This window comes from Sciurus carolinensis, chromosome 8 (genome assembly GCF_902686445.1).
Source record: "Sciurus carolinensis chromosome 8, mSciCar1.2, whole genome shotgun sequence".
NCBI lineage: Eukaryota > Metazoa > Chordata > Mammalia > Rodentia > Sciuridae > Sciurus > Sciurus carolinensis.
The window spans coordinates 121,548,014-121,689,119 of record NC_062220.1 but is presented as its reverse complement, the minus strand read 5'-3'; the positions used below and the strand labels follow the sequence as shown (position 1 = coordinate 121,689,119).

General features: G+C 43.7%; 8 protein-coding genes across 19 annotated transcripts in view; 6 read left to right on the top strand and 2 right to left on the bottom strand.

Annotated features, from left to right (window-relative positions):
• The window catches only part of Ube2l3 (ubiquitin conjugating enzyme E2 L3), a 58,820-nt gene extending 19,754 nt beyond the window's left edge, over nt 1–39,066 (top strand). For all 3 annotated transcript variants that reach the window (XM_047561704.1, XM_047561701.1, XM_047561702.1), the window contains 2 exons: nt 32,592–32,778; nt 38,349–39,066. In XM_047561704.1, the coding sequence (XP_047417660.1) occupies nt 32,592–32,778; nt 38,349–38,503 (342 nt within the window). In that variant the 3' untranslated portion in view covers nt 38,504–39,066. The remainder of the gene's footprint in view (nt 1–32,591; nt 32,779–38,348) is intronic.
• Nucleotides 39,067–44,509: 5,443 nt separating this feature from the next.
• Ydjc (YdjC chitooligosaccharide deacetylase homolog) lies at nt 44,510–46,442 on the bottom strand. Its single transcript, XM_047561700.1, is given in 6 exon segments — nt 44,510–44,960; nt 44,963–45,276; nt 45,460–45,637; nt 45,717–45,816; nt 46,015–46,174; nt 46,261–46,442. Coding segments are annotated over 6 exon segments (1,002 nt in total). The 5' UTR covers nt 46,425–46,442; the 3' UTR covers nt 44,510–44,874.
• A 527-nt stretch (nt 46,443–46,969) lies between these two features.
• LOC124991546 (coiled-coil domain-containing protein 116-like) lies at nt 46,970–51,734 on the top strand. The gene is made up of 5 exons (XM_047562208.1): nt 46,970–47,026; nt 48,168–48,300; nt 49,012–49,143; nt 49,958–50,512; nt 50,620–51,734. The coding sequence occupies exons 3-5, from the start codon at nt 49,072–49,074 to the stop codon at nt 51,580–51,582; spliced, it is 1,590 nt and encodes a 529-aa protein (XP_047418164.1). The 5' UTR covers nt 46,970–47,026; nt 48,168–48,300; nt 49,012–49,071; the 3' UTR covers nt 51,583–51,734.
• Nucleotides 51,735–52,139: 405 nt separating this feature from the next.
• LOC124991548 (coiled-coil domain-containing protein 116-like) lies at nt 52,140–53,558 on the top strand. Its single transcript, XM_047562209.1, has one exon. It carries the CDS (start codon nt 52,303–52,305, stop codon nt 53,356–53,358), a length of 1,056 nt encoding a protein of 351 aa, XP_047418165.1. The 5' UTR covers nt 52,140–52,302; the 3' UTR covers nt 53,359–53,558.
• A 5,510-nt stretch (nt 53,559–59,068) lies between these two features.
• Sdf2l1 (stromal cell derived factor 2 like 1) lies at nt 59,069–61,125 on the top strand. Its single transcript, XM_047561761.1, has 3 exons — nt 59,069–59,309; nt 59,696–59,892; nt 60,710–61,125. The coding sequence occupies exons 1-3, from the start codon at nt 59,123–59,125 to the stop codon at nt 60,989–60,991; spliced, it is 666 nt and encodes a 221-aa protein (XP_047417717.1). The 5' UTR covers nt 59,069–59,122; the 3' UTR covers nt 60,992–61,125.
• A 7,517-nt stretch (nt 61,126–68,642) lies between these two features.
• On the top strand, nt 68,643–81,755 carry LOC124991158 (uncharacterized). Its single transcript, XM_047561959.1, has 6 exons — nt 68,643–68,864; nt 69,111–69,234; nt 72,453–72,652; nt 73,291–73,361; nt 73,625–73,729; nt 81,537–81,755. Exons 1-6 carry the CDS (start codon nt 68,643–68,645, stop codon nt 81,709–81,711), a joined length of 897 nt encoding a protein of 298 aa, XP_047417915.1. The 3' UTR covers nt 81,712–81,755.
• Nucleotides 81,756–82,511: 756 nt separating this feature from the next.
• On the top strand, nt 82,512–112,967 carry Ppil2 (peptidylprolyl isomerase like 2). 3 transcript variants are annotated; one of them, XM_047561202.1, is made up of 21 exons: nt 82,512–82,648; nt 86,718–86,767; nt 87,529–87,574; nt 89,386–89,448; nt 90,005–90,056; nt 93,412–93,463; nt 95,796–95,887; nt 96,943–97,032; nt 97,841–97,916; nt 99,465–99,625; nt 101,002–101,077; nt 101,422–101,528; nt 101,979–102,068; nt 102,260–102,293; nt 102,882–102,999; nt 108,812–108,868; nt 109,582–109,654; nt 109,744–109,806; nt 109,932–110,068; nt 110,411–110,533; nt 112,434–112,967. In XM_047561202.1, the coding sequence occupies exons 1-20, from the start codon at nt 82,617–82,619 to the stop codon at nt 110,505–110,507; spliced, it is 1,566 nt and encodes a 521-aa protein (XP_047417158.1). In that variant the 5' UTR covers nt 82,512–82,616; the 3' UTR covers nt 110,508–110,533; nt 112,434–112,967. The 3 variants fall into 3 exon arrangements, with proteins under 3 accessions (XP_047417158.1, XP_047417159.1, XP_047417160.1); XM_047561203.1 differs by lacking the exon at nt 112,434–112,967 and having other exon boundaries at nt 110,411–110,620; XM_047561204.1 differs by lacking the exon at nt 86,718–86,767 and having other exon boundaries at nt 82,630–82,648; nt 112,434–112,966.
• Nucleotides 112,568–136,008, bottom strand: Ypel1 (yippee like 1). 8 transcript variants are annotated; one of them, XM_047561210.1, is made up of 6 exons: nt 135,810–136,008; nt 124,694–124,723; nt 121,582–121,865; nt 118,222–118,265; nt 117,589–117,697; nt 112,568–115,792 (listed from the first exon to the last, which is right to left on the bottom strand). In XM_047561210.1, the coding sequence occupies exons 3-6, from the start codon at nt 121,696–121,698 to the stop codon at nt 115,703–115,705; spliced, it is 360 nt and encodes a 119-aa protein (XP_047417166.1). In that variant the 5' UTR covers nt 121,699–121,865; nt 124,694–124,723; nt 135,810–136,008; the 3' UTR covers nt 112,568–115,702. The 8 variants fall into 8 exon arrangements, with proteins under 8 accessions (XP_047417166.1, XP_047417161.1, XP_047417165.1 ...); XM_047561205.1 differs by having other exon boundaries at nt 121,582–121,839; XM_047561209.1 differs by having other exon boundaries at nt 121,582–121,779.
• Nucleotides 136,009–141,106: the final 5,098 nt, after the last annotated feature.

The following is a 141,106-nucleotide window of genomic DNA, read 5'->3' as shown; positions in this document are numbered from 1 at the left end:
AGCCCAGTCCTGTAACCAGTACACCATTCTCTGCTGACCTGCCACCACTTCTTCCTCATTCTGAAACTTGGGTCTTTTCAGTCTCTACCTTTCTCTCCTGTTTTGTTTCTGGGGCTCTGCTTCTTCCAGTATCAACGATTATCTTCTTGTACATGAAAGGTTTCTACATCTTTGTCTCCTTCCCTACCTTCTCTCCCAGAACTGCACTGTTTGTCCATCCAGTGACTTCAGTTGGGCATTATATAGCCTTTCAGCCGCTCAGCCAACCTTGCCCTTCTGTAAAATTGCTCCCCTTCTTTCCAATTCTTACAGATTCACCTATCTTCTCTCTTCCTTTTTTTCTGCACTTTGCTAATCTGAGCCTCAGGCCCTTTCCCTCTGTCTGATGTTGTCCTGTTATTGTTACATATAATTGTTTCTTGTGAGAGCTTGGCTCCTTTTCTAAAGCAAAAAACAAAACACACTGTAGATGCTTTCTTGATGCTGGGTCATGCTTTTGTTTTTTTAAAGCTTCTGGAACTTAAGTGGCAAATACTGGATTTGTAGTTTATTTTCAGTCATTTGGATAACTAAGGAAAGACAGGCTCAGAATTCTTAAATCTGGGAACTTTTACTCTGGTTTTGAAGGTGAGTGCTTTGAATTTTTTGAGATTTGAAGATGGTACAGCTGAGGGCACAGAGTGGGTGGCCAGGAAACCCTGGATGGGAGGGATCGGCCTGTGACTACAGCCTGTGCCTGCCATTATGACCTGTTTATTAGGTGCTGAGTAGAAATATATTCTTGGCTGGTGACCTTCCCTGGGTTAACAACAGGACCTTGGGTCTTCCTATATCCTAGGGATGGGCCCAGCTCATCTGAGGTATGCCCAATTAGGGTGGAAGCAGAATCAGCTGATAAAGCGTGGCAGCCCTGCCCACTCCACCTCAGGCGTTTATATCAAGTGCTGGTCCTTGAGAGTTGCTGAATAAATCTCTAGCTGAAGTGCAGAGAGAGAGAGAACAGGTGGAGGGGAAGCTGAGAGATGTTCCCTAGAGGCACTGCACCGTGGCCCTGACAATTCAGGTTTATTCTTTTTTTTTTTTTTTGGCAGGGGTGGGATGGGGTTCTGGGGATTGAACCCAGGGGCATTTAACTGCTGAGCCACATCCCCAGTCTCTTTTTTATTTTATTAGATATAGGACCTTGCTAAGTTGCTCAGGCTGGGTTTTAACTCGTGATCAATAATATAAATATAAATAAATGTAAATATTTCATGTAAGTGAATACATACAATATTTTTTCTTTTATGTATGTTTTTATTTCACTTAGCATAATGAGTTTTTAATTGTTATTAGATTATACATGATAGTAGCGTGTATTTTGACATTATACATATATGGAGTATAACTTATTCTAATTAGGATCCTGTTCTTTTTGGTGTATGTGATGTAGAGTTTCACTGGTGGTGTATTTGTATATGAACATAGGAAGTTATATCTGATTCATTCTGCTTAGCATAATGCTTTTAAGGTTCATCCATGTTGTACTATGTATCAGAACATTATTCTTCTTATGAATGGTTAATGTTCCATTGTATGGATATAGCACATTTTGTTTATCCATTCATCTGTCGATGGGCACTTGGGTTGTTTCTAGCTTTTGTCTATTTTGAATAATTTTGCTATGAACATCGGCATGCAAAAATTTGCTTGTGTTCCTGTTTTCAATTTTTGGGATGTATATGTAGAAGTGGGATTGCTGGATTGCATGTTTATTCTTTGTTTAATATTCTGAGAAACTGCCAAATTGATTTTCATAGTAACCATACAGTCTTATATTCTAACAATGGATGAGGGTTCTGATTTCTCCACATCCTAACCAATACTTTTTCAAATTATAACCTTCCTAGTTGATGTGAAATGGTATCTTATTGTGGTTTTGATTTTCATTTTCTTCACGATTAATGATGTTGAGTATTGTTTTTGTATTCTTACTGGCTATTTGCCTATTTATTTAATTTATTTATTGTGCTGGAGCTAAACCCAGGGCCTTTTACATCCTAGGCATTGAGCTACATTCACAGCAAACCTTTTTTTTTTTTTTTTTTTTTTTTGTACTAGGGATTGAACCCAGGGGCACTTAACCACTGAGTCACATCATGCCCTGCCCTTTTCTTTTTTTTTTTTGAGTCAGGGTCTTGCTAAGTTTTGGGCCTTGCTTGCTTCATTGCTGAAGCTGGCCTTGAACTTGAGATCCTCCTGCCTCAGGCTCCTGAGCTGCTGGGATTACAGGTATGTGCCACTGTGCCCAGTTCCAGCAAGCCATTTTAAAGCATTTTATTTTGAGGCAGGATCTTGCTAAGTTACTGAGGCTGACCTCAAACTTGCAATCATCCTGCCTCAACCTTGAGAGTAGCTAGAATCACAGGTATGTGCTCACACGCCTGGCTAAAAGTTTTTTATTTTTTTGTGGGGGAGTACTGGGGATTTTAACACAGGGGTGCTTTACCCCTGAGTCACATTCCTAGCCCCCCCTTTTTTTTTGTTTGAGACAGGTTCTCACTAAGTTGTTTAGTGTCTTACTAAGTTGCTGAGGCTGACTTTGAACTTGTGATCCTCCTGCCTTAGCCTCCCAAATTGTTGGGATTACAGGCATGCACACTGCACGCTGGAAAAGTTTTGATTTTTATCAAAACCCTATTTATTTATTTATTTATTTATTTATGAGGTAGTCTTGCTATGTTTCCTGTGCTGATCGTGAACTCTATCTAGGGTTTAAGTGATCCTCCTGCCATTCCTCCTCTACACCCTCAAATAACTAGAACTACTGGTGCAGGCCCTGCCTTGCTGCTTAGGTATGATTTTAAAGAAACTGTTGTCACAACATGAGTGGTCATGTAGATTTTCCTGTGTTTTCTCCAAGAGTTTTTAGTTTCAGCTCTTAAATTTGGTCTTTGATCCATTTTGAGTTCGTGTACATATATTGTATGATGTAAGGGCCCAATGTTATTTTTTATATGTGGGTAAACAGTTTTTCTAGTACCATTTGTTGAAGACTATTCTTTCCCATTGCACTCTTGTCAAAGATTAATTGAGCATATATATGAAGGTTTATTTCTGAACTCTCAATTTATTGGGTTGGTCTATATGTGTATCCTTTTGTCAGTGCTACACTGTTTTGATTATTGTCCCTTCATAGTAAGTTTTGAAATCAGAAATTGTGAGTCCTCCAACTTCAGTCTTTTTAAAAGATTGTTTTGTCTATTTAGGCTCCTTTGAGATCCACCTGAATTTTAGGATGAATTTTTTACAGTTTGGAAAATAAATACTGTTGAGATTTTGATAGAGGTTGCATTTAATCTTGAGATCACTTTGGGTAGTCATCTCCTTTTTACAATATTGTCTTCCAACCCATGAGCCTGGGCTGTCTTTCCATTTACTTAGGCTTTAGTTTTTCTTCAGCAATATTGTATAATTTTCATTGTGCAGATCTATGTCTCTTTTAACTCAAGCTAACCTAACAAAATACCAAAGACCTGGTGGCTTAAACAACAAAATTTATATTCTCACAGTTTTGGAGGCTTGAAGTCCCAGATCAAGGTCTAGCACGGTTGGTTTATGGCAATGACTTTTTTCCTGACTTGCAGCCTTTCTGCTGTATTCTCGCATGGTCTTTCCTAGCTGCATGTATAGGGGAGAGGGAATTGCCTGGTTTCTCTTGTAAGGACATAAATCCTATTGAATCAGAACCCCTCACCCCACTTATGACCTCATTTAACTTTAATTACTTCCCTATTCTAAACACAGTCACACTGAGGTTCGGGCCTCAATGTATAAACTTTGGGGGAATAACATTCAGTCCATGACAGCCTCCTTGGTTAAATTTATTCCTAAATGTTCTATTGTTTTTTGGTAATATTATAAATGAAATTGTTTGCTTAATTCCCTTTTTGGGTTATTCTTTGTTACTATGTATAAAAATGCTTCTGATTTTTGTGTGTTGATTTTATATTTTGTAATTAGCTGAATTTGTTTATTCTAACAGGTGTTTGTGTGTAATCTTTAGGGATTTCTAGATGTAAGATCAGGTCAGTTATGAATAGAAATAGTTTTACTTTTCCAATTTGGATGACTTTATATATTTATGTTATTTTTTGATATAATTGTTCAGGCTGGAATGATCAGTACCATGTTGAATAGAAGTGGCAAAAGAGGGCATGCTTATCTTTCAGATATTATGGGGAAAACTTTCAAATTTTTAACCATTGAATATGGTGATAGCTCTGGTTTTTTTATGTTTCAGAAGTTCCTTTCTTTTTTGTTTTATTTTTCCCCGCCTGAGGGGCTGGGGATTCGAACCGTGGTCTTTGCACATGCTAGGTGAGCACGCTCCAAAACAAGCTATTTCTTCAGCTCAGAAGTTCCTTTCTAATTCATAGTATTGTTTTTCTGAAAGTGTGTTGGATTTTGTCAAATGTTTTTTCTGCATCAAATGAGATGATTATGTGATTTTTTAAAAAAAAGTTTCAAAATAATTTTTTCAGTTGTTGATGAACCTTTAATTAATTAATTAGTTAATTAATTAGTTAATATGTGGTGCTGAGGATCGAACCCAGGGCGTCACACATGCCAGGCAACAGGTGTACCACTGAGCCACAACCCCACTCTAATCATGTGATTTTCTTTCTCCACTTCATTCTGTTAATGTAGAACATTAATTTTGGGGGGCGGGTACCGGGGATTGAACTCAGGGGTACTTGGCCACTGAGCCACATCCCTAGCCCTATTTTGTATTTTATTTAGAGACAGGGTCTCACTGAGGTGCTTAGCACCTTGCTTTTGCTGAGGCTGACTTTGAACTCTCGATCCTCCTGCCTCAACCTCCTGAGCTGATGGGATTACAGGTGTGTGCCACTGCACCTGGCTTATTGAAGGTTTAAAAAAATTTTTTTTAGTTGTCAATGAACCTTTCTTTTATTTATGTATATGTGGCGTTGATACTTGAACCTAGTGCCTCACACATTCTAGGCTCTACTCCTGAACTATAACCCTAGCCCCTATTGAGGGTTTTAATAAGAAAAAAGTACAAGGAATATTTGTAGTTTTCTTCTGATGGCATTGTGTGGCTTCATTATTAGGGTGATACTGTCCTCGATTGTATGAGTTAGACAGTGTTCCTACATCTTCAGTGTTTCGGAAAAGTTCAAGAAGGGTTAATGTTAATTCTATTTGGTAGAATTCACCACTGAAGCTGTGTGGGTCATGGCTGTTCTTTGTTGGGGAGTTTGATAACTGATTCAATCTCCTTAGTCTCCTGACAAATTGTCATAGGTTTATTTTATTTTCTATTTTTATGTGTGTTTCAGTGATATTGTTTATTTTTATGTGTGTTTCAGTGAATTTGTGTATTTCTAGGAATTTGTCCATTTTATTTTCGGTTATCCAGTTTATTTGGTGTACAACTGTTCCTGCTGTGTTGTGTGTTCATTTTTGTGGTACTGGGGATTGAACCCAGGGTGTCCTACCACTAAGGAACATTGCCAAACCTTTTTGTTTTTTATTTTGAAAAGGGTCTTAACTTAAGCTTGTGATCCTGCTGCCTCAGCCTCCTGAATAGATGGGGTTTACAGCTGTGGACCACTGTATTCTGCTTGCTTATTTTTTTGTGGTGCTGGGAATTGAACCCAGGGCCTCAGGGATACTAAGCACATGTTCTGCCACTGAGCTACATCTCCAGCTCCATGAGTGTTCTCTTATAACCCTTTTTATTTCTGTAAAATTAGTAGTAATGTCTGCACTTTCAGTTCTGATTTTAGTGATGTTAGTCTTTTGCTTTTGTTAGTCTAGCTAAAGTTTTGTCATTTTGTTGATATTTTCAAAGAATCAACTTTTGGTTTTATTGGTTTTTTTTTTTTTCCCCTTTTTTTTAGCACTTCATTTACTTGTTATTTCTCCTAATTTTGTGCTTAGTTTGCTCTTCTTTTTTTTTTGTTTTTAAGGTATCCAGTTAGATTAATCATTAGAGATCTTTCTGTTTTTAACTTCATAGTCCCTGTAGATTCTGTCTGAGTATTACCTTTGCAGCATCCCTTAAATTTTCGTATATCATGATTTACTTGTATGACTGAAGCAATTTTCCTCCCTCATCCTCCTGAGTACCTGGAAACCACAGATACTTATCATGGCACCTGACTTTTCTTCTACTTTGTGTTTTCTTCTTCAATCCATTTGTTGTTGAAAAGTATGTTTAATTCCCATTATAATGGTGATTTTCCTAGTTCTGTTATTGATTTCTCTTTCCATTCCTTTGTGGTCATAAAAGTTGCTTAGTCTGATTTAAATTAGTTTTTTTGTAGTTGTTTATGGACACAATACCTTTTTTATTATTGCTTTTTTAATTTTAATATATTTTTATTGTAAATAAATGGGGTACATGTTGTTTCCGTTTGTACATGGAGTAACAGCATACCATTTGCATAATCATACATTTACATAGGGTAATGATGTTTGATTCATTGTTACTTTTTTCCTCCCCCCACCCCTCCCACCACTCTTCTCCCTCTATACAGTATCTCCTTCCTCCATTCTTGCCCTCCTCCCACCTATGTGTCATCATCTGTTTATCAGCGAGATCATTCCTCCTTTGATTTTTTGAGATTGACTTATCTCACTTAACATGATATTCTCCAATTTCATCCATTTGCCTGCAAATGCCATAATTTTATTATTCTTTATAGCTAAGTAATATTCCATTTATATATATACCACAGTATCTTTATCCATTCATCAATTGAAGGGCATCTAGGTTGGTTCCACAATCTGGGCTGTTGTGAATTGAGCAGCTATGAACATTGATGTGGCTGTATCTCTGTAGTATGCTGATTTTAAGTCCTTTGGGTATAGGCCGAGGAATGGGATAGCTGGGTCAAATGGTGGGTCCATTCCAAGTTTTCTAAGGAATCTCACACTACTTTCCAGAGTGGCTGCACTGATTTGCAGCCCCACCAGCAATGTATGAGTGTACCTTTTTCCCCACATCCTCGCCAACACCTAGTGTTCCTTGTATTCTTGATAATCGCCATTCTAATTGGGGTGAGATGGAATCTTAGTGTAATTTTGATTTGCATTTCTCTTATTACTAAAGATGGTGAACATTTTTTCATATGTTTGTTGATTGCTTGTAGATCTTCTTTTGTGAAGTGTCTGTTCATATCCTTAGCCCATTTGTTGATTGGGTTATTTGTATTCTTCGTGTAGAGTTTTTTGAGTTCTTTATATATTGTGGAAATTAGCACTCTATCTGAAGTATGAGTGGCAAAGATTTTCTCCCACTCTGTAGGCTCTCTCTTCGCATTGCTGATAGTTTCCTTTGCTAAGAGAAAGCTTTTTAGTTTGAATCTATCCCAGTTATTGATTCTTGCTTTTATTTCTTGTGCTATGGGAGTCCTGTTAAGGAAGTCTGATCCTAAGCCAACACGGTGAAGATTTGGACCTACTTTTTCTTCTATAAGATGCCGGGTCTCTGGTCTGATTTCAAGGTCCTTGATCCATTTTGAGTTGAGTTTTGTGCCGGGTGAGAGATAGGGGTTTAGTTTCATTCTGTTGCATATGGATTTCCAGTTTTCCCAGCACCATTTGTTGAAGAGGCTATCTTTTCTCCTTTGTATATTTTTGGCACCTTTATCTAGTATGAGAAAATTGTATTTATTTGGGTTTGTGTCCATGTCCTCTATTCTGTACCATTGATCTACCTATCTACTTTGGTACCAATCCAATGCTGTTTTTGTTACTATTGCTTTGTAATATAGTTGAAGTTCTGGTATTGCAATACCCCCTGCTTCACTCTTCCTGCTAAGGATTGCTTTAGCTATTCTGGGTTTCTTATTCTTCCAGATGATTTCAGGATTGCTTGCTCTATTTCTGTAAGGTACACCATTGGGATTTTAATTGGAATTGCATTGAATCTGTATAGCACTTTTGGTAGTATGACCATTTTGACAATATTAATTCTGCCTATCCAAGAACATGGGAGATCTTCCCATCTTCTAAGGTCTTCTTCAATTCCTTCAGTGTTTTGTAGTTTTCATTGTAGAGATCTTTTACCTCTTTTGTTAGACTGATTCCCAAGTGTTTTTTTTTTTTTAGAGACTATTTGCAAATGGAGTTGTTTTCCTCATTTCCCTTTCAGATGTTTCATCGCTTATGTATAAAAATGCTTTAGATTTATGTGTGTTGATTTTATAGCCTGCTACTTTGCTGAATTCATTGCTGAGGTCTAGAAGTTTTCTGGAGGAGTTTTTTGGATCCTCTAAATATAGAATCACATCATCAGCAAATAGTGACAACTTAAGTTCCCCTTTTCCTATTCGTATCCCTTTAATTTCTTTAGTCTGTCTAATTACTCTGGCTAGTATTTCAAGAACGATGTTGAATAGAAGTGGTGAAAGAGGACATCCCTGTCTTCTTCCCCTTTTTAAAGGGAATGGTTTCAGTTTTTCTCCATTAAGAATGATGTTGGGGGCTGGGGAGATAACTTGGTCAGTAGAGTGCTTGCCTTGTAAGCACAAGGCCCTGGGTTCGATCCCCAGCACCAAAAAAAAAGAATTATGTTGGCCATGGGCTTAGCATAGCCTTTACAATGTTCAGATATGTTCCTACTATCCCTATTTTTTCTAGTGTTTTGAGCATGAAGGGGTGTTTTATTTTGTCAGATGCTTTTTCTGCATCAATTGAAATAACCATATGATTCTTATCCTTAAGTCTATTGACATGATGGATTATGTTTATTGATTTACGGATGTTAAACCATCCTTGCATTCCAGGGATGAACCCCACTTGATCGTGGTGCATGATTTTCTTAATATGGTTTTGGATATGGTTTGCCAATATTTTGTTAAGGATCTTTGCATCTATATTCATCAAGGATATTGGTCTAAAATTTTCTTTCCTTGGTGTGTCTTTTCCTGGTGTGGGTATGTGGGTGATAATAGCTTCATAGAATGAGTTTGGTAGGGTACCCTCCTTTTCTATTTCCTGGAATACTTTGAGAAGTATTGGAATGAGTTCTTCTTTGAAGGTCTTGTAGAACTCGGTTGAGAATCCTTCTGGTCCTGGGCTTTTCTTGGATGGTAGATTTTTAATGGCTTCTTCTATTTCATTGCTTGATATTGAGCTGTTTAAATTGTGTATGTCCTCCTGGTTCAGTTTGGGAGGAGCACATGTCTGTAGAAATTTGTCAATGTCTTCAGTAGTTTCTATTTTGTTGGAATACAGATTTTCAAAGTAGCATCTCATTATGTTATGTATCTCAGTGGTGTCTGTCGTGATATTTCCTTTCTCATCACGAATTTTAGTGATTTGAGCTTTCTCTCTCCTCTTTGTTAGTGTGGCTAAGGGTTTGTCTATTTTGTTGACTTTCTCAAAGAATCAACTTTTTGTTTTGTCAATTTTTTGAATTGTTTCTTTTGTTTCAATTTCATTGATTTCAGCTCTGATTTTAATGATTTCCTGTCTTCTACTACTTTTGCTGTTATTCTGTTCTTCTTTTTCTAGGGCTTTGAACTATAATGTTAGGTCATTTAGTTGTTGACTTTCATTCTTTTCTGGAATGCACTCCAGTATTTTCTGGAATTTTCCTCTTAGTACCGCTTTCATAGTGTCCCAGAGATTTTGATATGTTGTATCGTCGTTCTCACTGACCTCTAAGAATTTTTTAATCTCCTCCCTGATGTTTTCTGTTATCCATGTTTCATTCAATAGCATATTATTTAGTCTCCAGGTGGGTTGGAGTAATTTCTGTTTTTTATTTTGTCATTGATATCTACTCTCAGTCCAGTATGAACTGATAGAACACAAGGTAGTATCTCTATTTTTTTGCATTTCCTAAGGGCTGCTTTGTGGCATAACATATGGTCTATTTTCAAGAAGGTTCCATGTGCTGCTGAGAAGAAAGTAAATCCGCTCGTTGATGGATGGAATATTCTATATATGCCTATTAAGTCTAGCTTATTGATTGTGTTATTGAGTTCTATGGTTTCTTTGTTTGGTTTTTGTTTGGAAGATCTATCTAGTGGTGACAGCGGTGTGTTAAAGTCACCCAGAATTATTGTGTTGTGGTCTTTGTGATTCCTGGAATTGAGAAGGATTTGTTTGATGTACAGGGATGCACCATTGTTGGGGGCATAAATATTTACTATCGTTATGTCTTCCTGATTTATGGTTCCCTTAAGCAGTATGAAATGTCCTTCTTTATCCCTTCTGACTAACTTTGGCTTGAAGTCTACTTTATCTGACATAAGGATGGAAACCCCCACTTTTTTTCTCACTGAGTCTGTGTGTGTGGTAGGTTTTTTCCCATCCTTTCACCTTTAGTCTGTGGATGTCTTTTTCTGTGAGATGAGTCTCTTGCAGGCAGCATATTGTGGGTCTTTCTTTCTTTTTTTTTTTGATGGTGCTGGGAATCGAACCCAGGGTCTTGTGCTTACAAGGCCAGCACTCTACCGACTGAGCTATCTCCCCAGCCCATGGGTCTTTCTTTTTAATCCATTCTGCCATTCTGTGTCTTTTGATTGATGAGTTTAGGCCATTAACGTTCAGGGTTATTATTGAGATATGATTTGTATTCCCAGTCATTTGGGCTTATTTTTCGTTTTTAACTTGACTTGGTTTCTCCTTTGAATGGAATTTTCTTTAAGGTAGTTCCTCCCTTTGCTGATCTACGTGGTTGTTTTTTATTTCCTCCTCATGGAATATTTTGTTGAGAATTTTCTGTAGCACAGGCTTTCTATTTGTAAATTCTTTTAACTTTTGTTATCATGGAAGGATTTTATTTTGTCTTCAAACTGAAGGTTAGTTTTGCTGGGTATAGGAGTCTTGGTTGGCAACCATGTTCTTTCAGAGCTTGAAATATGTTGTTCCAGGCCCTTCTAGCTTCTAGAGTCTGGGCTGAGAAATCTGTTGATATCCGTATTGGTTTCCCCCTATATGTAATCTGATGCTTTTCTCTCGCAGCCTTCAAAATCCAATCTTTATTTTGTATGTTATGCATTTTCATTATAATGTTCATTGGTGTGGATCTGTTGTGATTTTGTGCATTTGGTGTTCTCTGTAAGCCTCTTGTATTTGATTTTCCATTTCATTCTTCAAGTTTGGGAAATTTTCTGCTATTATTTCATTGAATAGGTTGTTCATTCCTTTGGTTTGTATCTCTGTGCCTTCCTCAATCCCAATAATTCTTAAATTTGGTCTTTTCATGATGTCCCATAGTTCTTGGAGATTCTGTTCTTGAGTTCTTACCATCTTCTCTGTTTGGGCAACTTTATTTTCCAGATTAAATATTTTGTCTTCATTGTCTGAGGTTCTGTCTTCCAAGTGGTCTAGTCTGTTGGTGATCCTTTCCATTGAATTTTTATTTGGTTTATTGTTTCCCTCATTTCAAGGATTTCTGTTTCTTTCTTTCTTTTTTTTTTTTTTTGAGAATCTCCATCTCTTTTTTGAAATGATCTTTTGTTTCCTGCAGTTGCTGTTTCCACTTATTGGTATTATCATTCATTGCCTGCATTTGCTCTATTATCTCATCCTTTGCTTTGTGAATCATCTTAATGATGTATAATCTGAAGTCCTTTTCTGACATTTCTTCTAACATACTGTCATTGGATTCTGTTAATATAGAATCTAGATTTGTTTGGATCATTTTCTTCCCTTGTTTTTTTCATGTTGTTCATGTATCTTCCTCTCTGGCAGTGCAGATCTGGGGTATTGCAAATTTCCCCCTATAGGGTTATAGTGGCCCTTTGGGTGTCCAAAACCTTTTCTTTAAGGGGAGATCAATATACAGTATACAATCCCAGACCAAATAGCCCCTATGATGACAATAACAATATTGTCATAATAAACAGAATGAGTTTAAATATTATCTTTTTTTTTTTTTTTTTTTTTTTTTTGCGGTGCTGGGGATTTGAATCCAGGGCCTTGTGCTTCCGAGGCATGCACTCTACCAACTGAGCTATATCCCCAGCCCTAAGTATTATCTTCAGTATAACAAACAGGTTTGCAATAAGGGCTGCAGTTTCTAATGGAGTTTAAAGCTGATGCAGAGGGATGTAGAATGTAGCTGTTAATGGGGTAAGAAAAGAATATACAGAAGTTCTAGATAATATAAAGTGTGAGAGTTTAATCAAAAGAAATTGGCGGGCTGGGGAGATAGTTCAGTCGGTAGAGTGCTTGCCTTGCAAGCACAAGGCCCTGGGTTCGATCCCCAGCACCCAAAAAAAAAAAAAAAGAAATTGGATGTTAGCAGAAAAAAAGGGAGAAAGAGACTCCAAGGGAACAGGTAAACAAAAGGAAAAGAGAGCAAGAAAGTAAAGAAATAAAAACTTAAAAACTTTCAATAAGGAGAAAAAAGAAAATCTGCAGTATAACAATCATATAGTAAGGAAACCTCCCAGTCTTCGGTAGCCTGATGCATGAGAGGTACCTGACAATGAGCTTCAAGTCTCCAGCAGGGATTTGCCCCACCTAAAGATCGGAGCTGCGGCTTCTAGGATTATCCACGATGGCCGCTCTGGCTTCCAAATGTGTTGGCAAATGGGGAGCTGCAGCTCAGGGTGTGGATGTGGTCGGCTGGAGGTCCTGGAGGCGGGGTGCAGTTGGTCAGGCAGGGGTCCTGGAGGTCGGCTGTTTTTGGTGTGGTTGCAGGATCCTGGAGGCCAGGTGCAATCAGTGGGTCTGGGGTCCCGGCGATAGGGCGCAGTCAGTAGGTCTGGGGGTCCTGGCAGCAGGGAGCAGTCAATCAATGTGAGGGCCCCAGAGGCAGGGAATGATTGGTCGGGCTTAGGGATCCTGGAGACGGGGCTCAGTCAGTCTGGCCAGGGGTCCTACGGGGCCTGGCTGTTGTCTCAAAATGGCGGGAGCTACGTGTAATCAAACCTGCAGGTACTGTAACAGTGAACTTCCAGGCTACAGCAGGCAGCTGGTTCTCCACTGGCGGTCGGCGATCAGTTTACTGACTGTTGTCAAACGATCGGAGGTGAACCTCGTGCGTTGGGTGATGGATAGGTGTAAGGCAGGCGATGGACAGGCGAGAGGCAGGCAAATGGCGGATGTTAGGTGCCTGACAGTGAGCAATCTGCACTCAAAAAAGGCGTTGATATGCTGGCAGACTGCAGGTGATCACAGCAGACAAATGGTGTAAACAGCAGGGGATCGACAAGCAGCAAAAACTGCCTCACCAAGAAACAGATATCCTCTGCTTGAAACCAGAGTTATGGAGCAACAAGGAACGCAGCCTCCCTCGAGTCTGCCATCTTGGATCTTCTATTATTGTTTTTTAATGGAGTGCTAAGGCTCAAACCCAGTGTCTCACATGTGCTAGGCAAGCACTCTGCTACTGAGCTACAGCCCCAGCCCACTTAGTCTGATTTCGATCTTTTTTAAAATCTATTAATACTTTTGATCTAACAAATGAATGTATTCTGGAGAATGTTTTTGTACTTGAGAAGAATTTGTATTCTGTTGTCAGGTGGAATGTTCCATATGTATTTTTTGAAAAGGTTTCTGTAGGAATGTTCAAGAATTGTTTCCTTATTGATCTTCTTTCTGAATGTTATTAAAAGTAGGGTATTGAAATTGCCAACTCTTATTTTAGTGTTATTTCATAACATATTTGTCCTTCAATTCTGTCAGCTTTTGCTGAATTATGTTATGGGGTTCTGTTATGTTATGTAAATGTTTATTTCTTTTACGTCACTGGGAATTGAACCCAGAGACACTCTACTGAGCTACATTCCTAACCTTTTTTAAATTTTGAGACAGGGTCTCTAGGTGTTTGATGTGACCTCAAATTTGCAATTATTCTGCCTTGACCTCACAAGGCACTGGGATTACAGGCATGTACCACTGTACCTGGCTAGTTTTTCTCTTTTTTATGTTTATATATATATATTCATAATTTTTTATCTCATTAACGTAACTTTTATCAATATATAATGTCTTTTGCTTCTTGTGATCTTCCTTGATTTAAAATCTACTTTGTTACTTGGGTGTGGTGGCGCATACCTATAATCCCACAGACTTGGGAAGCTGATGCAGGAGATTTGTGAGTTCAAAGCCAGCCTCAGCACTTTAGGGAGGCCCTAAGCAACTCAGTGAGACCCTGTCTCTAAATAAAATGCAAAATAGGGCTGGAAATGTGGCTCAGTGTTTAAGTGCCCCTGGGTTCAGTCCCCATTACCAAAAAACAAACGAAAAACCCCCAAACTACTTTGTTAGATAATAATATAGTCACTACAGTTATCTTCTTGTTACTGCTTACATGGAATATCTTCTTCTATCTTAATTACTTCCAGTATGTAAAGGACTTCTCTTGTAGGCAGCATAAAGATGGATCATACATATTTTTTAAATTTATTTTTTGGTACCAGGGATTGAACCAAAGAACATTTAACCACTAAACCACATTCCTAGTGCTTTTTATTTTATATTTTGAGACGGTTTCACTAAGTTGCTCAGGGCCTTGCTAAATTGTTGAGGCTGACTTTGAATTTATAATCCTCTTGCCTCAGTCTCCCAAGCTGTTGGGATTACAGGCATGTGCCATCTGTACCCAGAGGATCCTATTTTAAAATTTATTTTGGTGATATTTCTTTAAAGGGAGTTTCATTCACATTTCAAATAATTGCTGATTGAAAAAAGAACTTCTGCCATTGAGGTATATGTTTTCTGGATGTCTTAGATGCATTTTGCTCTTTGGTTCTCCATTACTGCCCTTTTTTGTGTGTGTGTCTGTGCCCTAGGGATTGAACCCAGGGTCTGTGCATGCTGAGCATATGCTGTACCTCTGAGCTACACCAGAGCCTATTAACTTCTCTTCTAATTTCCTTTCTCCCTTATTGTTTTCTTAGAAGTTACCATGGGAATTTCACTTAATTTCTTAAACTTTTAACAATTTAATCTAAATAATAGCAACGTGGTTTTAGTAATATGTATTCTGTTCTCGTGTTTGTGTGTTTTTGTGTGTTTTTGTGTGTGTGTGTGTGTGTGTGTGTGTGTTTGGTGATACTGGAGATTGAAGGATTGAAGCCTGGGCCTTGCCCATGGTAGGCAAGCACATTACCAATGAGATACATCCATGCCCTCCTTTTTTGTGGTGCTGGGGGTTGAACCTAGGACTTTGTGCATGCTATATAATAAGTGCATTGCTGCTGAACCACATCCCCAGCCCCGGGCCCTTTTTATTTTATTTCGAGATGGATTTTGCCATGTTGCCTAGGCTGAACTTGTGATCCTTCTGCTTCAGCCTCTTGAAAAACTAGAATTATAGATGTACATCAGCATGTCTTATTCTCATTTGGCATTGTTCTTTCTTTTATATGGTTACTGTTGCATTTTAAACATTATGTGTCCCTTAATATAGTATAATTATTGTTTTATATATTTGCCTTTTAAATCACTTAGGAAACATAGGAAATGTAAACCAAAAGTGCAATAGTAAGTGCTTGTATGTTTTCTTATGTAGTTACCTTTGCCACCTTTTGTTATTTATTTCTTCCCGTGGCTTCAAGTTACTATGTAGTTATTTTCATTTCAAGACACCCTTTCATATGTCTTTTAGGACAGGTCTTAAAATGATGAATTATCTCAATTTTTGTTTATCTGGAAAAATCATAATTTTCCTTTCATTTTTTGAAGGACGGGTGTTACTAACAATGTCTTGAATATATCATCCACTGTTTTTGTTGTTGTTTGTTTGTTTTTCCTGGTTTCTGGTGAGAAATTAGTTGGTTCCTTAAGTATCGCTGTACATAACAAGGCACTTCTTTCTTTTTTCTAGATGCTCTTTCTTTTTTTCTTTCCCTAGATGCTCTTTCAATGATTTGACTATAAAATGTCTTGGTTTGTATGTGTTTGAATTTGTCTTGCTTGGTGTTTATTGAGCTTGGATTTGTAGATTTGTATCTTTCATGGAATTTGGGACATTTGGGGCCATTATTTCATCAAATATTTTTTCAACTCCTCTTACTCTTATTCTTCTGAAATATTCCCATAATGTATATTTGCTCTGATTGTTGGTGTCCCTCGTGTCCTTAGGTGCTGCTCACTTTTCTTCCTTCAATTTTTTTTTTCTGCTCCTTCAAGTGGATCATATCAATTGTTTTGTCTTTTAAGTTTACCAATCATTTCTTCTACTTGCTAAATCTGCTGTTAAGTCAGTTTAGTAAAGTTTTTGTTGTAACTTCCTTTTCTTTTTCGTGTTGCTGGGAATCCTGCCCAGGGGTCTTGAGCATTCAGTAGGCAAGCGCTCTATTACTGGTGCATATCCTCAGTCCCATTTATATTTCTTTATCGCTTTGTTCATAAATCATCTTCCCAGTTTAGTTTTTTGTCCATGGTTTCCTTCTTTGAGTTTAACATGTGTGTTTGTGTCTCTCTCTTTTTTGATGGTGCTAGAAATCAAAATTAAACACAGGGCTTTGTGCATGTTAGGCATGCTCTACTACTGAGGTATGTGCCTAGGCTCCTCTTTGAGCATATTTAAGACAGTTAAGACTTTGTTAAGTAAATTTAATGTTTGGACTTCTTCATAGATGAATTCTGTCAATTTTTCTCTAAAGGTGCCATGCTTTCCTGTCTATATGTTTTTTGATTTATTCTTTCTTCATCCCCCCCCCCTTTTTTTTTTTTATAATATTAAGACTGAATCTCATCCAGTTGCTGAGAACTTTGCTAAATTACTGAGATTGACCTTGAACTTGGAATTCTCCTATCTCAGATTCCTGAATTGCTGGAGTTGCAGACACATGCCTCTGCATCCAGCCTTTGTGATTTCTTATTTGTTGAAAATTGGACAATCTAATATTATAATGTGGAAACTGCATTTTTTCCAATACTCAGAGTTTGCTGTTCTTGATTGTTGAAGACTTTGCTTGAGATCAACCAGTGTTGATCAACTGGGATATCCTTGAATGGCAAAAGTTTTTAAAAATCACATAAAACATCCCTCTCAGTCTTTGCAGAATGGCTCTGTTGGGTTACTTTAACACTTTAGCCAGGCCAATTTCAATTCCTCAGCTCCACTTGTGCTTGCATTGAATTTTAAGTTAGTCAGTCTTGGAAGCTTAACGTCATCTTACTCATTTTCTCTTTTTGTTTTTTTTTGGTACCCAGGATTGAACCTAGGGATGCTTAACCACTATGCTACATCCCCAGTACTTTTTTATGTTTTATTTAGAGACAGGTCTTGCTAAGTTGCTGAGGCTGAGGATGAGGATGAGGATGAGGATGAGGATGAGGATGAGGCTGAGTCTGGCTTTAAACTCATGATCCTCCTGCCTCAGCCTCCTGAGCTGCTGGGATTATAGGCATACACCATCATGCTTGGCGGTCTTATTTCTGAGCATGTATCTTGTGGTAGGCATGTGTGTGTCTTTTCAAATGTTCCCATGTACCTGAACTTGCTTTTCTTTTGGTAGGGGGTGGCAGTACTGGGGATTGAACTTAGGGATGCTCTACCACTGAGCTGTATCCCAGCCCTTTTCATTTTTATTTTGAGATAGGGTCTTGCCAGATTACCCAGACTGGCCTCAAATTTGTAATCCTCCTGCCTCCGGCCTCAGCCTCCCAACTCACTGAGATTACAGGCATGTACCACACTTGGCCTGATCCTTTTTTTTTTTTTTTTTTTTTTGTACCCAGGATTGAACCCAGGGGCATTTAACCTTTGAGCTACATCCCAGCCCTTTTTCTTATTTATTTATTTATTTATTTATTTTTTGAGACAGGGTCTCGCTAAATTACTGAGGCAGTTTTTGAATTCATGATCCGCCTACCTCAGCCTCTTGAGATGCTGAGCACTTTTAAATGTTTTAATCCTAAATTCTCTCCCCACCTTTCCTTCCTTGATTACGGAATTTATTCTATATTAATTGTTATCTTTTGGTCTAGGCAGCATGTTTTTGAGCAGTACCTGCTAGTTTTCCACCTGTGTGGTTTCCAAGTTAGATGAAATAGAAATCAGCATGTGTGTCAGTCCTTTAGGTAGTCCCCAGACAAGTTAAAACTGACAAACAGAAATTTTCTCTGGGATCAGGGACGAGTGTCCCATACTGGAAAGGAAAGCTCTATCTTTAAGACTGCCACCTAACCAGGGATGTGAAAAATCACCATAAAGCTTTCCTATCACTGTTTTGTTGCCCTTTTCTGGATTCTGTCATTTGCTTGCTATAAACCTTTGACTTTCCCAGAGTTTTGTTCTGTACTGGGGATTGAACCCAGGACTACTCTACCACTGAGCTACATCACAATTTTTTAATTTTTTTGATACAGGGTCTTGCTAAGTTGTCCAGGATGGCCTTGAATTGTAATCCTCCTGACTCACTCTCCCAAATAGCCAGGATTACAGGTGTGTGCCGCTTTCCCAGAGTTCTGACAAACAGATCTGACCTTTTTTACAATTACATTTCTGTGGAGGGAAGGGAGTTTGGAGCTGCCCGCTTTGCCATTTTTCTGGTGTCGCTCCCCAAGTTTTTCTTATTTTTTTTCCCCCTGGAGATTGAATCCAATTCCTGGCAAGCACTTAACCACTGAGTCACATCCAGCCCCCCCAAGTTTTTCGTTTTTCTCTCTTTACTCAGGAATGAATAGATTTCATTAAGAGCCACATTATTGCCAGTGCCATGGCGCATGCTAGTAATCCCAGTGGCTCAGGAGGCTGAGGCAGGAGGATTACGAGTTCAGAGCCAGCCTCAGGAAAAAAGTGAAGTGCTAATTAAGCAACTCTTTGAGACCTGTCTGTAAATAAAAATACAAAATTGGGCTGGGGATGTGGATCAGTGGTTGAGTGCCCCCGAGTTCAATCCCCAGTACCAAAAAGAAAAAAATATGTGGGGGGCCTGGGGATGTGGCTTAGTATTTAAGTGCCCCTGGGTTCAATCTCTGGTCCCCCCCCCCCAAAAAAAAAAAAGCCACATTACTGTCAATTGAAATTTTATGATAAAGTTTTTCAAAGTGACCTTTTTTTTTAAAATTAACTCCATCACATTGTTTACTATATTTATTGTGTTTGCATCTGTGTTCATACGTGAGCTAGAGTTTTCTTTGTTGTGTGTTAATGGTTTTTAGTATGATAGTTACACTGGTTTCGTGTATTATGAAGTAGAAAGTTCATTTTTTCTTCTGTGTTCTGATTTGCTGTTTTGCTTTCATGGTAATTTCTGCTTTTATGCTGTGTTGTCTTCTTCATTGGTGTGTGTTATTGTTCTTTTCAATTTCTTGATTTGAGTGCTGATTCTTTAAGGTGAAAATTTGTCCTGACTTGAGTTCCTTTCTTTTTTCTCTCTTTTTTTTTTTTTTTTTTTTTGTGAACTACTGTTACAATACCTTTATTTTATTTATTTATTTTTTATGTGGTGCTGAGGATTGAACCCAGTGCCTCAAATGTGCCAGACAGGCACTCTTCCACTGAGCCACAACCCCAGCCCTTTAGTTGCTTTATTATCTGGGCTGCTACTGTGTCCTGTGTTCTTCATTCTGAACCTGAAGTGATTATTTTAACTACTAAGGAGAAGATAATGCAGGCAGAGGTAAAAACAACATTGACAGTAAGTCTTAACTTACTTAAGTAAGTTAAGTCTAAAAGTTAAGTCTAACTGTACTTCACATTTGTACAGCTAATGATAATTACCCGCCTCTTGCAGTGGTTAAGAGGACTTAATAAGTTGATAATGCCACTGCTTCTGGAATGAAGGATGTGTTTTATTTAGCTAATGTGGTTTATGCTTCAGTAGGGATGCCCCTGGATTTCTCTGCCTTTGGTCTTTGGAAATACAGACATGAGTCATCTTTGTATCTCTGAGGCCTTATGTATCAAAAACTGCCTCAATCACTAATATTAAATAAAGTGAAGTTCTCTGGGAAGACCTTATTTTGCCTTGGTCTTCTCCCTACCCTTGGGAAGGGAAAAAAAGTCTTTACTGTTACACAGTTTTGTTTCCTCATGGTGGCTCCTGGAGCTCACTGCTTCCCTTTCAGTGCCCATACACTCCAACTTTTTTTTTTTTTTTTTTTTTTGGTGCTGCTGGGGATTGAACCCAGGGCCTGTGCATGCAAGGCAAACACTCTACCAACTGATCTATATCTCCAGCCTATACTCCAACTTCTTGTGACTCTTTTTAGAATAATTCTGGGAATGGGCATCAGGTATACGTATAATGTACATTTCAAATCCTAAAACTGCCCTTGCCTCTGTATGGACGTTCCCATCTCTGAGGTTATTTGCAGCACCTTGCAGGTTCATTCTTAGGTCTCTCCAGTCTGGGGTCAGAGACTGCTTCTTTAGAGCAGTTCTTCTTGTTCCCTGGGCTGCAGGTAGTACCCTGCACCACTTCACTGGTGCAAGCTTGGGCACACAAAATGACTAATGGTTGACTTGAGTACCTGTTTGTTCCTTTTTTTTTTGCACTGGGGATTGAACCCAGGGGCTTGCATGTCTTTCTCTCACTGAGTCACATCCCCAGCCCTTGTTTATGCCTTTTCAGTGAAAGACAGGTCTTCTTGAGAGTGGTCCTGCCACTACCTGTCCATAGAGACACAGATATCCCTTCCACTTAGGGTCCCAACCTTCTCCTGAGACTGTCCCTATCCCCTGGTCTCAGTAGGTCATTTCCTTCTCAGTGTTCCATTCAGTTATCATGCATACTTGTGAGGTAACCCCCAACTGAGTTTGGGTTAGAAAAGGGAGTTTATTGTACTTGGCACATTCCTGAGGTAGCTGCTCTGTGTTGGTTAATCCAGCAGCTCAGTGTGGTGAGTGAGCCAGTACCTAGATTCCTCCTGTCTCTGTTCTTCCATCTTCCCCTATTCCATTCTGTCCACATCTCTACCCAGTTGTCATGTCTTTGGTATTTTCTATTTTGTTGGAATAGATTTTCAAAGTAGCTTCTCATTATGCTCTGTATTTCAGTGGTGTCTGTCGTGATATTTCCTTTCTCATCACGAATTTTAGTGATTTGAGTTTTCTCTCTCCTCGTTATTAGTGTGGTTAAGGGTTTATCTATTTTGTTTACTCTTTCAAGGAACCAACTTTTTGTTTTGTCAATTTTTTGAATTGTTTCTTTTGTTTCAATTTCATTGATTTCAGCTCTGATTTTAATTATTTCCTGTCTTCTACTACTTTTGGTGTTGTTCTTCTCTTTTTTTCCTAGGGCTTTGAACTGTAATGTTAGGTCATTTAGTTGTTGACTTTTCATTCTTTTCTGGAATGCGCTCCATGCAATGACTTTTCCCTCTTACTACTGCTTTCATAGTGTCCCAGAGATTTTGATATGTTATATCATCATTCTCATTTACCTCTAAGAATTTTTTAATCCATGCTTCATTCAATAGCATATTATTTTGTCTCCAAGTATTGGAGTAATTTCTGCTTTTTATTTTGTCATTGATATCTAATTTCTTTCCATTATGATCTGATAGAACACAAGGTAGTATCTCTATTTTTTTGCATTTCCTAAGGGCTGCTTTGTGGCATAACATATGGTCTATTTTCAAGAAGGTTCCATGTACTGCGGAGAAGAAAGTGAATCTGCTCATTGATGGATGGAATATTCTATATATGCCTATTAAGTCTAGCTTATTGATTGTGTTATTGAGTTCTATGGTTTCTTTGTTTGGTTTTTGTTTGGAAGATCTATCTAGTGGTGACAGCGGTGTGTTAAAGTCACCCAGAATTATTGTGTTGTGGTCTATGTGATTCCTGGAATTGAGAAGGATTTGTTTGATGTACAGGGATGCACCATTGTTGGGGGCATAAATATTTACTATCGTTATGTCTTCCTGATTTATGGTTCCCTTAAGCAGTATGAAATGTCCTTCTTTATCCCTTCTGACTAACTTTGGCTTGAAGTCTACTTTATCTGACATAAGGATGGAAACCCCCACTTTTTTTCTCACTGAGTCTGTGTGTGTGGTAGGTTTTTTCCCATCCTTTCACCTTTAGTCTGTGGATGTCTTTTTCTGTGAGATGAGTCTCTTGCAGGCAGCATATTGTGGGTCTTTCTTTCTTTTTTTTTTTGATGGTGCTGGGAATCGAACCCAGGGTCTTGTGCTTACAAGGCCAGCACTCTACCGACTGAGCTATCTCCCCAGCCCATGGGTCTTTCTTTTTAATCCATTCTGCCATTCTGTGTCTTTTGATTGATGAGTTTAGGCCATTAACGTTCAGGGTTATTATTGAGATATGATTTGTATTCCCAGTCATTTGGGCTTATTTTTCGTTTTTAACTTGACTTGGTTTCTCCTTTGAATGGAATTTTCTTTAAGGTAGTTCCTCCCTTTGCTGATCTACGTGGTTGTTTTTTATTTCCTCCTCATGGAATATTTTGTTGAGAATTTTCTGTAGCACAGGCTTTCTATTTGTAAATTCTTTTAACTTTTGTTATCATGGAAGGATTTTATTTTGTCTTCAAACTGAAGGTTAGTTTTGCTGGGTATAGGAGTCTTGGTTGGCAACCATGTTCTTTCAGAGCTTGAAATATGTTGTTCCAGGCCCTTCTAGCTTCTAGAGTCTGGGCTGAGAAATCTGTTGATATCCGTATTGGTTTCCCCCTATATGTAATCTGATGCTTTTCTCTCGCAGCCTTCAAAATCCAATCTTTATTTTGTATGTTATGCATTTTCATTATAATGTTCATTGGTGTGGATCTGTTGTGATTTTGTGCATTTGGTGTTCTCTGTAAGCCTCTTGTATTTGATTTTCCATTTCATTCTTCAAGTTTGGGAAATTTTCTGCTATTATTTCATTGAATAGGTTGTTCATTCCTTTGGTTTGTATCTCTGTGCCTTCCTCAATCCCAATAATTCTTAAATTTGGTCTTTTCATGATGTCCCATAGTTCTTGGAGATTCTGTTCTTGAGTTCTTACCATCTTCTCTGTTTGGGCAACTTTATTTTCCAGATTAAATATTTTGTCTTCATCGTCTGAGGTAGTTTTTTTATTTGGCTTATTGTTTCCTTCATTTCAAGGATTTCTTCTTTCTTTCTTTCTTTCTTTCTTTCTTTTTTTTTTTTTTTTGAGAATTTCTTTGAAAGAATCTTTTGCTTCCTGCAGTTGCTCGTTCAACTGCTTATTGGTATTATCATTCATTGCCTGCATTTGCTCTCTTATCTCATCCTTTGCTTCATGAATCAATTTAATCATGTATAATCTGAACTCCTTTTCTGACATTTCTTCTACCGCATTGTCACTGGATTCTATTAATATAGAATCTGGGTGTGTTTGGATCATTTTCTTCCCTTGTTTTTTTCATGTTGTTCATGTATCTTCCCCTCTAGCAGTGCAGATCTGGGATATTGCAGTTTCCCCCCTATAGGCTTATAGTGACCCTATAGGTTTCCAAAACCTTTTCTTTAAGGGGGAGATCAATATTAGCAGTGCCCAGTACAGACAATGTGCACCATAAACCAAATAGCCCCTCTGAGGATGTTAACAATATTGTCATAATAAACAATGAGCTCAGTCATTATATTCAGTATAACAAATAGATTTGCAATAAGGTCTGCAGTTTCTAATGGAGGACAAAGAGGATGGGGAGGGGTGTAGGATGTAGCTGTTAATGGGGTAAGAAAATAATATATAGAAGTTCTAGATCATAGAAAGAGCGAGAGTGTAATCAAAAGAAGTTGGTTGTTAGCATGCAAAAAGGTAGAAAAGAGACTCCGAGGGAACAGGTAAACAAAAGGAAAAGAGAGCGAGTAAAGAAATAAACACTTAAAATTTTTCAATAAGGAGAGAAAAAAAAATCTACACTCTAACAGTCATATAGTATTCAAACCTCCCAGTCTTCGGTAGCCTGATGTATGAGAGGTCTGCAAAGTTTCTTATTATTTTCAAGGAGTGAAAAACCTTAATTGAACTGGTTATGATGACACATGCCAGCAACTCTGGAGGCTGAGGCAGGAAGATCACAAGTCAAAGATAGCCTCACTAACTTAGTGAAGCCTTAAGCAACTAAGGGAGACCCTGTCTCAAAATAAAAAGAGCTGGGGATGTGACTCTGGTTAAGCATTCCTGGGTTCAGTCCCCAGTACCCCCCCCCCCCCCGCCACAAAAAATGTCTTAATTGGGGCTCCTTCCCTGTCTTGTCTGATTCCTTTCTCTCTCTGAAGAAGTACCCCTAAGTGGCCTTAGGGAGAGGGACAGTGACCACTCTGGCTACTTCAGGCTATAAAGGTACATTGAAAGGGGAACAGTAGTCATAATCCTTCCATAGAGGCCTACCTGAGGGCCCCCAGTAGATGGAGATTTCATTTCGAATTACATCTGTATGGCTCTACAAATAGTTTGGACTCCTTGTACATCAGGGCAGTCCAGAGGTCCATGGTGGCAATTGGTAGATAACTGGGTTAAAGTGTACTTAGGGCAGGGATTATGCCTTCCAAAGGATCCCAGAGAAGCCCCTGAAAAATAAAACCAAATTTTTAGTCTATGCTGCTGTAGTGTTACATCAGACCCCAGCTGTATATCATGCCTTCTTTCTGGGTTCTTCTGTCTGGTTTTTCAAAGAGTGAAATTCATTGATGAGGAAGATCAAACATAAAAGGTAGGATTTACTCAAGTGAGAAGAAAATAGAGCTCCCACAGAGTGAAAGGGACCTCAATACAGGTTGCCTCAGCTATGGTTTTCAAAAGTAGTCAGATCTGTTTTTATTCCTAACAAGAAGTTGTAATTGAATCTCCACCTCTTAGGTTGGCCTTGAGGTTCTCCTACCTTTTTTTTTACAGCCTTCATAAATGGCATTTGGCAGCTGGGATATCCAGAGATATGACATTGATTTTCTTCTGTAGTATAAGTTTCAGACCTGGGTTAGGATCTGTTATTGTGTTCCGGGTACTTTTGTCTCTGAACAAAGATGTCCGTGGAGTGTTTAGTACTGCCACAGACACTTGTGATGCTAGTGATCTCATATTTACAAATGTAATGGGAGCTGGGTGTGGTCACACCTGTAATCCCAGCATCTTGGGAGGATGAGGCAGAAGGATTGTGAATTCAAAGCCAGCCTCAGCAACTTAACAAGGTCCTAAGTAACTCAGCAAGACTCTGTCTCTAAATAAAATATAAAAAAGGTCTGGGGATATGGCTCAGTGATTCCATGCCCTTGAGTTCAGTTCCCAGTACCAAATAATAAATGAATGAAGAAAGGAAAAAAGGGAGAGCCAGGCATGTTGGTGCACACCTGTAATCCCAGCAGCTGGGAGGCTGAGGCAGGAGGATCTTGAGTTCAAAGCCAGCCTCAGCAATTTAGGAAGGCCCTAAGCAACTCAGAGAGATTCTATCTCTAAATAACATATAAAGAGAGCTGGGGATATGGCTCCATGGGTAAGCACCCCTGGGTGGTGGGTTTGTGGGAAAGACAATATGATACATCCAGATTGTAGAGTATACTGTAACCATGATGAAGAGCTTGGAACTTCCTGGTGATAAGGGCTACAGTCAGCATAAACTGTGAGGTGGAGAAAAGGTTAAAGAACCATGTGTGCAAGTCCACACATTCCTCTGTGTGTGCATGCATGGAACCTGGAAAAATGGTGCTCAGAGTGTGCGCCTGAGTGCTGGGCCCTTCTTTCTGCCTGCCTACAACCTATGTTTTGTATAGTAAACAAACTTCTTTGACAGTAAAGAAAGTTGTTTTAGGGCCTGGACTTTGGCTTAGTGGCAGAGTGCTTGTCAAACACATGTGAGGCCCTTGATTTGATCCCTATCACCACATAAAATAAATAAGTTAAAAAAAAAGGTATTAAAAAAAGAATATTGTTTTATAGTTAAGAACGTGAAGAGAGAGCCTACAGAATGGGAGAAAATCTTAAATAACCCTGTCAATAAATGGACAAAAGAACTGAACAAGCACTTCACAAAAGAAATGTGATTGGTCAACAAATATGAAAAAATGTTCAACATCTCTAGCAGTTAGAGAAATGATAATTAAAACTACACTAAGGGACTGGGGTTATGTTTCAGTGGTGGAGCGTTTGCCTCATATGGATAGGGCACTGGGTTCGATCCTCAGCACCACATAAAAATAAATAAAATAAAGGTATTGTGTCCATCTACAACTAAAAGAATTAAAAAAAAATTAAAAACTACACCAAGATTTTTGTCTTACTCCAGTCAGAATGGCAGTTACCAAGAATACAAGCAACAATAAATGTTGGTGAGGATGTGGAGAAAAAGGTCCACTCATACATTGCTGGTGGGACTGCAAATTGGTGGAACCACTCTGGAAAGCAGTATGATTTCCTCAGAAACTTTGGAATGGAACCACCATTTGACCCTGTTATCCCACTCTTCAGTATATATCCAAAGGACTTAAAATCAGCATACTACAGTGATGCAGCCCCATCAATGTTTATAGCAGCTCAGTTCACAGTAGATAAACTATGGAACCAACCTAGGTGCCCTTCAACAGATGAATGGGTAAAGAAAATTGGTATGCATAAACAATGGATTGTGTGTGTGTGTGTGTGTGTGTGTGTGTATACTGGGGATTGAACCCAGGGCACTAGACCACCGAAACACATCCCCAGCCCTGTTTCATATTTTATTTAGAGACAGGGTCTCACCGAGTTGCTTAGTGCCTCGCTTTTGCTGAGGCTGGCTTTGAACTCAAAATCCTCCTGCCTCAGCCTCCTGAACTGCTGGGATTACTAGACAGTGGAATATTGCTCATTTATAAAGAAGAATGAAATTATGGCATTTGTCAGTAAATGGTTGGAACTAGAGCTTATTATGCTTATGCTAAGTGAAATAAACCAGTCCCAGAAAACCAAAGGCCAGTGGTTTTCTCTCTGTTAATGCGGATGCTAACACACAATAAGATGAGGGGAGGGAAGAATAAGTTCATTGGATTAGAAAAGGGAATGAAGGGAAGGGACGGAGATGGGCATATAGGAAAGACAGTAGAATAAATTGGACATAACTTTCCTATGTTCATATATGAATACACAACCAGATTAACGCCACATCATGTTCAACCACAAGAATGGGAAGTTAACTCCATGTATGTATAATGTCAGAGTACATTCTACTGACATGTATATGTAAAAAGGACAAATAAAAAAAGGAATGTTGTTTTAGTAAATATGGAGGCTGAGTTTTAGAAAAGTATATGCAAGTGTATACTTTCTCAGCTGACCTAGGCAGTGGCCACCATATATTGCCCTCTCCCTAAGATCCTCTCTTTAGGCCCCAGCTCCTCCTCCCCATTCTTCCTAGAATGAAGCTGCATTGAAGTAGGTTAATTTATTCACAGCGTTGTATTGTTTCAGTTTTCCATTTGCTAGTTGATGGGTACAGTTTATTTCTAGGGCCGTGAAAAAAATCTTGAAATCAGGTAGAGATGATACAACCTTATGAAGACACTTAAAGGTCATGTAATTTTGGTCTTGGAAATAGTTAACGTATATTATGTGAATTTCACCTCATTTAAAAATCTCACCCCACCACCACTTGTTTTTTTTTTTTTTCCTGCGGTGTTGGGGATTGAACCCAGGGCCTTGTGCTTGCAAGGCAAGCACTCTACCAGCTGAGCTATCTCCCCAGCCCCACCATTTGTAACAAAACCTAAAAACATACCCATTAGAGTATTTGGATAGCTGTGACAGTTATGGCATTTTGATTTACTTTTCCTTTTCCCTCCTTTTTTTTTTTTTTTTTTTTCTGTTGGCTTCCAATGATTGGTATGGTGTGCTTGACTTAGAAGCTCTTAGGGCAATACTGAGTGGGGACAATATAAAAACTTCTTTGATACCCAAAGTTAATTTTTCTGTTAATGAAGAAGAAAGGTCTCCCTCATCTCCTAAGAGTGCATTGTTCCTCCCTAACCTTTTTTGTTTAGTTCTTCAAACCTACTTTCCTTCCTTCCTTCCTTCCTTCCTTCCTTCCTTTCTTTCCTTTCTTTTTTTCTTTTTGTACGAGGAATTGGATCCACAGAGCCACATCCCCAGACCTTTTTATGTTTTATTTTGAGACAGAATCTTGCTAAGTTGCTGAGCTGGCTTTGGACTTGTCATCCTCCTGCCTCAGTCTCCAGAACCACTGGGATTACAGACATGAGACATCACGCCTGACAATTTTTTTCAGACCTTTCTCCTTCCTTTCTGTGCTTACTCATGTGTATAGCCCTTTGCACTTAAGATCTCAGGCACCACACCTTTCCTTCTCCTTACTTTATGTGCTGCTGCTTGCTCTGGCTTTGTATGGGAGCCACAGCCTGCCTTCCTGAGACATGTTACTGGCCTTTCTTCTCTCTTCTTCCCTGCTTCCTGCTAATTTTCAGTTGCTTTCCCTTCTTTCTGGCCATAGATGTAATCTTTAAGGCCAAGAAAGGGAAGCTCTGTTTTTTGATAAAGGATTACATATTTGAAATAATTTTTCTGTAAGCCTCAGGGTATACTGGAGTTACTTTAAGGAGAAAGAGCACGCCCTCATGTTGAGGGAGTTGTTGAGCTGTCACAAACCAAGTACGAGGATTGTGGATGGAAGCCCATAGGGGTGCTGTCCTTGTGGAATCTATAGTCTCTTAAATGTTGAGTGTGGGTGACTCCATCTTCAGGATACTTAGAACACAACAGAAAAGAGGCAACACTTCCGGAAGTATAGTGTCTGGATTGCAGAGTAGAAGGTAGTATGGCAGTGAGGGCAAAAGTCTAGGGGTACAGCTCAGTGATAGAGCACTTACCTAGCATGTCTAAGGTCTTGGGTTTGGACTCCAACCAAAAAAAAAAAAAAGGTGGGGGTGGTGGTGCAAAAGAAAGAATATAGACAGTAGAACTTGAGTTTTGTAACTGCATATGCCTCACATGTGTAGATGTATGAAAATAAAGTCCTGGAGAATATTCTACAGCCTGTAGTATAGATGGAGCAGTGATCCTGGGTGATGGTGTCTTGTGGGTCATAGTTTGATGTTTTTGTTTTTGTTTTTTTTCCCCCTCTTTTTTAAAATGTATACTTGCCTCCCCCGCTTTTTTTTTTGTTATGAAGTAATTGTTTGGTTCTGGGAATGTGGAAGTGAATTATACTCTGAGTGGGTTACACTGGCTATGAGTTCACACAAGGGAAAGTTCCTTGGTAAATTCAGATAATGAAGTTTGTGGTTTTAAATTTAGATATAATTCAGAAGGCAGTTTAATCATGAAAGATTGGGAAAGCAGTTCTAAAAATATTTATTCCTCCTAATATTTATGTTGGAAGGGAATATGATTAAACTCTGTGTAATATTAGAATATTCACTGCCAGACTTATACTATGAAAAGCCCCACAAACCAAATAGTTGAAAGCAGTATAAAGAAATCATCTTCAGAAACCAGAATTAGCACAAGATGACTCTGCTAATTTAGCAGATATTGTGATTCACGTAATCAGGAAGCTTGTTTTTCAGAAAGGAAAAGAGAATAAAGAATTTACAAAGGGTAAGTCCATTTTGGAAGATCCATGAACTTATTTCAGATATTCTAGTGTGGTAAGATATTTCTTTTTTCTTTTTTTCTCTCTCTTTTTCTTTTTTTTTGTACCAGGGATTGAACCCAGGGGTGCTTAACCACTGAGCCACATCCCCAACCCCTTTTTATTTTTTATTTTGAGATAGGGCCTCGCTAAGTTGCTGAGGCTGTTTCTGAACTTGTGATCCTCCTATCTCAACCTCCCAAGTCACTGGGATTATAGATGTGTGCAACATGTCCAGATATTTCTTATATTCTAGAGTAGATGGGGAAGAAACTGCCTGGGGCTTTCAGAGCAGGGCGGGCCACCTGCCTCCCATTTCCTTTAACAACTAGAGTGAATTTTAAAGGGATAGGCATCAAGGTAAACATCTTTGTGGTAGAAATGCTTGGACTGTGATAACTTCCTGGGTGAAAGAATATTAGACATAGGGAAAGGATACTGTTGAGGGAGGCTTCCTCATTAAACTATGCATAAGAGCCTATTGTCCTTCTGATGCTTGGAATGAAGAAGGGGCAGCAAATTCGTGAGATATAAACCATGATCCAGGTGTCTGAGTCAGCAGCCATGAGTCCTTTGTGTGGTGTAGGTAGTTGATTACACACACACCATGGGAACACATCATGTCACAGCAGTCCATGTCTGGCAGTCAGGACTGCTGCCTTCCTTTTTTGGCTGCCAGAGCACTATATGGTGATTTTTATTGCTTTACAATGGTGATACCAAACTGTGACTTCTGTGGTCTTTTAAAGGATTCAAAGAAGGAAAGACATGAGGTGGAATTGAGTCTTGGGATTCTTGAAGTCTTGTAGTCATGTGAAAAGAAAGAATAGATTGACCACAGGATTAGAATTAGGACACATAAGAAAAAGACCCAAATGTTTTGGTGCCATGTAGTAAAGAGCTTTCTCAAGATCTTAGTTGCTACAAAGTAGCTTTGTGCCTTGGAGATTGTTGTCAAGAACTGTAAATAATCTGAGATTTTTACCCTTTTCAGGTTAATAAGGTAGCCTGCCAGTTTACTGGATGTTATCTAGACATGTGGCCTCTAAGAGTCAAAGATAGTTACTGATGGTACAGTAGGCTGTGAACATCAGTGCATTTGTGTTTGTGTTTGAAGGGATCAGTTTCCCTTGGCCTCAAGCTCCACAGAGGTGATGAAGAAGGGCCCAGATGGATGCTTTCAGATGCTTTGGGTTGTGTTAGAGGAAGCTTGAGTTCAGGGGTCTCAGGCCAACCATTTAACCTTTACCTCATTTTGCCACCCATCCAAATGTGGATAAGGACAGCATCTTCCTCTGAGGGTTGCTGCCAGGGGCAGATTGGTTGACATGAAACAGAAAAAAGTACATGATATATATAACAAGTGCTTAATAAACTTTGGTCAGGTCTTATTTATACACATGCATATTGTCTTAGTTACCTTTCTATTATTGTAATGTGCCTGAGTTAATCAACACATAAAGAGAAAAGGTTTGGGTTAGTATAGCTCAGTGGTGGAGCACTTGACTAGCATGCACAAATTTAATCCCTGGTGGGGGTGGGAGTGAGAAGCTCCCTTCCCTAAACCTTTCCTAATCTCATCCTTTAAGACCCCCCCACTCTGTGCTTCCCTTCCCTGGGCAGGGTTAGAACTCTGAAGATTATGGAGAACTGCTGTGTGCCAGCTTCACCTGCACCCCCAAGAGAGGAACTCTTATTTAATGGAGAGTGCCCACTTAGGTTGGGGCATGAGGAGGTGGGCTGTGGAGTAGGGCTACCAAGGGTGTTCCTGGGCACCCTGTAAAGCTTTTTTTTATGTTGGGTTGGTGTGACTCAGGAGAGCCTGAGTATAAGAAAGGCAGTATAGCATGAAGAGCTTCCACAGTTCTGGAGATGGTAGGGTGGGAGAAAGATTGAAGGGCTCTCTCTCCTGGGGCAGTGGGGCCACCACAGTTTCCAGGCCCCTTGGGCTGGACTTTTTGGTGTCCTAGGGCCTGGGGTATGGTGCTGACTGTGCTTGGAAACCATCTACTGATCAGATCAGCTCCCCAGGATTTAGCCATTGAACTGGGTTTTAGCTCCATCCTGGGGCTGAGCTGCCCATATTTGGAGTTCAGCTCTCTTTGACCTGTCAGCACTCATGGTGTATTCTGGGTTGGGTTATTATTTACCTCTGGGTGATTATTTTCATAGCTTAAAAAAAGATAAAGAAATATTTGCAAAAAACATCTGATAAAGGACTGTTACCAGAATATGCATAGAACTCTTAGAACTCTGTAATAAGAAAACAGGGCCACCAGAAAGAGCAGAACTTGCTGGAAGCAAGTGAGGCAGAGCTACATTGCTGTTGGTTGAGTACCTTGCACCCAAGCTGGAACTGAATGGAGGAGGTGAAATGAAAGATACCTGAGGATAGGATCTCCTTATAGAACTTCCTCATCTATGGGATTTGATGCCAGTACTACCTTTTATTTTTTTTTTATTTATTTATTTTTTTTGGATATTGCAGATTGAACACGTGCTTTGCCACTGAGCTATATTCTCAGTCCTTTTTTGGAATTTTTAAAAAATTTTGAAATAGGATCTCACTAAATTGCTGAGCCTGGCCTTGAACTTGTAGTAATTGCTGGAATTTCTGGTGTGTACCACCACACCTAGCCAAATTTACTGTTTTGATAAGGGATCTTGATAGTGGAGGAGGCTGTGTATGTTGGGAGCAAAGGATATATGCATTATCTATATACTTTCCTCTCAGTTTTGCTGTAAACCTAAAGGAGCTCTAAAAAAGCCTAGTTTTTATTTTTTTTAAGCAAAGCATAAAGATGTGAACACATCAATCTCAGACTTTTTCACAGTTAAAAGAGATCTTGCTCTAGAAGTACTGGCTGATTATTGGGTTGCCCTGCAGGTGATACACCATTTGAAATAAATTAATCTCTTTTTTTATTTTTTATTTTGTTAATTTGCTGGGCTGGCCTTGAACTTGCAATCCTCTGTCTCAGCTTCCTGAGTCACTGGAATTACAAGCATGTGCCACTGTACCCAGCAATTCATCTTTCAAGTGAACAATTTGAATAGTCCTATCTTGGCCACAGATGTGTAAATTATGATGTATTTATTTTGGTCTCCTCTCTTTGCTTCCAGGACAACCCTCCATATGATAAGGGGGCCTTCAGAATCGAAATCAACTTTCCAGCAGAATACCCATTCAAACCACCGAAGATCACATTTAAAACAAAGATCTACCACCCAAACATCGATGAAAAAGGGCAGGTCTGCCTGCCAGTAATTAGTGCTGAGAACTGGAAACCAGCAACCAAGACCGACCAAGGTAAGGCATACTTCCTTATCTGCTTTGAATGGAACTGTACTGGGGATGCTACTGTTGAGTAGGGACTTGAAGGTTTCTTCTGATGCCAAGTCAGGGTCCAGAGAAGTCTTACTGCATGCAGAAGTATTACTGAGCTTCTACCAGTCCTGTGGGGATGGTCACCTCAGTTGAAAAGTTGATCTGTGTAGTATTGAGGAGGCCCTTTCGGGGCTTCTTGCAGTGCAGTGAGACACAGATATTCTGACAGTTTGCTGAATGTGCAGTGATGGGTGTGGGCACTGGTCCCTAGAAGTGATGAGGGATTGCTGGACTGTCTAGAAGAGGAAGAGAGAGAGTGGTGTCTAAGGTGGGCTTACACAGCAGGTAGTGCCTAAACTTAGGCTCGAAGGTAGAAGAGAGGTTGGTGAGTGCCTTTCAGGTTAACAGAAGGGCATGAGCCAAGACCCAGTGGCTCAGAATGGCGGGTTTAGGAGAGGTAGCCAGGTCAGACTTGAGAGCAATGTTCCTGGATGAAAGCATATAGTTGGCTGTGGAACTCCTTGAATTTAGACATGGTTGTGTATGTGTCCATTTGTCTATATGAACACACACCTGTTTATTTTGCAGGAAAAGTATTTGACTCAGTATTATGGTTATCCTCCCTTTTGTCTCCTGGGAATAGCAAAACAATTAGAGACTCTCTTATGAAGTCCTGACATGATTTTTTTCGTGGCTTTCTAATGAGAAGTAACTAAACCAATATAAGATCTGTTTATATTATAGAATGTGGGGAGGCTACAGGTGGAGTTTTTCATTGACAGATTAAAAAGTCACTTTTTGGTGGAAGCCCACCCTGGAAGATGGAGTTAAAAGACTTTCACAAGAAAAATTGAGTCTTACTCTTTGGAAATAATCACCATGAAAGGTGTCTGCTGGGCCTCCACAGCTGAGTAGTTGATAGGGGTAGGTGCTAAATGTTTAGAGAGTGAGTTCCAAAGGACTGGGCACATGGTAGTATAGAAGTTGATGTTTGTTTGTTTATTTATTTATTTTTTGCGGTGCTAGGGATCGGACCCAGGGCCCTGTGCTTGCAAGACAAGCACTTTACCAACTGAGCTATCTCCCCAACCCAGAAGTTGATGTTTATAACAGCTTGACACAGTTGTTCTCAGTTCATGTGGCCTGATTCCCCCCCAACTCAAAGTCTTAGTTCTTTGTTGGAAGCCTGTAGCTGCATTTGTTCAGGAGCATCGTATCAATCCTCACACAGCTCATGGAGACCTTGCTGAATTGTCTCTGTTCAACTACCATGTTGGAGCATGGCAGGAGGGGGAGTTGTTCCAGGCTAGGCTGCCCAGGAAAGCCCTACATCTGATTCTGGCTACAAAGATTTTAGGGTCTCCTCCCTTGCCTGAGAACTGAAGGCATGGCAGCCAGGACTGGGGATGCTTGTAAGAAACAGATGTAGGTGCTTTGCCACCTCTTGCAGGAACTGACTGCATAAGAGGCCATGGCAATACTATTCCTATTTTAGCTTCAGATCTAGGTACATAGCTCAGATGTTCTGCTTTTTCAGGATGGGACTGCTCCCCTTCCCCATCACAAAGAGATAACTTAGGGGTGGCTTTCATTCTTCTGTAAAATGTATCTGTTGATTTAGGATTTAAAAGGTAAAAATTTTGATGTAGTTTCTATGTTCCTATTTCATGATTTGGTACTATTTGGGGTTTCTTCATAGATAATTTTTGTGGAGTTTTTGTAGCATGACCTTGATCCCATTCTTACATACATCAGGAATGATGTCCCTGGCATTTATAGCACATTCTCATATTTGTTACCTGTTTCTGATTTACAAATCCCCTCAATGCTTAGTGGCTTAAAGCAACAAGTTTATTGCTCATTCTGTTGGTTGTTGGGTTCAGCTTGGTGATCATTCTTGGGGGTCCCTCATGTACCATATTGAGCTGGGAGCTATGCAGTGGATGGGATGTGCCAGTGATCATCATTCACATGTGTGGCAGTTGATGTCGACTCGACTCCTTAGTTCTCTTTGTGACCTCTTATAGACAGGATTGGACTTCTTCATGTCATGGTGAAGTTCCAGGGCAAAAGCAGAAGCTGTCAGACCACTGTGGCATAGGTGCAGAACTGGTAGAGTGTCATTTCTGCTACATTCTGTTGGCCAAGCAGCTCAGACTCAAGAGAAGGGAAATGGACTTTCCATCTTGACAGGAGGCAGAGCAACTTTGAAGAGAAGAGATGGTTACAGAGGTAGAACAAGTGAGCAGTGACACTGAACCCCCTTGCTGGCTCCTCAGGCCTGTTTGGGGCCACATGTCCCATTGATGGCTGTCCTGGACATACTGTTGCTGTTTCCACTTGCCAGATCCTTCTGTGTTCTATATCCCATTTTTTCTGGCCCTATTTACTGATTGCTCTTCAACCACCACCATTCTGTAATTTATTTTCATTTTATTTATTTATTCATTTATTCATTTATTTGCTTTGCTAGGCACAGAACCTAGGGCCCTGAGTATGCTAGACAAGCTCTCCCCCATTAAGTCACACCCCAGGCCCAGCATTTTCTTTTTTTGATGCCTTTCCATTTCTTCATTCATTTCCAAAAATAATGAAGTACATGCCACCCCTTTGCTTTACTCTCCCTCTGGCACTCTTCTACTGCCTTCATAGCATTCTGCTTATGGTTTTCTTCTCTTGCCCTTGTCCTTAGAAAGTTAGCATTCCCATCTCTTCAGTGCTCTATTTCTTGCATTTTTGTTCCTTTTGTTGGCAGTTTAGATTTTTTAAATGTCCCCCAACATGCTAAATTGCTGTGTGGTATTCCTAAGCACAAGAAGGTTATGATGCATCTTTTGGAGAAAACACATAATAGATAAGCCTTTTTCAGGCATGAATTAAGTGCTGTGGCCATGAATTTAATGTTAATGAATAAACGTTATGTATTAAGTAAGGCTTCTTTAAACATGAGTAATAAATGGTTGTATATTAATAAGTTAACAAAAATGTTGTGAGTACAGGCTTGTAGGAAACTGATCCTCTGTTTCCCTTAGGAGCAGTGATTTAGTGTAATTCAGTGTTCACTACAAGTTTGTAGAACATAATTACTGCAAATAACAAGGTTCACTTGTATACGGGATGAGCAGAATAGGTGAATCCATGGACACAGTTAGATTACAGGATCTGAAAGGAAAGGAAGAATAGGAAGGAACTGCTAATGAGAGCAGGTTTTCTTTTGGGGGTGATGAAATGTTCTGGAATTAAGTGGTGGTCATGTCACAACTTTGTAAGCATACTAAAAAACTTATTGCTTTTAGCTGGGCCGGGTGGTGCACGTTTGTTATCCCAGTGACTTGGGAGGCTGAGACAGGAGAATCACGAGTTCAAAACCAGGCTCTGTAAAAGCACTAAGCAACTCAGTGAGACCCTGTCTCTAAATAAAATACAAAATAGGGGTGGGGATGTGGCTCAGTGGCCGAGTGCCCAAGTCCAATCCCTGGTACAAAAACAAACAAAAAAACACCACTTTATGCTTTTTTAAAAAGGTTTTTCATTTTGTTTTTTGGTATGCAACTTATATATCAGGTTTTTAAAAAGTAAAGACTTTAAGGAATTGTTAAATATTGAGCAAGAGTAGAATGAGAAAAGTCAAGAAACATGACAAAACTGTATCAAACAGAAGATAATACTAGAATAAAAAAATTTAAAAAGTTTTGTTCAGCACTATTTGGTTCTAATAGATATCTTAGCAACAAAACAAAGGCTTAGTTTGGTGGTTAAATGAGATTTTACTATACAAAATACAATCAGCCTGGCACAGTGGCTCATGACTATAATCCCAGTGTCTTGGGAGACTGAGACAGGAGGAATACACTATAGAGAACAGCCTCAGCAACTTAGCAAGACCCTATGCAAGTTCGTGAGACAAAGATCCAGGTTATATAAGTAGCTGTACTGCCCTTCTAAAACTCCAAGTAAACTTGCAAGAATAACAAAGGGGAACAGTTTCCCATCTTAGTGGAAAAGCTTGATGTGCACTGAAATATAACACCTTGAGAGCAGGTTTTGTTTTATTTGCAGGGGTGGGGGTAGGGGTGCCATTTTGGTTTTGTGTTTTTTTTTTTTTACTGGGGATTGAACCCAGGGGCACTTTATAACTGAGCTATATCCCTAGTCTTTTTTAAGTTCCCTAGGATGGCCTTGAACTTGCCATCCTCCTGCCTCAGCCACCTGAGTTGCTGGGAAGTGCTCTAACACTGAGCTACATCCCCAGCACCCCCAACCTTTTACAATTTCTTTTCAGAGATAGGGTTTTATTAAGTTGCTGAGGCTGACCTCAAACTTGTGATTCTCCTGCCTCAGCCTCTCTAGTAGCTGGGTTTACACATGTGTGCCACCATGTCTGGCTCTGAAGGCAGATTTTCACTGAAGCCATTCAAGTGTCCTTTGAAAGATTGTTTTCACCTAGTGTGGTCACTCCCCTGCATGGTCAGGATGACAGGAGGGAGACCCACATGATTATTTTCATGTTATTTTTCTTCTTTGCAGTGTTGGAGATCAAACCTAGGGCTTTGTACGTGCTAGGCAGGTGCTCCACCACTGAGCTATACTCCTGGTCCTATTTTAATGTTTATTAAAACATGCCTTTTTTATGACAAAAGTGATTTCCCATTTGAGTCACTGGCATTTCCTTGCCTCCTATTAAAGAGCTGGTGGGTGCTTTAAGGAAATAGACTAAGTAAACAGGTAAGGTAGGCTTTGTGTGACTATAGAGCAAACTGTGGAATGGGTGACATCAGGAGAATAAGAACAGAATAGCTTTATCATCATTTCTGCTCATTCAGATGAGAATAAAATCTGCAAAGGGCAAATCTTATAGTACTCTAGAGGTACTATATGTGGTGGGTACAGGGAAGGAGATGATAGTGTCTGCTCTGAGGACTGTGGAGATTGAATTAGAGAGTACCTTGACCTGCAGAAAGCCTTCCAGGTCTTTGACCTCTGCACATTCTTCAAGGTCCACACTCTGCACTTGGTGATCCAGCCACCATCCTCCCCACACAGCCTTGACCCTGCTTGGCCCTGCGTGTGTCAGTTCTTCCTCATCTTTGTCCCAAGCCTTACCTGGGCCGACTGTGGTCAAAAGAGCCTTCTTTTCCCACTTCTCACCTGGTAGCATTAATAGGAACATTGGGGCAGGTGATCTTTGTGCTATAACCTTCACCAGCATATATTATTGGCTAGTCCTACCTCTGTGCGTGAGGCAGCCTGTGTCAGCATTTCACTTCATTCCTTGTAATGCTGGGTGAAAAGCATGAGTACCTTAGAGGAACCTATGGCATCAGCAATCCAGAGTAGTGTGGACTATCATCCAATGCTTTCTCTTAATTACAGAGGAGTGATGGGTTGAGTTTTGGTAGTCAGAATTTTGAATAAAGAGAACATGTTGTCTTAAAAGCACTAGATATAAATTGATGTTGAAGTCAGAGTTTCTATCCTGAGATTAGCTACCTTTTGCCCATGCACTTTCTGAGTCTATTCTAATGCCCAATGCCTTGTCCTTCTTTTGGCAGTAATCCAGTCCCTCATAGCACTGGTGAACGACCCCCAGCCCGAGCACCCGCTCCGGGCTGACCTAGCTGAAGAATACTCTAAGGACCGTAAAAAATTCTGTAAGAACGCTGAAGAGTTTACAAAGAAATATGGGGAAAAGCGACCTGTGGACTAAATTCTGCCGCAAGTGATTCCAGCAAGTGTGAGCAGAGACCCCGAGCAGTGCATTCAGACACCCCGCAAAGCAGGACTCTGTGGAAAATTGACACGTGCCACCGCCTGGCGTTTGCTTGTGGCAGTTACTAACTTTCTACAGTTTTCTTAATCAAAAGTGGTCTAGGTAACCTGTAAAGAAAGGATTAAAAATTTCAGATGTTCTAGTTTTGCTTTCTTTGTTTTAAAAATCACTGCTTCAATCTACTTCAAAAGAATGGTGTTTCTTTTGTCCAAATTTATCCCAAATCTTCAAGTTACATTTAGCCCATAAGGTTAAAAAAAAAAATAAGGTTGTGGTTCCCCTTCTTCCCTGCCCTTGCAACTTCCACTTTCTCACAGTTTATTTTTCATATATTTACTTCCTCAGAACCAATTACCCTGTGCTCCACAAAGGAGAAGAAATGGCTCTGGTGATTTTTCTTCTCCAATATCACACTGCCCCATGTGGGAATTAGTTCAAATTCTCCTGCTGCCAATTTATAACATTCTTCTAAAAAATTACAAAACAAGGACCCCCCCCCCCCAAAAAAAAAAAAAAAAAAAAAAAAAAGCTGTGCAAAGAGAGGCCCACTCCTTACGTAAAAATCTGGCTAATGTTCCCACAACAGTGTGGATTAAATGGGCAAACCCTGAGGTCTATGTAATGATTGAACTACAGCCTGGCTAGCCTGTGTAGGGAAACCCTGTAATGTGAGGTCTGTGGTGATCCCAGAGGGAGGGACTGCCAGCCAAGGATGCTGTGCACTTGTGAAATGAATTTCTCACCAGAAAGGCTCTGATCAGGCAGAAGGCCAGCACCCCTTCCTGCAGCCATGTTAGAAGATCTACTGGTCATCGCAGGCAAAGTAAAAGCCAGAATATACATTTGAAATTCTAAGTTCCACCTGAATGTGCCACGGAGCTCTCCGACTCCTCAGCGCAGCAGTCCCACCACAGCCCTTCATTGGCACAGTTTGACCCTTTGTGGGATCAGAATTGGCAGGACTCAGCTTTGTAACTGACAACAATCTGGGGTCACTGGGGTCTCTGTTGGCCCCTTCCTTCGGAGCAGCCGCTGGCTCAGCCCAAGAACAAGATGGCCTTCCCTCTCCCTTTGGACTCAACAGCCTTTGCAGAGTCAAGCTCCACTTGATGCTCGCTCAATAATATCCTTTCAATGTGTTTTATATTGTTTTGATTGCCTTTTTTTGTAGAAATAAAAATTGACCTTAGAGGTTATCATCAGATGAACTTTGTAAGGATTTGAATGTTAATGTCTTTTCAAGGCAAGTGGGACTGTCCCTGAAACAGTAGAGAATACATGGCATTCTGACACCCTGAGGAAGCTGATGATCCAAACGCCATGTCACCAACTCTGCTTCTGCCACTGGCGACTTTTCTTCTTGGCTACTGGGGGGACTAGATCCTCTGGAGAAGATGACTTCAAGAAACTTTGCTTTCTTTTTTGACTTTAGTTCTATAACTTGAGATCTTTCAGGGCTCACAGCCGTGTAAGTCAGGTCTGGGTTTCGTCTGTGCAGATGTCAGAAGTAATGGATAGGTTAGGCAGCATAACACTGTTTAGTTATCTAAGTAAGTGGCCCCTGCGGGGTATAATGAGCTCACCTTCTTTAATCCTAGGTACTCGAGGGACAAGTTTCTGGAGACTCCCGTGTGCCCAGGATGGCAAGAGTACTGGGCTAGCGTTTCCAAATCTATTCATTAATAGAAAGGTGATAATGGATTTTATTTCACTCACACTCAGATTTGTAATAAAATGCCACATGGTTAGGAGATATCCAAACAAACCACCATTTGTTCTTGTTGCTTCTCTGAATCCAGAAATATTGCCATTCTTGGAAACTGTCCCATTGCTTCGTATTTCTTCTGCCAACGTAGCTCTGCCTGCCTGTCACCCACTCACTGCTCTCTGCTCACCGTGGGAAGGTACACTTATGCCGGCAGCCCCTCTCAGGGACTTTCAGCCCTGGCACTGGCACCCCATGGTCTGCCCTGGCAGCAGAGGCCTGGCTTTCTAGTGGGTGTTCTTCCCTTTGGCCTGGGTGGCTTGTTCCTTCTGGCCGTGCCCCAAGGCAGGCTTTGAGCAAGCAGGTGGCTAGCCCTGGCTGCTCCAAAACCAAAAGCTGGATCCTCTGGAAATGAGGAAAGCTGTAGAGTAGCCACCTACCACTGACCCATGCTGGCTCAGGATTTCACATCTGCCTAGTTCTTTGAAGTGCCCCGGGTCCTCCTCCTGTCCCTCTCCATAATGATGGAGAATAGGCTTTCTAAGATGCTGCGATCCCATTCTGCTGCCCTTAATAAAAATGTTCTCCAACACCAGTTTGTGTGGGTTTCTTCCTTCCTTTGGAGGTGGGCATTGCCAGGGGCCTGTACTCTTGGAGATTGGGGAGGGGTGGCTGGGGCCTCTGAGCTCTCTCCCTTTTCCCAGTCTCTTCATAAGAGGTGCACATGAGGTGTTCTTATGTCCCCAGAGGGAAGCAAATGGGGTATAATCAACAATGGACAAGCAGAAGAGTTTAGACGATCAAGGCCTGCAGAGGAACCCTGTGGATGTCTAGTAAGGGAACAGCAACTTCCACACATGGGTATGGTCACCTCAGTCCCCGTGTAACCCCAAGAGAGTAGTGATGCTATGATCCATGTGTAGCAGAGGTGAAAATACTCACTGAGAAGGGTGGCTTAATTGATGTCCTAATGAGAGTGGGCCTAAGCCATTTCCCTTAGGGGTTTCTAGCCAGAAACTGACCCAGAGTTCCCCCAGAAGGCTGGATGCCAGGGTGCTGTAGCAAAAGTGCCATCTTGGTGCAACACCTAGCCAGCTAGTGACACTTAGTTTTTTGTTCAGGCCAAGTTCCCTTTCTGGAACTGGATGCTAGATGAGACCAGGACTATCTGTCAGTCTCAGAGAGCAAAAGCTTCCTGTGGGTGTTACTTTACTAGGGACAAGAAGGGCCTTTGCCTTTAATTGCAGGTGGGCTGCTCTGCCACATGGATGTGCCATATGCTTTATCCTCTGAGTCTCAAGACAGCACTGTGAACACCATTATCCCTATCCTTGTTTTTATAGAAGGGAAACAGGTTCTGGGTGACGGTAAGCATCTGGATGTTTTTGCACTTATCCTGAGTTTGTTGCATCCCACCAATCAGCACATTTCCTCCCAAGGGGTCCAGACATGGCCACAGACTTTCTCTCTCTCCCAAAAGTCAGAATCCTAGAGAACCCTATAGACTGGCTTCTCTGACCAAGGGCTTATGTCTTCCTTACTGCCAAACAGGCAGGCAGATTCTATGCCCTGCTCCAACTTGCATATGGCTTTGCCTCTGTGCCCCTCACTTGCCATCCAAAAGCCAGATCTGGTCTTGATTCTTCCTGCCCTGGTTTTTCTTCCTCTCCCAGCCTTCCCAAGTTCACTGTGGGCAAATGGCATCATTCCAAGAAAACAAAGTGAAGGGTGGGACTGTTAAGTGCAGCATGGTGCCTGACCCAGGCCATGCCTGGTAAATGTCTATTTTCTGGGTGACTGGGACATGTTATTCATAGGGATCTTGGGGAAGCAGGCAGGCTTCAAGACCAGAGTAGAAATAACTTGCCCAACACCGTGCAGAGACTCAGGGAAGAAAGTCACCTCCTCTGGAGCACCTTTCTGACCCTGGTGGCTATTGGGCTCTCACTGTGGCCCCTAGTTGGAGGCACACTAGGGTAACCAGGACAGTACCTTCTGGCAAAACCCACCTTTGGTCTCATACATTGCTATGGGCTTCTTTAACTTTATCTCCCAGTATGGCCCTGATCACATTGACTGTTAACCATGAAAGCTGGGATGTGTCCCAGTATCCAGCCCTGCTGGCACAGAGTAGGCCCACCATATGTGAACACTGAGTGGATATATAACAGTAAATCACTGCATAAGTCACTGCACAGCAGTTTGGCATAAGAAATACCCCACCCCTATCCCAGCCATGCTAGTAGACCACCAGTAACCACTCCTATAACAAGTCCTTATTACTTTCCCTTCTTTTGTGAGGTAGCCCTTGGTTGCCTGATTCTCCTACCAGTCTGGCCAAGCCTTCTCATTTATCTCAGATTCTTAAGATCCCAAGGGTTGTTCTAAACTTCCATCTCTGCTCATCTCTCCTTCCCTCCCTGGGTATTAACAGCCATTTCCACAGTTTTAACATTTGTGCAGAACCCTAAGCCCTCCTGCCTACCCTGTACCTCTTTTCTAAGCCTCAGAGCCACACCACACAGCCAGCTACTTATTCCTCTGAACACTCCATAGCAGAACTCTTCTTGTGGGAGCTGCCTCTGTGTCAACTAACTGCCCCTGGGCCACTCCATCTAGCACCAGCTAGCAGCCTGAAGGAGTGTGACCACCAGATCACCCAGAACCAAAGAAAAGGAGGTAAAGGCTAGACAACAGATGGGACTAAACTCACTGATTCCTCCTGTTCACAAGCATGAAGGAAAGGAAGTAGTAATGGTGCTGTAGCTGTCAGAGTCAAGGTCAAGGGAAGGTTAGGATGGAAGACCAGCATAGAGACAGAAAAAGATGGCGGGGGGGCTGGGAGATGGGCTGAAGTCAAGGGGATGGAGGCATGGAGTGCATGCAGGAAGAAGAAACATGATACCACCTTTACTCTTTCAGAAAGCTGGGTGCAGTGGCACATGCTTATAATCCCAGCAACTTGGGAGACTGAGGCAGGAGGAATTCAAGTTCAAGGCCAGCCTCAGCAACTTAGCAAGATCCTGTTTCAAAATTAAAAAATTAAAAGGACCCATGATATGCTTCAGTGGCAAAGCAACCCTGGGTTCAATCCCTAGTAGCAAAACAAAAACAAACCACCTGTCCCTTTAGACTGTGTTCAGTAAGAGCTCTCTAGGCACCTCATCCCATGATTGATACAGACCAGGGTTCAGTGCACTTCAAATAAATAAATCAGTCAAAGCCCTGCCCTACCACTCCAACTTCTGGGTCTATAAAATAAAGATACATGAAATTAAATGAGACAAGGAAGACCATGTGGTGTTCCATCTGTCTTTCTATCCTTTGGAGTGGGGCAGGAAGACTCTGTCCCTCAAACTCCCCACTGGTAAGTCTTAGGGCCCCTGAGCCAATTAATAGGGGGACCCTGTCCATAGGGCATCCGTACATCACCAGGCCCAGTTAGGAATCCCAGGTTCCCATTTCCACAGAAGACTGCCCCTCCTGGAAAAATTTAAACATACTCTTTTTAAGCTTGCAGGGGGGACCTCCTCAGACCTGTCCAATAGAATGACTTATTTAGAACAGATGACCTTGTTTTAAACAAAAATTGAAGTTACCATGTACCTCCCAGAAGCAGCTTGATGATACAATCCCATTCCCATCCCTCACAAAAAATAAAGAAAAACCAGGTGAAGGTGACACATGACCTGTAATACCAACTACTTGGGAGGCTGAAGCAGAAGAATCCCAAATTCTAGCCCAGCCTCAGCAACTTAAGTTTTAGACCTTGTGTCAGACTAAAAACTGAAAAGGACTAGGATGCAGCTCAGTAGTAGAGTGCCACTGAGTTCAGTTTGCAGTACCAAAACAACAACAAAAATACTGAAGTATAGATGGGTGCAGTAATATGTGCTTGTATTCCTATAGCTACATGGGAGACTGAGGAGGGAAGATAGCTTGAGCTAAGGAGTTTGAGGCCAGACTGGATGACAGGGTCAGAATCTAACCAGTGAAGCACAGTAACACATGCCTGTAATCCCAGTGACTTGGACGCTAAGGCAAGAGGATGGCAAGTTGGATGCCAGCCTTAGCAACTTGTCAAGGCCTTAAGCAACTTAGTGAGACTCTGTCTCCAAATTAAAAAACATAAAAAAGGGCTGGGGATATGACTCAGTAAAAGTGCCCCTGAGTTTAATCCCCATTAACAAAAAACATACCTAAGCATAAACAAAACCAGAATACAGAATGTTTGCATATCTTTCTGGAATATTGACTTGGTCTGGGCCACAGAGGAGTTGCCATGTCTATTCTTTTTTCTGTGGTTTCATGAGCACTGCTTATAAACCACCCAAATCTGAAAGACACATATTTTATTTACATGCCAATTCCTGTCCATTGCCCCTGAACAATCAGGTATTTACATTGCATTGTGAATTGTCACCAAATGTTCTGCAGGCCCAGATGTCATTGGCTGGGTCTGCTTGCAGCCAAGAGTGGCTGCCTAATACCTGGCTGTCACTCTGAGCTATGACCTGGGCACAGAGCTGGCAGTGTTTCACTGTGGGAAGTGGGTTCCTGCCCCAGGCTGTGCCAGAGCTTATTCTGGCCCCTTTCCTTCACACTAAGGGGCATTAGTGCTTGGCTCGCTGTCAGGCGTTAGGGTGGGGTAAGGCTCCAAGAAGGGTTCCAGAGTGGCCTCGCAGGGGACTCCTGGGGTCTCTTGGAGTCCAGGTCGTCAAGGGCGCAGAGCTGCACACCATCTTGGGCAAGCTGGGCCCGCAGGGTGGGCGCTGTGAGGACCCGCAATTCATGCAGCCGCTCCCAAGAGCAGGAGAAAGCATCTGGGCCCTCACCACAGCCCCCGGCTGGAGGCACACTGGGGTAACCAGGGTGTGCCATCAGCTCGGCTGTCAGGGCGTGGTCTGCCGGGATACCTTCCAGGGCTCTTGCCAACGCCCCCAGCACGCGGTGAGCAGACATGTGTCGGCCGCAAGTGCTCAGGCCCACGAAGGCGTCCGTCCACCTGTAGGTGCTGGGGCATCAATGGCAGAGCAGGAAGACCCTGAAGGCTAGTCAGGGGTCAGGGCGGGAAGGAACTAGAGTGGGGCAACAAATCAATGCCTGACCTTTTTCCACGTGAAAAAGGGACACAAGCTGGACAGGTGAGACCCTGGGGATAGGGTCGGGGTTGGGAGTTGGTGCTCACCATAGGCCATGACGGGAGAAAGGGCCCACAGCTGCCCTGGCATCTTGCTCCACTGTGCAGGCGAAGGCACGTGCTGGGTCTTCCAGCCACGCGCAACCGCTCACACCACGTTCCAGCGGTAGTCGTGTGAAACGCACCCCATAAGCCTGCAGCGACTCGGCAAACACCTGACACACGCCTGCTGAGGAAGCTGGCTCAGAGAGGAGTCTCCTCACCTGGGAGCACGCCACCCAACCTGGGAGCATGAACCCACGAACCTGGGAGTACGTGCACATGCTGATGCCCATCTACGTGTGTAGGGGCCCTGCCCAGCAATTCCCGGAAGCGGCTTAGTTGGGCCTCTAGCTCTTCCCGCACCTGGAAAGAGAAGCATAGACAACTTGAGCTTCAGGGAGCAGCTACAGAAGATTCCCTTCTTGTACAACTGTGTGACTGCTCCAGTGTTTGAATGAAGGAAGTATCTTGCACCCGCTCCTGCCCCTAACAACTTCACGGTATCTTCCGGCTCAGCTTAGGGGTCAACGCGAGTATCCTCCTGCAGCCGCGCCTCCGCACCTGGGGCAAAGCCACGTCTCCTGCAGCTACCGCCTCCCGGAATCCCATCTTGCCCAGAAAGAAGCCTTCGCGGCTGAGCAGCGACGAGGCGCCTTGGCGGGCTGGGCCTACGGGTCGACCTTCGGACAGGTTGGCGTGGAGGCCCGTTGGGATGCTGTGCCTGTAGGCGGAGCAGTATCTAAGCCCTGAAGCCGAGGGGCAATGGCATCCCCAAACCCGCCGAATCCTGCAGGGGGCCGCCCTCACCTGCGGGCCAGCTCCGCCGCGCTCTCCGCGGCCGCGCCGTTGACCAGCAAGGACACGCTGGTCACAGTCCCTGCCAGGAAGGCCTCCACGATGCCCTCATCGCGCCGCGGACAGTAACCAAAATCGTCGGCGGTGACTACCAGCCGCACGCGCGGACCGGCCATGTCAGCCTCAAACCTTTGAAGGAGACGTGAGGGGGTGGTCTAGACAGCTCAGGCCCCGCCCAAGAACGCTGCCCGAGACCCCGCCCCGACGCACACGCCTAGAGGCGACTGCACTTCGCCTTTGTTCTCGCCACCTAGTGGTTCCTAGTTGGCTGTGCAACCACTCGGCCGACTGTGCTCTGCCTTAACTAGTTCAAGGCTGCATTTATTGCACCAGGAAAAACTTTCCTTGACCGCAAAAGTGAACGTCGAGCAGGGCGCCGAATTGCAGGCCTGTAATCCTAGCAACTCGGGAGGCTGAAGCAGGAGGATTGCAAATTTAAAGCCAGCCTCAGCAATTTAGTGAGGCCCTAAGCAACTTAGTAAGACTCTGTCTCAAAATAAAAAGGGCTGAGGAAGTGACTCAGTGGTTAAGCTCCTCTAGGTTCAATCCCCAGTACCAAAAAAGAGAGGAAAGTAAAAGGTGAACGTTGAGAAATGATTTTTTTAGAAATAGCAACAGAAAAGAGAAAGAACGGAAATGAAAGGGGTGGTGGGAGAAAGAAAGGAAAAGAAAAAAACTCCTGTACTCTTTCCAGAGGTCACCATTGCTAACTTTCTGGGTAATGTATTTCTAGTATTTTCTCTAAGCAAATAAATGCACCCAATTTCACTTCACCATCCAAAGATGATCACATCGATGCTACTGCATTCTTGTAATATTTTTCTTTTTTCTTTTTGTTTTTATAGCAGTGCCTGTGAACAATTTTGGTGTTATTAGCTATTTGACTTCCTTTTCAAATTGCCTATTGTCCTTTACTTTTTTTTCTAAGAGACTTTTTCTTCATAAAAGCTCTAAACAACAAGAAAATGAACATGTATGCCATAATAATGACTTCATTTGAGAAACATTAGCCTCTGTGTCTCTCTGGAGTTCTGTCCAAAGTTACAACTTTTACATTTATTACTTCACTTTAATGACTATGTCACTAGTTATCATGGTGACAACCAGAGTTTTCATTTTAATGCTACTGTCGATTTTTTTTTTCTCTATGGAAATTATGGTATTTGTCTTTGAGATTGGTAATGTCATTCATTTTTATAGATAAGGAAATTGAGGGTCAGAGAGGGGAGGTATGGTCCTTGAGTAGTGAATCTGGGACTGGTCTCTGCAGCTCTGGGCCTACACCTAGGCCTGCTCTGGCCCTTTCAGTCCTGTCTTCACCTCCTAGGTCAGAAGAAGAGAAGGTAGAGTAGAACTTGAGAATAACAAATAATATCTCATGGGGCCTTGTAAGTATTGGAGGACTCAAAAAACCCTTCAACCAAGCTCTTGATATATAGCCTGACGTTGTAAAGAGGAAGATGACATTTGTTCAGAATCTTCTGGGTGCCAGGCACTGGAAGTATTAGAGATTAGGGGGGACTGTTTCAGCTCCTACCCCAAAGGAGCACCATTTGGTAGACAAGTAACTACATGGTGTGGTAGAATCTGGCATGGGGTTTGCGGTGAATCTGTTGGGGGTGGTGGTCAGAAGGGGAAAGGAGAGAGAACATTGTAGTATTACATAGGGTCTCTCTCTTAGGGTGTCAAGGGTGTTGCATGAAGATTTTATGTAATCCCTATACTCCTACGTGGAAAGACGTTCAAGCCCATTTACAGGCAAGGATAGGTTGAGTAACACCCTCAAGAAACAGCAGAGCCAGGAATTGAAGCTGGCCAGGTCTGTAACTGAGAACTGGGACTCTTTCCTCTGTTCTCAGGGAAACTGCAGAAGAGGGTTCAAACGGACGGGACGCTGTGGTCATTTACACTGGGCGACGGGAGCAGGCCCCTGGAAAGAAGAAATAAAAGCAGGAAGATGAGGGCTGTGCAACTACCAGGGAGGAACTGAAGGTGTGTTTGTGTTGAGGTTGGAGGCCATGGCTTTTGCCCTTAAGCTCCCCTTGGGGCAGCTTAGGATCAAGGATCCGAGCCCCTAGCTTCAGAGCTCCTCCGGCCAGAGAGCAGAATGCACGCACAGCCACCGACTGAGGTCGCGGGCGATTGTGAACGTGAAACAAACAAGAGCCTGGCGCAGTGGGGGCGGAGTCAACGTGGCCCCGCCCCAACCATTGTGTCGGGTGAAGCAAGTGAGCGAGAGGACAGTTGCTAACCAATCAGGAGGCGGAATTTAAATAACCAAGCGGGGAGGCCTCCCTGCTACTCCAGCTCATTGTGAGGCGGTTCTTAAGTGCGCGAAGATAGCACAAGCTAGTTGAGGTAGGGTCTCTGGTGAGCGGGTTGATCATGAGCCTGGGGCGGACGCTGGGAGGCCCCGGGTCTAGGAGGAGAGAGGATCGGACACACCAGACCCAGAGACCACTGAGACAGGATACGAACGCCCCCGGGGATCCCCGACGACTCCAAATGGGGCAGTTCTCGGACTCTTAGAGAGCTCAGGGCAGAGGAAGGGTTGGACGCATGAAGGACAACAGAGTGCGGGAAGCGAGGTACCCGCGGACCACAGGGCCACTGACATAGTGGAGTACGGACGGAAAGAGACTTGGACTCGTGAGACCTGGACGGACCCTCACGACTCTTACACTATTTTCCCGCGTTCCGCAGAGTGGAATCTGTTGTGGAACTGAAGAGAGAAGGCAGACAGAGGGCTTGACTGCTCATATTATGGCCAGCTGCCGCCACCACTCAGGCTACCTGGCGGACGATGAGGCTGGCCACAGCACATACATAGCTCGGGTAAGTGAGCCTAGCAGGATCCGACCCTGATGCCATGGACCACTAATACTCTTTCTCGTTTCCTATTGATCTCCTCTCTGGTCCTCTTAGTGAAGTCCTTATTATAGGTTTGACCTCTCTCCTACGACCCCTTGCTGGGCCCTGATCTCCCTTGATTTCATTCCCTATGTCCCCTGACTCCAGTGACACAAGAGGGACTCGGATTAACTAGGAACTCTGAGTATGAGCTTGGAGTCATCTCAGGGTCCAGTACTCAAGTTAGAGAAGCAGCCACAGGTAGGGCAGGGCTCAGGACCTCAGGTGTTCCCTGCGGCACAGCAGTGGAGACAGGAACGGCTTGCTCCTTGGAGAGATTCAGAACCACAGAGTCAGAGGGGTTTTATGATTTGCCCAATCACACCGTCCGTAAGAGTAGAAGTGGGCTTTCACCTGGTCCTATGTATGTGAAATGTAGGTTTGGGGAACATTTCAGGGCAATCCTAAATAGATCCTCGTCAGCAAAGTGGAGATTGAACCTCAAAAGGCGCTATTGTGGACACTGTCACACAGCCTGAAGATGGCAGAGCCAGGGTCCAAACCCAGAATTAGGATATTCTAAAATGCAATTCCCAGGCTTTGGATTTAGTTCAGTGGTGGAGCTCTTGCCTCACAAACTCAAGACCCTGGGTTCAATCCCCAGTACCACCAAAAACAAAAAACAAAACTAATTTCTTCCACTGCTCAATCTCCACCCAGCCTCCTAGCAGCATCTTAGGACAGGGACCTCCCTCCCCTGCAGGGCATCCTGCACACTGTGAAAAGCTTGTCTGCTTAGGTGCAGCCACCCAAGAAGTCACTGTTGCCAGAAATGGGGTCAGCCTCCAGACTGGGTCGTATGCCCCACCCACCATCAATGGATGGCAACTCAGCATACCGGGGCCACCGCCAAACTGCTAAGGGCCCTCAGGCTTTTGGTAGCTTCCTGGATTTCCTGACTGAGGGCCAGGTGCTGGACAGCCTACAGACCGTGGTAGAGGAGGCAACAGAGCGCATGGCTTCCATGAAGACAGAGGCTGGGGTGCCACTGGTAGAGGTCAAGGACCCAATTGAGGTTCCAAGTGGTAGGCGGCAGACACGTGTGCGACCCAGCTTCAGCACTGTGCACCGACACCGTGCTCAGCCCAGCCTCTGTACTGGACGCCCCAACAATTACCCATCTTGTTCCAGCTCCATGTCTGACTCCCATAGCAGCATCACAGCTGGCTGTCTGGGCTCCCACAGCTGGAAGAGTGACCTGGGTACTCAAGGCTTAGGTTCACTGCCACCCATGAAGGACAAACTGCTACTGGAGAAAAACCTCAAGCGACTGCTGCGGTTGGAGAAGAAAGGGGTGAGCTGGGGGCCATGCCTGGGGCTAGTATGGGGGATGAACAGGCCTGGGCCAAGCCCGCTTGGCTGCTCCTGGACACCTCTCAGAATCCCTGTCTTTCTCTGCAGAAAGGACTGAGTCAGCCCTGTTCCCAGAGGGACTCCCTGCTGTGGGACTCACTGGATAGCCAGACAAGCAGCCAGTGGACCCGGGAACAGCCCTTGTCTTGGTTCTCAGGGCTACTGGGCTCCAACTCAGGAACTCCTGAAGCATCAGAGATGGGACCTGGAGAACGAGAGCTGTTTTTCCTCAAACGAGAGTTCCACAAGGAGATGAAATCTTTGCTGAGCCAGCCAGCATCCTTTGAATTGCCTGGTTACTGTTCACTCCGTGAGCCCCATTGCACCCTGGACTTCCTAGCTAAGCACCACCTTTTTCCTGCTCTGCAGACTGTGGTCAACCAGGCTGTGGACAAGCTCAGTGGTGCCCGCCGCCCAGATGGCTGCCCTCTCTTCCCTGCCAACTACGATCCCAACCCAGCATTGTCGTTTAACTTGCTGCCACAAGACTCCAAGATGGTCACACCCACTGGGAGAGGGGAACCCTGTGATTCCCTTCTCACTACAGCTTCCAACCCCAAGATAATTCCCAGAAAAATCAAGGCCAGACGGGGCTCCCCCCCAGTGTCCAGTGCCCAGGTGGCCACCAAATTCAGGCTCAAGGTGAAACACACAGAAGAGACCAATGTTCCTAGCCCCTCACTTCACCCCAGGCAGGGAGCCCCTGACTCAGATCCCAAATTACAGAAAACACCTGTGTCCTGGACCTCCAGCCAGAAAGCCCAGCCCTGGCATGGCTTGCACCTCACCCTGCCTGCACCTGGGATCACAGTAGAGTTGGCCTCTAGTCAGAGTTGCCTCAGAGGACCAGTCCCACCTCCACATGCCTCCTTCCACCCTCTTTCCTCCTACCTTCTCCCCATGATCTCCCCTTCTGCTTCACTGTGTCCGAAGGTGACCCCCTCAAGAGTGGGGCAGGGAGCCTTGGGGACAAATTTGAAGGGCAAGGGCCCCATCACCCACCATTTCTAGCAGCCACTGTTACTGGCAGGTGCCCAAGATTAAGGTCTTTCTTGACCTGCATTATGGAAACCTGCTGGGCATAGTACAAGCTGCTTGAATACCAGGAGTCCTGGCCTAGCTACTACTAAGAGTTGTCAGAGATGAATAAAGGCTATTTTTTATCCTGGGTATTTTTTTTAATGTTTGTGAATCTTGGAGGTCCTCTATATGGGAGAGTCTTGTTCCTTCCAGACAGCAGCCTTTGCCCAGAGTGGGGACCTGTATCCTACAATCTAGTTCCCTCTAATTCAACTGCAGGACTCTCCAGTCTCTCTCTCTGCTTAGGCAAAATTGCCCAGGAGGACTATGTGGACAACATAGGTGGCTTTACCCTGGTGGGTTTCTAGCAGTGCCCTAATCCCTCCTTCACCAAGGTCCAGGCATGCTTCCCTCCGAACATGGGCTGCAGCATGAGCTTATAGAAGCCCAGGTTTTTGAGGCTCACGTTTGCTTACTCTAACTGAGGTCACTGGCCTTGCTCCAGGCCTAATAGGTGAGGCAGGTAAAATGAGCATGAGGGTTGGCTATTGAGGGTCACAGCACAGAAAATGTGGTAGGGTTATACCCTTACTGTGACAAGTATGGCTTCTTTATTTGTGACAGGCAGGGCTGGTGGGCTGCCAAGGAGGGTGCAGCAGATGTGATGGGTGTCACGGGGCAACAGGAGAGATAAGACCAACAAGATGTGACATGTCTCCTTTTCCCTCCTTGGCTGCCACACAGAGCCCCAGTGCCAAGTTCACGAAGAAGAAGCCGCTACCTTCCATTTCATCCAAGTCCAGCATGTCCCATCTCTCCAACCCCTGGTACGAGGAGCTCATCAATTTCTTGGTTGAGCAGGCAGTCTCCTTGCTCATCTGCAAGTACAAGTTTGAGAACAACCTCAATAAGCAGCTTGGCTTCATCTCCTTCCCAGTCACTGAGACACTCATGGACCTTTTCCTGGGTTTCAAGAAGGTGAAGGGTTCCCATATCCGCCTGTCCTCAAAGATTGACTGGAGCTGCCTGCTGCACAAACTGGAGGAGGACCATTTGGTACAGCAGGCCTCAAGGCAGGCCTCGAGGCTGGGAGCCCACCATCCCAGTGGCACCTCCCAGCTTGGTGCTTCCCAGGTCAGTGCCTCCCACCATCTTGGCCCCTCCCGGCACAACATAGTGCCCCTCACTGCACAACCCACCATGCAACCTGAGTCAGTAACTGACGAGGACCAGGCCCAGGACCAGGACCAGGCCATGGAACCTGGCCCTTCCCTCAACACTGAGCTGTCAATCCAGCAGCTACACAGCACTCAGGAGCCTACTACAGAAGAGGGGAAGATACCCACAAGCCTATCAGAGCCCAAGCTGTCTGTGTCATCCACCGCCAGCATAGATTTCAGTCCTCTCAAGTCCAAGGAAATGGTGAACATTGAGGACACTAACAGCAGTGGCGAGGACAAGGATAAGGGCAGTGATGAGGACAAGGACAAGGTTAAGGGCAGTGATGAGGACAAGGCCGAGGATGAGGGCAGTGATGAGGACAAGTATGATTATGAGGGCAGCGATGAGGACAAGTATGAGTATGAGGGCAGTGATGAGGACAAGTATGAGTATGATGGCAGTGATGAGGATGAGGGCAGTTATGAGGACAAGGATGAGGATGAACACTACTCTGTGTCTGAGAGTGAGTCCCAGAGGTTCCCTAAGCCTGGATTGGAAACAACCATTAACTACTCTGTGGACATGGGCCACAGTGATCCCACATGATGTCCTTCCCCATAAGCCACACCGAGTGCTCCATTCCCAGCTCCTCCTCCTCCTCCTTTGGATTGACTTTCTGCTCAACTGGCCCCTGCCCTGAGTAAGAGTCAGGATGGGCTGAATCCCGATGAGAAGTTCTGCTGACACTCTCAGGGGAGCCAATGAGAGAAATATGTTTAAATAAATATGTTCATTTCTCATCCTGATATTTCTGCCTCCCTTCCTTTCCTTCTTTGCACCTGCCTCTTTTTTTTTTTTTTTTTTTTTTTTAATCTTCAAGGAGATTTACCATTGAGCCACATCCCCATCCCGTTTTATTTTTTTATTTTGAGACAGGGTTTCACTGAGTTTCTTAGGACTTCACTAAGTTGCTGAGGCTGGCTTTGAACTTGTGCTCCTCCTGCCTCAGCCTCCCAAGCTGCTGGAATTACAGGTGTGTACCACCATGCCCAGCTGTACCTGCCCTTTAGTAGCACCTTTAGGGTGGACCAGCTCTGGCTGCAGCTATCCTTCATGAAAGCTAGTATCACTCTTGACTCTGGGAACCTTATGTGTTCTGCCTTATAGTGCTCTCCTCTCCTGTGACCAGCCTCCTTGTACTTTCTGCCTGCTTTGTTGTGTGACTCTTCTCAACTCTAGTCTGCAATTTTCTCTTAGGACTCCTGGTCACCCCTCAGTCATGGCCCTTGTGCTTCATGGCTTCTGCTTTTAAGAAACTTTCTCTGCCCGGGGTAACTCCCTCCTTGCTTTGATATGCCACAGCCTCACATTGCAGCCAAAGAACATGCACTCTCACCCTCTCCTACTATGCTCACGGCTACCTGTATCTCTAATTTGTATTTTCCAACTCCAACTTCAGAAAATTTGGAGTTTCCATGTCAGGTCATGTGGTGGTAATTGCTGGTCAACTGGGCTGTGGATTGTCTGCATAGGGCATGGTTCTTGCTGTGATTGGCAAGTTTCCTCTCCAAGGTTCTCCTGGAATTTCTCGCTGTCTTGTGCTTTCAGCAAAGCATCTCCCTTCCCTCTGCCTACTTTCATCCAAAGAACAACTCAGTCTCTCCCCTCTAGACAAAAGAATGTGTAAAGTCTCTACACTATATTTTTCTTGTCCAGGTTGCCATTGTGGGAAGTGTGGTAGGTCTGTTTTGCCCCTCCCTGTATACCCCACCCCTCAAAACATAGAGGCCAGGCTTGCTCAGCCAAACTTGACTATGCTCAGGTATCCAAGGGCCCATATGTGAAGATACAGCAACTTAAAGGGCTTCCTCTAGAGTCTGGCAGGGGAGTCCTCTTGGACATCAGTCACATCCACACCCTATAATTCAGTAGACTAAGATCCTGAAGTGGGTAGATCAGGGACCCATTTTTCCACAGAACTCTTGTGGCAGAGATATTTTAGGGCATATGCTTGACTCAGTGCCTATTCCCTAAGGCCAACCACCACTGCCACCACATCCGTTTTGTTACATTATTGCATCCACTTGACCACAGTTGATTGGCCCCATTGGCATATCACTAATCTACAAAGTTTGGCTGATTGCTAACAAATATGGATGCTATAGAGTAGTATATACCTGTCCAGACTCAAGAAACCTATCAGTAAAAAGGATCCAAGAAGAAAGCCTTCAGGCTCCAAGAGGCAGCAGGTGCTGTGATTCCCATTCACTTCTCGGGTCCTACTGCCACATCATCAAGGAAGATGAGAACATGGCCTCATCCCAACCTCAGAGGCACATGTTCCTGTAAAGAATTGGAGCAGTACTTTTGGAAACTATTGGTACATTTTACTAGAGACACGTGTCCTTAGCCTGTTTCAGTTATCTCTTGCTGTGTATAAAATATCCCTAGGTTTAAATAGCTTCAAACAAAAGATAATTTATCATGGCATTGGGATTGACATGATAGACTGAAGTTGTTCATGTGACTGCTTTCATCTGGGAACTGAGACATTCCAAATGGGTTCTTTCCCTTCAGGGTCTCTCTCCTTGTAGCCTCTCACCATGCAGTAGTCTAGCCTGCACTTCCTTACAGCATGACGACACAATGACTTTCTAGAAGGAAGAAGCAGCAACCACTGGAGTTGCTATGACCTTTTTGGCATTCTGTTGGTCAAAGAAAATCACAGTGCCTGCCCAGATTCAATGGGAGGGGGAATGGACTCTGTCTCCTTTGCTTACAAGGATGAGAGGAATTTTTTATTTTGTGGTACCAGGATTGGAAACTAGACTCACACATGTTGGACAAGCTTTATAAGTTATACTCCCAACTTTGAGATGGGAGGAATTGTTTGTGGTCATATTTGGAGACTAGCTACCACTTTTCCTCCCCTCCATGGCTTGATGCATCTCAAACAGTCTCTGGACACAAGCTGAGCCAATCAGATTTTCTCTTGAGAATCTGAACCTGAAGACAAACTCTGATTGAAAGGTACTGAAGATGCTATGATTAACCCTGGGCCATAGGATAAGACAGGGAACATTTTTCTGCAGGGGGAGGCAGAAGAAGAGCTATGAGAAGCCAGGAGGCCACACAAGAGTCAGTGGAGAAGTACCTTGGCCCACTGCACTCTGTTCTTGGGTATGGCTAATAATTTAAATGATAATCAGATTCACAAAAAACCCCACTATATTGATTTGGGAATTGCAGAGCATTGCAAGGGAAATATGTGTGTCATAGTAAACTATGAGTATACTCGAGGAGATTGAGGCAAAGGGAAGCTTTTAAGGTGAAATGAGATTCAGGAGTGGTAGTACACCAGTAGTCCCTGAAGTGGGGAGACCGAGGCAAAAGGATCACTTGAGTCTAGGAGTTCAACACCAGCCTGGGCAACATATGAGAACCTGTCTTAAAATAATAATAAAGTCAAAATGAGAATTATATGTGCTCTTTTGAAACATTTTTTTTTTTTTTTTTTTTTTTTTGCTGTGCTGGGGATTGAACCCAGGGCCTTGTGCTTGCAAGGCAAGCACTCTACCAACTGAGCTATCTCCCCAGCCCGAAACAATAATTTTTTAATATAAGCACCAATAACAAGAGACACACTGGTCTAAGATTAAACAGACAGTTGCTAGGCAGACATCCTCACAGAAGTATTTTTGTGTAAGGTTGTGGTGGTCTTTATGCAAAATTGTGGTTCTGTCTTTTATGATAGTTCTTATTATCAAGCCTGCATGAGATCCCCTACTTCCTAGCCTCCTAGTTTTATTTATGTTTTTTGGTTAGGACATTGCAAGTTACTTCATTTCGATTCTGACAACTTTGACAGAGCTTACTTGGAATCCTGTTTCTGCCTGTCAGAAGGATGGCCATTCTTGTGTCCTAAGTGCAACTGAGAAACCATTGGTGGCTTTCAGCAGAGGACTGGCATAATCTGTTTTCTTTTTTATTGGTACCAGGGATTGAACCCGGGGTGCTTAACCACTGAACCACATCCCCAACCCTTTTTTATATTTTATTTAGAGACAGGATCTCCCTAAGTTGCTCAGGGTCTTGCTAAGTTGTTGAGGTTGGCCTTGAACTTGCAATTCTCCTACCTCAGCCTCCTGAGCTACTGGGACATAATCTGTTTAAGGCTTTCACATTTTTCCTTTGTAGATAATACTGTGGAGGGACTAGTGTAGTGGAAGCAGGGAGCTCTAATAGAAAGTGGTAGAAGATACTTGTTAGAGGGGGAAATGGGGTAGCTTGGATGGAGGTTTCGAGAGAGATGCCTTGAAATGCGTCTTGGAGTCAGAGCCATCAACACTTATTGAATTAGATGTAAGGAGTGAGGTAAAGAAAGAATCAAAGAATTCAAAGTTTCAGTCTTGAGCAATTAGTAAATGGAGATGCTATTTCCTAAGACTCAGAAGCCCAGAGGATGAGCAGCTTGAGGGAAGAGACCAGAATTCTGCTTTGTACTTGTTAACTTTGAGATGCCTGTGGACATGTCCAGAAGAACATTTTCATTGCCTCTCAAATTGTACTGTTGTCCCTCTACCCTGGACGGGAGGCTCCTCAAGTACAGGGTCTGCCAAGTCCAGAGCAGACCTTTAGTCATTTAGACACTCTAAATGCCAAAAATATCAAGGTGCCTTATTCCATAAGTTATTCAAAATAAAAATAATATTAAACATTGCAAACCCTTACTTGATCAGGGAATATAGTTAAGTGTAGAGTGTTTGCCTAGCATGGGCAAGGCCCTGAGTTCAATCCCCAGTGTCACAAAAAAATAAACGAACTGACAAAGCCTAAAATCATGTTGCTGTCATTTTTTGGGGGTGTGGGTGCTGAGGATTGAACCCAGAGGTGCTTTACTACTGAGCCATATCCTCAACCCTTTCTATTTTTTTATTTTGAGACAGGTTCTTACTAAGTTGTTGAGGCTGGCTTTGAACTTAAGATCCTCCTCCTTCAGCCTCTCTGAGTTACCTGGATTAAAGGCATGCATCACTTCACCCAGCTGTTACTTTCATTAGGAAAGACTTGCCAGGCATGCCTGTAATCCCAGGCACCTGGGAGATAGAGGCAGGAGGATTCCCTATGGTCAGCCTGGAGAACTTAGCAACTTGCCAAGACCCTGTCTCAAATTTTTTTTTTTTAAAGGGTTGGGGATATATCTCTGTGGTAAAGTGCCTCTGGGTTCAATCCCTAATAGTCCACCCCCGCCAAAGGACTTTACTCTTTTTTTTCTGAATTCAAAATTCCGAATGAGTTAATTAAATATGAACTTTAATTGCTGCTTCGCTAGTGCCCCAAGTGCATGCCTCAGTCAGCCTCTTGGGTAATGTAGCCCAGAGTCAGTTCCTCTATGACCTCCAGCACAGGATTGGAATCAAAATCATTGTAAGAAATTTCCACGAATGAATAAATAAACTGTGGCATACATTTTCCTCCCTTGAAGATTGAACTGAAATGTGGCAGCATGACTGAAACCCACTCATATCAAGGAGACCTGGGACACACAGTCACCCAGGCTTTCTTCCCACAGTCCCTTTCTCCCTGGGTTGTCGTTTCCTAAGACAGCTTTGGGACTTTGTGTTGAAAATTTGCCGTTATCCTCAACTCCAGCTCCCTGCTGCCCTCTGCTGCTGTATGTCCCCAGTAACTCTGAGTTCTCTTACCGAAGCAATCAAATGGTTGAGTGAAAAATTCAGAAGTCCCAGGATCCGGGGACTGAGGTGACACAGTCCGAGAGGGGGCCATAACTGAATGGCTGGGGAATTAATTCCTGAGTTCGGGGACTAACGTACCAGGGGATTCAGTTAACTCTATGATCAGTTCACTTTAGGGCGACAAAATCTAGTGACCCAGCAACTTCAATATCCTACAGTTGCAAACCCAAGGTTCGAGGGGAGAGTTACACGACTGAGGTCTCAGAGGCCCAGGATCAAGGTGCTTCTTGAACATATATGGGTAGGGTCTTAGGACCCACAGAAGGGTGTTCAGAGGCTCAGCGGTCGCAGGACTCGGTAAGAGCCCTCACCCGTGCTACCCTGTGCTTTCTTATCGCTGGGCGCCGCAGCCGTCTGTCACTTGACATTCATTGGTGAGCCCTCGGAAGTGTGGACCAATCAAAACTCTCCTCGTGTCTCCGGCCCCATCCCAGCGACTTCTCTGGAAAGCTAGGGGTGGGTCCCTTTTAAGCCGACCCAATGGCAATACAGGAGGAGCGCCGCGCGGGATGACGATTGGCTGCTGTGAGCGGGCGCTGTCAGAGCCGGATTGGCCTGAGGAGGGGACGGAAGCAGCTCAGGGTCCCGAGCGGCTGGAGCCCGGCCGGGGCGAGATGTGGAGCGCGGGCTGCGGGAAGGCTGCCGGACCGGCGCTTCTGGGACTGCTGCTGGTACTCTTGGTGCCTGACGGTGACACTTCCAAAACCAGCGAGGGGCTAGTGACCTGCGGGTCTGTGCTGAAGCTGCTCAACACGCACCACAGGGTGCGACTGCACTCACACGACATTAAATACGGATCTGGTGCGTGAGGCCAACCACTGGGGAAGAGCCAGGGGGCGGAGGCTCGGAGTTAAGGGTTTGGAAACCAGTTGGTCATAGGGGTCTATGGGTCGTCAGGGAACTAGGTGCCTGGGGGTCTAGAGTCGTTGGGGCCCTCGAGAGTTTAGGACTGGGACTTTGAGAGGGTCGTTTGGATATTGGGGGCGGGGAGAATCAACAGGAAACTGTTGATTCTGTCGAAGGACGTGGAGGGTCAGGCAGGAGTCGGAGCTGGGAGCTGGGGGTGAACCGTTGGGTGAACCGATCCCAGAGTTGGAGTCTTGGGGAAAACTGTGGTGACAAGGGCAATTGTTGTTAGTTCTGCGATTGATAAGCACCCTGGGATTGGGTGGGATGTCACTCCTCAGGTAGCGGCCAACAGTCCGTGACCGGTGTGGAGGCATCGGACGACGCCAATAGCTACTGGAGGATCCGTGGCGGCTCGGAGGGCGGGTGCCCGCGCGGGATCCCGGTACGCTGCGGCCAGGCTGTGCGACTCACGCACGTGCTCACCGGCAAGAACCTGCATACTCACCACTTCTTGTCGCCACTGTCTAATAACCAGGTAATCACCCTCCTTGACACTCCCCTTCCCCAGGAGAAGTTCCTGGCTTGGTGTGAAGGGCGGGGGACAGAGACTTGGGTCCCAATTCGAGACTTTTCTTCTCACCAGCTCTGAACCTCAGCTTCTGTGAAATGGGAATTTCAATTCAGAAATGTTTACTGAGTGCCCCCTCTGGGGACACAGAAATGACTGCCAGAGTCTACCCCCAGGATCTCCCAGCCTAGCAGATACAATAGGAAGAGAGATGCGTGTCCTCTTTTAGGGACTAGTGGAACTCTGGAGGGGCATCCACACAGCCTTTGCAGTGAAGAATAGGAAACTCGGCAGGGTAGAAGAAACTCAGGGCTGGGCTTGGAAGGACTATTAGGAGTCCTCTATTCCCCATAGGGAAGAAGAGGGGCTTCCCAGGCCTGTGAAAGAGCTTATGCTAAGGCATAGAGGTCATTGTAACTTTGGGGAGTTGAGATGGAATTGAGGGTGGTTTAGGGGTTTGTGGAAGAAAAAGTTGGAGATAGAGACCTTGACTGTCAGCCTGAAGGATTGGACTTCAGAGAGCCTAGAACTGGGAGAACTTGGAGGAGGCCTTAGCCCCATGGGTGCCAGTGGTCACTACAGAGCAACAGGGTATCTATTTGTAGTGGAGGGGGTTCTGGGGGGATATCCTGCTGTCCCACTTAGTAACTGTGCAAACTGAGGCTCAGGAAAGTGCAGAGTAAGGATCAAAGGACCAGTGCACTGGGTGCAAGTATTGCTGCCAGGCAATCAGTATCAAGGGACTCTATACCCTCTGTGGTGACCACTGTCCCCACACCCATAGGAGGTGAGTGCCTTTGGGGAAGACGGTGAGGGTGACGACCTGGACCTGTGGACAGTGCGCTGCTCCGGGCAGCACTGGGAGCGGGAGGCTGCTGTGCGCTTCCAGCACGTTGGCACCTCTGTGTTCCTGTCGGTCACTGGTGAGCAGTATGGGAGTCCCATCCGTGGGCAACATGAGGTGCATGGCATGCCCAGTGCCAACACACACAATACATGGAAGGCCATGGAAGGCATCTTCATCAAGCCTAGTGTGGAGCCCTCTGCAGGTCATGATGAACTCTGAGCCATGGATGGATGAATGGAGGGTGGCAGGGTGGGGCAATTGCACAGCCACTCTCAGTAGAGACTGGGTTTGTAGGGGTCCTCAAGTGCCTTTGTGATTAAAGAATGTTGGTCTGTCATTGTGTTTGTTGTGAGCCTGGAGGTGATCAGGAAGTACCAGTCATCCCTGATCCAGTTCACCTTCTCTTCCACCAGCCCAGTCTGGCTGTTGAACATGTCCAAACCAGGCACTGAACCCAGGGCACTTAGCCACTGATCAACATCCCTAGCCTTTAAAATTTTTTTTTTTTATTTTGAGACAGGGTCTCACTAAGTTGCTTATGGTCTCGCTAAGTTGCTTACTGTCTCACTAAGTTGCTGAAGCTATCCTTGAACTTGTGATGGATCCTCCTGCCTCAACCTCCTCAATCACTGGAATTACAGGTGTGTACCACCACACCTAGCTGTCCAAACCTTTTTGGTGTTCTACCCTGAGCAATTAGCTCTTCTATCTACCTTTAGATGGTCTGATAGCAAGTGACTTAGTTCTCCAGCCACTGAGTTTAAAGAACTTTCCTATTGTTTGGGCTCCATGGTAGAATGAGTGCCAGCTGGGATGGGGCTCAAGCTATTCAGCCCCCTCATTCCTTGCAGTTGAGGACCCCATTCTCCTGGCAGTTGTGGCAGTCTTTACATCTGTCTTTGATCAAAAACCAGGTGGGAACTCTGCCTGTTTGATGGAAAGTAGCATCACAGGCTCCTTTACTCTTTCTTTCTTTTTCTTTTCTTTTCTTTCTCTTTCTTTTCCTTTTCTTTTCTTCTTTCTTTCTCTCTTTTTTTCCCTCTGTTTTGGTACTGGGGATTGAACACAGGGTGCTCTCTCTCTCTCTCTCTCTCTCTCTATATATATATATATATATATATATAAATTTTTTTTTTTTTTTTAATTTTGAAACACTCTCACTAAGGTGCCAGGCTGGCCTCAAACCTGTGATCCTCCTGCCTCAAACTCCTGAGTTGCTGGGATTGTAGGCATGCAGTCACCATGCCCAGTTCTCCCTTATAGTGCAAATGGCACCCCACCCATCCTCTGAGCCTACCCAGGCATGTAGCATATCAATCCCCACCATTACTTTCCAAGTTCTCAAAGAACAGATCTTCAAAAGATATCTCAAGGGAATGTAGCCAAAAAGAATAGTTATTTGCAGATATCTGAGAAGTCTTCCTGGAAGAGGAGGCATAATTTTTTCAGAGTATTGCAATTAAAAGCTGGGGCAAATGCTTGCCTTGCATGCACAAAGTCCTGGGTTCAATCCCCAGCACCGCAAAAAAAAAAAAAAAAAAAAAAAAAAGACTGGGGCAGACAAATAGAAGGGTCCACATCAAGTAAAACCATTAGCCCTGTTAGCCTGTGAGAGTGGCCTCTAAAGTTGATGGTGGGGATGACAGGTTTCTGGGACTTGGTAACTCAGCCATGTTGTTGCTGCATGGGACAGTAGGAGCATAAAGGAGCTGCTAGTGATAGAGGGTGCTACTGCTTCCCTGAAAGAGAGCAAACAAACAAACAAACAAAAAAAAAAAAAAACAAACAAAAAAAAAAAATGAAGGAGAGGCTGGGGTGGCAACTACCTGGAAGGGATTTGGAATAGTATGGGGAAGGCACCTTGTATTTGGGAAGTCAGTTGACTTTATTAAAGGATGGGGTCAGGCATGGTGATCCATGCCTATAATTCTAACTACTCTGGAGGCTGAGGTAGGAGGATGAGAAGGATCTCAAGTTTGAAGCCAGCCTGAGCAACTTAGTGAGACCCTATCTCAAAATTAAAAATTAAAAAAGGAGGGTAGCTCAGTTAGGACCACACACACAAAGGATGGAGTGGGAGAAAAGCTCTAGTCAATTGAATCCTGAGGGGAGCAGGTCCTGTATGTCCTGGGTCCATTACTCTCTGTTTCTTCTCCATGAGGCCCTTCCTGGCTCTTTCACTGCCAAACTTCTTGAGTGTCATCTATAAGTCTGCATTCCTCTCCCATCACTCTCCAGACCTGAGAGGACTGAATGGAAGTAGAGGTAAATGGAGGTGATCCCAGAAAACTCTGGGACAGAACAGTGTAGCTGGGAGAGGGGAAGGGAAAACAACAAATGTAGGGTATGCTATGAAGCAAATTATCCCTGTGTGTGCAACTGGAACTCAGTCCCATTGTGGATCTCATCAAAATTACGCCACCAAGGAAGCTGGAATCCTCCCCACCAAAGTATCTTCCCACATTCGCTGAAAGCTGCTTGGTGGGTGTGGGCAATTAATCTGCGGTACTTCCAACTTGCCCTGTACATTAGATAAGGGGCTCCAACAGCCAGAATAAAGCCCCGAGACAAAGCCACAGGTGCTGGTAATGAGTATTCTGTCTGTAGAGGTGAGGATAAAGGAATGTGGATGGAACACTTACAGTGTGGACAGCACCCTGAAAAATCCAAGGTGGTACTCTCCTGGTCCATGCGTGAGCATGCGTGCTTGCGTGCGCGCGCGCACACACACACACACACACACACACACACACACACACTGAGGTGAGGAATGTTAGAATCAAATAGTGCACAGCAGGTAGGAATCCCTGGGCAACCAAAGCTGAAGCTGTGGGAGCAGATGACTCCAGGCAGAATGAAAGACAAGATAAAAATAAAAGAAGCAGCAGCAGCAGAAATAACATTTATTGAACACCTACTAAGTGCTACATTGTTTCTGGCAACAACTCTGTGAAGCAGGTTTAATTATTGTCTCAATTTTGCAAAAAGTACAACCGAGGTTCATAAAGATTCAAACCCAACTGTCTGCATCAAAAAACGTTTGGTCTTGTCATTGAAATAAAACAGGAGAAGGCACAGAAGGCACGGTCATGTAAGCGCACTACCCCCATATGCAACACACACTGGAGTTGTGCTAGGGTCGGGTGATATATATCTTTACCAGTTCATCGGTCTGGCCACAAAATGGATTGCAATCCCAGGAATCCAAGCATCTCCTTTCCCGTACCTCTCGGATCTGCAAGGCTTCATGGGCCTCAAGACCCGTCCTCCACAGCCCAGCTCTACCGCGGAGATTTTAGGCAAGCCCCATTTCGGTGATGCGCTGAGGTTGGGCGGAAGGCACAACCTCTTGAAAGTCCACCACGACCGAATAATTTATATCATCCAGGAGGTACAGAGAGAAATCTCAGTACTCAGTATGAAATAGCATGCGACCCCATTTAACCGGCTGACTTGGGAAAAGGTTCAGACGCTTCCCAGGGGCCGCAGTTCTCTCCTGGGTGGGCTCGGCCACGCGGCGGGCACCTCCCACAGTGCTTCAAAGCGCTCTAGCTGATACCTCTAGAAAACTTGCAGAGATTGGAGCTAAGAAAAGGCGGGCAAAGTTCCTTTTGATAAGTTATGAATGGGGAAAAGTGTAGAACTCCTTGTTAAAACCACGGAACCCAAGACTCGGGCGGCGCCAGACCAATCCGAGCCGGGAGGCTATTTTGAAATCGCTCCCGTATCAGCCAATAGGTGTGCGGGAGGCAAAGTCCTGCGCCGGCGCCAGCCAATGAGCGCGGTACTATGCTAAGGAGCCGGGGGCCGGGCCCCTCCGACTGTCAGCGGGTTAAAGATGGAGCCGGCAAGCGAGAGGGCGCCACGAGGTGCGGGGTCGTTGGGGTGGGTACTATGGGGGCGAACAACAGCCAGGACCCCCTTCCACTAACCTGCGTCTTGCCTATCCCCCTGAGCGGAAGGGGTATCTGTCCGCGTGAGTAGATGGGTCTGGGGATGGGGGGTGGGGTGACGGTGAGCGGCTCCGTATGGCCTGACTTGTGTAGGGGCCCTACCAGGACTCCTGGCGCCCTCTCTGTTCAGGGAACTCCGAAAGGGCGGGAAGCCCCTCATTCTTCTGCTCGGTTCTGGGCCTCACGGCAGAAGAATCTGTAAGGACAAAATACAGACCCCATGCTGGGGGCAAGAGGCCCGGGATGGGGTCCAGAGCCGGAAGGTCACATCGTCCCGGAGGGTCGCCCTTCTTGGAGTGCTCGCAGGCCAAGGCAAGGTGCAGGGTCGTCGGACTGTATACACCCTGCTTCAGGCGCTAGTAGGTTTCGGACTGCGGCTGAGCGCGAGCCCCTCTCCTTTGTGTATGTGCTCCCTCTGGGTCTGTCCCATTAGCTCTTGCTCCAGGGCTGGGTTGTCTCCTCTTCCACACCTGAAGCATGCTGGGGAAGGTTGAGGTGCCCTGGGGTTCTGAAGGCCTCGAGAAAGACAGCACCTCTTGGATCCTCTTCTCCCCATGTCCTGGACAGGAGCTCTGGCCTCATTTACCCATCTGTAACTGAAATTCCCACCCTGTACTGAGGACTATGGAACCCCCCTGCTGGCCGCAGGTGCTCTGACGAGGTTGCACTACTGTGCTCTGAGAAGCAGTGCAATGATATTGTCAAAGCATCTGGGGCCAGACCTGGGAATGCCCCTCACCCACAACCCCTTCTTTCCTCTTCCTCCAGACCAGATTCCTTGGTCCTGCAGGCTCTCCCCTCCCCCTGCCCAGTTGCTCCCTTCTCCATGGAAACTTGAGATTCTAGCCAGACCTGGGCCTCTAGGGTCAGAGGGCAAGCTTTCCCCAGGCAGAGGCTCCCACCCAAATGGGGCTACATTCCAGGTTTCAGATCCCACCCACTACCACCACTAAGAAAGCCAGGCCTACCCGACACTCTTTCCCTGTTGCACTACTGTGGGCCACTGGGAAGCAGTGCAATGATGAAAGGGCATCGGTCAGGCCCTGCCCACTGCTCACAGCACTTGGGGAGAAAAGGGTTTGCTGCCGTACTCCACTTCCCAGCTGAGAAAACTGAGGTACCCAAAGGGTAAGTGCTTGGACTAGTTAAGCATGGCTGCAGAACTGGACTGAACCCTACATCAAAGAGATGACTGGGTAGGTGGATCCTTGAGATCATCCCTCAAGCTATCCATCCTGATCATGGCTGGACAAGGGCAAAGACAGTGTCTCCAGATTCCAAAGACTCTTTTTAAAGATCTTTCCACTTTGGTTCCCCAGGTAAGTTGAGGTCTCCAGGACCTTGTAGAGAAACAGAGGTCCCCTTCTTTGCATGGAGAGACTTCTGATGCCTGACTCAGACCCAGATCAACCCTGGACATGTAGGGGTGAGGTGGACATAGCCCTCCCTGAATGTTTGAAGAAGATGAAGTTCAGGAGAAAATGTTCTTTTGGGTGGGACTTGGTGGTGAGGGTGAGACAGGCCAAGGAGAAAGCCTTCACACCAAAGTATCAGTTGCTTTGGGGTTCAGCAGGAGTGGGACAATCTAAGATGGATGGGTGGATTTGGGATAAAGAAGCCTGGGTGGGGGGGGGGACCACCAACAATGCCAGCTTGTTCTTTTACAGGGAGATATGCCTTGATCTTGCAGAAGGGGCTATGAAGTGTCTGGCATGTCTGCCTTCCCAGCTGGAATAGGGGACCTGAAGTTAAACTACCAAGGAGCCTTACCCTAGATGTGCTTGCAGGGCCACCTCTACCATCAGGACCTGACACAATGTGCACTTTGACACAAGCTTGTCTCCTAGAAGGGAAACTCAGTTCTCCAGATGGACTTTTGGGAGTACCCTTCCCCCAGTAGATAACACTAGAACACTGCCTTTAATCCTGCCCTGGCAGGTAAAAGCCCTGGCATCCATAGGGGGGATGAAATGACACAAGCTCCTCTGCCTCCTAGTCCTGACCCCTTTGGGTTCCTTGATCTCATGGTCACCTGACTCAGGCCCATTCTCCCTTCTAGGTTCCGGGGGCCATTACTGGAGGTGGTCACCCCTCATTTATGTGCAGATTCTATACCTACTGCTGAAGACCCCCATGTAGCTGTCTCCTGCTCTTGCCTCGGGGAAGGCTTTTGAACTCAGGGCTAGCATTATCTTCTGGGGAAAACTTCCATGGGTTCCTCAGCATTGAATGTTCTTCCAGCAGAGCTTGTTGGATCACAGTTTTTCCCCAGTGGCTGAAGTTCCTATTAGAGTGGGAGCCCATGAAGACAGAGACCACATTTTGTTTTTGTTTGTGAAATCTTTCTTGGTTATACCTGGTGCAGAGGAGGGGGCCAGTATACTTTTAAAACACTAAAAGGGAAGAGGATGTGGCTTAGTGGTAGTGCCTAGCATGCACAAGGCTCTAGTTTTTATCTCTAGCATCAGAAAACAAAGTGTGAAGCATGGTTATTAGCATAACATGGTAGGAGTAATGAGAGGTCTTTTCAAACTTCAAAGGGTGCTTGTCCTGTTTGAAAAAAGGCATAAAATACGTTTTAAAATAAAGGTTCATTTTGTAAATTACATGAGGACAGGAAGCAGGAGAGAGACTTGAATTCAGGAATAGCTGACTGAGTTTCTATCAGCACCACTAGGCAAGACGCACAAAATAGACCCTCTTCCTCCTTGTTGTCTTCATTTTGCTCCCTGACCTACAAGCAGTAGGAAATGCCTGCCACCTCCTGTGCTGGAAAGAGCTGGAATTAGAGGTCTGGTGATTTGGCTGTTAGGAGACAAGTCTGTTTGACTTCTCATATTTACCCATTGAGTCTCAGGGCTGATGGAGGGGACCCCCTCTCCTTAATGGTTGGAATGGATGGTGAGGTCAACTGCTGACCAGATAAGGGAGGGAGGAGAAAAGCAGGTTTCAGGGAGAAGTTATTTGCCAACCTGGATGTGTTCAGATGCCCAAGAATTGTCCCCCGGTGGACATTTGGATGTGGGTTTGAAACTCAAGGGAGGTCTCAGCCTGAGACTAAGATTTGGGTTACATCAGTTCTGGGTTCTAACTGGGACCAAGAACTGTTCTAGATTGTACGGTGAAGAAAGGGTCTTCGGAAATACATCAGAGGGGCAGGAGGTAATATACTGAGAAGGGGCCAAAATGCAGGTGAAGAGGCAACAACAGAGCAAAGAAGTGATCCTAAAGGGGTAAGATCCGGGAGGTGTTGTGTGATGCTGGAGAGTAAGACAGGAAAGGAAGAGAATGAAAAATCCAAACTGGAGGAGAGAGGGGTAGAGTGAAATCCTATGGGCATTGCCTTAGTGAAGGGGAAGCAGGCAGGGTGCTTTTCTGAGTGGGGAAGCACAGGGATGGGGAAGAAACTCAAAGCTGGGCAAGGGGTTTGGGCCTTAAAGCAGTAGCAAGATTTAGCGAGATGCCCATATCCTCCACGTGGCCAGGGACCAGGTGGAGATCAAAAGACTGATGGCTTACACAATGGGAGCATTAACCGCGCAGCTACCTTGGCCTCGTTGAAGATGTGAAAGCGCATGCCCAGAAGGGCGGGCATTGTCACGTGCGGCTGTCTCACTGGATTTGGCCCCGCCCCTTGCCTCCCGGCTGATTTATTGGGGGTGGGGAGGGGGAGGGGGCAGCGTCTGTCAGCTAGGGAACCTGCACCGCAACTGGAGGGGAGAGTGGGTGCGTCCCCACAGCTCCAACCCGTACTGGACCCCTCTGCCTTTGGTGACCCCTAGTCCTAGTCCTAGGGAGGGGTTCTCTCACCTCGCCTGGGGGGTTGGGGATGGGTGAGCCCAGACCCTCAGGAGGCCTGCCCCAATGACCACTATGTCCCCAGGCAGTTCGGGTCCACCACCAGCAGCTGGTTCAGGATGGAGGTCCTGGACGAGTTCGACAGTGAATTTCCCCAGAGTGTGACCTTTTGCCAGCTCATTTCCGAGGAGGACTTTGAGAGGCAGGCCGCCACCTACACAGAGCGCTCTCTGCGCCGCCTCTTCCGCACCCTTGACCGCAACCCAGCGCTGGCGGAGAGGGTCGTGCGCAAGGGCAAGCAGACCGAGTGCGAGCAGCGTGGGCTTCTCTCCTTCCTCTGGGTGCGGGCCGCTGGAGCTGGAGACTAGGAGGGCGGGAGAGGTTACCACCCCCGCCTGCTTCCCCTTAGGGCGGAGCTCCGAGGAAGATGGGACTTTGGGGATGTGTAGCAAGTTGGGAAGGGCACCGTTGCGCTTAGTTGGGTCTGCCATTAGGGTCTTCCAGAAATCAAGACTACCCACCTTGGAGAGTGGAATAAGCAGGTGACTCCTTGGTTTCCTCCTCCCCTGCCTATTCCGCCTTTGTAGGCGAAGTTCATCTGTGCTGTCCAGGGAGAACTGAACCAGTGCAACAGCATGGGCGCCCTAGAGATGCACCAGCGCCTGGAGCAGCTGAAAAGGAGCATCCATCGTGTGCATCTGTACTCCCAGGGTGAGGTTCAAGTTCTACCCAGGCTGGGCTCTGGGAATACACAGGTCCATTACATCCTCAGCCATGCTGTGAACTGGGTGACCAGCTCAGGTCCACTCTTCTGGTTGTATTTGTCTTTTTTGGACATGGTTTTACCCAGAGCAGGAAAGCAGGGGGTTGGTACAGGCTTCATCCAGGGAGAGAAACACAGCTTCCAGTTAGATTAGCTAGTTAAGCGAATCACCAGCTCTGTTTCTTCCTGGCTGCAATCCTGAGCAAGTCAGGTCAACCTTCTCAGCCTAAGAGCCTTAGTCACTAACCTTGGAGGGTGATTTTGGAGAGTGGGTGAAGGATAGCAGGCAGTGTCTGACCTTATAAACCCAGCAAACCTGACACAGGACCCACTTATCTCTGGCCCTGTCTCTGGGACTTGTTAATGTTTACTTATGAAAGTAAGTATAGTCAGGCATGGTGGTGGCTACCTGTAATCCCAGTGACTTGGGAGGCTGAGACAGGAGGATCACAAGGTCAGGACCAAACTGGGTAACTGAGTGAGATCATGTCTCAAAATAAAAAGGGCTGGGGATATAGCTCAGTGGTAAAGAGCCTCTGGGTTCAATCACCAGTATCCACCTCCGCCCCCACCAATTAAAAAAAAAGGAAAAAGAAAGTAAATATACATGAAACTAGAGACTACAATAAATACCTTAGTATCTGTCACTAGCCTCAGCCACTGTTCCCATCTTGACATGTTACTTTTACTTTCTGCCCCCCTTGCCTTTTCCTGGAGTATTTTAATGAAAATCTCAGATATTGTCATTGTATGTCTAAATGCTGTAGAAAGCATTTTAATTTTATTTATTGATTTAATTTTTTTTTTTTTTTTTTTTTTTTGTGCTGGGGATCGAACCCAGGGCCTCATGCTTGCAAGGCAGGCACTCTACCGACTGAGCTATCTCCCCAGCCCTTGATTTAATTTCTTAATTATTTTATGCTAGAGATTGGAGATTGAACCCAGGGCCTTGCTCATGCTAAGCACTTACTCTACCACTCTACCACTTTACCCCTCAGCTGTATGCATCTTTATTTTTTATTTTATTACTTTTTTTTTTTTTTCAGTACTGGATATTTGAACCCAGGACTCATGCATGCTAGGCAAGTGCTCTACCCCTGAGTTATATTCCCAGCCCATGCATCTTAATTTTTTTCGAAGACATTTTCTGACATAACTCACAAAATAGTATTTGCTGAAATATAGTCACATCTCTCTTATGATATATCAGTCTTTCTACACTCAATCTGTCATGTCAGGATTCACTGAAGTCTACACATTGTTTTCGGGCATTAGGCCTGTATGCGTGATCTTAACCAAAATGACAAGAAGTGATCAGGCACTGGGTCTCTTACCTTCCTTTTTCACTGGATTACTGTATAATTTGTGTCCATACTGGCACATTTGTGATCATATGGGGATGGCAGGGGTAAACTGGGCTCGCCTTGAGTAAATAAGGAACCATGGCCAGTTAAGTTGAAATCCCCGTAAGATGAGATGACCCCACTTCTCTTTCCCCCATGTCATTGATTTGAACTGTCATCCTCTGGTGTCTCACCTTGTTTTCTGTTCTTTCTTTCTTTTTGGTACGGGGAATCTAACTCAGGGTCAATTTACGTCTAAGGTACATCCCCAGCCCTTTTTTACTTTTTTATTTTGAGACAGGGTCTTGCTAAGTTGCTGACTCTAGTCTAGAACTTGTGATTCTCCTGTCTCAGCCTCCTGAGTAACTGGGATTATAGATAAGTGCCACCGTGCCCAACCTGTCTGTATTCTTGAACAGTCTAAGACCTTGACTGGATTCAGGTTGAGTTCCTTTGGTGTATTTGGAGATATGCTACACTTGAGGTGAGGCAACTTCCTTTGGCATCACACCAGAAGACCCAGCTTACTTGGGGAACTTTTGTGTGGTGCTACATGTGAATCTTCCATATCACTGATTCATCTGATAGACCAACAGCATGTGTAACCCCCTCCCCAAGTAATCCTCAAGGTCATTTATCTTTTTTTACAGAAGAGGAAATAGAGACTTAAGGAAGTTTGCTGACATGTGCAAGGTCATGTAGGTAGTAGCTGAGCCTGAACTTGGACTTGACTCTGGGTTGGTCTGGAGCATAGGCTCTTAGCCTCTAGGCCATTGCTGGGTGGTGGTTATTATGACTGCAAATGAACTGTTCTTTTTTTTTTTTTTTTTTTTTTTTGGTGGTACTAGGATTGAGTCCAGTCACACTCTACCACTGATCTATATCCCTAGCCATTTTTATTCATTTTATTTTTAATTTTAAGACATAGTCTCACTAAGTTGCTAAGACTGGCCTCCAACTTGCAATCCTGCTGCCCCAGCCTCCCAAGATACTGGGATTATAGGCATAGGTCTGTAATGGGCTATATGATGGGCTGTATGAGCCTCTTGTTAACACCTACTTCCTTGGTCATTTCCAACTTTAAACAGTTGAAATAACCAGACTAGTTGAATGCAGTAGGAAACCTAAAAGAGAGGAAAGGAGGGCTGGGGAGATAGCTCAGCTGGTAGAGTGCTTGCCTTGCAAGCACAAGGCCCTGAGTTCGATCCCCAGTACCAAAAAAAAGAAAAAGAAAAAAAAAAAAGAGAGGAAAGGAAACTGACCCAGGATCCTGCCCCTCAAAAAGGTCCTCCCTGAGCCCATCTCTTTATGACCTTTCCAATGTGGGTTTCCACATGAAGGAAGCACTCTTCTTTTACATCCTGGACCTGGGGGCTGGGTGTTGGTATGGGGCTCGAAATCTGGGGTCTGGATACCCCTGCTGGTATTGGCAGACAGCTTTCTACAGTGCTTTGGGAGTGGGTGGCAGTCTCCCTGTGCAGGTCAAGCTCACCTCTCTTTGGCTGAGACACTTAATTACTTCCTATGAAATTCTGCCCTTGCAGTCAGACAGCTCAGTTGTGAATCCTGCCTGTGCCTTTATCAAGCAGAGGCTCTGATTTCACCTATAAGATAAAAGACCAAAATACCCTTTCTCCATGGGGCTCTGAGGTTGGTCAGATGGTACATATTGATGCTTGTCAGTGGTGGCCCTAGTTATTTTCTCCTGTACCTTCTCTTCCTTGCTGGAGGAATGGTGTGAAGACACTACACCATTACATTTAGCCTCTACTCCATCCTGGTCTGACCTTGGTGTAGCTACTCATTGGCACTTTTTGTCACAGATGCCAAGAAGAGGAAAAGGAAGCCAAAACTGAAGAAACCAGAACCCATCCTCTTACGGGACCAGTCAACCTCCCCATGCCTGCCACCAACCCCGCTGCCACCACCTGCTACCACCATGGCCTCTGTACTGGCCCCATCACCCCCTGTCTATACTATGCCCAGGGTCTTTGGCCCTTTCTCTCCGCTGCCCAGCAAGTCGGTCAGTGGGAGTGTCCCCCACTCCAGGCTGTCCTGGGAGGGGCAGTCTCTGTCCCCCTGCTCAGAACAATCTACTGCTCTCCCAGGCCCATAGCCATGGCTCTCAGATCTCTGCAGAACCCTCTTTGCAGACAAGGTTTTGGGTAGAACAGTAGTGGATGAAGCAGATAAAAGGGGGCTGCTCTGGTTGAGGGGTCCTGGTGGAGGTCAAAGGCACAGAGCTCCACCTTCTTGACCTCAGGTGAGCAAGGAAAACTCAGGTGCCCTCCGCAGGATCCTGGGGCTCCCAAAGGACAGGTGGAAAACTATGGGCCTCTCCCACATCTTTATCCCCACTACTACCTCTTCACATGAGTGTTGTCCCCATGTTGCCTGAATTCCAGGCTCTAGTTTATCCTGTATATCTTATTTCAGGTCCCTCTTCTTCCAGGCAGCCCTCCAGCCCCCCAATTAGGACCTCCTCAGTCAACTGCCAGTCCCCATCCTATCTCCTGTACCCTTAAATTGCCAAATCATGGTGGGTATTGACATATCTGCTGAATGAATGAAAGTCACATAGTTCTAGTTCTTGGAAAAGGATTGGTTTTCTGCATGCTGAAATCCCTACACTTGTCCTGAGATTTCCTTTGTTTTCTGCAGATGGAGAAATTGGACATTTCAAGGTCTGAAGTGAAATTAAACTGGAATGGCTTGTCCTCAAACCCAAAGAGGTGGAAGGAATTTACTTTGGGCTTAAGGAAATGAAAAAGGAGCATTTGTGGGAGTCATTTGGGGGATAAAACTTAGTTGTTTTTTGTTTGTTTATTTGTCCCTACCTCTTAATTCTCACCACAGTCTTGAGTGGTTATTGTCCTCATTTCCCAGAGTAAGAGTCTGGACTCTGTATGGGACTCCTAGACCTGTGTCACAGATCTGCATTCTGAGGCTGGGGAGGGGCCCAGGGTTGAAATCCCATCTCTGCCCTGTTTTTCAGCCACATGGTTGATCTGACCCCCTTGGTCCTCAACCCCGGAGGCTTCCATTTCTCATACTTGACTGGAAACAGTGCGCACAAGCTTCACTGCCCTGGCTTTCCCTGGTAAGCGGGTCTCTGCCTCTCTGGGCCAGATAAATTCTGGCTGTGCCCCAGCTCTAGTGTATCCATCCCTTACTTCTGACAGACATTGTGGTACTGTGCAAAAAAAAAACCAAATCTTTTTTTTTTTTTTTTGGTGGTGGTTATGGGGACTGACCCCACCTAGGAGTGTTTTATCACTAAACTATATCTGCCCCCTGCCCCCCCCAACCTTTTTTTTTTTTTTTGAGACAAGGTCTTGCCCAGTTGCCAAGACTGGCCTCAAACTTGAAATCCTCCTGCTCAACCGCCCCAGTAGCTGGGATTACAGGTATATGCCACTGTGCCTGGCCAAATAAATCTTACTTATGATTTCTCTTCCACTTCCAGAAATGACTCTAAATGTAATCAGGGCTGCCTGAAAAGTCATGCCCCTTCCTAGTTTTTGTAATTGTGATAAATCAGTAACCACCTGAAGGCCCAACAGAAAAGGAATAATGCCACCAAACGAGCAGCCCTATGGTTGTTATATATGCGTTTTGCAAAGCACGAGTTAACTGAACGTGGGTTTTTTTTAATCACCTGCTTTTTCTACTTACAGTGCTAAGTATTTCCCAAGTGTAATTTATTATTACAATTATTATTATTATTAGTAGTAGTAGTAGTAGCAGTAGTACTGGGATTAAACCCAGGGGTGCTTAACCACTAGGCCACAACCCCAGCTTTTTTTTTTGGTAACAGGGATTGAATCCAGGGGCACTTAACAACTGAGTCACATCCCTGGACCTTTATATTTTTTATTTTGAGGCAGGATCTAACAAGGTTGCTTAGGCCTTGCTAAGTTGCTGAGACTGGCCTCAAACTTGAGTTGTTTTGCCTCAGCCTCCCAAGTTGCTGGATTACAAGGAGGTACTACCATATCCAGCCCAAAGTGTAATTTAGACTGGCTGCTTCATTGTGTGACTTTTTTAAACAATAGATTTTAGTTATTAGAGCTGTTTTCAGCTCATAGCAAAATTAACCAGAAAGTACAGAGATTCCTACCTCTAAATATGCATAGCCTCCCCACTATCCACATACTACACCACAGAGTTACATTTGTTGCATTTGATGAACCTACATTGATACATCAATACTCAAAGCTTCTAGTTTATGTTAGAGTTCAGTTTTGGTGGTATGCTTTCTGTGGGTTTGGACAAAATTTTAATGACATGAATCCTCCATTATAGAATCATGTAGAGCAGTTTCACTGTCCTAAAAATCCTTTGTGCTCAGCCTATTCATTCCTGCCTCTCCCTCACTCCTGAAAACCACTGATCTATTTACTGTTTCCCTAGTTTTGCCTTTTCTAGAACATTATATAGTTGGTGTCATACAGTAACACAGCATTTTCTTTTTTTAAAAATACATTTTTTAGTTGTCAATGGACATTTATTTAATTTATTTATATGTGGTGCTGAGAATTGAACCCAGTGCCTCACATATGCTAGGCAAGCGCTCTACAATGAGCCACAACTGCAGCCCAACATCACATTTTCTGATTGGCATCTTTTGCTTAAGATTTCCATGTCTTTTTTTTTTTTTTTTGGTGGGTGGGGTGATAGGCCTTGAGCATTTTCCAAGTCTTTTCATGGTGTGATTAGTTCTTATTGTTGTTTTAGCTCTGAAAAATGCTCCATTGCCTAGGTGTATTACAATTTACCTGTTTATATCCTGAAAAACATTTTGGTTGCATTTAATTTTTGGCAATTTGCTATAAATATCTGAGTGCAGGTTTTTATGTGAACATAAGTTTTCAGCTTACTTGGATAAATGCCAAGGAGCATGTTTGCTGGATCCTATGCTAAGAGTATGTTTAGTTTAGCAAGGGACTACCAAACTGCGTTCCAAAGTGAATGAACCATCATTCTCACTGGCAATGAATGAGTTCAGATGACTAATTTTTTTTTTTTTAAGATGGGTCCTGCTTTGTTGCCCAGGCTGGCCTTGAATTTCTGGGTTCAAGCAATCCTTCCACCTCAATTGCCCAAGTAGCTGGGTCTACAAGAATGTGCCACTGCACCCAGTTTCTATGGATTTGTTGTGGTTGTGGTTGTGGTTGTGGTGGTGCTGCTGCTGCTGCTTGGGATCAAACCCAGGGACTCATGGATGCTAGGCAAGCACTCTATCACTGAACTACATCCCCAGTCTTGTGATTTTTATGTAAGAAACTCACATAGTTTCTAAGATTCATAAGTGAATCTTTAAAAATGCTTTTGGCTGCCTTTGTAATGAAAGATATAAATGCTGAGATTGCTGGGGTGAGTCTTACGTAGCTATTGAAAAGCCCAAAGTAACTGGGTGTGGTGGCACACCCCAGCAACTGGGAAGACTGAGGCAGGAGGATTGCAAGTTTGAGGCCAGCCTCAGTAACTTAGCAAGAACCTCAGCAACTTAGGGAGATCCTATCTGAAAATAATTTAAGAAATATAAAAAGGATGGGAGATGTTGCTCAGTGAAATCACCCCTGTGTTCAACCCCCAGGAGGGAGGGGGGAAGAAAGCCCAAAGTAAAGAGAAGACTGTACCTACAAGGTTTTAGAGACTCTTTAGCTATGAAAATATTACCATATCAGTTTAGTTTTGTTTTCTTTCCTTTTTCTTTTTCTTTCTTTCTTTCTTTTTTTTTTTGGTACCAGGGATTGAATCTTGTAGCTCTTAACCACTCAACAACATCCCCAACCCCTTTTATTTTTTTACTTTGAGACAGGCTCTCACTGAGTTGCTTAGTTCCTCTCTTTTTGCTGAGGCTGACTTTGAACTTGTGATCCTCCTGCCTCAGCCTCCCAAGCTGCTGGGCATGTGCCATCAAGCCTGGCCCCTGAGTCCATTTTAACCGTTTTTACTCAGATAACACATATAGCATATAAGCTACCCATTTAATGTTCAATTAAATGAAGTTTTGTATGTTCATAGTGTAACCATCTTTACCATCCAATCTTAAAACATTTGATCACCTCCAAAAGAAGAGAGTTAGGGGCTGGAATAGAGTGCCTGCTTAGCATTAGTATGTGTGAGGCCCTGGGTTCACCAGCACCAAGTGGTAATATGTGCCTGTAGTCCCAGCTACTTGGAAAGCTAAGGTAGGAGAATCACTCAAGGCCACCTGAGTGTGATTTTTTTTTTTTTTTTTTTTTTTAAAACCTGTGATGGCGCACACCTGTAAAATCCCTATGATTTGGGCTGAGGCAGGAGGATCACAAGTTCAAATCCAGCTTCAGCAACTTAGGGCCTAAGCAACTTAATGAGACCCTGTGTCTAAATAAAATACAAAAAAGGGCTGGGGTGGCTCAGTGGTTAAGTGCCTCGGGGTTCGTTTCCCAGTAATACACACATACATGCATAAAATTAAATAAAACACACCTACAATGGGAGGAAATATTTACAAATCATTTCAACAATGAAAAAGCAACCCCCACAAAAAAACAAACCAATTAAAAATGCGCTCAAGATTTGATTAGACATTTCTCCAAAGAAGATATATAAAAGAAGATATTATATGACCAATAAACAGGAAATGATGCTCAATAACATTAGTTATTAGGAAAATGCAATTCAAAACCTCAAGATGCTGGCACAGTGGCATATACCTGTAATCTCAGCAACTCGGGAGCTGAGGCAGGAGGATTTCGAGTTCAAAGCCAGCCTCAGCAACTTAGTGAGACTGTAAGCAACCTAGTGAGACCCTGTCTCAAAATTTCAAAAAGGATGTGTCTCAGTGATTAAGTGCCCCTGGATTCAGTCCTGGGGATCAAATCAAAACAAAACAAACCCCACAAGATAACATATTACATTGACTAGAATGGCTATAATTTAAAGGCAAAAAAAAAAAAAAAAAAAATGGGCAAGTGTTGAGGAGGATATGGAGAAATTGGAAGCCTCATGTGGTTGATGGTAATGTAAAATAGGGTAACTACTGTGAAAATCAGTTCATCAGTTCTTCAAAATGTTAAACATAAGAGTTCCCATGTGACCCAGCAATTCCACTTCTATGTATATACCCAAAAGAATGGAAAAAGGGACTCAGATACTTGTATGTGAATATTCATGTTCATGTTCATGGTGCAGGGGAAACTGCATCACCTCTCAGCTGCCACCCCCAGTTTATTCACCAGCTGTAAGCAAGCACTAACTTACTTCAGTGTAGATCTGGACATTTCATATCAATGAAATACATATGGCCATTTGTATCTGTATGCTGCCACTAAGTATAATGTTTTCATGGTGTGTCTGTTGCAGCAAGGCTAGTACCTTCTTTTTATGATTGATAATGTTCCATTGTATTATTATTTAGCCATTCATCAGTTGATAGGAATTAGAGTTAACATTTTTGACTGTTGCAAACATTTGTGTACAGATTTTCACGAGGGCATAGTTTTCAATTTTCTTGGGTATACCCCTAGGAGTGAAATTGCGGAGTTGTTGGGTCAGGTAAATTGTTTCCCAACGTGGTCACCTCATTTTATAATCCCATTAGCAATGTATAAGGATTCCAATTTCTCCACATCCTTGCCAATGCTTGTCATTTATTTATTTATTTATTTATTAATTAAGACAGAGTCTCCTTATGTTGCCCAGGCTGGTCTTGAACTCCTGGACTCAAGCAATCCTTCCACCTCAGCCTCTTAAGTAGCTGGGACTACAGGTGCATACTATTAATATGCTTACCCAACTTAACTGTCTTTTATTACAACGATCTCAGTGGGTATGAGGTGAGGTGTATCTCACTGTGGGTTTGATTTGCATTTCCCTGATTACGAATGATTTTGAGCCATTTATCTGTACTTATTGGTTATTTGTATATCTTTGGAGAATTGTCTGTTAAGATCCTTTGCCCATGTCTAAGTATTGGGTTGTTGCCGGGTGCAGTGGCACATGGCTGTAATCCCAGAGATTTGGGAGGCTGACAGGAGGCTCCTGAGTTCAAAGCCAGCCTTATCACCTTCGTGAGACCCTGTCTCAAAATTAAAAAAAAGGACTGGGGATGTGGCTCATTGGTTAAGCCCCTCTGGCTTCAATCCTCATTAAAAAGACAACCCAATATTTATAAATATAAATACAAATATTGGGTTGTCTTTTTTTTTTTTTTTTTCATAGTACTGGGGATTGAACCCAGGCGCACTCTACCACTGACCTATACCCCCAGCCCTTCTGTTTTGTTTTGTTTTTAATTTTGAGACAGGGTCTCATTAAGTTGCCGAGACTGGCCTCAAACTTGCCATCCTCCTGCTTCAGTTACCCAAATAGATGGAATTACAGGTGTGTGCCTCTGTACCTGCCTAGGCTTAGTTCTCTTGAAAGATAATCTTTTCAAAACATGATCAGAAAACATAGAAATTCTTGAACTCTTTCACCCAGTATTTTCAACCCTGGAAACTTCTTCCAAGGAAATAATAAGGAAAAGAAAGAGCCAGTTGTTTAAAAATGCTTGTCAACATCAGTTAAAAAGAGGAAACATGGAAACAGCTCAAATATGCATTCATATAACTATGGAATATTATGTAACTTTTACAATTATAAATAAATATGACTAAGGATGTTCATGTATATTCATGAATTATAGTCAAGTGGAAGAAATAGGCTACTGAGTCAGATTAGAAGAAGTGGGGTGGAAGGATGTGAAGGTGACTGTTGGATGACCGAAGGATTTTTTGCAATGTTACAAAGCAAAATTTCAAAATAAAGCATTATTGAACATCATTCACGTCCTCAGAACGAAGTCACAGAGCAAGACTGTGATCATCATCTTTTCTAGGCATAGTTTTCTCTATATGTGATTCATTTTTTAAAAAATCTTACCTTTGTCACTTAATGTTACAGTCCTGGGAAATTGTATGCTTCTGGACTGTTTTAAACACAAGTTTCACTGATCAGGGCAGTAGCCATCCGGTGGGACTAACTTCCAGTTTTCCACTAGTGTATTCAGTGCTGGGGCTAGAGTTATTTACCAAGCTGTTTCTGAATTTCAGATGAACTCCCTAAAGTATAATTACAAAGAAAAGGGTATGAACAATTAATAAGAAATCTATCTTTTTAGAATCTAAGAGCAATAGGTTTACTGCAGATAATTTGAAACCCACACAGAAAGACTTATCAGATCCCCTCCTATTCCCAACTCCAGAAATAACCATTATATTTCTGTTTTAGTGAAGACTTCTTTTCATGGATACATGTGTATGTGCAAATGTTATAGTTATAAAATTGAGATTGGAAGTGTCCTGTTAGGCAGTTCTGTAGCCAATACTAGCAAGTGATTTTCTTCCCACATCATTAAAAATATCTTTAGGTTCACCAATAATCGATGCAAAATACTTCATTGTATGAATAGAACATCATTTACTCAACTGTTCTTGTCTGGGAATACTGTACTGATGTGACCATCTTCCAGGTTCTTGGTACATTTTACTTTTCGAGTTAGCTGTGATGTTATGGTGTCATCGCCAAAAAATGAGTTATTTTTAATTGTTTTTAATTTAGGAGCTAAAGGTGTAGCTCAGTGGTAGAGTGCGTGCCTAGCATGTGGAAGGTCCTGTATTCTATCCCTAGGACCTAAAGAAAAAAATAAGTACAAAAGGCTGGGTGGGGCTGGGGATATAGCTCAGTGGGTAGAGTGCTTGCCTTGCAAGTACAAGGCCCTGCGTTCAATCCCCAGCACAGGGGGAAAAAAAACAAAAAACAAAAAAAAAAACCTTATAAAAGGCTGGGTGTGGTGGCTCAAGCCTGTAATCCCAGTGACTTGGGAGGCTGAGACAGGAGGATCTTGAGTTCAAAGCCAGTCTCTGCAATTTAGAGAGGCCCTAAGCAACTCAGTGAGACCCTGGGCTGGGGAATGTGGCTCAGTGGTTGAGTACCCCTGAGTTCAATTCTGTATACAAAAAAAAAAAAAAAAAAAAAAAAAAAAAAATATATATATATATATATATATATATATATATATATATATATATATGAATCTCCATCAGAACATAATCTGTGAGAAAAATTCACATTAACAAAATACAGGGTCGGGGTTGTAGCTCAGGGGTAGAGTGCTTGCCTTGAATGCATGAGGCATTGGGTTCAATCCTTAGCACCACATAAATAAATAAAGGTATTGTGTCCATCTATAACTAAAAACAAAAAATATAAAAATGTCATAAAGATACATATAAGATACCACTGCTAAGAGTGTGCCATTCCAAATATTTTGTGTCTACACACACAAATACACTAGTTATTTTATTTTATTTTTTGCAGTGCTGGGGATCAAACCAAAGGCCTTGTGCTTGCAAGGCAAGCACTCTACCGCCTGAGCTATCTAACCAGCCCACAAATACACTAGTTTTTAACTCAAGTAGGATCATATTGCATGTACTTCTCAACAACTTGGCTTTTTCCATTAATAAACAATTGGGATGTCTTTATTTGTTGGCTATCTCATTCATTCCTTTAAGCAGTAGCAGAAAAATTCACAGCATGGTTACACCACGATTCCATTAGCTGTTCTCTCCTGGAAGTTTAGATTGGTTCCAATTTTTTTTAGTTGTTGACGGACCTTTACTTTATTCACTAATTTATATGCGGTACTGAGAATCCAATCCAGCGCCTCATGTATGTAAGGCAAGCACTCTACCACTGAGCCACAACCCCAGCCCTGGTTCCAGGTATTTTACAGTCACAAACGTTGCCGCAATTAAGTCTTGAAGTAGTATTGGGTGCCATCCTGCAGCCTAGGATATTGTCACGTGTACCGTTGGCAGCCCTGTGTGCTAGTGTCATACCTCATGGGCATGTGTTGGATGTCTCTCATGCAGGACCTCAGCCTGTAGTGGCTCCCCCAACACTGAGGAGACTCCATCCCCTGCTGTGAAGGCTTCCATCTTCACCCCGCCTGTCCTACTCAAGTTCCAGCCCGTTCCCAGACCCAAAGACGACTCAGAGAACGACCCTGGCAGTGCAGAGTCGGTGCCCCACAAGAGGAGTCCGTAACTTCTTCCCTACAAACCATGACTTGTGGAATGAATAAAGTTCCCACCGAGGTGCCTTCCTTGTGGTGGGCTCCCTATGGGTTGTGCAATCCCGCTGGTTTATATTGCTAACCTAGCATAGCGCCGTCCTTAACTCTGATTGGAGGAGTTCGGGGTTACAATCTACTGGATTGGCTAATTTTAGAATTAGGGCGGACATAAAGGAAGGGCTACAATTGGATCCAATATTATGAAAATGGACCACCAGGCATTATTTCTCACAGTACAGGTATCGCTTTACAGGCCTACGCCTGGAAGGGGGAGCAGAAGTGGTGCGGAGGCTACTGGGATTAAAGATTTCAGTCTGGTAAAGCGTGGGGACACACCCTCTTGTAAACCCACGACTAGGGAGGCTGAGGCAGATCACAAATTAAGAGGCCAGCCTGGGTAACCTAGCAAGACCCTGTGTCCAAATAAAAATAAAAAGAACTAGGGATGTAGCTCAGTGGTAGGGTGCCCCTGGGTTCAATCCCCACCCCCAGTCTTTGTCTGTCTGTCTCTCTCTCTCTCTCACACACATATATACACACAAATACGACACTAGTGAGACTTTTTAAAAGAACTGAGAACTTAGGCTGGGCTTGAGCAGGGATGACCCGGAGCTTTGGCTGGGCAGGTGATGAGGCGCTTCAGAGGTTCCCAAGAAGATGGGGTCCTGAAGAGTGAACAAGTCATAAAACCTCGCCTCTCCCCCAGCCTAAGCACCCGGGTGCCAAGGGACCATAGTTCCCAGCATGCCGCGCGCCCGCTTCCGGGGCGGGTCTGCAAGACCCGGAAGTGGTGAAGAAACTCCGTGGAAGCTCGCGAGTCTGAGTTGTAAGTGGTCGCTTTTCCGCGTAAGTTGTTTCTGCTGCTGCTGCCTCTGCAATGGGGAAACGACAGCACCAGAAGGACAAGATGTAAGTTGGGCCTCAGCCGGGATCGGCGCCACGCTCTGCCTCAGTCCCCTGCCTGATTTAGCGCTAGTGCTCTTTCTTGGAGTTCGTCGAGAGCCCATTCCAAAATGTCACTTCCGGAAACTTCCGCACGCCCCCTTCTGTAGGCAGGCTAATGTGTCTTCATCCACCGCAGTTTCCTTGGATAAAGCCCTGATGTGGTCTCGACTGAGCGCGACCCTTATACTGGCCTCGGCGCTCGTTTGAACCGTTTACTTCTCAGAATTTGCCTGGGACCGCCCCTGTCACTCATCGTAACCTTTGCTCTTGCATTAATAGTCTTTCTCCTTCATCTCTAGTCTCCTTGGGTGCTGGTTCACACTCATTAGCCTACACATCTCTAGTCTTTTAGTTTAAAATAAGCCAGCCGGGCGCGGTGGCGCTCGTCTGTAATGCCAGCGACTCGGGAGGCTGAGGCAGGAGGATCGCAAGTTCAAAGCGATCGGTTATTTAGCGAGGCTGAATTAAACCCTTTCTCAAAATAAAAAGGACTGGGGATGTAGCTCAGTGGTAAAGGGCTCCTGGGTTCAATCCCCGGTATCAGAAAAAACAAAAAAACAAAAAAACAAAAAAAACACAAAAAAACAAAAACAAAAAAAACCTAAAACAAGCCAACTGTGTCCCTGCCTTTTCTCCAGCTGCCTCAGTGTTTCTTTGATTCTCTTCCTAACAAGTGAAAGACTTCCCTACTTGCTGTTTTCTGCTGTGCCTTGAAACCAACTCAGTCAGATTTTTGCACCCAGAACAGCTCTTGTTGCCAAAATCTCAATAGCCTATGACACAGTAATTTCTCTTTCCCGAAGTCCTTCTTTAGTGTCTTGAATCTCACATGCTTTGTTTTGCATCTACTTCAGTGACTTCTCTCTTCTCAGTTCCTTTTCCTGGGCCTTCCTCCTCTTCTCTCAGACCTCATAGGTTTCTTCTCCATTTATTTTCTCTGTGAGTGATCTTTCCCAGTCATCTATAAGTTGAAGTTGATTTTTTGTTTTTTGGCACCAGGGATTGAACCCAGGGGTGCTTAACCACTGAGCCACATCCCTAGTCTTTTTTATATTTTATTTTATTTAGAGATGGAGTCTTGCTGAGTTGCTCAGGGCCTTGCAAAATTGCTGAGGCTGGCTCTGAACTCGAGATCCTTCTGCCTCAGCCTCCTTACAGGCATGCAACACTGGCCCCACCGAAGTTGATTTCTTCATTCTTACCATAGTCAGCTGTTTACTTGACATCTCCCTGTAAAGAAGAACTGGTAGATATCTGAAAGTTTCTTTTTCTTTCCTTGTCTTTTTTCCTTTTTTTGTTAAGAGTTTTACTGCATTGCTCACGCTGGCCTGGAACTCTTCATCCTTCTGCCTTAGCCTCTTGAGTATCAGGGATTACTAGCACATGGTACTACCTGAAAATTAATATTCCCTGTATTAGTGTTCTGTCACTGTGACAAAATATCTGAGAAGAGCAACTTAAAGTAGGGAAGGTTTATTTTGGCTCATAGTTTCAGAGGTTTCAGTCCATGGTCAGCTGGCTCTGTTTTAGACCTGTGATGAGGCAAAGCATCATGGTGGATCAGACCTGCTCCCTTCATGGCAGTTGAGAAGCAGAGATCAAAGAGGTAGCCAAGAACACACAACAACCAGACTGGTGTTTTGAGACACAGGTTAAATCATGTCAGGGGCGCGTAACCCTCCAAACAGCTTTCCCATTTTGAGCAAATCCAGAGTCTTTACCATGGCCTGTGTAGCTCCTGTGATCTAGTCATTGCCCATGTCTTTATCATCTGTTTCCTATGTACACTCTTCTCCAGTGATGTCTTGTTTTGGGAACATACCCAGCCTTTAAACCTTGGTACATATTATGCCTTCTAAACTCTTCCCTGGATCTTCATGTGCCCAACTTCTTCTCATGTCAGGTCTTGTCATAAATTCAGTTTGTTTCTTCAGGTTTGGGAAATTTTCTGATATTATTTCATTAACTAGGTTGTTCATTCCTTTGGTTTCTATCTCTGTGCCTTCCTCAATCCTGATAATTCTTAAATTTGGTCTTTTTGTGATGTCCCATAGTTCTTGGAGGTTTCATTCATGATTTCTTAGCATCTTCTCTGTTTGCACAACTTTATTTTCCAGATTAAATATTTTGTCTTCATTGTCTGAGGTTCTGTCTTCCAAGTGATCTAATCTGTTGGTGATGCTTTCCATTGAGTTTTTTATCTGGTTTGTTGTTTCCTTCCTTTCAAGGATTTCTGTTTTTTTTTTTTTTTTTTTTTTTTGGAGAATCTCTGTCTCTTTGTTGAAAGATCTTTTGCTTCCTGTAGTTGCTCTTTTAACTGCTTATTGGTGTGATCATTCATTGCCTGCATTTGCTCCCTTATTTCATCCTTTGCTTCACAAATCATTTTAATTATATATATTTTGAAGTCCTTTTCTGAAATTTCTTCTACCATGCTGTCATTGGATTCTATTAATATAGAATCTAGGTTTGTTTGGATCATTTTCTTCCCTTGTTTTTTCATGTTGTTCATGTATCTTCCCCTCTAGCAGTGCAGATCTGGGATATTACAGTTTCCCCCCTATAGGCTTATAGTGACCCTATAGATTTCCAAAACCTCTTCTTTAAGGGGGAGATCAACATTAGCAGAGCCCAGTACAGACAATATGCAGCCCTAAACCAAATAGCCCCTATGAAGACATTAACAGTATTGTCATAATAAACAGAATGAGTTCAATTATTATCTACAGTATAACAAGTAGATTTGCAATAAGGTCTGCAGTTTCTAATGGAGGACAAAGAAGATGGGGAGGGGTGTAGGATGTAACTACTAGTGGGATAGGAAAAGAGTTTTTAGAAATTCTAGGTCGTAGAAAGAGTGAAAGTGTAATCAAAAGTAGTTGGTTGTTAGCATGAGAAAGGGGAGAAAGAGGCTCTGAGGAAACAGGTGAACAAAAGGAAAATAGAGCAAGAAAAGTAAAGAAATAAAGACTTAAAAATTTTCAAAAAGGAGAGAAAGAAAAAAAAATCTACACTATAACAGTCATGTAGTATTCAAATCTCCCAGTCTTCAGTAGCCTGATGCATGAGAGGTACCTGACAATGAGCTTTCAGTCTCCAGCAGGCGCCTCAGGATGGAATTTGCCCCACCTAAAGATGGGAGCTTCTGCTTCCAGGATAATCCCAGATGGCCACAGTGTCTTCCAAATGTGTTGGCAAATGGGGAGCTGCTGCTCAAGGTGTGGTCATGGTCGACTTGGATACCTGGAGGTGGAGTGTGGTTGATCGGGCAGGGGTCCTGGAGGTGGGGTGTGATCGGTCTTGTTGAGGGGTCCTGGCTGTGCGGTGTGGTCAGTCGGGCAGAAGGGTCCTGGAGATGGGACTCAGTCAGGCTGGGGGTCCTACAGGTCCTGGCTGTTGTCTCAAAATGGCGGCAGCCACGTGTAACCAAACCTGCAGGTTCTGCGTCAGTGGACTTCCACTCAACAGCAGGCAACTGGCAATCCACTGGCGGTCTGCGGTTGGTCTGCTGGCTACCAGCGGACAGTTGGCAGGTGGACCTTGGGCAGTGGATGATCGGTAGGTGAAAGGCAGGAGATGGGCAGGCAAGAGGCAGGCAGATGGCAGATGATAGTTGCCAGTCAGTGAGCAATCTGCACTCAAAAAGTGGTCAATATGTTGGCAGACTGCAGGTGATTGCAATGGACAAATGGGGTAAACAGCAGGGGATTGATAAGCAGCAAAGTCTGCCTCACTGAGAAACATATCCTCTGGTTGAAACCCAAGTTATGGAGCGACAAAGAATGCAGCCTCCCTGTAGTCTGCCATCTTGGATCTCCAGTTTGTTTCTTTCAGAGCAAAGCAGAAATGTTGTTTTCTATTTCCTAGTCTCTGTATCCTCCTGCCTACTTTGTTTATCACTATTTACCTGACACCTAACAGGTATTTTAATAAGCGTTTGCTGAATAAGCAACAGTTACATTATTAGTTACTTACCTCACAGACTCTGTCATCTCTAAAAAGAGGAGATAGTAATATTCTTTCTGTCCTTCAGGTACATTACCTGTGCTGAATATACTCACTTTTATGGTGGCAAGAAGCCAGGTAAAGCATAAAATTCTTCTTTTTTCCATGGTACATGGGGGTGGTATTAAGGAATGATGTCTTCAGTCTACTGTAAGTTGTAAAAATGAACAGTTAACAAGAACAGACATTGTAATAGACAACTGGACTGAGGATGTAGCCCACAAAAAAGGAAATATACTCAGCATAGGAGAAAATGTTTCATCTTGGTGGGGATTTTTCAAAATGTAGGTTTAAATAACATGTTGTTTTTTATTTTGAGACAGGGTCTCACCAAATTGCTTAGAGCCTTGCTAAGTTGCTGAGGCTGGCTTCGAACCTATAATCCTCCTGCCTCAGCCTCCAGAGTCTCTGGGATTACAGGCATGCACCACTGTGCCAGGCTCCATCTAAGTTCTTTTTGATGTACCCCATGTGTTTTTCATTATTTCAAAAGATTTTTAATCCATGGGCTGGGAGGTGTAACTTAGTGGTAGAGCATATGCCTAACATGCACAAGGCTCTGGGTTCAATCCCCAGCACCAAAACAGACAGAAAAGTTTTAATCCATAGCAATTGCTATACTAGGTAATTTGCATCAACTTTTTTTTTTTTTTTTTTTTTTTTGCGGTGCTTGGGGTTAAACCCAGGGCCTTGTGCTTGCAAGCAAGCACTCTACCAACTGAGCTATCTCCCCAGCCCTGCATCAATTTTTTTATAAAATGTAATTGAATTGTTGTTAGGTGCACATAGATGAAATATTTTACAAATAAGTTTAGTGTTTTTTATTTCATTTTAAACAGATATCCCACAAACAAATTTTCGTCGTTTACCTTTTGATCACTGCAGGTAAGGGTTCTAAATGTTTATCTTTCTCTGTGGTTCTCTTATATATGTTGGACATCCTTTTTCTGAAATGTTTGAGACTAGATGTGTTTCAGATTTGAGAGCTTCTCAGATTTTGGAATATTTGCATAGACTTTTCATTTAAGCATCTCTACTCTGAAAATCTGAAGTCCAAAATGTTACAAAATTTAAAACTTTTTTGAGCATTGATGTGACACACAAAATTTTTGGATTCTGGAGCATTTTGGATTTTATTTTCAAATTAGGGGTGCTCATCATGTGCTGTCTGGTAGTGAATCTGAAGGTGTAGGTGGGGATCATTTATATTTCTCCACCTGCATCTTCCTTGATGGGAGGCAGTGGACCCAACCATGATGACAGGTAGTATATATTTTTTATTTCTTATATCTGTGTTTACAAGCTTTGTCTTTTTTTAAAAACTATTCTTTAAAAAAAAATATATATATATATATGTATATGTATATATATATATATATATATTTTAGTTGTAGATAGATACAATACCTTTATTTTATTTATTTATTTTTATGTGGTGCTAAGGATTGAACCAAGAGCCTCACATGTGCTAGGCAAGCACTCAACCACTGAGCTACAATCCCAGCCCAAGCTTTGTCTTTTTTAACCTCATTCTTACCTTCCAAGGAGAGGAGGCCCTGTTGTTAAGTCCATTTTATGGTTGAGAGAACTGATGCTTAGAAGAGTGAAGCACCTTGCTCACAGGTCACATCTGGAAAGATTGGGTCACTGAGTCTTGACCCCGTGATCTGACCCCAGGCCCACACCTGTAACATTTTACTCTTGTTAGAGAAATTAAGTAATAACAGCATGAACAGCAGCAAGAGTAATGATATAATGAGGACTTTCTTCACTTACATGTGAACCCAGGCACTGGTGGGAATGAGAAGGAACCCAGATGCAGAGCCACCTAAAGGCTGCTTCCAGCCAGATTGGTCTGGTTATGAACAGAAGTGGGGACCTGTTGGAGGGTTAAATAGCTTGTGGTCAGGGCCTTTGCAGAACGCCTTATCCCCATATCCATGTGTGAGAATTTCCTGTGGGCTCCCAGGGACTTAGGTATTGATTTAGTCATGTGGCAGCTTCGTGGAAATGTGAGGGACTGTGTACACACTCTGTGGTCAGGAAAAGATAGGGTACCTACCCCAGACCACAGTAGCCCCATTATTCCCTCTCAGGATTTGGGAGGATAGCTTTCAGTATAAAAGCTTGGCCTGTCTGCTATGTGAAGTTTTAGAGATGGAATCCCACTCTTGCCTCCCTAAGCCTATGTCCAGGGACCAGTTCTTTTTTTTTTTTTTTAAGTATTTATGTTTATTTTTCTTTTTTTCCATTTGTTTGTTTATTTATTTGTTTGTTTGTTTGTTTGTTTATATGTGGTACTGAGAATCAAACCCTGTGCCTCACACGTGGCAGGCAAGCGCTCTACCACTGAGCCATCACCCAGGGACCAGAATTGATAACAGAACTGTTATAGACATGTAGTGAATGTGAGAGAAGCCTGGTTATTGTAATTCTAAAGCCCTGTGACACCTCCTTGGGCCTGTGCCTTGTACTTAACAATTTACGCTGCAAACTTTGGAGGGAGCAGGCATCAGGGTCACCTTTGGTGCTGACCACCAGTACAAGCTATGCAGAGAAGCCCCTGGAACTGTTATAGGAATGATTGAAGGATGGAAGCCAAAGGGAGGTATCATGAGTACTATGTAGGGTGGCCTGGCCAGCCCATGGTGCAGTCAGTGTGTCCAGCAGCTGACCAGGAATGATTTCTTTTTCAGTCTTTCTCTGCAGCCCTTTGTCTACCCAGTCTGCACCCCAGAAGGTGTCGTCTTTGACTTGCTGTGAGTTTTACCTTGAATTTTGATCTACAAACATGGTGAGATTGTTGACACGTACTAAGGAAGAAGGTGTTGGGTTTGTGGGTCCAGACAGTGCCAAGCTAGGCAATGTCAAGGTCACTAGATCCTGATCCCAGCAGTCTCAGGAGTTGTGAGTGGACCTGTTGGTGACTAAGGAGGGATAGCCAGGACCTCAGGGACATGGCAGCAGTGCTGCTGTGACACGTCCCTTTTCCCTGTCAGGTAAGGGGCTTTAACTGACAGTTGCTCCTGTCCCTGCCAGAAGTGGGTTCAAATTGCTCTTCATCTTCTATATGTGAAGGTCTTTGTGTTTTAATTGGCACTATTTTAGAATGTTTATGAACTGGATACTTTCACTTTATAAAAGCAGAGCCATAGAGAAGGCATATGCCTTTCCAGGGCTGTAGTTTGAAGTATTATGCTTATACTTTTAAATTTTTGAGATTGAACCCTGGGCATTGCACAGGCTAAGCATGTGCTCTACCCCTGAGCTACACCCCAAAACCTGGTGACACTTTCTGTGTTCTCTTTCCTTCAGGAATATTGTTCCATGGCTTAAGAAGTATGGGACTAACCCCAGCAATGGAGAGGTAGGTGGCCATGTAGGAGTTTGATGCTGGTGAGAGCTGTCTTCTTGCCTTTACTTTGTTCTGGTCATTTTCATGTACACATGGACCTGGTAGAGAACCATTCATGGGGAGTAAGTACACACACGGTGAAGAGTAATAGGCCGGGCTGGGGAGATAGTTCAGTCGGTAGAGTGCTTGCCTCACAAGCACAAGGCCCTGGGTTCAATCCCCAGCACCACAAAAAAAAAAAAACAAAAAAAAAAAACAGAGTAATAGGCCTTCCCTCTCCTCACCACACCCACTCCAGAAATGTCCACTTTTGGACTTTTGGACTCCAGAAATGTCCACTACATGGGCATGTGTTTATGAATTTACATTGTCCTTCCATACCTGTACATTGTGAATCTGCATGTTAAACCAACTACCAATCATAAATATTTGAAAGAAAATTATGTCCATACTGAAAATATACAGAATTTTTCCTTGTCATTATTCCTTATATACTACAGTATAACAATATTTATATAGCACTGATATTGTATTAGGTATTATATAAGTCATATAAAGAATGACTAGGGATGCAGCTCAGTGGTAGAACACTTGCCTAGCATGTGGGAGGCCCTGGGTTCGATTGCCAATACCACACACACACACACACACACACACACACACACACAAAAAAAAAAAAAAAAAAACAAAAAAAACCCCTCTCATCTACAGATATTTTAAATGTGCAAGAGGATATGTGTAGTTTCTGTGCAAATACTGTGCCATTTTATATGAGGTACTTGAGCATCTATGAATTTTGATATCCTGGGGGGTCCTGGAACCAATCTGCTATACTGAGGAACTACTATATATGCCTTTTCTTTGACCACAGATGAGATCATAGTGGATGAACCCGTGTACCCTGCTTTATGTGCCCTGCAGTGTGTCTTGGAGACCTTATAAACATATTGTTGCAGAAATCACAGCCTTTTCTGTGTTTCAGTGTATATCCTTCTTTGTGGGATTACTACACTGGATTTTAAATTGTTTGCCATTATAAACAGGTGAAGGAAATGCCCCTATGCATGTTTCTTTGGGGAGGTAGAAGTATCCATCCAGCAGTACTGAGTCAAAGGATGGGCGCATTTTCAGTTTTGGTAGCTACTGGTGAATTACCTTCCAAAGCTGTTGTATGCTTCAGATGCTTGATAGCAGCATGTGAGTTGACCCTGTGACCTCAGCAACACAGGGTAGGTTTTTTTTTTTTTTGCTGTTTATAGGTAAAAAAATTAATCTTTTATTTTTAATTTTTATTAAAAAGTTTTTTTTTCATTCTAATTAGAGGGAGAGAGAGACAGAGAGAGACTGACACTTCAGGGAAGATGAGTCCCTCCAGGGGCAATACCAGTGACCCACCTCCTTTTGTCATTCCCCATCTGTCTACAGTTACAATTCATTTAGTTCATTGAAACTAGGATGGACTGATTTGGATTACAGTTTTCATAATTTAATTATTTCACCTCTGAATATTCCTGCATTAACATAGGAGCTTTGGAGAGGGACATCTCATGTCCAGACTATTCTAGTGAGTTAAATTAACTCACTTCTTTTATGCCCTGCACACAGGTCCAATGCTGTGAATTCTGTGCCACTCAGGGAGAGTATTCCTTGAGTAAAATTCCAGCTCATTTTCCTTTAACCCCACTATATGTCTTTATCATAATCCCACTATATTCCTGCATTTAATCATTCTGTCTGTTCTCTTGGTCCCTTTACTTCTATTTCTATTTGTTTTTTACTTTGATTTAATTAATTAATTAGTTAATTAATTTTTTTTTTTTTTTCAAACTAGAGCTTGAACTCAGGGACTCTTGCTTGCTAGGCAAGTTCTCTATCACCAAGGCACATCCCCAGCCCTTGGTCTCTTTACTTCTTAGAGGTTTGTCTCCTTCCCTCTGTGGGTCCATTTTTCCATTTATTCAGCAGCACCCATCCATTCACATTTGTTTAAAAAGCCTGTCTTTTCTCCAGTGTATGTTTTTGGCACCTTTGTCAAGGATCAGATGACTGTAGGTGTGTGGGTTTCTATTCTGTACCATTGGTCTATGTGTCTATTTTTATGCCAGTACCATGCAGTTTTTATTACTATAACTCTGTAGTATAATTTGAAGTCAGGTATTGTGATGTTTCCAACCTTGCTTTTTTTGGCTTAGAATTGCTTTATTTCTGGGTATTTTATTCTTCCAAATGAATTTTAGGACTTTTTTCTAGTTCTGTGAAGAATGTGATTGGTATTTTGATGGGGACTGCATTGAATGTGTATATTGCTTTTGGTAGTATGGCCATTTTAACAATATTAATTCTGCCTCTCCATGAGCATGGGAGGTGCAGAGACCCTATTTCCAAGTCAGGTCACTTTCACAGGTTCCCAGCAGGTGTGAACTTCAGGGGAACATTTTTCAACCAAGTATAGAGGGTGATTCTTGTGCAGTTTACCCAGGGACCCTGTTCTTCCTCTTGGCCTGACACATTTACTCCTCCCTCTCCTTGGAGTTTGGGGCAAGAGCAGCATAGACTGTGAATAAGATGGAGAGTCAAGACCCCAGAACATGGAGTCCCTATGCTGGTGCTGTCGTCAGCTCCCGTTGCTGGGTGGAAGTACCCTTGGCAATAAGACTCTTCCCAGGGAATAGGATGTAGTTGAGTGGCAGAGTGCTTGCCTAGTATATACAAGGCCCTAGGTTTGATCCCCAGCACAAAAAAAATATAAATAGAATTAAGTTCAGACTTCATAGAAGTATAAAACCAACTTTCATCTTGTAGCCTCAACCTTTAGTCCTATCTCTTTCAGTCCCAGTGGTCATCTCTATTGGCATTTGTGTGTTTACAAATGGGTTCTACTCAGAGCCAGTAGGGGTGGATGGTGGTTTATGTAAATGTAGCCTTGTGCACACTATTCTGCAGCCCCCTTTTGAGTCCTGGCAATGTTCTGGAGCTTGACCAAAGAGGTCCCCACAGCTAGAGATCTGTTCTGTAGCTGCAAAGGATTGACTGGGCAAAGACCTTTCCAACCTATCTGTTTTCACCTGGCTTCTTAGCCTTTCATTTCTTCACATTTTATTATTATTATTATTATTATTATTATTATTATTATTAATTTTGGTACCAGGATTGAACTCAGGGGCACTTAACCACTAAGCCACATCCCCAGCCCTTATTTTGTATTTTATTTAAAGACAGGGTCTCACTGAGTTGCTTAGTCCCTTGCTAAGTTGCTGAGACTGACTTTGAACTCATGATCCTCCTGTCTCAGCCTCCCAAACTGCTGGGATTACAGGTGCGCATCACTGCACCCACTTCTTATTTATTATTATTTTGTGTCTTTCAGAAACTTGATGGCAGGTCCCTGATCAAGCTGAACTTTGCCAAGAACAGTGAAGGTAAGTCCCTTTTATAGCCAGCTCTAGGATTGGCTCATGGAACCCCAGGGTTCCTGCTCTCATCAAGTTTTTTTTTTTTTTTGCTGTTGTTCTAATTAGTTATACTTGACAGTAGAATGCATTTTGACACATCATATATAAATGGAACATAACTTCTCATTCTTCTGGTTGTACATGATGTAGAATCACATCAGTCATGTAGTCATATATGCACATAAGGTAATAGTGTTTGATTCATTTTACTGTCCCTCTTACCCCATACTCTCTCCCCTCTCAAGATCTTTTATCAGTTCTTCCTTCCTTCCCTTCTCCTTCCTCTCTTTCCTCCCCTTCCTTCCTTTTCCTCTCCTTCCTCTTTTCCTTCCTTCCTTCAATCTGATTGAATCTAGGGCTTTGCACATGCTAAGCACATACTCTACCACTGAACTACATCTCCAGCCCTCAGTCATTCCTTTCTGAACAAGTTAGACACATGTTTTTTTCTCAAAAGATATCACATGACTTCATAAAGGTCCAGATAGTTTTAAAATGGGGGTGAACTGGCACAGATCCACTTTTTTTCTACAAAGGCATTCAGTCCATTGAACCACCAATGGCCTTTGTGGGCACAGTTGGACCCTGTGGGGTGTGAGGCATCTATTCATTGTTGGAGGCAGAATCAGGGTAGGCGGGTTAGGCTATGGTGTGGGTGGTCTGGAGGAATCTCTTGGCTAGGCTCTTGTCACCATCACTTTATTATTATTATTTTTTTGTACCAGGGATTAAACCCTGGGGCACTTAAACATTGAAGTACACCCCCAGCCCTTTTTTTTTTTTATTTTGAGACAGTCTGTTGCTTAGTTGCTTGGGCCTTGCTAAATTGTTGAGGCTGGCTTTGAACTTGTATTCCTCTTGCCTCAGCTTCCTGAGTCACTGGATTTATAGGTGTGCACCACTGCACTCAGCTTGTCATCATCACTTCTAAAGTCCCAACCCAGCTTGAAGACTTTTTGCTTTATATTCTTACATGCCTTCTTCTTGTCTCTTGGCCAGATACCAGGACTGAAGTGACCACCCTGTATAGTTCCTATCTGAGGTGCTCATCTTACTGGAGGTCTTTGTAGCCCTAACCTTGGTCTCCTTTTGCCATGCAGATGCTGTGGTTTAGGTTGGTTTAGCCAGGCCATTTATAATTCCTCAGCTTCACTTCTGCTTGCATTGAATTTTAAAATTAGTCAGTGGTGGAAACTTAAAGTTGTCTTACTCGTTTTCTTTTTTTTGTTTTTTTGGTACCCTGGATTGAACCCAGGGGTGCTTAACCACTGAGCCACATCCCCAGCCCTTTTTATATTTTATTTAGAGATAGGATCTTGCTAAGTTGCTGAGGCTGAGGCTGAGGCTAGCTTTGAACTCATGATCCTCCTGCCTCAGCTCCCAAGCCACTGGGATTATAGGCATGCACCACCATGCCTGGCTGTATTTTGGCACCTCTTGGGATGATGTCAAAGCATTTTCCAGACATGGAATTATTTCCTGCTTAAATACTTAACTGTGTAACTCTAAAAGATAAGGACTTACCTTATCACAGTAGCATTACAGCACCTAAAAAATTAGGCATTTCTTAGCCTAATCAAATGTACACCCACTTGTCAATGTGGGTGACATTGCTAAGACCCTTAGTCTTTAAGTTCCTGCCCACCTTTTGTTTGTTTTGTGTTTTATTTTTTTGGGACTTATTAGACAGGGCTGCTGGGTGGGGGGTTATTAGGGCAGGGGACCATCAGGAATTTGCCACAGTAGCCCAGGTGAGAGATGAGGAAGGTGAGGAGACAGTGTGACTGGTGGATGCTACAGCTGTGAGAAGTAGGAGCAGCTGTGAGAAGTAGGAGCTAGGTCACTGGGAGAATGGACTGTTTCCTACCCAGGGATGGCTTCAAGAGGAGGAGTAGGAATGAGCTATCATGGGATCACCTGGGACATGCTAGGTCCACCTGTCTGAGGAAGGTGAGGCAGGGGTTTACAGAATGAATAGGAGGGGCTGGGGAGATAGCTCAGTCGGTAGAGTGCTTGCCTTGTAAGCACAAGGCCCTGGGTTCAATCCCCAGCACCAAAAAAAAAAAAAAAAAAAGAAAAGCAAAGAATGAATAGGAGTTTACTAATTATGCTTGGGAATAGGACTTGAGCAGCTGCTGTCTCTCTGGATCCCAACTTTGTGCAGCTGCCTTGGGGTTTCCCCTTCTCCCTTTCTCTGACCCTCAGCCTGAGTTCTCTCTTGCCTTGCCCCTCAGCTCTTTTTTGGGATGATCAAAGCTCTCAGGGGTGACTGACTTTCCTGTATGTGCCTTCTCTCTAGAGAAGTATCACTGCCCGGTGCTGTTCACTGTATTCACCAATAACACCCACATTGTGGCCATCAGGACGACTGGCAATGTCTATGCCTATGAGGTGGGTCCTCACTGCAGGGAGTGTGGGACTGTGTGGCATCAGACCCTTGGGTATGTGCTTTGGGCACACTCTCTCGTCCTGGCTGAGCATTGGGAGTGAACAAGCATGCTCTGTTCTCATGGGATTTATAGTCATAGCCACCAGCATGGGCTTTCCTGCCAAGACCTGGCTGGGTACCTTCCCATTTTCAGACAGGTCCAGAAAAGTGGAGAGGTACTTCCTGGGCCCTCTGGACCTGAAGTCCAGGCAATTCTGATTGCTGAGCTTGGGGGAGGTGGAGGTGTCTTTATACCCCAGAGGGCAAAGATCAGGCCCAGGAAAGAACCTTTGCTCTGCGAACAGGCCCCAATGACTCTAAGGGGACTTGTGGACCCCATGGGGCAAGGGGAGGTGAGATTCCTAGGTGTCCCTAGGAAGGAGTGAACACCAGTCTAGGGGGAGGGGTTCTGGCAGGGAGTGGGTATAAGGACAGGAGGCAGCAATTTCCCCATCTGTCTTGCTCAGAGTTGGGGCAGGGAGGAACCTCACGTTGCAGAAAAGCCTGTGCACATTTCTTTCCTCACTTGGACATTTTCAGGGTCTCTGTGGCCAGTGCTGCCCCAGAAACTCTTGGGCTGCTTCTTGCCCATAGCACATAGATTGGCTTGGTTAGTCCTTGCTGGCAGAGCCAGAGCACCACTAGACTACATTCTACAAGGGCAGGCACGTTGTATTCTTGTTCACCACCTGTCTCTGGTCCTACCACTGGGCCTGGTGCATGAGCAATGCTCAGTGAAGATGGGAATGAGTGAAGGGTGGCCTCACTGAGCCTGTTGGCTGATATGTAAAATCTACCTGAGATCATCCTACAAAGAATACTGAGCGTGCTGCCAGCCAGCTCTGCCCTTCATGTAGGGACTGTGGCCAGGAGCCCATGGTATGTACATGGTAGTCTCCACCTGGTTTCTCATCTCTCAGTGGTGCTGTGGTCTGGTCAGCCCCAGGCCTCCCTGCCTGCAGGCCCTTGGACTGGGATCTAGGGTGAGTACTGTAACTATAGCTCTTCCTGGCTGTAGGCAGTGGAGCAGCTAAACATCAAGGCCAAGAACTTTCGGGACCTGCTGACCGATGAACCCTTCTCTCGGCAGGACATCATCACCCTCCAGGTGAGTGTCACCTCCTGCCAGGAGAGCCCACTCCAGAACCTCTGCTCTGCTTCTCTTTCCTGCCCAGTTTGATGGCCTCTCCCATGACTGTGGTTGTGATTCCTCAGCTTCTTAACACCCCCAGCCCCACCTGCAGTCACCCAGGGCTTTGGCATGGGCCGCTACCTCTTTGGTTCTCTTTGGCCATGGCTTCTGCAGTGCCTCTGTGTTGTCAGGTGCCTTATCTCTTCCCCCACAGTCATCTCAGGGTATCAGACTGTTAGCTTTGCAAGCTGGCCCTGCTCCAGTCACCTCGAGGATAGGAGAGGGCATATGCATTGTGCCACATGTAAACAGGGTGTCCCTGTATATGTTGGGGAACCTTGAGTGAACCTATGAGAACTCTGATGTTGAAAAGCAAGGACCACCAGATTGGAGCTGAGGTTAGAGCAGGCCTGCAGGAGCTACCAGTTCCCCTCTGTGGCTTGTCCCATACTGATTGGAACTTGGCCCCATAGCTACCCAGGCCATCCAGTAGTTACTCAGGCCATCCAGCAGTTAACTTACCAGCAAGTAAAGCTCCATAACTGTGTGCCCCAGAGGATAAGGATGCAGTTTGCTGATCATCTGAGCAGCTAGGTGGTCTGTGCCCTATCCCTACCCATCCTCATTTGTCATCCAGCCTGCAGCAGAGGCCCCCCTCCTTCTCTGCTCAACCCCTCAGTGCTGGCCTGTTCTGTAGGCACATGCCCACCACCCTTTGCTGCCTGTGGCAGCTGTTTGGCCACAGTCCTGGGTTCACTGTCCTAGGTGTTCTCTTTTGCCATAGGACCCCACCAATTTGGACAAGTTCAATGTCTCCAACTTCTTTCATGTTAAGAATAACATGAAAATAACAGACCCAGGTATGTACAACCAGGGACTGGTCTGGGTGGAACATGGGCTATACTCCCTGGGCAAAGCCCCTGCCTTCCTGGGACCCAGGGACTCCAGGCTTCTGGCTCTAGCCTAGCTATACCTCAAGTTTCCTGAATCCATGTTCAGTGTCTGATGTTCAGAGAATCAACCAGCTGCTATTATGGGAACCTCAGAAGGTGAGACTTTCCAGGACATCTCATTTTCCCTTCCTCAGCTCTGGTGGACATGGACACCTCCCTGGATTTCTGTTGACCAGTGCTTTGTCTAGGGAGTATTGATGGAGGTGTCACTGAGGTGGAGGTTCTGGGTGACATTAGGCTCATGTCCTGGGGGCAGCTGGGCCCTTTGTCCCTGTACTTCCTGTGGTTGACCAGTGTCAAGGAACACACTGTGGAATGAAGTTCCACAATTTTCTTAGTTCACTTGGGGCTGCTTTTGAGGAACCAGCAATATTCAGGCTGAGATTAGTTGATATCAGTGCTGTGGAGAACAGCATCCCAGATACTCAGTGATGCACACTGTATGAACCAGTTAGAATTTAGGGAGGCTGAGGCTGAGCACACAGTTGAGGAGATGACTTCCAGAGACCTTGAGGCCAAGACTAGGGCCCAGGGATTCTGTTACTTTCCTTCAGGTAAGCAGCAGCATACACCATCCTGCCTGTTGTGTTTCACATCTGGAAAGACTCCCAAACACTTCTGTCATTTTAAATAGCACTTTTTTTTTTAATCCCCCAGTACTGGGGATGGAACCCAGGGGTACTTGACCACTGAGCTACATCCTAACCTCCTTTATTTTTATTTTTTTATTTTGAGACAGGGTCTCACTAAGTTTCCAAGGCTGGCTTTACACTTGCAGTCCCGCCTCAGCCTCTTGAGTAACTGGGATTTTAGGCATGTGTACTACTGCACCTAGCTACATAAGTTTTTTTGTTTGTTTGTTTGTTTTTAGTACTGGGGATTAAACCCAGAGGCCAGAGGCACTTTACCAGTGAGCTATATCAGCTATTTCCCTAACCCTTTTTTTTTTTTTTTATGTTGAGACAGGGTCTCACTAAGTTACTAAGGCTGGTCTTGAATTTGTGATTCTCATGTCTCAGCTTCATGAGTTGTTGGGATTACAGGTGTGTGCTACTGTGCTCAGCATAAGAAAAAAGTTTTAAGTTAAAAAGCAAAACATACACTATTAAAAGGTTGGTATATACAGATAAATGGAAGGAAGAAAATAAAAGTCAACCCTAAGCCTCTTGCCCATCTTGAGACTGCTGCTAACTGAAGGGGGAAGACCCCTCCAGGCCTGGGACTGGACACCATGGCACTGGGTGTGCTCAGAATGCCTGACCTTGCTGGACCCATCGTTCTGCTGCAATACAATCTAGAACAGTAGCATGGGACCTGCAACATGTCTGGTGGCCCTGGGCTAAACTTTGTGGTAGCTTCTGCTACTATAGTTGGCTCTGGTTTTCTGTCTCCATCATACCCATCTGTGGATGCTGCTGTGGTTTGGCTACTCAGGACCTCCATACTGTTTTGTAGATGAGGAGAAGGCCAAACAGGACCCATCTTATTATTTGAAAAACACAAATACTGAGACCCGAGAGACACTCCAGGAGCTATACAAGGAGTTCAAAGGGGATGAAATCTTGGCAGCCACCATGAAGGCCCCTGAGAAGAAGAAAGTGGACCAGCTAAATGCTGTAAGTAAGCAGCTCCATTACCTGCCTCTCTCAGCCCTGTGAAGTGTTCTGGGGAAGGGACTCATGGAGCCTAGGATATATTTGGAGGACATATGACTGGGACTTTCCCCAGAACTGTCCTGGACCTCAGGAGCTCTGGATACCCAAACCAAAGGGCTGCTGAGATAGCTGGGCCCTGTGAGAGGGATCACACAGACCTCCCAACTGAGTGTGAAAGAATGGGTGGTAAACCAGGGACAAAGGAGTTAGCCAAGCTGAGGAAGGACTGCCTTATGCCCAGGTCCCTGACCTGGCCTTGGGTGTTTGGCTGCCTGCCTCCAGAGGCTGCTTTATACCTTAGGACACAGCAGTCTTAGGGCATGCAGGTCTGTGGTGGCAGGGAGACGGGGTACAGGAGCCCAGGATAAAGCCAGGGAGACTTTCAGGAACTGCTGAGATATTTGAGGCTACCTGCCTGGCCTTTGCCTGGGTTGTCCTGTTCATTTTTCCTTGAGGTTCCATCAGCAGTGGGAATGCTGGTATTTGTGTTTGGTCTTTCAGGCACAGAGCTCTGTCTCCCCTGTGCAGTCAGGACTGGTGAGCCAGAGCTGCAGGCAGTGCAGAAGCTGGGGGTAGTTAGCTCTGAGGTTCTCTTCCCCCATAAGGGATTAACCAAGAAAACTTTGGAAAACTAAAAAGAAGTTCAGCTGTGTGTGGCGTCACAGATCTGTAATCCTAGCAACTTAGGGGACTGAGGCAGGAGGATCACAAGTTCAGAGCCAGCTTCAGCAACTTAGTGAGGCCCTAAGTAACTTAGCAAGACCCTGTCTTCAATCACTAGTACTAAAAAAAGAAAAAAAATGGAGGATCATTGCCTATGATCCTCCCACTGGAACACAGCCATCCTTAGCACATTGCCGCATTTATTTCTTATGGGCAAGCCCACTTTATTTCCTTCTCTCTAGGATAAAAAATAAATAACACTTATTAGGACTTTGGTTTTTTTTCCCCCCTGATTAAAGAGATCATCTCTTAATGTACAAAAATTTGAAATCTTTAGAAAGAAACAACTTCCTTGTACTTCTGTCCCTGGAGAAGGCTGACCCTGTGTGATATTTATGCCCAGGTTTTGACTTACCATCTTAAGTTGGAGCCCAGTTGAGCCTGTGGACCCCTGGCTCCCACCCAGGCCAATTGCACACCCATGGGCCTGGCCTTGGCCTCTCTCTCCCACTGCCATTACCATGTGCCTTATCCTCTGGCATACTGGCTCCCAGGTCTGAGCTCTGAGGAAAAGGCCCTTATAATCCTGGCTGTCCCACTGGGCCTGTGCATGGTGGTCAGGGAAGCTGAGAGAGGCACAAGGCAGGACCTAAGCAGCATGGTTTTCCTGGCAGGCCCACTATTCCACGGGAAAGGTCAGCGCTTCCTTCACCTCCACTGCCATGGTGCCAGAGACTACACATGAAGCAGGTAACTGCCTGTCTCTCAGGTCCCCAGGGGCCCGAGTTCACAGTGGCAGCAGCTGGGGCCTCCTTCCTATCATGTAGGTACTGCCCATCCTCATCTTGGGTCCAGGTGCTTCCAGCACCCCTCTTTTAAGTGCTGAGCCCCTGCTTGCCCCTTGTGGCCCTAAGCCCCATGGTGCCCAGGCAACCTGACTATGAACAGGGTAGACCTTCAGCCTTCAACTCCTATGCTGATCAGAGCTGGGGTCTTCCCCTGGCTGGATGCTGGATGTCAGAGGTCATGGGGCCTGGGTAGAGGGGCTGCTCCAGGTGAAGGGTAGGATCAGAGCTTGGGCGTCTGTTTAACAGCTGCCATTGATGAAGATGTGCTGCGCTACCAGTTTGTGAAGAAGAAGGGCTATGTGCGGTTGCACACCAACAAAGGTGATCTTAATCTGGAATTGCACTGTGACCTGGTAGGTGTGACAGCCAGTTCCCTCACCCAACACGAGGTCTTATCTGGCTGGGGTCATTCAACATCCTTGTCTTAAACATGAAGCTGCAGTTAGTATATGCTTGTAGCAAGTCCAGCTTGTCCTTCAGAGGAAGCTGAGGTGTCTTGGCTTCCTTCTCAGGGGTGCTATTTGCAGCATGATGTTTCTCCTCAGCCACTTGCTGGGCAGATGTGGAGGTGTGCATACATCCAAGAAAAGTTAGGCCTGACTTCAACTCTGTTCTGCAGCTTCAGATGTCCTGTCTAGTTTCTAGGGTCCATCCTTGACTTGGGGCTCTACTGGACTCAGGTCTCTGTTGCTCTGCAGGCTGGGTAACTGCCCATCCCTGCTGCATGATAAAGGCCCTGTGTGGCTTTCGTGACCTGCAGTTGACTGCTTCATGCCTCACAGAAGAATTGGGCTATTTTTCAGACACCAAAAACCTGTGAAAACTTCATCAAGCTCTGCAAGAAATGCTATTATGACGGCACCATCTTTCACAGGTCCATCAGGAACTTCGTGGTGAGTGGCACCAGTCAGTGTTGGCCACAGGTGTACTCAGAAAGATGGTCTGGAGGCTTTTTGTCCTGAGACTTCAGACCCCCTGGGAAGCCCTCTGTTAGGTGGGGAATATGTTCAGGCAAGGCAGGCAGTGTAGTGGAAGGTAGCAAGTGGCCTCAGACTGACTAGCTCACTGGCTTTTGTTCTTGCAGATCCAAGGGGGAGACCCTACAGGCACAGGCACAGGTGGGTACCAACGCTGGACCCGTCCTCGACACCACTGGCTGCTCCTTAGGGCATGAGGGGCAGGTGGGTGGGGAGAGCTCTGGATGTGGAATCTGGAAGACCAGAGATAGGATTGTACCTCAACCACCAGCACCATATGGTGCCTCAGGCATGTCCCTTGCTTTTCCTGTTTTAGGTGGTAATGAGGCCTATATGATGCAGGGATGGGTCTTATATCCTGGGGCCCCAAAGGCACCCCACCAAACAAAGGGATACTTCAAGGCCTTAGATCCTGGACTGGCTTCCCTTCTGCTGCATCTCAAAACTCATACTGCTTGTTAGCTGCTTAGACCCGACAAATAGCTTCACCCAGCATGGTGCTGATAATGCCTTGTAGTTTTAGCATTCTAATCCCTGGCTCCTTGGGGGCAGGACTGAGTGAGCAACATTCAACCTGTGTGAAGGTGCTAGAGTCCAAGGGAAGTTGGCAATTTGGTGCTTCAGGTTCAAGGGCTCCCTCTGAGGTACTCCTGACCCAGTGAATTGCCAGTACCCCTTGGGACTCAGGTTTTTAGGGCTGCCAACTGACTGTTTTCCTTTATATTCTAGGGGGCGAGTCGTACTGGGGAAAGCCCTTCAGAGATGAGTTCCGGCCCAACCTCTCTCACACAGGCCGAGGCATACTCAGCATGGCCAACTCAGGGCCAAACACCAACAAGTCTCAGTTGTAAGTCTGGGTCCAGATGGCCCAGTGGGGCTGCTATGGGAAGACCTGGGGAGTGACCCAAAGTTTCCTGTAGGCTCTTCCTCTTCTCCCTAAAGGTTGAGCTAGGCCCTAATCAAATCCAGACTGTATAGCACATCTAGGCTGAGTGTGTACCCCTGCAGTCAAAAAGGGGAACCCCCTGGGCTGGGGATGTAGCTCAATGGTGGAGCATTTGCCTAACTTGTAAAAGGCTCTGGGTTTGATCTCTAGCACTGAAAAAAAAAAAAAAAGAAAAAAGAAAAAAAAAGGTATCCCTGAGCAAGTTGCTATTTAGAACTGTGTGTGTACCTATGAGAGCAGCATCCAACAGTTTACCAGGAGGTAAAGGCCTCTTAGAGGAAGAGCTGGTGAAACCAGGACTGTGTGAGTGGCCAGGGGAGTTTAGTGTACTGGATCAGGGAGGGAGGCATGCAGGGGACCAGCAACCAGGGACAGGTGCTGAGGGTGTAGTTGGGGATAGAGAGGCCTCAATATGTATGGAACATGGCTACAGGGGGATAGCCAGCAGGGCCTGTGGATGCCTGGTTGTGTTGGGAGGAATCAGACACCTGTATTTTGAAAGAATAGGTGTTCGTGTTTCATTTATCCATCATCTAAGAATTTGACTTGACTTTCCTTTTGGATGTGTGTGTGTGTGTGTGTGTGTATTGGGGATCAAACCCAGGGCCTTGCACCATTGAGCCACACCCCCAACCTGGATGTCTTTATCTTTTAGTGCAATTTCCCATGGGTCCCCCCCTTTCCTGGATAAAGCTACTTCTTAAGAATTTTTATAATTGGCAATACTTTTGTGAATGGATTTTTTCCCAGTTTTAGGTGATTATTGCTTATGTAGAGCAAAACTATTTTATATCTAGCTACTTTATCAAAATTAAAATTTTTATTAAGAATTTCTTCACCTAGCATTCGCAGGGACCGCAGTTTGAATCCCTGGCACCTCAGAGCAAGGGGAAAAAAAAAGAATTTCTTGGGTTTTCTAGATAGTTCATCAGCAAAATGTGGTGTCCACTTTCCTGTGTGTGCATCAGTCACGTTAATGACACTGTGGCCTCTTAGGGAGGAAGACATGGACATCCTGCCACTCTGAAATGTGGATTTGCCATCTGATAACATTTGTCACTGGGCCTGGTTTTTAGGAGAGGTTAGATGACTTGCCAGAGACTTTTTTATCAGCCTTTGTCATGATGATCACATGACTTGTGGTATTGGTCATGTTAACTGACTGGATCAGGCATGGATGTGAGAGGTGTGCACCCTGCACTAGCAGAACTGGCTCCCACTTTATGGCCTAGAATAGTTAAAATTGTACCAGTGTCCCCATGTGTTAACAGTTGGCCAAGGACAGCACATCATTCCTGCTGCTTCCTCAGGTCTTCCACTGTAAGCCCAGCCAGGATTTTGTCTGTTTGACAGGAATTTGACTCATGTATCCCAGATTTTTAGTTGTTTCCATGAAGTCTCCTTTTCTCTTTGTCTCAGTGCTGATGTTTCCTTTCTCATTCCCAAGCAGTCTATTCCTTCCTTGTTCATGAAAGATTTTATCTGTTTTTAGTTTCTGTGTGATCGTTTTCTGTTTCTCTCTTTGATTGCTTCCTTGTGGTTTCTTTTTGCTTTCTCCACTTTGTTTCTTCTTTATCATGAAGACACATGAGTCTACTTTTTTCTGGAGGTGCTAAGGCTCAAACCCAGGGCTTCAAATATGCTAGGCAAACTATTTCACCGAGCTTACACCCCTAACCCTGTACATTTTGAGGGTATGCATTTCCCATTCACAGCTTGCTGATCATTGTTAGTTCCCTTTAATTTCTTCTTAGCTTTCTTATTTCCAAGTAGTTTGGGTGTATGGTTTGTTTTTGTTGTTTTTGTTTTGTCCTGGGGGAGATACTTTATTTTTTTGTGGTACTGGGAAATGAACCCAGGGCCTTCTACCAGCTAGATAGGCACTCTACCATCTGAACTACATACTGCATGCCTCAGCATTTTTTTTTTTTTAATTTTTTAAAATTTTGATACAGGGTCTTGCTAAGTTGCCTGGGCTGGCCTCAAACTTGCCATCCTCTCAAGGAGCTGGGATTACAGGTGTGGGCCAATATGCCTGACTTATTTTTTTTACTATTTATTTATAATTCTTTGGATTAACTAGATTGTAAAACTTCACGTGGGTCATTTGCCTTCTTTTTTTATTTCTAATATTGTTTTGTACTTTCTCTTGACAACTTTCACTTACTTTAGTATCCTCAAAGAGTTTTAGACTCTTTTTTCCAACTTTGCTTTCCCTCTCCTTTTGTTATTCTTTTACTTCCTTTTTTTTTTTTTCAGGGTCATTTTACTCTTTCTTAGCTTCCTTTATGTGTTAGAAATTAGGAAGAGAACAGCCAGGGGGCAGAATTTAGGTCTGCACAATTGCAGGTTTGACATGAGACTTGCTGGGGGGGCCTTAAGTGTGGTCAGCCTGGTGGGTTCAGTCCTTCGTTGTTTGTGGGGAAGGCCCATGTGGGTTGTCGGGGATGGGAGTGGCATGATGCTATCACAGCGGAGCTGCACCCACCTGCTCCACTCTCTGGTGAGTAGCTTTATGCCTCCTGCATGATGACTTGCCCCAGGACATTTCTCGCTTTCTTCCTTGTTTGATGTCTTCTTCCACCCCTTTACTTTCAGCTTTTTAAGATTCTGAACTTTGTTTTATTTTAGTTCATCCTGACTGTATTTTTTGTTCGTTTTAAATATATGACAGGGGCTGGGCTGTGGCTCAGGGATAGAGTGCATGCCTAGCATGTATGAGGCACTGGGTTCAGTTCTCAGCACTACATATAAATAAATGAATAAAATAAAGGTCTATCAACATCTAAAAAAAATAAATATACATGACAGTGTATTTTGACGTATTATATATACGTGGAGTATAACTTATTCAAATTAGGATCCCATTCTTGTGGTTGAGCATGATGTGTGGTTCATATTCATATATGAAATAGGAAAGTTATGTCTAATTCATTCTACTATCTTTCCTATTCCCATCCCCCTCCATTCCCTTCATTTCCCTTTGTCTAATCCAATGAAATTCTATCATTCCCTCCCACTCCCTTACTGTATGTTAGCATCCACATATCAGAACATTCAGTCTTTGGTTTTTTGAGATTGTCTTATTTCACTTAGCATGATAGTCTCCAGTTTCATTCTTCTTTATGACTGGATAATATTTCATTGTGTATACACCACACTTTCTTTATCCATCATCTGTTGAAGGCACCTAGGTCAGTTCCATTGCTTAGCTATTATGAATTGAGCTGCTATAAATATTGATGTGGCTGTGTCACTGTAGTATGCTGATTTTAAGTCCTTTGGGTATAAACTGAAGAGTGGGAAAACTGGGTCAAATGATGTTCCATTCCAAGTTTTCTGAGGAGTCTCCATACTGCTTTCTGTAGTGGTTGCACCAATTTGTAGTCCCACCAGCAATGTATGAGTGAACCTTTTCTCCCACATCCTCACCAACATTTATTGTTACTTGTATTCTTGATAATTGCCATTCTGACTGGAGTGAGATGGAATCTCAGTGTAATTTTAATTTGCATTTCTCTAATTGCTAGAGATGTTGAACATTTATTTATTTATTTATTCATTTATTTATTTTTGGTGCTGGGAATCGAACCCACGGCCTTGTGCTTGAAAGGCAAGCACTTTACCGACTGAGCTATATCCCCAGCCCCTTATTTTTTTGACCATTCATATTTCTTCTTCTGTGAAGTGTCTGTTCAGTTCCTTAGCCCATTTATTGACTGGGGTTTTTTGTTGTTGTTTTGTTTTGTTTTGTTTTGTTTTGTTTGGTGTTAGGTGTATCCTGGAGATTAATGCTCTGAGGTGCAGGTGGCAAAGATTTTTCTCCCATTCTATAGGTTCTGTTCATATTTTTGATTATTTCCTTTGCTGTGAAGAAGCTTTTTAGTTTGATACCTTCCTATTTATTGATTCTTGATTTTACTTCTTGTGCTTTAGGAGTCTTGTTGAGGAAGTCAGTTCCTAAACCAACACAGTGGAGAGTTGGGCTTACTTTTTCTTCTACTAGGCATGGAGACCCTACTCTAATGCCTAGGTCCTTGATCTACTTGGAGTTGAGTTTTGTACAGGGTGAGAGATAGGGGTTCAATTTTATTGTACTACGTATGGATTTCCAGTTTTCCCAGTATCATTTGTTGAAGAGGTTATCTTTTCTCCAATGTATGTTTTTGGCACCTTTGTTTAGTATGAGATAACTATATTTTTGTGCCTCAGATTCTGTGTCTTCTGTTCTGTTCCATTGGTCTCCATGTCTGTTTTTATTACTATAGCTCTGTAGTATAGTTTGAGGTCTGGTGTTGTGATGCCTTCTGCTTCACTTTTCTTGCTAAGGATTGCTTTGGCTATTCTGGGTCTCTTATTTTTCCAAATGATTGCTTTTTCTAGTTCTATGAAGAATGTCATTGGGATTTTAATTGGAATTGCATTAAATTTGTATAAAGCTTTGTATAAAGCTTTTGGTAGTATGGCCATTTTGACTATATTAAGTCTGCCTATTCAAGAACATGGGAGATCTTTCCATCTTCTAAGGTCTTCTTCAATTTCTTTCTTTAGTGTTCTGTAGTTCTCATTGTAGAGGTCTTTGACCTCTTTTGTTAGATTGATTCTAGAGTATTTTGTTTTATTTTTCGAGGCTATTGTGAGGATAGTTTTCCTGACTTCTATTTGAGCTGATTCATCATTGGTATATAGGAAAGCAATTGATTTGTGGGTGTTAATTTTATATCCGGTTACTTTGCTGAATTTGTTTATGAGTTGTAGAAGCTTTCTAGTGGAGTGTTTTGGGTCTTCTAAATATAGAATCATGTCTTGGCATATAGGGATAATTTGAGTTCTTTTTTTCCTATTCATATCCCTTTAATTTCTTTCTTTTGTCTGATTGCTCTGGCTACAGTTTCAAGGACTATATTGAATAAGTTCATCCTGACAGCCTTAAGTGTGTGTGCTTAACTTCCAGTGGATCTTACTTTGTGCTTTTGAATCACTCTTTATGTTTTTTATTTTTATTTTTTAAAATTTCCTCTTCTTTCTCCTTGTTTGAAAGTTAGATATTTTACTTCTGGGCTAAAGTCAAGAAGCCCATCTATTTAAGCCTAAAGTTACCAGTAACATCTCTACTTTCCCCCAGAAAAGATACCTGGAAAGCTTTCCTTCCAGTCACCCTAGCCATCTCACATATCAGTGTCATTGGCATTTTAACTCTGCCCCATTTTTATGTCACATTAGATACAGTCATTTTCTTGGTCTGTGTATATTTATGTTACCCAGGTTTCCCAATTCCTTTACTCCCAGTCTTCCTTGGCTGCCTCCTTTTTCCTGGTTTGGTGTCCTTGATCCTTTAGCAGGTCCGTGGTGGGGCAGGGCTGTGGTTCTTCCATCCCAACTGGCTTCTTAAAGTGGCCACTTGAATAGGCTGGAGCGGGGCCCAGGGTCTGCACAATAGGAGGTTGGTAACAGCCAAGGAGGCCAACTTATGGGCTTTATTCTGGGGAGCCACAGGTCTGGAGTTAATTTCATAGCCTTGGCTAATAGCCTACTGTGGACAGGCAGTGGGTGGGAGCCAGATGTGCATTATGTATATGCAGAAGCTATATGTTCCCAGAGCAGGCCCTGGAGGGCAGTGGGCTCCTGCTATGGACCAGTAGTTAACTCAGAAGAGCTAGGCTGGGTAGGATAGCTCACAGAATTCCCTCACGCTCTCTTCCTTCTTCCCCAGCTTTATCACATTCCGTTCCTGTGCTTACCTGGACAAGAAGCACACCATCTTTGGAAGGTAAGAGCAGGTGCTGCATGAAGTCTGGGGTGTCCACTTGGGCCAGGCTATTCCTTCCCCAACTTGGATCTCTCATTGCCTCTTCCTATCTTGAGTTTGTGTTTGTTGTGCCCTTGTTATGTCACTGCTGAGGCTGTGGCTATGCAGAGTGGGACATATTTCTGTGGAGGGTGGAGCAAACTCTCTAGACCTGTTGGGTTGACAAGAAGAAACAAGTCCCAGCCCAGCTTGGCCAACTGCCTTGGCTCAGACTGTCTACCTTCTCACTCTGGGTGCCCTTTGGATGATATCCAAGTTGGAGGTCAGGACCAGGTCCTGTCTTTCTCATTATACTCCAGGTGTGGGGGTTGGCAGACTTTCCCACAAAGGCTTAGATGATATTTCTAGATTGGTGGGCCACATGGTCATCTGGGGTTCTATGATAAAACAGGTACAGAAAATATGGAAGCAACAGATGTGGTTCTGTCCAAATAACTGGGAGTTGGATCTGGCCCCATTTGTGGTCTGTTGACCTTACCTTCTGTCTTCCAACCCCTCCTGTCCTGGCTGGCAGCTCTGCTGCTGCCCAAGAAGTCAGGCCAATCTGATTGGGTGGTGATTTCATGGGGCCCCATATCCTGGGCCAGTTCCCATTCTGGTGTGCCTCAGGGACTTCACCATAGTGGGTGTCTTGCCTCCAGGCACATGCAGACCCACCTGTCTCTCTACTCCAGGGTTGTTGGGGGCTTTGACACACTGACAGCCATGGAGAATGTGGAGAGTGACCCCAAAACCGACCGCCCTAAGGTATGTACCCAGGGAAAGCAGAGGGGTCACTGCCCAGCTGTGCAGGAGACCCTGCTGCTTCCTCACTCAACTTCCCCATGTGCCACCAGGAGGAGGTCCGCATTGATGCTACCACAGTATTTGTAGACCCCTATGAGGAGGCAGATGCCCAGGTAAGGAGGGCACAGTGCTACCACCCTGGGTGGGGTCTGGGTAAGCTCTGTCATTCCTTACTGGGGTAGAAGGACCTCCACATCCCCCAGGTACTCCCAAGTCACCCAGTCCTGCTCCTCTCCAGATTGCACAGGAGCGGAAGAAGACACAGCTTGAAGTGGCCCCAGAGGCCAAGGTGAAGTCCAGCCAGCCTCAGCCTGGGAGCCAGGGCCCCCAGACATACCGCCAGGGGGTTGGCAAGTACATCAATCCAGCTGCCACGTGAGTGGGGCAGGTGGCATCTTCCATATTCCTCCCAAAAGCTGGGACCCATTTTCCACAGTGCTCCCATGGGGCAGATTAGGCAGTGGCAAGAAAACCTAATGTACCAGACTTGAGACTGAGCTTGTGCCCTAGAGGCCACTGCAGTCAGAGGGACTATCCATACAGGTTTGGGCAGGGTCTCTGTGTAGGCCAAAGGATCTAAGCACTGGCGGGTAAGGGATTCCTATGAGGGGTGGGCCAGTAGATTTCAGATCACCTGGAGAGGGATGTGGGAGGGCATGGGTTCCTGGCTCAGGGCCTGGCACCTGTGTGACTGCTGCAGCCTGGTTCTTTTCTCAGGAAACGAGCGGCTGAGGAAGAACCATCAACCAGTACAGCTGCCCCCATATCCAAGAAAAAGCCCAGCCAAGGTTTTGGGGACTTCAGCTCCTGGTAGCAGCAGGCTGATCACTCTGGATCCTGGTAGGGATGAAGGGCTTGGGGAGGTTTGTGCCCATGTTCCTTTCTGCCTGACTTTCATGCTGTGATCCAATAAAGCTCTTGCCTATTGCCTGGGTCCCCTTTACTGCCCCCCTAGGAGCCCTTGGCTTCCCCCTTCTTTTACCTGGTATTGGGGTCCCTAGCTTCTTTCCAAGACTAGGGCTCAGCCTTGGATCTGGCTGTAGACCCTGTCTGGGGCTCTGGTCTCCTGTGGGCAGGCCCAGGTTATGAGGAAGGCCTTGTTTCTTTGCTTTTCTTATCCTTTCTTCTGTCATCTCAGGGACAGCCTATATGCTTACTTAGCCTGGTCCCCTGGTACCACTTGGGACCTTGTTAGAAACAAATTCTCAGACCCCAGACATAATTCTGACCTGCTGGGGGCTAGGACTTCCTACTCTTTTTTTGGGGGGAGGGGCAATACTGGGGATCGAACCCTAAGCACTTATCCCCAGCCTCATCCCCAGTCCTTCCCTAGTCTGACAAATGCTTTGGGGCTTCTGAATCTGGAATAGAGCTTTGACAATACTTTACCAACCTTTTTCTACCACCCCTTGCTTGGAACTGGGCCGACTCACCTTTGGGTGTGTTAGGCTGCCTTGCCTCTCAAACCTATATGAGGCTACAGCCCCTGCTGTGATGAGGATGAACAGTGGAGAGGACTTGTCCTCACTGCCTAGTCCCTACTTCTCAGTCCCAGCTCCTCTGCCAGACCAGTTCCCTCAGAATCTCCTGACAAGGATTCCTTCCTTTGACCCATTTTTCTGTGAAATGTTTCCAAAAATTTCCACCCACCTGTTCCTGATCACGTTTTGTTCCATCTTCAGTCTGTGCCTGCCTGACTTTTAGTGTTCTGATATTAGTCACTGATACCTTGGTATCCTCCAGACACCTCTTCCGGAGTATGATTTCTGCTTCTGGGGATAGTGTCTTGTCAGTGTTCTCTCTGGCACCAGACCTATTAGATGCTCTATGCCTGTCCTTGGGCCATCACCCGCTTCCAGCTCATCACATTAAATTCTAACTTAGGCTTGATTCTTGTATTTCTCTTTCCTCATCTACAACCTTGAACCCATCAGTGAGTCTTGACAGCTCTTGGTTCTAGAATGTACCTTCGGCTCTTGATTTTAAATGATACTGACACCACAGGCCTGAGCCCTTTGCCCTCTGGATGGCAGGTGTGCCGTTGCCTGCCAAATGATCTTCACGAGGCATATTTTTCCCATTAATCTTGCTTCATGCCAGCCATTGCCTTTTTTTGGGGGGTGGGGTTTACTGGGGTTCAAACTCAGGCATTCGACCACTGAGCCACATCCCCAGCCCTATATTGCATCTTATTTAGAGACAGGGTCTCACTGAGTTGCTTAGCACCTAGCTTTTGCTGAGGCTGGCTTTGAACTTGCAATCCTCTTGCCTCAGCCTCCCGAGCCGCTGAAATTGTAACTGTACACCACCACACCCCAGTCACTGGCTTTTCTCACCCCCACAGGTCAGCTCCACCTTCTCCAGCCTCTCCCTCTGCATCTGCCCCTTCCCATCAGTCAGAACCCCCGGCTCCTTGGTGACCCTCCAGCACCTCTATCACACACCTCTTCACATTTCCCATTTTCTTCATTCAGTTTTTCCCTGTCCACTTGTATCTAAGGCAGTTTGATAATTCATATTTGCAAGAAAATGCTCAGCAGGATGCAGTACTAGGCAGACACAAACCTGTAGACCACTGAGCCAGCACCACAGAGCTCAGCAGTGTGGGTGGGGGCAAGGGAGAATGCTGGAGGGGACTGTGTGACCGACTCAGACCTTGATCCTGCATGGGGATGCAGCCTGATTCTTCAGCCATCACTTTAATTGTACTCTTATGCTTTTCTCTGGCCATACTCTAAAGCTTGCAACCAGGCAGTGACACAGAAGCAGGACTCCAGCAACTCTTAAGACCCCAAAACAGCCCTTTGTTCCAGGTGGGCTCTTCAGGAAACTGGGGCTCATCCCTCCTCATTAAGACAGAGCACCATGTAACAAGAAGTCTGACATCAGAAGCTTTATTTATAAACCTCACACGAACACAGGACCAAGGACCAGTGGCATGGCTGGGGGTAGGGGAAACTGAAGGCAGTGTGTGCACTTGAGCTTGATCATCCTGCTCCTTGAGGTGAAGCTTCCTGCTGCCTCCAGCTGCCGTCCATCTGTCCATTCAGCCTTATCCAATGATCTGCACCTGCCCCAAGGGGAGGGCCACATCCTCACCCACACTTGCCCTCCAGGGCAGAAGACAGGCCCAACCAAGTCCTTTGACAGGAGGCTTATATTTCTGTAGTTCGTTTTAGAGCTTAAATTGTGTCCTTCTAGATATTAAACCACTTGGATTTTGTAATTGCCTGATGAGACCATCAGGTTGAATAAATGACTTTTGGAAAAAAAATCTCATCTCTGATCCTTTCGAATATCCGACAGATGCCATCAAGAATAAGTTTTAAGGTATAAAAATACTATGTGTGTACACATATAAAACAGCAACAAAACTAAACTACATTTCTAAAGCAAATGTACTGTGCCAGAAGATACTACAAATGTATTTATTTATAATCCTAGATCCAACTCCCAATATTCTCAAGGAAAAATTTTAAATAAATAAGTCATGGGATGAGAATTATTGTTTAGGAATTTAAGAGGGTAGAATATTCCAGCACTTCATCAGCACATCTGGTTGTGGTCTTGTGAGTATCACTTCCCCTGATGCCAGCTCATGGTCAGTTCATTTGGTTTATGGTTTAAAAAGAAACTTGTATCGCTCAGAAGACCACCACCACCAACAAAAAAAATGATAAAAATTTTGTCGGTATTCATTACCAACAAAAATACAAAATAAGTCATAAGAGTACTAGTAAAAAAGTTTCAATCAATGCCATCACAAAAGACAATACAAAAACCAAAGTGCTCAAATGGAAGGAACAGTAAACTTGCCCAGAACATATAAAAGCTTTAAATATAATCTTAGTATATACAAAAATGGGTCAGAAAAATTCTAGAAAAGTCTCTTCAATTTAAGTGAAACATTTATGGAGCTGTGCTCAGGCTGTCCTGGGTATATTCTAGGCAGGTTAGTGAAGCCACAATCATTTTCCCTCATGCTCTGAGCCCTCCAAGGCTAAATTCCCACTTGCCAGAGGAATGAAGACTAGAAAGGAAGTCACTGTTAGCTAATTTTTCAGTTAGTGCTCATTTGTCAATAAAGGAAGTTATCTCTCCCCTTTACTGTTTCACACAATGGACAGAAGCCACAGACCTTGCTACTTCATATGCCAATCACAAGTGAAGCATCTTCAGATTTCAGACCTTGGGAACAATGACTCCAGGCTCTCAATACCTTAGGGTGGAAAGCTGTTTAACTTAGGAATACAGGGATACACTGAGCCAGCCTCAGTCTGCAAGAGACTAGCTCAGGACAAAGCAGCTTGCTGGACCACCACCAGATGCAGAAGGTTACAGGCTGTGCAAAGATGTCCTTTTTTAGGGTGAAGATGTGCTTAAAGTAACCTGCCACTGTTACTCCTGCTAAGCTGACATGGCTCGGTCATGGCCCACCAGGCTACTGAACCCAGGACAATACATTTCTCACATTTCAAGGTTTCCCAGTCTTGGCAAAAAGATGGCACCAAAGGGTAGGCTCTGGGATGAGTACTGAATTGGAGCCAGGTGGCATCCCAGTGCCTGCACTGGTGACAGGGTGGGTCTGGGCAGCTAGGGAGCTGACAGTGGACTGCTGGCTCTCAGCCATTAGTCTAGCCTTGTCCACAGGCAGTTTCACAGCCATTTGCTAGGCTGAGAGCTATTGAAGCACTCTAGCTCTTGCTCTTCTAGCTCTCTGACTCTGTACCACCAATCCATTTTCTACCCCTCTGCCTTGAGTTGGGGTACAAATTGTTGAAACCCAAAACTTATCTAGAAATGTTTTCTAACCTCCATTCTCTGCAGACTGGCTGATACCCTTGCATAGTGCCCATGCCCTGCAGAGGCACAAGAGGATGGTGGGCCATGACTTTAAATCTTTGACAGAAACCCAGGATTTGGGAGACAGGTCCCCTCCACATCAGCCCACATGACAGCACCAGGAAGGGAAAGGTGACTCACCCAGCAAGTTAAACACCTTTCCTTTACAACATTTAAACCTGTCTTGCAACTTTAACCTTTTCTGAAGAAATTTTAATCTGGCAAATCTCAAACTAGCAAGTTTTTCCTGCCAGTTCTGACCTCTTTCATAAGCAAAAATAATTCTTTTTCTTCAAGTACATCCAGGGTAGAAAATGAAATCCAGCTTCATACTTGGTCCAGCATGCTACTCTATAATGACAAGAACTAGCCATTCAGCAACTGCCAGACTTGAGCCAATGTCACTACCAGACCTGTGAGGCTATCACCTCAGTAATGGCCTCTGCAGGGGCCCTGGGACAGTCTTCTCTAGAGACTAGTTCAATTGCTTTCTAGATAAGGAATCTATTACCTTAAAGAAACAAAATGTTCATTAGACATATTTCTCTATTTATAGCTTATCTAAAATGTTATTGGTTATGTTCCATTTTTGAACAGGCTAAAAAAACAAAACAAAACATCCTGGGTGTATAAATTTGTTGACTGCTTCTGAAAGATTCTTAAATGGATACTATGCCTTACAGTTCATATGTAGGAGGAATAACCAATTTGTAGTTTTGAGAACTGGGGTGAAACAAGTTACCCTACTCTAAAAAAGGGAGAGGTGAGACTTGGTCTTGAAAGAGACCTTGCCTCTGATCTTTAGGGACTTGGTTTCACTTTTCTATTGAATATGAGAAAGCACAGCCAAACTATATTGAAGGCATAGGTTAAAAGAAGGTATTAATTAGGCAGATAAGTCACCAATTGGCTAATTCTTTTTCTAGAACTTGAAAAGTCAGATAAAGATCATTTCAAACTTTCAGAAACAACCATGTACATGAACAGGACACAAACTGGGGATGCCTTACCCAAGGAGATGGCCAAGAGAGGCCTTTGAGTGTCAAAGCACGGCTAGCCTGCGAGGTCAAAGTTCAAGAAATATTGTCATCCAGGATGCTCTTACATCTCCATTACACTTCAGTCTCTTTCACAAAATAGTATTCAAGAGAATGGAAAGTTTCCACTTTACTCCCAACCATTGTCTTTGATCATGTGGGCAAGCTCAATAATAAATTTTCCTTCCTTATATTTCTGACTGCTCTCAAAGGCATGTTCCTTGGGAGGGGGAAAAAAAGTAGAGAGAAGGTTTTAGGACAGAATCTGTTTCATTTTTCAACTTTATTTTACCTTTTTTTTTTTTTTCCCCCTCGGTTTTGAGGATTGAACACGGGGACACTCTACCCCTGAGCCACATCCCCAAGTTCTTTTTGAGACAGGGTAGAAAATGCAGTCTCCCCAGCTGCTGGGATTACATGTATGTACCACTGTGCCTGGAATTCTTTTTCTTACAAGAACAATGATCATAGGGATTAAGGGCCACCCTAATTTGTTCTAGGGATTTAACCCAGAGGTGGTATGCCACTGAGTTATGCCCACAGCCCTTCTTATTTTTGAGACAGGGTCTTATAAATTGCCAGGGCTGGCCATGAACTTGCAATCCTCCTGCTTCAGCCTCCTGAGTAGCTGGGATTACAGGCCTGTACCCCTGTGCCTGGCTGGGCAACGTTAATTCAAATCTTCAAATCTGTTTACCAGGGTTTGGGAAATAGCTCATTGGGCAAGCATGTGTTTAGCAGGTTTTAAAGCCATGGGTTCTATCACCAGCACCACACCAGAAAAAAAAAAATGTTTACTGAACATTTACTATGCATAGGGCAATTTAGGAGGTATGATGGAGATTGATATGAAGCATAGGGACATAAATAAAAATAGGTCAAAGATGCTTAGGAGCATGCCTTTTATGTGAGGACTATGAATCTGCCTTATCATTTTGTCATGTTGAGTATATGGCCTGATGATACCAGGTGTTGGGGACACAGATGACTAGGGTGAGTTCTGTCTGGTTGGCACAGAAGAGATGCCCCAGTAGAGAAGTAGCAGGTATAGCAATAGTGACACATGGTGCAATGGCCATGAAGGGACGGCAGGGCTTCTGGAAGAGGGGCTAACCAGAAGGAGACACTGGGGACATAAACAGGCCTCAGAGAGCCTATCTGTGTGTCCCCTCATAGTTCATGGGGAATCTGGAGGATCAGAGATGGTAAGAAATTCAAAAACGAGGGAGATCAAGCAGCTCTGACCTGGAGAACTCTGGAGCCAGGAAGAATGTGGCAGATACCATCAAAAAAGGAGAGCACCACGTAAAACAGGCCTTTCAAATGCCATTGTCAGGGTGGGGCTCCATAAGATGGATAGGTGGCTTTTGCCTGGATAAAAGGTGGGGCAGAGGACATTTGGAAGCTGCCAACACAGAAGGGATCAGAAGCATGCCAGGCTCATGTGGCCTGGGACAGAGAGGACTCAGCAGACAATGGTGGGCAGCAGATAGTGTCAGGAGGAGACCAAGCCCTCTGCAATAAGCAGCTCAGACACCTGAGTGCTGGGGACCAGGGAGGAGGACACAACTTGGGGTGGGGCAGAAGGCTCAGGCTTATCATCATTGAGATTCACCATGTGGGAGAGAAGGAATGGAGAGACGAAGGTTGGAGTTCAGGCAGAGATGGCAACTTTCAGCTCAAAGTCTAGGGAAAACAAAGGTCTTGGGAGAAGAGTCTTTGGGTAACCTCTGTCTCTGAGCCCAGTGGCCCCTGACACTGAGTAGTCTGTTGAACTTGCTCCAAAAATGGGACTGCCTTCATGGAAGCACCTTTTAGATTCTTAGAACCTGGGGCAGCCCCATGACTAGTCCTGTGCCTTAACCAACCTCTAAAGAAACTGCTGAAAATATGTCATTGACTGACATCATCTATTCTGCTCCAACGGGAAGGCTGACTCAATTGCATTAGCTGTGTGTGCATGTGTGGCATGTTGTACACATCACAGCACACCAGTTAGAAGAGGTGGGTACTCACGTATTTCCACCCGAGTGTGGTCTTGCAGTTCTCACAGTAGATGTCTGCAACTGCGTGCAGCCCAGTGAGAAGGACCCTCTCCTCAGCAGGACCACAGCCCACGTTCACCCTGCAGGGACAAAGGAGTGACCACACTGGAGGCCAACCCTCCCAGGCCCCACTGCTGGCTTCCCCCAACCCTGGTCCCCTATTATTAAAAGTTCACCAGAAAGCAGCACTGCACCTTTTCAGCTCCCCAACCTCCTGCCAGCCACCACCCTTAATAAGAAAGAATTTTTCTTTTCTTTTTGCGTGCTAAAGATGAAATACAGGGCCTCACACATGCTAAGTAAGCACTCTACCAGTGAACCACAACCCCAGGCCCAGGAGCAACGTTTTCTATCCCCACAAGGATCCCAACGTGGGATAGGCTGCAGGGAACTAAAATCCTCAGACTACATTTTTAGAAATTCTCAGTCACAGGAAACTACAATTCTTTCCATTCATATACTGGCACTGGCTGGGTAATTCTAGACCACAGGTGGAACTCCATTTACATATTCCAGCCCTGCATAATGGAACAGGAAGGTAGACAGAAATATCAATGTCACTGGATGGGGACCCCAGGCCACCTGCCAGGCAGCAAGTACTCACACAGAATTGAAGAGGTAGGCTCGTCCCTGACTTCCCTGAAAGGACTGTAAAGAAGAAGAGGGTGTTAGAAGATTGGTTGTGATAAGACACCAAGGATGGTGAGTTCTGCATTCTGGAATGAATGTGGAACAAGGTGAGAGAGCTTCTCAGACTCCAGGGCCAGTGTTCTGTGGAAGGAATAGCCCCTATAGCACTATGGGACTAAACAAGGTTCCATTAACTCCATCAGAATAGCTTACAAAGAACAGGGCAGGGGCTGGGGTTGTAGCTCAGTGGCAGAGCACTTGCTTAGCATGCGTAAGGCACTGGTTTTGATCCTTAGTATCACATAAAAGTAAACAAATAAAAGAAAGGCATTCTGTCCGTCTACAACTACAAAAAAAACCCCAAAAAACCAAAAAACAAACAAAAAAAAAACCTCCAAAAATCCAACCAACCAACCAACAAACAAAAAACAGGGCAGATGCCCCTCCAAAACTCTAATGGTAATAGTGATTATATAGAACAAACTGATTTTTCATCTATACTGAATCAGGAAGTGAATGATTCTGTAGTTTCAACATTCTGAAAGTGACTGTATTGGAAAATCATAGCATTACAGCACCAGGCAAGATGGTATACACCTGTAGTCTCAGCAACTTGGGAGGTGGGAGGCTGAAACAGGAAGATCACTTGAGGCAAGGAGTTCAAGGCTAGGCCAAAAAAAAAAGTCATGGTCTAAGATGATCTCTTCCTAAGAGTATAAAGGACCTTCCAGTCACATCTCACCCAAGAAAATGTTACTAGTCAAGAAACAGACCTAGTATATTCATGTATTTAAAAATGATTCAGGGCTGGGGATATAGCTCAGTTGGTAGAGTGTTTGCCTTACAAGCACAAGGCCCTAGGTTCAATCCCTAGCACTGCAAAAAAAAAAAAAAAAAAAAAAAAAAAAAAAAAAAAAAAAAAAAAAAAAAAAAAAAAAAGATTCAATGTAAAGGAGCCAAAGATGTGTGTCTTTCCTGAACAGGAAAGAATGTCCCATGGGAGGGTTCATCTGCTCTGGTGCAGGCTCAAATGACTCACACAGCATGGTCAACCTCCTGAGTCACTGAGATTACAGGCATGTGCCACCAAGCCTGGACCAATTAGCATTACTTTAATGGGTAATTATGAGCAATAATTTCTTTGAAAATTAAAAACAAAAACCAAAAAAACAAAGGGAGAGCCCCCACTGGACCTGAATAGACATCTGTCACCTGAGCATGAAATAAATCTTTAAGCCACTGAGATCTGAAAGACTTTTTTCTATCTCATTTGATGCAAAGAACATTTTTGTTTTTGTTTTTGTTTTGTGCTGGGGATTGAATCTAGGACCTCTAGCATGCTGAGCACACACACTACTGTTGAGCTACAAGTATACCAGCCAAACAGGAATGTTTTAATTTTATAATACAGATTTCAGACTTAAAAGGTATTTCCTTAAGTGGTTTTCTAGGATTTGGAATATAATTCTACCTTCAATTTAATAACCACTTTATAGAACTTTTGCACATCTTGGCTGGGCATAATGGCACAAGCTTATAACCCCACTGAACTCAAACTTGGGAGGCTGAAGCACAAGAATTGCACATTTGAGGCTGGCCTCAGAAATTTAGCACAACCCTGTCTCAAAAAATAAAGTCTGGGGATGTAGCTTAATGGTAAAGCACCTTTGAGTTCAGTCCTCAGTACCATCCAGTACAGGGGTGGGGGGCACTTTTGCACATCCTTCAGTTTTCTAGACTGAATTTCCTAGTTTTCTTGCCTATTCTGCAGGTCCTTAGTTTCCAACAGGGTTTGAATCAATGATAGAAGCTGCTCTGCAATTCAGATTCAGACATTAGTCTGACCAGAATGTGGGGCAGCTAACTTCTGTTAATTTAGTGCCAGGAGAGGGCTGGATGTGGTGGCACATGCCTGTGATCCCGCTACTTGAGAGACTGAGGAAGGATGTCAAGTTTGAGGCCAAACTGAGCAACATAGCCAGACCCAGTCTCAAAATAAGAACAACTTAGGAAGTTAACTCAGTGGTAGAGTGCTTGCTTTCTGCTCGTGATGTAATGTTAAAAACAGCTAATGACCTCAGGTTCTTTGAAGGAAGCATCTCAAATTCCTTCTGACCACCTCTAATGATTGATATGCCCAGGATACTCCAGAAAAAAACACACTGGTGCATGACTATATCTGTCCATCAGGTGAAAGGTCATGGCCACAGCAGGTGTCATGGCTCACTGATATCACCAAGCCCCACAGCCCCTAACTGAAGGCCCAGAGTGCTCTGCCTGTCATTAGTCTCATGACACCTTTTTACACACTATACCTGTCTCAGAAAATGAGGTGCCTCAGGAGCTTCTACCACTTTCCTAAAACTTCCGGATGGAGAAAGGAGCCACAGATGCAAAGAGCAAAACTCTGCTTTGTTTAACATGTTTTATTTTAGATAATGAACAGAAATAACATCTATTACTGTTGAAAATGCAAAAGATATATGTTATTCAAACTGACTTAAACAATAAACCTAAGAAGAGATTTCTGGAAGGTGCAACTTCCTGATGAGACTTTCAAAGCAGCCCAGGTGGGTAAGTGGGGGGGTCATGACTCATGCAGTGAAGATGGTTCCCAGAGTGAATATTAGCTTGTCCATTACATTTGTATTGTTCTAAATGTTCACAGCTAGTTGATTATAAACATCACATACTGCTAATAAAGAGCTCAGTGGAATAAGGAGGAACCAGGGGATGCTTATTTATGTCTTGGGTCTGGAAGCAGAGACTACCTAGAGCTTTAATCCAGGGCTCTTAGAGACCATGGCACAGGTGGGCATGTCCTCCTAGGCATTTTCTTTTTTCTTTTTGGTGGTAGGAACGGAACCCAGACCTTTGGGCATGCTAATCAGGTGCTGTACGACTGAGCTTTAGAAAACTTTTTCCTTCTTAATCACTCCAAGTTTTAAATATTTAATTCTTTTATTATTAAATGATTCCTACAGATTTTCTACAGACTTCACTTCTTTCATGTTGTCTGATTTCACATTAATTAATCTCACTGCTTTGACAAATAACTGACTCATCTTGCTTAGTAATCTACAAGAGTTCCAGATGCCCAGTCCTCTAAAACCCATCTATTGTGCCAAGATTACAATAAAGATGTTGGTGTAGCCACATTTAATCATGCACAAAATTTCCACCAACACTGCCCAGAAGGCTGTAGACCTTTACAACACAGCAAATTCAGGAAGTCATGTGATGATTAAATATTTGTGTACTAAATAGGTACTATGATGACAAATGATCATTGTGTTAAGGGTGTTTCATCAGTTTTTAAACTCAAGCCACTTGCCTTGGAGATCAGCTCATCGTGATTGGCCAGGTGGGCTCTGCAGTGGATACAGCTGTATGTTCGGTGACAGTTTGGCAGGTAAGCTTGGAACGTTTTGGATTTGGTCATTTTCACCATTTCTGCTGGGTGCTCCTCACTCAGCTCAGGGCTGGCACTCGAAGAGCTGCGGCTCTGCTGGATTCTCTGACAAAAGAAACACTGGAAGATGCATGCAAGAGCCGTTGTTGTTTGGGAGGGTGTGTGGCACTGTCCACACAGCTGGGACAAGAAAAAAATGTCACAACCTGTCAACGAATCAGACATAGCTATGGGTTATATAAAGAATAAAGTATAAGGGCTGGGTTTGTGGCTCAGTGGTAGAGCACTTGCCTAGCATGCATGAGACTCTGGGTTCAATTCTCAGCACCACATATAAATAAATGAATAAAATAAAGTTCTATGAATACCTACAAATTTAAAAAAAAGTATATTATTAAGGAGTTATGTTTAGAAATTCACATGGTTTGAAGAATGGGGAGGGGTCTGGACTAGAAATTAAAGATCTCACTTTACATTATTTTTGGTGGTGCTAGGGATCAAACCCAGAACCTACCACTTAGCTACATTTCCAGCCCAATATCTAACTCAACTCTTTAAATGTACATAAAAAGAATATTGTTAACCATTCTACATTTAGTTAGAGGTGGCAAGTGGACTAATTTTAAATACAAATAAATGAGAAAAAAAATTTGATTAAATACATCTTATACCATACGTGGCTTTAGGAAACATGAAGGAAAAAGTAGTCAACTTGGACTCCTCAGTAAGACCAGCATCAGTGCTGAATATATCCTAAATTCGGGAATAATGACTCAAAGCACCAAGACATTTATGCATGATGGATCCAGTACTAACTAAACTTTAACAAATTACATGTTAGTCCAGAGGTAAACTCAGATATAAACTCAAATACAAGGGACTGGGGTTGTGGCTCAGTGGAAGAGCAATTGCCTAGCACTTGTGAGGCACTGGGTTTGATCCTCAGCATCACATAAACTCAAATATAGTCAAATAAATTTTGACAAGAGTATCAAGATCATTCAATGGGGAAAAGGACAGTATTTCCAACATATAATGTTGGAAAAACTGGACATCCATGTTAAAAAAAAAAGTTAGACCCTCACCTAATATGATATAGAATAACTAAAAATTATAAAATTCTTAGAAGAAAATGCAGGGAGAAGGGGCTGGGGAGATAGCTCAGTTGGTAGAGTGCTTGCCTTGCAAACACAAGGCCCTGGGTTTGATCCCTAGCACCGCAAAAAAAAAAAAAAAAAGAAAGAAAGAAAATGCAGGGAGAAAGCTTTGGGATATTAGATTTGGCAATAGTTTCTTTGATGAAAATTAAATTTTTTTTTTTTTTTTTTTTTGCAGTACTGGGGCTTGAACTCAGGGCCTTGTGATTGTGAGGCAAGCACTCTACCAGCTGAGCTATCTCCCCAGCCCACAGTATTTTCAAATATACCTGATAGGGTGTTAATATCCAAAATATAAAAAGAACTGAAATAAACAACCACTACCAAAAAAATGGATTTAAAAATTGGCAAAGATATGCAAATGGTCAGTAAGCCCATGAAAAACTATCCATCACGAATCATTAAAGAAAGGCAATACATGCCTGTAATCCCAGTGGCTCAGGAGGGTAAGGCAGGAGGATTGCAAGTTCAGCAATTTAGTGAGGCCCTAAAGCAACTCAGTGAGACCCTGTCTCTAAACAAAATATAAAAAAGGCTGAGGATGTAGCTGAAGTTGAGCACTTCTGGGTTCAACAATCCCTAGTACCAGGAAAAAGAAAAAATAAAATTAAAAATTAAAAAAAGGAGAGGCAAATTAAGGTCGCAATGAGATACCACTTCACACACCCTCAGGATACTTATTAAAACAAACCCACCAGAAAATAACAAATGTTGGCAAGCATGTGGAGAAATAAGAACCCTTGTGAACTGCTGGTAGGAATGTAAAATGGTGTAGTCACTATAGAAAACACTATGGTGGCTCCTTAAAAAAGTAAGCATGGAATTACCATATTGTTATGGTTTAGATGTGAGGTGTACCCACAAAACTCATGTGAGACAATGCTTTCAGAGGTGAAGTGAATAGACTATGAGGGGTGTAACCTAATTAATTTATTAATCCACTAATGAATTAACTGGGCAGTAACTGTAGGCAGATAGGGTGTGGTTGGAGGAAGCAGGTCCCTTAGGGTGTGATTTCAGGGTTTATATTTTGTCCTTGGTAAGCAGAGCTTGCTCTTGCTTTCTGGTTGTCATGTCCTGAGCTGCTTTCCTCCTCCACTTCCTTCTGCCATGATGTTCTGCCTCAACTTGGGCCCACAGCTTATAAGGTCAAACAACTGTGGATTGAAACTCTGAAACCATGAGCCAAAATAAACTCCTCTCAACTCTTCTTGTCAGGTATTTTGGTCACTGCAATACAAAAGTCGACTAAAACATGTATGATCCAGCAACTTCGGTTCTTAGTATATAATCAAAATAATTGAAAGCAGATATATATATATCCAAGTCCTTTCAGCAGCATTATTCACAATAGCCAAGAGATGGAAGCAACCCAAGTATTCATGAACAGATGAATGGATAAGCAAAATGTCATGTACAGAATATTATTTAATTTTTTAAAGTAAGGAAATAGCACATGCTATGACATGGATGACATGGATGAACCTTGAAGACAGTATGCTAGGTGAAATAAGCCAGTTACAAAAGGACAAATACTGTATGATTCCACTGATAGATACCTAATCAAATTGATGGAGACAGAAAGCCAAATGGTGATTTCCAGGAGCTGGGAAGAGGAGTGGGGACAGAGTTTCAGTTTGGGATGATGAAGAGTTTAGAGATGGATGATAGTAATGGTTGTATAATGATGTTAATGTACTTAAAGCCACTGAATGGTATGCTTAAAAGTGGTTAAGATGGTACATTTGTATTAATCACAATTTTTAAAAAATGTATCATTTTTACATTTTAAACATATCATTAAAAGAAAAAAAGGTGAGCCCATGAATGTACTGCCACACTGACATCAGAAGCCAAACTCTTCTGAGTAGCCTCACCTTGGCTGGGTAGTCTCTGTGACAGGCATCCTGCAGGAGAGAAGCACACAAAGACTTTGTTTCAGGGTAAACAGAAGAAAAAAAAATTTCCTCAAATTTAAAAGAATGGGCATGGGAACATGAACTATTGAGCCTCTAGGCAGCTTTGGCCCAGGAGGTCTGCTCCTCTTCCTCAGGGCAACTCCTGTCCTGGCTCGTAAAGACCTTCTGCTTCAACAGTATGGCCTCTTCTTGTGCCCTTCCCTGAGATGACACCCAGGGATACTGTCCTTGATCCTTGGTCCTTCCACCTGTGCAGGAAGTTCTGCTCTCTGTTCAGGTATTCTAGCATTGGAAAGTCACTTTCTTAAATTTGTGAATTTAGTTTTGTTTGGGCAGAACATAGTATCTAAACATACAAGTTGCAGACAGACACAAAATGCCCATGTATATTGGGTGTGCATGCCTAAAATTCCAGGTACTCTGGAGTCTGAGGCAGGAGGACTGAAAGTTCCAAGTCAGCATGGCAATGTAGGTATGTAGTTCAGTAGTAGTACACTCCTGGGTTCAATCCCCACTACAAAAGATATAAATAATATAAATATATATGACACTCATGTGCTGCTGCCCAATATGGAGAGGGCACCATGTCATTGCTAAGCTACAGTGCCCCTGCAATATCCCTTTCTGAGATGCCACTCAATTTGGACTGGTGTTTGTCATTCTCTGCTTGTCTTGCACCTGTGCCATGTACGTGGTGTTGTCTTGAGTAACACCATTATATCTTCCATGTTAGGAAATGGATATGGTGCTGTGTGACTTTTCTGCAGAAGCATGCTGAATCTGCCCATGTCCCCACCCGCTGGCCTCCCTTCACCTGGTGCCCCTGCAATGTTCCCATCAGATATGCCTGATGCATGTAGCCACTGATGGTTCATGGACATATGATGGTTCCCAGATTGGGCCACTGTGTGATTCTCCACGGATGGCATCTCTCCTGAGACACAGGCAGGCATATTGTTGGTGCAATCCTAGAAAGTGACAGGTCATGAATCACTTGTACTCAGGTCACACTCCCAAGTACTGGTGACAAGGACACCCTGCCAGCAGTGGTCAAATTTCTGTTGCCACTAGATATGGTCATATCTTCCTCCCTGCCAATTTGATATGATCACAATTAAAATTTTTTGCCAATTGGTGGTATAAAGCAACATCTCACTGTGGATTTAATTTGCTTTAATCTGGTCATTCACACTGACATCCTCTTTTGTGACATTCCTTTTTAGTCTTTCTTCCCTTTTCTATTAGTTGCTGATGTTTTCCTTATTGATTTGTCAGGAGCATATGACATATTATGGAAACTGAAGCACACATAAAACAATATAGGTTGTATCATTACAAGCATTACTGTGATGTGGATGTGCCACTTCATCCTGGGGAAGAGATGCTCTGGGACAAAGCTGTGGCTTATGGTCACTGTTCAAGGCTCCTAAAACAGAGATCAGAGATCTTACAGCTGTGGACATCTGAATGTAACCATATTTTCTGGAGCAGTGGCCTGATTCTGGTATAGTTGTAGGTTGCATGCCCCAATGCCCTCAGCCTGGGTCCTTCACACATTAATCACATTCATGAAAGTATGCACAAGTCCCCCAGAGACAGCTACTTCTGAACTCGGTACAATGTACCCTCAACTTAGTTGTGCACGTGTGCAATGTGAACTTTAGGAAACCTAATTATATAGATAGATATGAATGTATATCATGTACACATTTACATGTATGTATGCATACAGTAATGGGTTTCAAATTTTCCAAGAACAGTCTAACTAGACTCAAAATCTTATCAATGTGTTACCATATATAGTTCAAATTTTAAAAGATAAAAAGTAAATGAAAAAAGATGGTTTAAGATTTTATAAAAACCAACTTCCATTTATAGAACTATGATACACCATATATTTGGACCAATTCTCCTACTTCTGAGAAATACTAAAAATGTTGACAAAAGAATATTTTGTTTTAAATTAAAATAATTTTTATAAGAGACAGAGTCTTGTTATGTTGCTGAGATTAGCTTGGAACTCATGATCCTCCTACCTCAGCCTCCCAAGAGGCTGGAACTACAGGCATGCACCACGGCACCCCACTTAGGACATTTTCTTCAAGGAATCAGGGGCTTCCAAGATAGTGAGGAACAATCAGGCACCATCTAGGCAGAGTAGAGCCCAGAGGATTGAGACAAGTATGGCAGTTGCTCTTGCCCTGAAAGCATTTTTGCCAAAATTCAGCAAGTTGGGCTTCTGTTTACAAGTCTACCGTCAGCCCTAGGTGCAGAGTCTGATGGGGATACCCAACCCACAGAGCCAGTCATCATACGAGAGCCCTAACGTGGATTTGCAGTCCAAATACCATCAGCGAGAAGGTTCCAAGAACCTAGATGACACTAGGCTGACAGTGAATTGAGATACCTGGTAGAAATAAGTATAAATCTAGTCTGGAGAAAGTAGCTGTATCCAGACTTCAGAAATTCCCACAAGTAATTTTTCAAGGACAATGAGTAAAAGAGTCAAAAATAATAAGGCAGGCTGGGGGAATAGCACAGTGACAGAACATTTGCCTAGCATGTGTGAGGCCTTGGGTTCAATTCCCAGTTACTTGGGAAGTTGAGGCAAGAGGACTGCAAGTTCCAGGCCAGTCTGAAAAACTTAGCAAGACCCTGTCTCAAAATTAAAAGGGCTGAGGATATAGCTCAGAAGTAGAGTACCTCTGGATTCAATCCCCAGTACAGGAAGGACAGAAGGAAGGAAAACAAAAACATGTAGGGAACAGCAAACAAGAAAAATAACCTTGTAGATTTGGAGAAAAACATGAGTAGAACTTATAGAAATAAACATCAGTAAACACAATAGGTTTATCTGGAAGAAGACAGATAATAAGATAGTTAACTGAAGATAAGTCAAATAACCAATGGAAGATTTTCCAGAATTGAAAGAAAGAATAATTTACAGACCAAACAGGCCTAACAACCCCAAAGAGAAAAATAAAATAAAGCCATAGCTAGTCAGTAATGCTAGGAGGAGGAGGGGGAGGAGGAAGAGGAGGGGGGAGGGGGAGAGAGGGAGGGGAAGGGGGGAGGGAGGGAGGGGGAGGGGGAGGGAGAGAGGGAGGGAGGAGGAGTTGGGGGAGGGGGAGGAGGAACAGGAGGAATGCCTGGCACACACCTATAATACCAGAAACCTGGGAGGTTGAGGCAGAAGGATCCCAGGTTCAAAGCCAGCCTCAGCAACTTAGTGAGACCCTGACTCAAAATAAAAAATGGTTGGGGATGTGGCTCAGTGGTTAAGTGCCCCAGGTTCAATCCCTGGTACCCAAAACAAACAAACTGTAGCTAGGCACAGAGGCATACACCTGTAATCTCAGGTACTCAGGAGGCTGAAGCAAGAAAGAGGACTGCAAGTCCAAGACAAGCCTACAAACAGAGAAAGCCTGTCTCAGGATTAAAAAAATAAAAAGGGCTGGGGATGTAGAGCTTAGTGGTAGGCTGCCCCTGGGTTCAATCCCCAGTACCAAAAAATTAAAAAAAAAGAATTCCTGAAGAAATCTGATTATATTGGATATTCCCAACTGGTGATTCCCAACCCTTGAACTCTTTTCCCCACGAACTGCTATTATGCTGTGCCAATCCTGAATTTTCCCCCTAGGTTTCTTTAGATTCAAGGGCAAGACCTCAATACTTTACATTTTGCTAGATTTGTTGTTAGGACCTATTGGATCCTTCATGAAATTGAATCCAGGTCTCCCTACCACCTTTGATAAACTCTGACACCCCAGGACACTTGTCATGGAGACAAGTGTTAACTGGACACCATCCTACATGATCCCAGTTCCATCTTCTAGTTCCACTCCTTTGCCCATGTATCTCACCCTTCCATGAGGACATCACAAGAGAGCTAGCTGGCCAGCAGTATATTCAAATCCATATTCCACCAATTAGTAATGACCAATAAGGAAAGAACAAACTTGTTTTGGTTCCACTTATTAAACTCATGTTGAATCTTTGTTTTAACATTTTCACCCACATTTTTCTATTGAAATGACATTTAATAAATTTCTGTTTTCTCTCTTCTCTCCCTTCCCTGGATTTTCCTTTAATAAAACATACTTAAGGGGCTGGGGATATGGCTCAGTAGGTAGAGTGCTTGCCTTGCAAGCACAAGGCCCTGAGTTCAATCCCCAGCACCACAAAAAAAAAAAAAAAAAAAAAAAAAAAAAAAAACATACTTAAGTATGATGTGAAGGGCCAATGGGGACAGAGATCTTACTCGAAAAGTGGTTATTCATGTCTTTGTGGTGAAACACTAAAGAGACCTGCATAGAGAGCTGTAGAAACTGCCTTTCACTTTATTCATTGCTTTTGAACAGGTGATAGCACTTTTATTCATAGTGAGAAAAGCCAATACCCCTCATTTTAAGCTCTTCATTATCTTCTAATGGAACAGCACTCTTTTTAACTGTGGTAAGAATGCTTAAAATTAGAGCTACCCTTTTAAATTTTATGGACAAGGTACATAAAATTTATGTTGATTATAGGCAATGACTATATACCAGATCTCTCCAACTTATTTCTCTTACTTTAACTCAAACTTTATGCCCATCAATTAATAAGTCTGCATTTCCCCCAGTTCTGGCATCCACCATTCCAGTCTTCGGGCGGTTTTTGATTGTTTTTAATACTGGGGATTGACCCAGTAGTGTTTTACCACTGAGTTACATTCTCAGCCCTTTTTGAGACAGGGCCTCACTAAATTGTTAAGGGCCTTACTAAGTTGCTGAGCCTGGCCTTGAACTCACAGTCCTTCTGCCTCAGCCTCCTGAGTTGCTGGGATTACTGGTATGTGCCACCATGCTCAGCTTTAATCAGTTTTTTAGCCAAACATGCACTGTCGCTTTAGGGGAAATCATGGTCAAGTTTTAAGCCAACTAATATATAAATGGGCTTTTATAATAGGATCTATTAAAAAGCTGGGCATGGTAGTACAAGCCTGTTGTCCGAGCTCCGTGGGATGCTGAGGTGGGAGGATGATTTAAGTCCCAAACTTGAGACCAGCCTGGGGAACACAGTGAGTCTGTCTCAAAAACAAACAAAAACTATAATCCTCTAAGTCTGGAGGTCAACTACCATCCACTTGAAAGATATTGATGTGGGGTAAGTTTTTTGAGTAAAAACAATTTTCTGGGTTAGAGAAGTTTCTCTCCTAAAATAAGCACAGAAATTATTTTAAGAGAACATGAATCAGGCCCATGTCCATATGGTGCAGTTACCACACTTCTAAAGACAGAAACACTGAGGAATAATACTAAACGCCAGCAGTTTTTGACTCTTTATGGGATGAGGTGCAGACTGTCTGGGAGCCATGGGCACCTCTTCCTCTTTCAGAACCTCCCAACAGGGTGCTCACTCCCTACCCCATGTCAATCACAGGTCTGTTCCTTTCTATTCCCTATGATGTTTTGCTTTTGCTTCAGCACCACTACCAACTGGCAGATAAATTGGCCTTCACCTCACAACTTTACCCCCGAAGCTTTCTAGGTTGTTGCGAGGTAAAAGGGTATCAGGCACATAAAGAATGAGTGTGTGAGTTGAACTAGAATTGGGGTCTCTGCTGGACTTGACCATGAAATCACAAGCGTGTCTGCTTCTAGGAAGCAGAGGGATGAACACGTTGCTCAAAAAGACATGATGTGTACTCATGTGGCCTTGCCACGTAAGCCATAAAGAAGGTGGAACCTCACTCAGACAGGTGACATGTGCTAGGGACATTAGGTCCTTGTTCCAGGGAAGAGTGATGAGAGGCAGAATGGGCTTCCTAGCCTCACTCCTTCCTCCAGAACCGCCCTGTCCCAGAAGTTCCAGCTCTGAGGCCCTTCCATCTTCAGGGGAAGAGGACTCTCTGCTGCTGGCTTCCCTCTCCCACCACTCACTAACACAGCACTATTCTAGGCATTAAAAAGGTAAAAAGGTGACTTGCTATCAGGGACAACAGATAAAACTGCCAGCTTATGGATAAGGAAATGCAGCAGCTCCCAAAGAACCCAATAGTTAATGCCTGCACTATTCTAAGGAGTTTACTGCATAAGAATCACCCAAGTTAATAGTAATCCTAAGAGATATAGGTTGTTCTTACTCCCAATGTGCAGATGGGGAAATTGAGGCCCAGAAAGATTAACCAACATATCCAAGGCTGCACAGTAAGCTGTGGAGCTGGATTCAAAATAGCGAGTCCACAGCCTCAACCACTGTGCCTGAAGACACACAAATAGAAGTGCAACTTCACTCATCAATGCAGACTGAAGGCACACTGATATCTTTCTTACACTTAGTAGGTTGGCAAACAGCTTAAAAATATTTGAGCTGGGCATAGTGGTATATACCTATGGTCCCGGCTACTTGGGGAAAAAAGTTGGGAGGATCACTTGAGCCCATGAATTTAAGGCCAGCCTGGACAACATAGCAAGACTTTCTCTATTTAGGGGAAAAAAAAAAGTTGATAACACTGCTATATCTGTTTGGCAATTCCGATTAACATTCTTGGGCATGCACCTTTGAAGTGGTGGATCCATTCCAGGAGTTCACCTTCTGACTGTCTTGTTCATATGCAAATACCTGGATAAAAGTGGTCATAATTTGCCTGTAATAGTCCCAAATTAGAAGCCATGTTGAGTCTAATCAAATACTGACCAAATGCACTAATAAGCATGTATCAGAGGCACTTCAAATATGAGGCTTCAGGCTAGAGACTGGAAGGGAAAAGAAGGTGACTTCTTTTTCACTGTCTGCTTTATTTTATTTATTTATTATTATTATTTTTTGTGTTGCTGGGGATGGAACCTGGGGCCCTATGAATGCTATGCAAGTGCTCTACCACTGAGCCATATCCCCAACCCATTTCTCTGCTTTTTTGTACCTTTTCATTTTGATGCCAAGAGTATGCACTGACTATTCAAACTCACACTTAGAGTAATGCACTTACAGGCAGGGAAAAGTCTGGAAGGATTTACATCAAAGGGTAACAGCACTAGTACAATTTGCCATTAGCAACAACAGTTTCCCTCTGCACACATGCCTACATCCTCTATGAATCACAGGATAATGAGGCTTCCTCCACATTTCAGATACTGCAGCATTGGTGGACCACAGGTTCCACTGGGAGGGGTAAGAAGTACCAGTAATACCAATTACATAGCTGCCCTAAGAAGCAGCTCCCTTGGTCTGCTGTGGACTCCCAACAGCTCCCATTATCTGGTGAACCCAAGAGAGTCTGGTACCTCCATGACCCAGTGGTCCAGATACCTCTGACTTCAAGATCTGTTTTCTCCATCTCTCCTCCCATCTTGCTCAAGTCTGGCATCTCCCACAAGACTACAGATAATGTCCCTGCACTCAGTCTCTCTTCAAAGAATCTGAAATGCATTCCTTCTTATTTCTACCACTACTAAGTTTCCCATAGACATAGCCTTGGGACACATCCTAGCAGAAGTGTCTAGTTTCCTTACAAACCATCAAAAGAAGGGAAAAGTAGGATGCACACACAAGCAGTCCTAGAAGGCTGAACTGCAGTGGAAGAAAAGAGGCTGGGAATTTTAAACTATTTTATTTAATCACATGTTGAATAAAATGCAATCAAACATTCAAAGCCCTGTCTTTTGTGAAGGGAAGAGAAAGATCAGAGACACAAAGAAGAACTGTAAAGGGGCCCTGTGCTCAGGGGAGTGTATGCCAATGATGCTGGGAAGTCAATGGGTACCACGTGGGCATGAGCAGGTGAGATTTGGCAAGAGAGATATACCACTACTGGACAAAGCTGAAAGAGGGTTTGAGTCTGAAAGGTTTCCCAGGGTTCCACACAAAATGTGCCACATATTTGTTGGCTCTGGGACCTTGAATCAATCTTTGTTAACTTATCTATAATATGGGGTAACATGTAATTCATATGGTTATCCACAGAATCACACAAAATGTTAAGGAAGGTGATCCTTGGTCACAGTTCAAATGCCTGGAAAGTGCCTCACAACAGGAACATACTGTCATTGTTACAGCACTGCACAGGTCAATCAAGCTCAATACCTCGCAAACCCCCCAGGAATCTTGGTCCTCATCTCAGAGCCCTGAAAGTATCAGAGGGCCCGCTGAATAATGGGGAGGTACAGTCTCTTAACCCATTCCTGGTGTGTGGACAACTGTGGGTTAGCATCAGGATTCCCATTTTAATTTCACCTGCTGATGAGTTTTCAGCAGGACAGTGTCTCTATCATAGGAGGAACGTCACTTGGTTGGCAGAATTAATTTAGTTCCCTTGACATCTTTCCAGAATCCATTTCACACTGCCCTCCCCAGAATTCTTAGCTTTCCATTTCTCGGCTATTCAGAATTTTTTACAACTTTCATTCACATCCTTTGTCAAGCTGGGCATGATGGCACGTCTGTAATCCCAGCAACTCAGGAGGATGAGACTCACAAATTCAAAACCAGCCTCAGCAACTTAGTGAGGCCATAAGTAATTTAGGGAGACCCTGTGTCAAAAAGGGCTGGGGATGTGGCTCAGTGGTTAAGCACTCCTGGGTTCAATATACCTGGTAAAAACAAACAAAACAAAACAAAACAAAAAACCCACCAACTCAACAATGAAAAAACCAAAACCAAAACCAAACCAAACCAAAACAAAACAAAAACAAAAAAAACCTCTTGTCAAAATTCACACTCCCAGATGGGGATTGAGCTCAGTGGTAGAACACCTGCATAAGGGCCTGGGTTCAATCCCCAGCACCAAAGTAAATACATAAGTAAATAAAAATTTAAAAATTCCTACTCCCATCACTGATTATCAGATCTAATTACTCAGAAAAATATTTAAACTAAAGGACTCTCTAATGAAAGCGTGTCAGAGAATAGTTTTAAAGCAGGAGGACTGAGTTGGGGCTATAGCTCCTTGAAGAAGTGCTTATACAGTATGTAGAGGCCCTGGGTTGGATCACCCATGCTGGAAAGCAAGCAAGCAAGTGGGAGGATTTCGGCTTCTTCATATTCTAAACCACTTTTAGTGCATTTATCAGCCTTTCCAGGGAGAATAATGCATTAAAACTACACAGTCCTTGACTTCTCCATCCTGCTTCTTGACCATATGCTTGTGAAAAGAGGAAGGAATCAAAGGATAGATGTTACAGGAATACTGGTCTCAACATAAAGAGACAGCTTTGCCAACTCCAGTGCTTCAAAAATGGAAAGACTTTATGCTTGAAGTTTAAAGAATGGACCCAAATCAGTTTAAAAAAAATTTTTTTTTTTTTTTTTTTTGTACCAGGATGGAACTCAGGGGTGCTTAAAAACTGAGCCACATTCCCAGGCCTTTTTATATTTTATTTTGAGACAGGGTCTTGCCAAGTTGCTTAGGACCTAAGTTGTCAAGGCTAGCTTTAAACTTGTGATTCTCCTGCCTCAGCCTCTCAAGCGGCTCTAATTCACAGGTGTGTGCCACTGTGCCTGGCTATTTATTTTTTAAAATTGGCCAAATGTACCACGGCAATGTAGGATAGTTTAACATTGGGGAAAACTGGATAAGGGATATAGTGGAAATGACAGCACTATCTTTGCAACTTTTGTTTTTGGTGCCGGGGACTGAACTCAGGGCCTCATGCATGATTTGCACATACTCCATCACTGAGGCATACCCCCATCTCTTTTTCAACTTTTATGTAAATCTAAAGTTTTTCTAAAATAAGTTTATTTTTAAAATGGCCTGGTGTATAGCTCAGTGGTAAAGTACTTAACTAGCATGTAAGGCCCCGGGTTCCATCCTCAGCATCAAAAACCAAAAGCAAAGATTTTTCAGATTGGTATCTAAGACATTTCAGTTATTATTGTAAGGGCCTTAGTATGGGTCAGACCCTGTGCTAGTACATGTATGTAATATGGCAGGAATTTGCTCCAGTCCCTTAAGGAGAAGTCACTCTAACCACAACGGAGGTGCACAAAAGTATAGGTCTTGAGCATCAGCATTCCTCAAACATGCTGCGAAACACTGTCCCCCAAGAGCCTACAGCGAGTGGTGGGGCAACCAGTGTGTGATTATAAGACTCTACGGTACCGGGATCAAGCACAGCTTTTGGCATGGACAGGTGCGCAGCAAACATTTGCTACATTTACTAGAAAACAGCAGAAGCTAAAGGGCACATAAGTGATGGGGCAGGGCACCTTGCACAGGTGAAGCAAATGGTAAAGTTTCACAGAGGATGTAAGATTGGCCTTGAGCACTGGTCAGAAATTTAGGAGAGTGAGGGGCTCAGGGGCTGATGGGTGGAAAGAATAACATTGTGGCCAAGTCACACACATTAAGGTAGGTACCTTTTGGATAGAGGAGGAAATGCAACTGAACCCAAAGGGTGTGGGGTGGGGAAGCTGATGTCTTTCATGTCTATAACCTATCTGAAATGGAATTTTGGCCTTATTTCTGTCCTAGAATTGAGAACACAATTTAGATATCAGAGACGTCAATCAACAGCAGGCATGGGCGGGTGGTGACTCCTACTTAGTAGGGTTCTGAAGCTCGGGCTTTTGCATTCTCTGTATTAATAAAGCCTACAGTCACATATGATGAACACCGAGGGCAATTAATTTTAATTATGATCTTCATGTGGACAACTTGATTAAAAAACTCCCCCTCTCAATAAACAATCCTTCATTGGAGACATCTTTTGTCCTCATTTCCTCCTCAATTGCGGCTTTTATTTATTTATTTATTTAAGGAAAGAAAAAATAAACACTAGGCATCTAGTTTATATCCAGTAAATCTCTGCATGGTGGTGCGGGAAAAAAAGCAGGGGGAGACAGGGAGGTAGAGAGAAGGCGGGGAAAACCAAAGATTAGGCTTTGTGGTGTGTTTCCATACGGAGTGAGCCAAATATCTATACATCCGAAAATGAAAACGGAACAAAAAAAAGTCAACGGATCCGCCGCACTCGCGCCGCTGCCCGCCCGCACGCCCAACAGGTGCTTCCCAGGCCCGCCCGCAACCACAGTACCATTAGGTCGCCACAAAGTAACCGCCCGCGCAACTGTAACGAGGCCCGCCAGTACTCACGGCCGCTCCGCGGTCCGTGCCCCGGCCCGCAGAGCCCATCCGGCCCGGGCCTCGGTCAGCGCGGGCTCTGCTCTCAGGCGGCCCCGGCGTGGCCCGGGACGCACTGCGGCCGTTGGCGCCTCGGCAAAGCGCGAGGCATCCTCCCGCCGCCGCCCCACGGGCCGCCAGCCCTTTGTTTTGGAGCTGCTTGCCGGGCCCACCCGCCGTTAACGGCCTCGGAACGCCGTGCTGGCCAATCAGCGCGCCACCCCGCCCGCGCCCCGCCCCCATCTCGCGAGCCCCCGCCCCGCACGCTCCACGCCACCAAGCAGGGCCGGCTCCCACCCTGCCAGGCAGGATAGTGGTGCACGTGCCGCGGGGCGCGCCGTCCTTTCATTGGCTGGCCCTCCGGACGCGGCCTCAGAGCCATCCTGTAAGGGCTGAAGTATGCTGGGGCGGGGCGCGGGGGGCGGGCTCAGCCAGGAGTACAGCGCGCAGGCGCTGGTTGGCTAGGTTGGAGTGCTTGACTTGAAGGGGTGTCCGGCTCCGGGAGGCAAGCACCCGGGGAGTCTCACGATTCACACGCCTGGCCTGACACACAAGGTTGGGCCAAGGTCTTGTTGAACACACTTCCAGGAATCGTGGGTGGAGAGGCCCGCATGCAACCCCTCTGCGTGTCCCCAGCGTCGGTGCTCTTGACCTGGTTCAGGAGGCCCCGGCGGAAGCCTGCGAGTGGATCCGGACGTGAGCCAGTGGGACCATTCCTGGCCCGTCCTATCTGAAATGGGTTTGCCGGAGTGCGGGGGTCCTCTGCACTTTCGTATCCCAGACCACCCTCTCTGAACTCTTCAAGCCACCCTTAGGATCCGTTACCATGGGAGAACCTCCAGACGTGCATCTGGACCCTAGCCCAGCTCCGGAACCCCCAAATCGGGCTTTACAGCACTCCCACCAAGCAGCCCACACCCTCTGTGTGTCAACATGTTATCCCCTTACACTTCTGTTGTTTTCTTGATCCCACATCATTCCTCTGTAAATTGGACTTTAAATAAGGCACACTGTTAGCGTCCTCTAGAGAGTTTTCTTTTTTGTAAGCCATTGTATTTGTGGTTTTTTTCCTTTATTTAAATTTTTTAAAATTTATTCTAATTCGTTGTACATAACAGAATGCATTTATACATTTTGATAGATCATACATAAATGGAGTGTAATTTCTCTTTTTCTTATTATACATATTGCAGGATCATATGGGTCATGCAGAAATCCATATACATGAGGTAATAATGTCTGTTTCACTCTACTATCATTCCTTCCCTCCCCTCCCTTCACTCACCTCTACCTAATATATAAGTAACTCTATTCTTCCCTATCCCCCACCCCTTATTGTGAATTAGCTTCCACATATAAGAGAAAACATTTGACCTTTGGTCTTTTGAGTTTGGCTTATTTCATTTAGCATGATATTCTCTAACTCCATCCATGTACCAGCAAATGCCAGAATTTCATTCTTATTTAAAACTGAATAATATTCCATCATATATATATATCACATTTTCTTTATCCATTCATCTGTTGAAGGTCACCTAGGTTGGTTCCACAGTTTAGCAATTGTGAATTGATCTGCTATAAACTTTGATGTGGCTGCATCACAGTAGTATGCTGATTTTAAGTCATTTGGGTATAAACCAAGGAGTGGGACAGCTGGGTCAAGTGGTGGTTCCATTCCAAGTTTTCTGAGGAAAACCTGCTTTCCAGAGTGGTAGCACTAATTTTGTAGTCCCATCAGTAATATATGAGTGTACCTTTTCCCCAACATCCTCACACTTATTGTTGTTTGTATTCTTGATCACTGCCATTCTGACTGGAGTGAGATGAAATCTTAGAGTGGTTTTGATTTGCATTTCTCTAATTACTAGAGATGGTGAACATATTTTCATATATTTGTTGATTGATTGTATATCTTTTTCTGTGAAGTGTCTGTTCAGTTCCTTAGCCCATTTATTGATTGAGTTATTTGATTTTTTGGTGTTAAGTTTTTTTTAAGTTCTTTATCTATCCTGGAGATTAGTGCTCTGTCTGGTGTGGTAAAGATTTTCTCCCAATCTGTAGGCTCTCTCTTCACATTATTGATTGTTTCTTTTGCTGCTTCTCAAGCAGCTTTTTAGTTTGAGTCCACTCCATTTGTTGATTCTTGATTGAACTTCTTTCTCTGTAGGGATCTTGTTAAGAAGTCAGGTCCTAGGCTGACATGGTAAAGATTTGGGCCTACTTTTTCTTCTAGTAGTCGCAGGGTCTCTGTTCTAGTGCCTAAGTCTTTGATTCACAGTGAGTTTAGTTTTGTGCAGGGTGAGAGATAAGGGTTGAATTTCATTTTGTTACATGTGGCTTTCCAGTTTCCCCAGCACCATTTGTTGAATAGACTGCCTTTTCTCCAGTGAATGTTTTTGGCACCTTTGTCTAGTAAGAGATACCTGTATTGATGTGGGTTTGTCTCTGTGTCTTCTCTTCTGTACCATTGATCTACCTGCCTGTTTTGGTGCCAATACCATGCCTTTTTATTACTACAGCTCTGTAGTATACTTTGAAGTCTGGTATTGTGATGCCTCCTGCTTCACTTTTCTTGCTAAGAATTGCTTTGGCTATTCTGGGTCTCTTATTTTTCTAAATGAATTTCATGATTTCTTTTTCTAGTTCTATGAAGAATGTCATTGGGATTTTAATAGGAATTGCATTAAATTTGTATAAAGCTTTTGGTAGTATGGCCATTTTGACAAAATTAATTCTGCCTATCCAGGAGCACGGGAGGCCTTTCCATCTTTTAAGGTCTTCTTCAATTTCTTTCTTTAGTGTTCTGTAATTTTCATTGTAAAGGTCTTTCACCTCTTTTGTTAGATTCCCAAATATTTTATTTTATTTTTTTGAGTTGATTGTGTATGGGGTAGTGTTCTTTATTTCTCTTTCAGTGGATTCATTACTGATGTATAAGAATGTGTTTGATTTATGGGTGTTGATTTTATATCCTGCTACTTTGCTGAATTCATTAGTTCTAGAAGATTTTTGGTGGAATTTTTTGATCTTCCAAATATAGAATTATATCATGTAGCCATTATATTTGTAAAATATCTCTGGTACACACATCATTCATTACTTAAATTGCAGCCTTGAATTACCTGTTACACATCTATTGTCATTTACTTAGTGATTCTTTCTAGTGATTCCTCCAACTCCTGGCTTCCCCAAACTTCCTGGCTATAAAATGGAATCTCATAATCATTTTAAGATGTACTTTTTCATTTACAGCCACTAACAGCATTTTTTTATTAACGGCCATTTCCTTTTTTTTTTTTTTCAGGTTTTCTTTTTCTTGTGAATTTTTAGAATTCCTTTGATTCTCTTAAATATTAAGCCTATGTTGTTTTTACTATTGCAAATATCTTTTCGCAGTCTATCCTTTGTAAAAGAAAAACTCCTAATTTTGATGGAATTCAAAGCATATGTCTATCTGTGTATTTTCACTGTTGTTTTTGCAATTGTTGCCATGCTAGAGATAGAACCCAAAACTTCTGGCATGTTAGGCAAACGACTGAGCTGCACTCCTAGCCCACTTTTGTATCTTACTTTTTGAAGGGCATATCTCCAAGTTGTTGAAGTCTTTTAAAATATTTTTAGTGACTGCATATCAAACTTAACATTCATAAATATCTGACTGTAGTGGTTGGACACTTGGATCATTTTTGTCCTATTTCTGCATTCCTCTAGCTTGAATTTTTCTTTTGGGGGGAGGGGTGTGGTACGAGGGATTGAACTCAGGGGCACTCAACCACCATATCCCCAGCCATATTTGTTATTTTATTTATAGACAGGGTCTCACTGAGTTGCTTAGCATCTCATGATTGCTGAGGCCGGCTTTGAACTAGTGATCCTCCTGCCTCAGCCTCCTGAGCCACTGAGATTACAGGCCTGTGCCACTGTGCCTGGCCTCTAAGCTTGAAATTTTTAGCACTATGTTATCAGTCTCTGCATTATTCCTCCTAGCACCATTATTAGAGATGTGGCATTCCCTTGCAGTCTAAATGATTTCAGTATGTACCTAAATTAAAAAGGGTCTTTCCAGTGCCCTGGCCTGTCAACTCATTGGCCCCTTTGTTTTTTTTTTTTTTTTTTTTTTGCATGATCACAGGCATTGACCCTCCAGCACTGGCCACTGACTAGCACCTTTCTTTTCTCCCCCTAATTTTGAATAATATGGTAAAATACACATAATATAAATTTACTATTCATTTGGTTTTTGGTACTAAGGATTGAACCCAGGAGTGCTTAACCACTGAGCCACATCCCTGGCCCTTTTTATTTTTTATTTAGAGACAGGGTCTTCTTGCTAAGTTGTTAGGGCCTCACTAAGTTGCTGAGGCTGGCCTTGAATTTGTGATTCTTCTGCCTCAGTCTCCTGAGCTGCTGGGATTACATCACGTGCCACCATGCCTGGTTCTTAGTGTGGTTTTAATTAGTATTTCCCAGTAATTAAGTGACATTGAGCATCTTAAATTTTTTTTTTCAGTCATCAATGGATCTTTTATTTATTTATTTATTTATATGTGGTGCTCCATATAAAATCCAGGGCCTCAACACATGCCAGGCAAGCACCCTACCACTGAGCCACAACTCCAGGCCTTGAGTATCTTTTGTGTATTTGCCTCAAATGCTTTTAATCATGACTTACATTACCAATTACGTTTTATGTATACAATGTTTCTATTTGGGATAATGAAAAATTTTGGAGCTAGTGGGTTGGTTTTGCAACAATGTAATATACTTGATGCCACTGAACAATAAATTTTAAAATTGCTAAAATGGTAAATTTTGTTACAGGTTCAGCATCTCTAATCTGTAAATCCAAAATCTGAAATATTTTGAGTGCTGACATGATGCTGCTAATGGAAAATTCCATACCTAACCTCCTGGGCTGGATCACAGTTAAAACATAGGCACACTAAAAATATTGTAAAAAACGACCTTCAGTTTTGTGTTAAGGTTTGGGTCCCTTCCCCCAAGGTATCTCATTAAGTATATGTGAATATGCCAAAATTTAAAACAATCCAAAATACTTCTGGTCCCAAGCATTTGGATAAGGGATATCAAACTGTATATTTTTACCAGGACCAAAAATAACTTAAAAATTATGGGCTGGGTTTGTGGCACAGTGGTAGAGCTCTCGTCTAGCATGTGTGAGGTCCTGGGTTTGATCCTCAGCACTACACACACGCACACAAAATAAAGATATCGTGTCCACCTACAACTAAAAGAAAATATTTTTAAAA

Coding starts and splice junctions, on each gene's coding strand:
- LOC124991546 (XM_047562208.1), top strand. CDS start 49,072: ATGGCCAGCTGCCGCCACCACTCAGGCTACCTGGCGGACGATGAGGCT. Junction 49,144..49,957: donor ACAGCACATACATAGCTCGG/GTAAGTGAGCCT, acceptor TTGTCTGCTTAG/GTGCAGCCACCCAAGAAGTC. Junction 50,513..50,619: donor TGCGGTTGGAGAAGAAAGGG/GTGAGCTGGGGG, acceptor CTTTCTCTGCAG/AAAGGACTGAGTCAGCCCTG.
- LOC124991548 (XM_047562209.1), top strand. CDS start 52,303: ATGTCTCCTTTTCCCTCCTTGGCTGCCACACAGAGCCCCAGTGCCAAG.
- Sdf2l1 (XM_047561761.1), top strand. CDS start 59,123: ATGTGGAGCGCGGGCTGCGGGAAGGCTGCCGGACCGGCGCTTCTGGGA. Junction 59,310..59,695: donor CGACATTAAATACGGATCTG/GTGCGTGAGGCC, acceptor GTCACTCCTCAG/GTAGCGGCCAACAGTCCGTG. Junction 59,893..60,709: donor CGCCACTGTCTAATAACCAG/GTAATCACCCTC, acceptor CCACACCCATAG/GAGGTGAGTGCCTTTGGGGA.
- LOC124991158 (XM_047561959.1), top strand. CDS start 68,643: ATGGAGGTCCTGGACGAGTTCGACAGTGAATTTCCCCAGAGTGTGACC. Junction 72,653..73,290: donor CTCCGCTGCCCAGCAAGTCG/GTCAGTGGGAGT, acceptor TGTTTTCTGCAG/ATGGAGAAATTGGACATTTC. Junction 73,362..73,624: donor TTGTCCTCAAACCCAAAGAG/GTGGAAGGAATT, acceptor CCTGTTTTTCAG/CCACATGGTTGATCTGACCC.
- Ppil2 (XM_047561202.1), top strand. CDS start 82,617: ATGGGGAAACGACAGCACCAGAAGGACAAGAT. Junction 90,057..93,411: donor CTAACCCCAGCAATGGAGAG/GTAGGTGGCCAT, acceptor TGTGTCTTTCAG/AAACTTGATGGCAGGTCCCT. Junction 101,078..101,421: donor AGAGACTACACATGAAGCAG/GTAACTGCCTGT, acceptor TCTGTTTAACAG/CTGCCATTGATGAAGATGTG.
- Ypel1 (XM_047561205.1), bottom strand. CDS start 135,848: ATGGGCTCTGCGGGCCGGGGCACGGACCGCGGAGCGGCC. Junction 121,840..124,693: donor ACAGAGACTACCCAGCCAAG/GTGAGGCTACTC, acceptor TTCTTGTCCCAG/CTGTGTGGACAGTGCCACAC. Junction 115,793..117,588: donor CCACACTCGGGTGGAAATAC/GTGAGTACCCAC, acceptor CCCCCTCCCAAG/GAACATGCCTTTGAGAGCAG.